Raw genomic sequence first — 144179 nt, 5'->3', positions numbered from 1 at the left:
ATAAGATTATAGTAATCATAATAATATATAATAGGTGATATGGGTATAGATAGACAGGCATTGATGAATAGGCAAAAGAAATATATGTGCGAGAAAAGAAAGAAATATAACAGATACACAAAAGAGAGAGAATCAGCTACTCATACTCAAGAAGAATTAACAGAAAAGTTAAGGGACAAAGATTTTAATGAGCACAAGGCTATAGGAAAGTAAACATACAGGTGTTAGAAACAATTGATAGTTACTAAGATGATTGGCTCAGTAAACAAGTAACCGGAGCTCATAATATCAGGGGAGAGAAACTGTGTATGACTTAAATGGAAATGATGACTGGGCTTTTTATTTAACCTACAAGTAAGCTTGCTGCAACGACTTACTAAGTCAACTTAATTTACAGAAAACCTGATTAATTCTCCACATTGTGACATTTATCTGTCAATCAAACTAAGTAGTCTGCAACACGACGGACTAAAAGGTGAAACAAAATCTTACTTGTTGGGTGCATTAAAAAGATAAGAGGGTAATGACAATATTGATCTGTTAATTTTATATTTATTGAGAATTGACCATGTACACACTGCTGTGATAAGTATCTGTTAAACACTGAATGAGAAAAACATTTTATAGACAAGACACAGGATCAATAAATGTATTTATAAATAATACAGGCAGTAAAATGAAGAAGTAGAACATGATGAAAAAATTATTCCTATTTCTAGTGAGTGAGGGGAATTTTTTTTTACCTCATGGCCAGAAAGTTTTTCTTGGAAGACTTCTCTCTATATACTTTCTAATTATTCTTCTATATTTCTATCTATCTATCTATCTATCTATCTATTTACCCATCCATCTATTATTAGTCTATGTACACATCCATTTTCCATATAAACTTTTTGCCTTCCAAGAAACATGTACCTTGAAAAGATAAAGAGAACAAAGTGTGAAAATATAAGAAAACTTGGAATGATCTATTAGTGACTGAAATAAAACACATTTAAACCACTTTGCAGATGCCAGATGGCATGTAAACATTATGATATTGTAAATCAGTTCAAAATTTGCTACCACACATATTGTAAAGCCACAGAGACATGGTCCTTGAGTGATTTTTTTCACTCTCTCTCTCTCTCTCTCTCTCTCTCTCTCTCTCTCTCTCTCTGTGTGTGTGTGTGTGTGTGTGTGTGTGTGTGTGTGTGTGTGTATTTTCTCTCTCTTGCAGACATTTAGTACCTAGCCTTGCAACACTGTTGAGAGATGGTGGGGTGTTTAACAAGCAGATAAATTCTTAAGAAGGATTAAGTCGAACAATGTTTGCATCTCACGAACCGGATCACTTACAAGATTATCAGTACAGCATGGAGTTCTCCTGCGGTTTGCCTCTTCCCTGGGTGCTCACTTCACCTCTCCTTTCTTATCATGTGTAGAAATGGCACAAAGCTCTTCACAGGCACCAAAGGGTGAGAACAAAATTTTTATCTCCATGAATTACCCAGTCTGAGACATTCTACTACTTACTCTTTACCCCCATTTTAAATTTTTTTATTTCATTTTATATTCCAACCACAGTTCCCCTACCACCCTTCCTCACCTCCCCTTGTCCACCCCCAGTCCACTCCTCCTCTTGAGTAACTACTCCCATGAGGAGTCAACATAGTCTCGCACAATAGGTTGTGGCAAGGCCCTGTCCCCTCTACCATGAGCATGGCATCCCAACATAGGGAATGGGCTCCAAAAAGCTAGCTCATGTGTTAGGATTATATTGTGGTCCTATTTCCAGGAGGCCCTCTGGGCTTACTCTTAACAAGTTCAGGTTATTATTTGTTCTCAAATAAACCAAGTCTCATAATCTTATTGTAGTACCTCCAACTAATACCGATGGATTAAAAAAAAACAGAACAAAAGTTCCTATTATTGAGTGATCTACTTCACATCAAACCCTGAGAAGAATGCCTGCTCGGAGGTACACCTAATAAATGATAAGCATTAGTATTAATTTTTAAAGATTTCAGTCTGATAACAATCAAAATATTTCTTCACTCATATTTTGTAAACATGCTCACTGTGTTTGCTGTTTCTTGCTAGATCACTGTTCTTTTAGCGGGTGTCCAATTCATCTTCAAACTTTGTGAAAACTGAAACAAAATATAAATCCACATTCTTGACAAAATCCTCTGAACATAGGTTGGCATTATCTTTACCTCAATAAAACCTAAATTATAAGTGTAAAAATAATCTGAAGTTGTTTAGGAAAATATACATTTATTTAACAGGGCATGTAATATATGTAAATTATATAATGAACACATATACTACTACAAAAACAATAAAAATAATACTAAAAATAGTTTAGCATGTGTAAAAAAGGGGGCAAAGGGGAACTGGGAATAAAAGTAAGGAGAATAACAAAGTATAAAGGCTGTGTCCTTTATTTATAAAGAGATAAGGACAAAATGGAAGGTGAAAGCTATGTGAATATATATGGATACAGGATATTAAAAGGTAATTATGACATAATCCAGGCTTTAAGATCTAGGAATCATTGGTTTTTCTAATTTATGACTAATGGTTAATTTACAGTTGGGTTATAGAGGACAATATCCTCTGGGTTAATAATATAAAGTACATATTCATTCCCTGTATAAAATTCTAACTGCTGTGATAACTTAGATATGTAATTTGATGTTTAGTGTGTATTTTTTCATGTACACAATGATTATCCTCTCTCTGCATTCAAAAAATCTCTGGCTGATTTTTCTCAGTATTTAAAAGCTATCTTTCTATTTTCAGGTCCAAGCTTTTCAACCAGCTTCACCAATGTCTTTCAGTGTTACCCAACCAGTGAATGCGTATATACATTAACATGTACACTGAAGGCTAATCTATAATGTAAACAGGTCTTAAGATCAGTGTTAGGGCTACAGTGGTCTGAAGACATTGCTCCTGTATTGAGAAAGATTAACCTACACGTAATAGGGATGTCGCATGATATTTTATTAGGGAGAAATCACTTAAATGAGAAGCCGAGAACCCAAGGTCAGCACTCCAATGCTCTCCGAGACTCGACCAGAAATCCAAGAGAGCACGAGTCCCTTCCTCTCAGCTCATTATTCCCTGAATCTTCTACATACCTGTGACCATGCCCAAACAGTGCTATAGGTACCTAAGACATCCCCTACAATTCTGAGCTCATAATATTTATTAATCCAATGTTTCCTTGTATCTCTTTGTACTGATAGTCTAACATCTATCCAGCAACAATGAAATTGCATTCACAAAGCAATCCAATATGTTACCCCTCTTATACACATTCATCTAGAAGTCTGAAATGGACTTCAATGCACCTCAGCTACGTCACATCCCCAATTTTCCTTGTATCACTTTAGATCCTATGTGTGATGACATGTCCTTCACTATGTTTATCTCTCTTTTATATGTAGTAATTTTGAGTTTTTAGACCACCTTCATTCTCCATGACCTCATATGCTATAGGGAGTTCACACAAGGATAGAATTTTATTTATCACTACAAGTACAACAATTCAGAAACCGTATATGGTGGGCTGAATTATTTTTAAAATAAGGACAATGGATTGCCATAGTTTCTGTAACTATGAGATATGAAAGAACAAATACAGGCACTGAAATTCACAAGTATAACTCACAAAAAATATTTCTAAGCATAGCTCAGCACCCAAAGAGAAAACATATAAAACATCTGATTATCCTTTTAAACTAATATTCCCTATGTTGTGATTATAGAATACGCATTAATTAACATCAATATAATATTAAACAAACACATTCTAATCACTCATACATTTATGCTGTTTTCTCACCAGGAGTATTTTTATAGTAGTGAAACATATGCACACTACTCATTAAAGACTTAAGTAAATTATATCAAGGCAGGGAAAGATCAACAAAGTTGTGAATACATGAACAATATTTACAAAATAAAACCTAAGTGGCTCATCAAAAGTCTAAATAACAATCATAATAAAAACCTAATGAAATACAGATATCTAAAACAAATTTTATTACTATTCAAAAAGTTAAACACACCCTTCCAAATTTCACATATGTAAAAACAATTTTAAGAAACACTGAAGGTCTTTGGTTGAACTTTGAGGTGATGAATTCTGCACGAATCTTGTGCCGAACCAATATTGTGTATCTTATTAAAATTTTAAATAATCATTTACAGAATTAGGAATTCTATGTATGCAATGGGGTAATATCAAATAACTTTTAGTAAAATCAAATATTTACATTATAGTTGCATTATTATCCCCACTGGAAAGAGTGACTAAATCTAAAATGAGAAATTTGATTTGTCTATGTTAACCCATATTTCTATCTAAACTGCTTCAGAAGGGACAGAAATTAAAGATAAACTCAAATTTATTTCTATTTTCTTATCATCTCTTTGTAAATATGTGTTGTGCCTCTAAATTCGAAATCACTGATGCTTCATACACCAAGAGGAACTGGGTCAGTAGGGTTTGGCTGCATAAGGCTTTCTTTAAAAGGAATTCTGATTGAGTGAGTATTACAGCAACAATTTTTTTCACTTTTTTATTTTAAAATTTAAATTTAAATTAGAAACAAGGTTGCTTCACATGTAAATCCCAGGTCCCTCTCCCTTTCCCTCCCCTCCTCCTGTACCATCCCACCAACCCTTCCCAGAACCCCCTCATTTTCTAGGCAGGGTGAGGCCCTCCATGGGGGTGTCCATAGTCTGTCATTTCATCAAGGGCAAGACCTAGACCCTCCCCCCAAGAGTCCAGGATGAGAGTGAATTTCTCTTAGTGGGATGGGCACCCAAAGTCCATTTGTATACGAGGGATAAATACTGATCTACCACCCAAGGCCCAATAGATTACCTAGGCCTCCTCATTGATGCCCACATTCAGGGAGTCTTGATCAGTCCCATGCTGGATTCCTAGCCATCAGTCTGGGATTCAAGAGCTAACCCTTTTCAGGTCAGCTGTTTCTGGGGGTTAAACCAGTCCAGTCTTAACCCCTTTGCTCATCAGTCCTCCCTCTCTGTCACTGGGTTCCTCAAGTTCAGCTCAGTGTTTAGCTGTGGGAGTCTGCCTCTGCTTCCACCAGTCACTGAATGAAGGTTTTGTTTCCCAGACTCTCTGGCAGTAAGATTGTAGGCTGGCACTCCCCAATCTAAAATCCATAAATGAGAGAATACATATCATGTTTCTCTTTTTGTGACTAGGTTACCTCACTCAGGATAGTTTCTTCTAGTGCCATCCATTTGCCTGCATATTTCACGATTCCATTGTTTTTTTCTGCTGAATAGTAGTCCATTGTGTAAATGTACCACATTTTCTCTATCCACTCTTCGGTTGAGGGGCATCTAGGTTGCTTCCAAATTCTGTCTATTACATATAATGCCAGCAAAAAATTTTTAAATATCAATTTTCATCAAAAAATACACACATGTTCTGATTGTCATCTTCATATTCAAGAGGATCTGTGGTAACATCTTACAGAACAAAGCAATTATGTATACAAAATAAAAAATAGATCAAACAATTAAAAAAGCAGTAATAACATTTTCAAACATATTCTTAATATTGATAAAAACCTGTATATAATTAGGGAAATAATAGGAAAAATAGAAAAAAAACATAAGATATATATATATATACATGTATGTATATATATATATATATATATATGGAGAGGGAGAGCGCATTATTTAGGATGGAAACTGGGTGCATAACACAATTATAATTTTAGATAAATATAGAAATAGTGTGCAATATAACAAAAAATTGTTCTTCAGGAAATGGGGATAGGTGGATTTAGATGCCATGTTCTCATCACTGCATTTATATAAATATACTGAATTTAATTAGATTTTAGTTTGAGAAGATAGTTCAATTATTCTCATTAAAAATGCCATTTACCAAGGTTTAATCTGATTGGATTAAGAAATGATGGACACAATTCAATAGTGCCTTTAATACAAAATCATTTGACATTGGAAGGTAGTATTGTCAAAATTAGAAAAAACAGGAATCAAATTCTATTTGTTGAAAATATTTAACCCTGAAGGCAGTAGACTATTGACTTTAGCAACCAAAAACCTGGCCCTGTTTTATATATTGTTCATTATGAAAAAATGAAACAGCATCCACCACAAGTATAAGGAAGCCATTCAACAACAAAAATTCAATAATCTGCTTAAGAAAATATTTGTATTTATCTAAATGTTATTATGAAAGTTTCCAAGTATAGATTTGATTACAATAGTGCTCATCCATAAACCTTGGGTTTCATTGAATGATTTCTAAAGTTAAAGTTCATGTCTTTACAGTTAAGCTTCATTTTAACATATTAGTTCATTATTATACTTACATTTTATACATATATATGTATATTTAATGTGATTATGAAAACTGGTCTTACAATAACCTTCACCTTACTGTATTTGCACAACTAAGGAAGGAATCATGCAACAGGGATTTATTTACCTCAAGAGAGTAAGGTGTACATTCTGTCATTGACTCTGTGAGGTGAAAGAAAACTCAGCACAAATAAGATTTTGCCTGGAAATGAAAACTGAAGTCTCTTCTAAGGTAAACAGAAATGCTGTATCTTCATCACTTTTGATAAAATTCCAACACTTCCTGAGCCGACCTCTGCCAATGGAAGATCTTTCACAATGGATTTTCAATTAACATTTGACTTTTGATGCAACTTACTGATGTAATGCAAAGTAAACAAAAATTACATTAATCTATCAATTTGTCTTGAATCTATTTTAGAGAGTCCATATCATTTTCCCTCATTTAATACTTGGGTTGAAGAAATCAGATAACCAAAAATACAACTACTCTTGCAATATTTTATACTAATGTACTGAAAGCGTACATGCATTAAGCTCCTAACTATTTTAGTTACTGGACATTTATATGTTAGCATATGTTTCCTCTATGTAAAGAAAGGGAAAATAAGTCATAGATAAGGAATTGTCTAGTGTCACAAAGCTAATAAAGGAGTCTGAGATTTGTAGCTTTTGGGATGAATTGCATCCCTCTTTTTAATACTCTTATTCTGTAATGTCAAGTGCTGTTTTAAAGCATCTTCTGGAATGAGTCTGTATTTTGAAGCAAAGCCCAGTAAAATATGTGACCGGGAAAACAGTATTGTTAAAACCTCAGAACAGTATTATTAATGTAAGTAAAACTTTTCATTAATAAATCAGGGATACTAATACATTATACACAGATATGTTAAATCATAACACTTAAAATAAGTTACAACCATAGTTCTAAATGCATAGTGTTTTAAGTCTATGTTTATAAACCTAGAATTAACAAGGTAGTGCATTTATTCTGGCCTAGGATAACAAGTACATTGTGAATCAGTGAACCAGTTGTGGAATTACACAAATGACTGTTCTTTAAAACTGTTATCAGTGTAATGATATTGGATATGAAAAACAAAACTATTATTTGTGAATTGAATGGTGGTAGCACATGCCTTCACTCCCAGCATTCAGGGTGCAGAGTCAAGAGGATCTCTGTGAGTTCAAGGCCAGCCTGGTCTACTGTGGTGATAGCTTGCATGTACAAATATAGCTTGTCTGAGTCAGAGAGTAGAGTTTGCCATTAGCTAACCCTAGAGGTCTAGAGTTCTGTACAGTGGTTGGATGTAGAGATGATATAGGCAGGAGGAAACAAGAACTAGCTCTCTCTCTTCTGCTGGGAAGCTAATGAGGTAAAAGTGGCTTTGGCTTGCTCCTTCTCTCTGATCTCTCAGCATTTTCCTCTATATCTGACTCCAGGTTATTATTATTTAGGCCAATTACAACTCCATTTGCAGTCTACATAGTTCCAGGACAGCCTAGACTTTTACCCTGTCTCAAAATAAACAAAATAAAACAAAACAATCAAACAAAAACTTTTGTGAGTACAATGTTAATTGTGAAAACTGTTAAATTAGTTTTTCACAACATTGTGAAAAACTATTAACTATAAAGTGTCGAAAAAGAAAATGGGTTTGTTATTGTAGTTTTGTTTGTTTTGTTTTACTTTGTTTCTTTGCCTCTTTGTCTTTTAGCCTTGTCAAAACAGAAATATTGATACATCCATCTATTCGTACATGTATTCAGTCATCTCAATGATTATTTTTCTTAGATTTGGGATCACAAAATGACAAGCTCATAACTCTATCACTCTTTCAAACAAGACTGAGAGAAAGTTCAAGAGAAGTTCCACTGACATCTGAGTGGCTCAGAGTAAGAGAAAATCAACCTGCTGTCTGCTGTCTGTAGTGATATCATATAAAAGCTGAAGAAAAAATTGTGTACATTGACAAATCCCAATCCGTGATCATCATGGTACACAGGGACACCAAGTCTTCTGATTAATTTTGAATCATCTACGTGTTCCCGAAACTATGAAATTATTTTAAACACTGAAAAAAGAGGCAATGCTTTATAGAAAAATATTACAAATCAAAATTATTTTTAAAATATTAATGTGTGTCAGACTTTTTAAATGTATAGGCATGTTATTTCCTTTAGATTTTTGTCTGTAGTTTTGAACTGTAATGACATATCTAAGTAGTGACAAAACAATGTGAACAGAGAACCTAAAATATTTGCACCTGATTACTTAAAAAGAGTCTCTCAAATATTATATATAAAGAGCATTTATTATCTCATTCTATGAAATGACTCATAATAAAATAAATAGGTTTTAAATATTCATTTAACACTTCTTAACTATTACAAAACAACTGTGCTCATTTCAAACACTGGAAGTTACTAATCACTGCAACCCTCACTTTAAAACAATGCCTGTAGTCTGTCCATGCTTTCATATGTTTCCATTATATATGCAATATAACCAATTATTTAATAATAGTGTCAATTAAAAACTCAAAATTTAGTTCTTATTTTGGTAGGAAGAAACATTATGTCACAAAGCACGGAATATTATGTATTTGGAACTTATTATGAAATATCTTATTAGAAAATTTGAAATTGGGAATGATAAAACTCTTGGGTGGTTTTAAATGCACTTCTAATTGCCAAAAATATTTTGACAATTATACCTCCAGATTTTATTGGCTCGTTTTCTTTCAGGTGGGAACATTAAAAAATTAAATTACTGTGGATGGCTTATATAAAAAGACTAAGGATTTTTCAGGTCCTGTTTTGAAAATGAGAACACAAATCTTTCCTCCATTCTTATTGCTGTGTCACTATAAAGTTCTCGATCAACCTGAACTTAACATACATGCGACCTCCACCCATATTTTGTTAATCTCTGTTGCCAGTTCCCAGCTCTTATATTATATTCAAATATGTCTCCAATTATCTCTCGATATTGGTGTTGTACATCCAATGAACTGTTTAATTTCCAAAGAGCTAAAAGTCAATTCACATGTTAATTTTTAAATTTTTTTTCTTCTCCAAATTCACTTATTGCTCAATATGGTTAATCTCATTCAATGCAAATGTGCCACAGAATTCCAGCCTTCTTCCTCTTTCCTCTCCCCATTGTGTTTTTCTTCCTCCACTCTGGTTGAAATGATCAAAGACAAGAATCCGTAAAAATTCCTCCCATGTCCCAAGGCTCCTTCTACTTCAAGTCACTTAAATAGTTACCTTTATCATGACTCTATACTTTGAATTTTATACATGTCATTTACAGACCTTCTTATCTAAGTGCATTCTCGAACCATCTACAGTTCATGACATTTATGGATATAATTTAACACATATATTTTAAATAATTAAGTTTTCATCGCTCAAACAATACAAATGTTGAATGATGGAATATAAAACTCAAAGCACCTGACTATATTCTCTAAAATACCTCAGTAGAACATCAACTGCAATCAAAAAAAAATCTAAGCACAATAAAGTAAGGGCACATGCAAAGGTGCAGATATTTCAAGAGCTTTCACACAAGCTTAGTCTGTCTGTTTTATTCTTTTTAATCTTGAATACAATCTGATTTCTGTTGACTATAACATCACCTTAAATCTTTTTAGTAGGGTACATAAAAATATCTGGATAAAGTAATCAAAAAACTTTAACCTTCCCGATTTAACAAAAAAAAATTCATAAAAAGTGGCAAAATCAGTTTTTCAGAAATTGTAGTAAAAACTTTAATCATGAAATCAGTGCTTAGTAAAAAGAAAACATCCCAGTCCCAGTAAAAAAGAAATTAATGTTTTGACTACTTCCAATCTTAGCCCCAACTCTGTCATGTTATAAGGATACCATCTTTTCCCAGAGGAGCAGTTCCTCATTTGTAGGAGACTGTGGCTAGCTGTTTTGACCCATAGGGTAGTTCTCGGGAGGATCAGTACAAAGTAGAGCTTTCTATGTTGCCTAAGGAGGAGTTGTCTATTGTTGGGGCAGCTCCTCAGACTGTTTGTTAAAAAACTTTTACAGAGAACTGGTCATGGCCTCTAGACATGATCTCTAACACTTGGGGAAAACAGTTGACTGAACAAACAGCTTGGAAAGAAGACGTTAATGACTGTGAAGCTTTGAAGAATAGCTTGAAAGTTTCCTGATTCCCGGGGAATCTGGAGAGCCAGGTGGATTTGCCAAAGACAGAACACATTCAGGACAGACTCCAGTAAAGGCAAAGTTGGAGTTGTGAACTGTTCTGCTACGTTTGTAACTTGTAGGCATTTAAGTAAATCTCTGTGTACTATTTAGCCTACAATAAACACAGCAGAACAGAAAAGGCAGTGGTCAAATTTAACAAAAATTATAAACTTTATTAAAAGTTGCCCTGAAAGTCTACAAAATAATTAATGATTAAAAAATGAGAAGGAGTTGGGTGTTGGTGGCGCACGCCTTTGATCCCAGCACTAGGGAGGCAGAGGCAGGCGGATCTCTGTGAGTTGGAGGCCAGCCTGGTCTACAGAGTGAGTTTCAGGACAGCCTCCAAAGCTACACAGAGAAACCCTGTCTCAGAAAATAAGGAAAAAAATGTGAAGATGCAAGCTCTAGAAAAGAGAGCTGATCAGACACAGAGTTACCAACCTAGATATTATTTAATGTACGAAGATGAACAAAATGTCTTACTCTTGTAAGAAAAATGAAGGGGGAAAAATCTTCCTTTATTTAAGAGCAATCACTGGCAATGCTAGAAAACGATATACATTGTCCTAGAGTCCTTCAAACTTGCTATATTAGTAAACATTATCTAACCTAGAAGGTGACATTATAAGAATTAACTAACAATATTAATTCTTTGGATGATATTTTTAAAATTTTTCTTTGATAATCTACAGCACTAAAAAGTTTTGAAGTAGGAGTTTTTGATGCCTACTACGGATTTCTTTATGATGATAGAAGTGTTTCAAATGAGAATGTTTCCATGGCCTGGAAGAGAACTAACAACTTATGTTTTCCTAAGCAGGGGAAAATGTCTAATTGTGTCCTAAATATTTATTAACATAGCCACAGAAATATGTCGCTCTCACCCATCATCAAAGATGGAGACAATTCCAGAAGAACACAACTAGTCACAATAGAGAACAACCGAGGTTATATGCCCATGCCTAGTTAATACATTTACAGTACTACTCTGATATCTAAGGCTCAGGGGACATAGCAGATGAGAAGAAAGAAAGATTCTTAGAGCCAGAAGAGCAGGACAGCTGCCACAAAAAATTTTCTTCTGGAAAAAAATAAAAGAAAAAACACAAAATGAGGGTGATGGATCTGGGAGAAATTAAAGGTAAATATGATCAAAATATCTTATCTGAAAATACCAAATAGTCAACAAAAATATTATATTATCAAAGGATTGAAGACTGAAAACTCAGAAAAAATAAAAGCATGAAGGAAGACTGTAGGGACTGGAGAGATGGTTCAGTGGTTAAAAGAATTTCAAGGTACCCAATTTTAGTCCTTAGTAGCCACCAATATCTCTGGTTTGAAGGGATAAGTACCTGCCCTTATGGATTCTGTGTGCATCACATGTGCACATACCCACACAGAGACACACACGTTTAAAAATGAAACAAAACCACTTTGAAAAGAAAGACTGTAGCCCACAGCCAATGCTGTGCTTTTCCATTTTTCATAAGTGGCCAGGAAAGCCTCAGTTTAAGACATCAAAGATGCCAGTACACCTTCCAGGAAGCATGTCCCCTGCTTGTGAAACAGTTGCGCTGCACTGAAATACTTGTAGAATTAAAATACAGGAGACTGAACATATTGTCGTCAGTCTTGGAGTAAAGTAAATACAAGGGTGAATGCTCTAGAGGAAGCTTACGAGGAGAGTCTGCTTCTGAATAATGATGAAGCCATTTCTGGAGCTGTGACTCATCAACTCCAAATCTGTTTATCCAGTTTCTCTGCACCTAGTTAGGTTGTTGTCAAAAGAAACATGCTTAAAAGATACACTCAAAGTCTAAGGCAATTACTTATATGCAATAGAGACAAAAGACATTTTGAGATTATCAGACATGCTGTATTTGATGGGTAGGAAAAGTACAGTGCTTTTAACGAGAGGAATAAAGCGAGAGAAGTTTGTTCCAGATGAAAAATGATGGTGCTTGCAAGGGACATGCTGTGTTTGAAGACTAAGTGGAAAAGAAATGCAAGGTTCAAGTTTGAGGATTATGAGGGAATCCTTCACAAAACCACAGTCTTTTGCTCAAATAAATGAACACAAGTGATATTCTCACTATTAATGTCTATTGCCTTAATAAAGACCTAGTCATTAATATAACAAATCATGCCATGGTCAGCAAATTACCTTTCCACGTACAATTGTAATAACTGTTGTAGTAACTGACTTATTAATCAACTTAAAAAATATTATATGGCTATTAATGAATACTAATAATATATCCTATGGGTATGGATTAGTACTTCTGACAAACTTCCTAGCTATGAGGACAGCACATCATGGTGAGAGTCATTATGTGCTGAAGTGTTTTTTTTTTCAGTCTGAATGAAAAAATATCAAAATATTTGAAAAAGTGTATATATTTTAATACTATATCGAATATTTATCCTGATATTTTCTCGAGACTATCTCACTGCTAATAAGTTCATAACAAGAAATGCATTCTGTGAATAACTGGAAGCACTTTTACTGGGGCATATAATTCAAAGTTGTTCATGTTTTTCTATACTTTTTATTGAGAGCTGTCATTGCTTTGTATTGAAATATAATATTATTGGTAATGATGTAGAAGATGTTTCTTGGTGTATATTTGAGGACAGTTCCCAGAGATGCTAGGAGACTGGTGAACTGGGTACAACATAATCCAAGAAAAAAACAGTATTCCCCTTCTGTCTTCACTTTTTTTCTGAGCAAGTGTGTCTATTTGAGCTGACAGCATATACTGACATCACACCCCAGCTCTTTTAGCTTTCATATGAAATCAATATTACTGGTTTTCCAGGAGGCCTTCCTTGCCTTCTGCTGCAGAGTAGCATTGCTGAGCTTCCCAGCTTTATGGAGTGAACAGGTACTGGGCTCTCCAGCATGCAGAGAGCTGTTGCTCAATGCTCCCGTTCCTGTGTATAATTGTATTAAATGCTATTTTTTTGCAACATGAATATTCCATTCATTCCACTTTAGATCTTGTCTAAAGCAGACACCAAAGATGAAATAAAACTAAATGCCAGAAGAAAGTTGTGCCAAGAAATATCATTTAATACCAATACCCAGTGCCAATAAGAATTTTTACACTTTGGAGAAGAAAACAAATTAATGCAAACACACATTTTAAAATTATGGTTTAGAGTAAAATATAAAGATACCATATAAATTATATATCAATTTTTCTGTTTTATACTTATTTTTATTATTTTAAAAACAATCTTATTTAATATATCAATTGCATTTCCCTCTTCCTTCCTTTCTCCCAGTGTCCCTATCCTCTCCCTACCCCACCTACATCCACTCCGCAGAGAGGGTAAGGCCTACCATGGGGCAGGACCAAGGCCTTCCCCAGCGTATCTAGGCTGTGAAAGGTATCCTTCCATAGGGAATGGACTAAAAAAAGCCAGTTCATGTACTAGAGATAAATACTGGTTCCACTGACAGTGGCCCTATGATCTGTTCAAGGCCCGCAACTGTCACCCATATTCAGGAGGGCCTAGTTTGGTTGTATACAGGTTCCCCAGCTGTCAGTCTGGACTCCATGAACTGTGTCTGTTGTTTTCCCAATCATGATCTTCCTTATATCATCACTCCAAACTCTGTACAGCTCTACTTCCACGAGCACACCTCATGCTTAGCTGTGAATCTCTGCTTCTGCGTCCATCAGCTACTGGATGAAGACTCTAGGATGGATTTTAAGGTAGTCATCAATCTCATTACAGGGGAAGGGCATTAAGATAGCATCTCCATTATTGCTTAGATTCCTTATTGGGGTCAAACTTGTGGATTCCTGGGAATTTCCTGAGTGCTAGGTTTCTTGTTAATCCCACAATGACTTCATCTAAATATAGAACTCAAGAAACTAGATATCAAAATATACCAAATAATCCAACGAAAAATAAGGTACAGATCTAAATAGAGAATTCTCAATAGAGAATTACAAATGGCCAAGAGGTACTTAAGGAATTGCTCAACATCCTTAGCCCTCAGGGAAATGCAAATCAAAACAATTCTGAGATACCGTCTTACACCTATCAGAATGGTTAAAATCAAAAATACTAATGAATGCTTATGCTTATATGGGGAAAGCGGAACACTCCTCCATTGCTAGTGGGAGTGCAAACTTGTACAATCACTTTGGAAATCAATATGATGGTATCTCAGGAAAGTGGGCATCAATCTATCTCAAGACCCAGCAATGTTACTCTATGAACACTGCTTTCATGGTGCCCCATAGTTGGAGTAGGTTGATCAACCATTTTTATTGAATTCTAGGAAGTCTTTACTGTCTTTCATTATATCTTTTTTTTTACTCCATGATGGTAACTCCGTAGATAGTTGTTCAATTTCCATGAGTTTCTATGTTTTCTGCTGTTTTGTTGTTGTTTCAAAATTCAGCTTTTTTCCATATTGGTGTAACAAAATATTGGGGATTACTTTAAATTTTTGTATCTGTCAAGACTTTCTTTGTAGCATAGTATATGGTCAATTTTGGAAAAGGATCCATGCAGTGCTGAGAAGAAGGTACATTCTTTTGTGCAGGTGAAGTGTCATATATATATATATATATATATATATATATATATATATATATATGGTCTATTTGATTCATAGCAGCTGTCAGTTCCATTATTTCTCTACTTAGATTCTATCTGGATTACCTGACCATTGGTGATAGTATGATGGGGGATGTCCTTTATACTGTGATTATATGTTTCTCTCAATGGTTGATGAATAAATGCTGATTGGCCAGTAGTCAAGGCAGGAAGCATAGGTGGAGCTACCAGAGTAGGAGAGTTCTAGGAAGAGGAAGCAGAGAGGAGTGGCCAGAGAGAGATGCCATGTACCCTCTGAATGAGTAGCAGGTCCTGTAAGATAAGACCATGTAGAAATACATAGATTAGTAATTATGGGTTAATAATTAAGAGAGATAGCCAGTAAGACACCTGAGCCATTGGCCAAACAGTTTATAATTAATAAATCTTTTTGTGTTTATTTGAGGCTAAACAGCAAAAAACACCATTTACAAGACTGGGTTGCTAAAGTCTCCCCATATGGAGGTGTGGGGTTGGATGTATGATTGAAGTATTAGTAATTTTTTCTTTTACACATGTTTGTGCCTTTACATTTGGAACATAGCTGTTCAGATTTGAGCTATAATCTTGGTGGATATTTCCTTTGATGAATATGAAATGCCTTTCTTCATCTGCTTTAAATAATTGTAGTTTGAGGTCTACTTTGTTAGATATTAGAATAGCTCTACCTGCTTGCTTCTTAGGACAATTTGACTGGAAAATACTTTCACAACCCTTTACTCTGAGTAATATCTGTTTCTCATGTTGAAGTGTATTTCTTGTATGCAACAGAAGGATGGATCCTGTTTTTATATCCATTCTGTTAGCCAATGTTTTTTCATTGTCAGATTGAGTCCATTGTTAATGAGGGATATTAATGAGTAATGATTTTTAATACCTGTTATTTTGCTCTTGGTGGTGGTTGTGTGTGTGTGTGTGTGTGAGAGAGAGAGGGGGGAGAGGGGGAGAGGGAGAGGGAGAGGGAGAGGGAGAGAGAGAGAGAGAGAGAGAGAGAGAGAGAGAGAGAGAGAGAGAGAGAGAGAGAGAGAGAGAGAAAGAGAGAGACTTTTTTTGTGTGTTTATATGTTTCCCTTCTTTGGATTTTGCTAGTATGCCAATACCTATTAAATGTGTTTTTGTGGGTTTATTTAACTTCCTGGGGTTGGAATTTTCAATCTTTTACGTTCTGTGGGGCTGGGTTTATGGATTGATATTGTTTAAATTTGACTTTGTCATGAAATATCTTGCTTTTTCTGTCTATGGTGATTGGCAGTTGTCCATAATCTCTAGAATCTGCAAGCCATGGGTCTTGGTTGACAAGTTAGGTGTGATTCTAATAGGTCTGCCTTTATATGTTACTTGTTCTTTTAGCCCTGTTGCTTTCAAGATTCTTTCTTTGTTCTATAGGTTTAATGTTTTTATTATTATGTTGTAAGGAATTTTTTTCTGATCCAATAGATTTGGTATTCTGTAAACTTCTTGTACATTTATAGACATGTCTTCATTTAGGCTAGGAAAATTTTCTCCTATGATTTCATTAAATATAGTCTCTGCTATTTTGGAGCTACATAGCTCCTTCTTTAATTACTATTACTCTTATGTTTGTTTTTTTTTCATAGTGTCCCGGATTTCCTGGATGATTTGTGTTAGAAATTTTTAGATTTAACATTTTCATTCACTGATGAATCTATTTCCTATATGGTGTCTTCAATGCCTGAGATTATCTCTTCCATCTCTTGTATTCTGTTGATGATGCTTGTATCTTTAGTTACTTTCATTTTCCCAGATTTTTCATTTCCAGGATTCCCTCCATTTCTATCTCCTTTATTGCTTCTATTTATTTCTATTTTCAGGTCCTTAACAGTTTCTTCATCTGTTTGCTCATTTTTTTCTTTTACTTGTTCTTGGCTTCATTTTTCAGGCTTCCATTTTTTTTCTTCGTCTTTTCCTCGATTGCTTTAAAGGATTTGCTGATATCCTCTTTAAGGACCTCTGTCCTCTTCATATTAAGGGCATTTTCTTATGCTTCAGCTGTTTTGGATTGTTTAGGTATTGGTGTTGTATGATAGCTGGGCTTTAATGAGTCATATTGCCTTTTCCACTATGGATTGCATTCTTGCACAGAACCTTTATCCAGCGACTGATGAAAGCAAAGGCAGATACCCCACAGATAAATACTGAACTGAACTCCTGGGATCCAGTGTCAGAAAGGGAGAACTGATGGACAAAGGAGTTAAGACTGGGCTGATTTAACCCCCGAAACAGTTGACCTGAAGAAGCAGGAGCTCTTGGACCCAAGGTTGATGGCTGTGTGGAAAGCATAGGACTGACCCAGACCTCCTGAATGTGGGTGTCAGTGAGGAGGCCTAGGTAATCTATGGGGCCTTGAGTAGTATTTATCCCTGGCCTGCAAACACACTTTGAGTGCCCCTGCCACGATGTGGGATGCTCTCTCAGCCTGGACTCTTGAAGGAAGGCCTAGATCCTACCGTGGATGATATGACAGTCTCTGGAGGGCCTCACCCTCCCTGGTGATTGGAGTGGAGATTAGGTGGGGGACTGGAGGAGTCTGGGAGGGATGGGGAGGAGGGGAGGGAGAGGGAGCTGTGATTGAAATGTGAAACAAGCTTGTTTCTAACTTAAATTTTAAAAAGAAGAAGAAGAAGAAGAAGAAGAAGAAGAAGAAGAAGAAGAAGAAGAAGAAGAAGAAGAAGAAGAAGAAGAAGAAGAAGAAGAAGAAGAAGAAGAAGAAGAAGAAAAAGAAAAACAGAAGCTCATTTCTATGTTCCTGGTCTGTGACTGAATTTTTTTTCTTTTTTTTTTTTTTTTTTTTTTTTCGTTTTTAAGACAGGGTTTCTATGTGGCTTTGGTGGCTGTCCTGGAACTAGCTCTTGTAGACCAGGCTGGTCTCAAACTCACAGAGATTCGCCTGCCTATGCCTCCCAAGTGCTGGGATTAAAGGTGAGTGCCACCAGTGCCCCGCATTTGAGACCATGTTGCTAAGGTTTCCACTGACAATTCTCCTCACTTAGAACATCTGTAGTTTCCTCACACACAAATCTGTCAAAGAATGACAGCTGGATTATTTAAATTATTAAAGGTTGTTTGGTTGCTTTGGGTTTGTTTTTTGCATTCAGCAGGGTATTTGCCTTACAAACAAATATTCCTTAAAAAGTGGCTGTACTTTTCTCCCTTATCATATACTCGCTTAACCTTTTTTTTTACATAAAATAGGTATAACTTTATACTTTGATTTATTTATGCTTTTCCTGTCTTTGAAGTTTCTAACTTTGCTTCTTTCTTTTTATTTATTTATTTTTGTACTCCCTCCAGTGCACTCTTTTGGTGATCACCTTTTTTGTGCCTTCTCATCTTCTCCTAAATCCAAGCACTGGGCCTAAAGATTTAGCTCGGTGGATAAGATCATCTGCTGCTCTTTCTAAGGAAAAGAATTTGATGTCCAGCATTTACATCAGACGGCATTTGAGTGTCTGTAAATTCAGCTCCAATTATCTGATATCCTCTGCAACACCCTCACATACCCATTCAGGTAAACACACACACACACACACACACACACACATACCTCACTAGCCTTCTCCATGAAGAGGTCTCTGGATTTAAGGCATTCATTAAGTAAAGCCAATAATTTTATGAATCCTAAAGTCAAGATTTTTAATCTTTGTAAATGTCAGGAAGCTATATGGCTTTTTCAGAAGTGTTTGCTATCATTACCTATATTCCCTCCTTTATCCTTCCCTCCCATCACCCCCCATCTAATTATCCTAGTTTCTCTTTTATCCCTTTATGCCATCATGCTCCATTCTTTCTTGGAAGTTTCTCTCCTCCATCCTGGTCAATCAGTAGCTTCCTTAACTCTGTCGATATTCTGAATGAAACACAGATGTCTAAAGCTAAAAAGCTCACATCCACACATAAAGAAAACATGTGCATCAGATATTCATACCTGCTTCTCGCACCTCTGTCTCTCTTCTTCTGCGTCTCACCTCCGTGTCTTCATATTCATAAGCAAGAGCTCACATGAACACGAGGATAAGCGGCAGTTATTTTCAAAGCAATAAAAACAATGAGAATGAGATTCTCATGCGGAGATGTATGGCAGAACTTTCACTTATAAACGGGTTGTAAATACCTTTATTTTTTTAAGCCACTGAGTGACTTAATATGACCATTTCATTATAGTAACCTGAGAAGACTCACATATCTGTGAACTGCCATTATACCCTAACTATACTGCCAGTTTCAACATCTTGGATAAATGTATTCACAAGATGCATGGCTAAATGCCCAGATGTTGATATGATTCTGTCAGGGAAAACTGAGAGAGCGCTTCTGGTACTCTCCAACAAAACCATTGAAAACCCCAACTCTCATAACCGGGAAGCATAATTTGTGCTTTCTTAACCTGTCTTGTGTGCAAAAGCATTTCTAGTCATACTTAATCTTCCTGATGTCTCCCATCTCTTCTACTCTACTCCTTTATTCACCTGCTTAAGATTTATAGAATACAGGTCTGCAGAGACGCCCCAGTGTTAAGTTCACAGTGAGAAGCAAGGGAAAGGAGCAATGTGGGAGTGAGCACACAGGCTGGGAAGGAAATGGCAGATTTAAGCCATATATCCTTCCATGCGTATTATCATCCCATCAGGGATCAAAGGGTAACAGGGAAAGCAGCTGAATTTGTCTGAGCTGTGTTTTAGTTTTCAATTCTGTGTGTTTTTTTCTAATTTTTAAAAAGGACGATAAGGAGAAAACACATAATTTGGGTTGGAAGGAATGTTGGGAGGTGTTGGAGGAGTTGTGGAGTATAAAACATGATCAAGAATATCATCTGAAAAAGAAATTTAACAAAAATGAGATAAAAGGACCAACAATGACTACATACCATGTATATTATGCGACTAAAGATATTATCATAGAGTACAGCAATTGGGAAGCGCTCAGATACAGTTTTTAGAATTGATTGAGGTGAAAGAAAAATAGCAAAGCTTACAATTTTGCTATCAAATAGAGATTCTGTCAGCTGGCCATTATTAACACAGGCCTTTAATCCCAATGCTTGTGAGACAGAGGCACATAGATCTCTCTGAGTTTGAGACCAGAGAAACCCTGTCTCAAAAAAAATAGTGATTCTGTCATAAATTATTTTCAAAATAATTACATAAAATAAGTTAGATGGCAATTATAATCGACAATACCTAAAACCTTGTTTGTATACTTTTAGATAAGCTTAAATGTCTGCTTTTAGTAAGTGGTGGAAACCCTAATTTTCAAAAGGTAATTTTCAATTTTTTCCTGAATTGGACATTATTTTTATTATATAATTTTAACTAAAGCAGTTGAGATTTTTTCCAGTCCAATTTTTATACCTCTTACATATACCTTTGATAGTGTTTCATTTCCTGTACTCCAAGAAAGAAAATGCCCTCTTTAATGCTAAATTTCATAACAACCTTACATGCAGGTACTGTAAAAAAGCCATGGCCATGTTTTCATAGTTCGTTCAGAGGAAGAAAATCATCTCATAATTAAAATACACCTTATGTAAGGGGCATTAAAATGCACTTAAGGTTATAGTTGACTTCATTTTACATCATAATGCGTATGATTCCTAGACTTCCATCAATCTTGTTTTATAGTTGTATACTTGAATTAGTTTCTAATGAAATCCTAGAATAACTGTGTAATTCATTGCAATTTTCTTCGATGCACAAGCTATAGCAATTATTCCATCAGGTTTAGAAAACTCCTTACTCATTTAATCCTGATCGAAGGAAGAGAGTATACATTTGAGACCACTCTTTTCTTTTCTAATGCAATTTTGAAACTACAAACAGAGAAGTAAAAGAAAGCAAATAAAAATACATAATAAATATGCATGAATATGTCTTTAAAAATTTATAATATATTTAAGCATACTGCTGGTAGTCAATCTCCACTTTCACATTCTTGAACTTACCAAATCAGGATTTCCTTTGAAGGTTAAAATTCTGACACTGACTTCAGTTCTGAACAAACAATTTCACTATCCATTTATCATTTGCCTTTCCAAGTGTCTACCTATCATTTTTGCCCGGACTTTAGCTCCTTCCACACTCATCTCAAGCAGCACAGTAACCTTAAAGATTTCCCCTTTTACCCTAAGGAAACTGCCTGTTTTCAAAGCCAGATCAGAATCTTCTAATGACTCTAATTTACACTAGAGTTGTACATTTTGGGGGGACCTGGGAAAGCTGGGGTGCTAGCCACGTCCTGGAGTATCTGGCTGTTTCACTTCACTGTCCTGGCTCTGTGGAACCATCAGGTGCCACCTGGACTTAGCAAGATGCTGTTCGAGGTGAATCCAAGTCAGTTCCTGAGGGCTTAAGACACCTGATGCTTTCCCATTACCACAGCATCACATGGACGTATCTGGTAGTCTTGTGCCTTCAGCTCTATTGCCAACAGCTGATAGTCCTGCAACAATAACTGATTAGGAATGGTCACTGGGTCTTCAAATAAAATATCCCAATGGGAGCAAGGAGATATAGATGGTGACACAGCTCCCTTGAGTGAGGCAGAGGAAGAAAACCCAAGGGTCTGAAATTCCTAGATTCCCAGGAATTCAGAGATGGTTGATTTCCAGACAGGCCCAGGCCACCCAGTGAGTTGTCACTTAAAGGGTGGGGCCAAGGGCTCTGAGCAGCATTTTAGGTTCATTTACATATTCTTGTCTGGTTTTTGAATGTATGACTTCACTCCCAAGACCCTAGCTTTGAGGTGGTCCACATTCTTCTATTAATAAGCTGAGGCCCTTGGATAATTTGTTAATTTTGATTTTATTTATGGATCTATTATGCAACAAAGCAATCAATTCTGCCCAATATATATGGCTTTCCTTCTATTAGTTCTATTGGTTGTTACTCATTAGTTCCAGGAACATTTGTTAAATGCCCACTGTAGGGCAGAAATTGAACTAAGATATAGATCTCAGTTGTTACTCTCGGGAAAATGAACTACAAATGTAAATATACTGTGATAAAAATCCAGGCCAGAGGAAGACTAAGTTTTAGCTACTCGAAGAAGATGGGCATCGGCTTTGAACACAAATGAAAAAGGGGTTTTGAATTTACTTTCAAAACCGGGTTATGCAGAACCAAATTCTAAGTAAGTACATACCTGTTAGGAAGGATTTAAATTGAAGTTGCTGCGTCATCCATAACCAGGAAGCATTCTCACAGACTGTCTGAAATTTAAAAGTTCATCATTACCACAATTAAGTTGTAATGTATTTATCCACTGTATTAGTTAAGGTTTTTGATGCTATGATGAAGCACCACAACCAAAGCAGCTTGGGAGGAAAGGACTCATCTGGTTCACTCTTTCACATTGCATCCTAACACTGAAGGAAGTCACTGCAGGAACTTGCAGGGAGGCAGGCGCTGATGAAGAGGTCATGGAGGGGTGCTGCTTACTGGCTGTCTCTATATGGCTTGATCAGCTTGTCTTTTGATAGAATCTAGGGCTATCAGCTCAGGGCTGGCACTGCCTAGAATTTGCCCTAGAACACTCCTGCATTCATCAATAATTAAGAAAATGCCTTACAGTAGGAGCTTTCGAAGGCATTTTCTCAACTGAGACTCCCTTCTCTCCGATGACTCCAGCTTGTGTCAAGTTGACATAAAACTAGAAATGAGGGGATAATGGGGGGTTGGGGGGAGGGCACGGGAGTAGGGGAGGAAAAGGGAGAGGGACCTGGAACTGACTTGTGAAGCAACCTTGTTTCTTATCTAAATTTAAACTGAAAAAAAAAAAACTAGGCAGAGCATCCATGAAGTCCTATGTGGTTTTTCTTTCAAAGTCAGCAAGGCAAACACTTTGAGACAGTAGTGCAATTTACAATAACTATTTTCATAAAGGGTCTGTAATGTTCATTGACAATAATGATTGAAGTTCTAGATTTAGACAGTCATCAAAATGTCATTAGGACTAAAGCTGCCTTATCAGTCTGGCCAGACTGGATCTATTCACCTTATATTCCCTCATCATTCACATTCTCTCAAATAAAGATTAAGCATAATGGGAGCTCTCTATACATATATGATTGTAAAATATTCTTTCCCTATGTCTACTTCAAACACCCTAATCTTGTTTATTAATCTTCTCTCCCTTCAGTTAGAATCATCCATATTTCCTGTTTTCTCCTTCATAACACTTGCTTTTACTATCCCTGTCTAGAGTCTCTTATTCTCCTCTTCTCACCATGGAAAATTTCTACTTTTCTGTCATCCAAGAATACTGCAGGTTACATACTCAAAACTAAAGAGCTGGGAATAACAAATACAAGAGAAGGTAAGATTTTTATATTTCCTGTCTGGGTTTCTTTACTCAGTATTGTGTTTTTCCAATGCTATTCGTTTATCTAGAAAACTTATGATGTCATTCTTCATATCTGAGTAGTATTCTTTGTTTGTCTATACCCCCATTTTCACCTGCAATCTCTCACTTACAAGATACAAATTTGTTTCTCGTTCCCAGATTTTGTGAAAAGCCTGCCAATGAACATGCTGAACAAGTATTCCTGCAGAAAATGATCCAGTCCTTAGGGTGCTGGGTAAGGAGTATTATAGCTAGGTTATATGGTAGTTCTAATATTAGCTTTTTGAGAATTCTCCACACTGATTTCCATAGACAATGCAAAACATGTAATCCCACCAGTAGTGCAAGAAGGATTCTCATTTAATTTGTTTATGCATTTTCTAAGGATATTGAACACTTTTAAAGACATTGTTATTCATGTATATTTTTCTTTTGATAATCCTCTGTTCATAACCATTGTTCATTGTTACTGTGGTCATTTGTTTTCTTGATTCTTTGGTTTTTGAGTTCTATATATAGTGTGAATATTAATTCTGTATCAAACTGACAGTTAGAAAAGAGTTCCTCTTCACTCAACTGATTATTTCCTTTGCTGTGCAGAGACATTTTAATTTTATGAGGTCTCATTTGTCAATTGTTGGTTATAAAATTTGGCCAACAGAATCCAGTATAAAAAGTCATTTCCTATATTCATATCTTGTAGAGTATTCTCTATATTGGATTTGTTTTTCATTTCCACATTATTTCAGTATTTTGAGTTTTACATTCAGGCCCTCAATCATTTGAGATAGATATGGGTTTTCTTAAACCTTTCATATGGAGATGTCCAGATCTCCCAGAACCAATGAACACGTTAACTTTTTTTCCAGTGTATTAGGTCTTCTATTTTGTTCCATTGATCTACAGATCTGTTTTTATTCTATTACCATGCTGTTTCAATTACAACATCTGTAATGTAACTTAAAACTTGCTTTGGTTATGTTTCCAACACTTCTGTTTTTGCATGGGGTCATTTGTGTTCCATATATATTTTATTTGTGAGGTGAGATTTTTTCTATTTCTGTGAGTAATTTCATGGAAATTGTGATTGGGATTACACTAACTATGCAGAATATTTTGGGAAGCATGCTTGATTTAAAAAAAATCAAGCCTCCAGCAAGTATTTAAGAACTCGCCATGAAATTTGAGTGAATCAATGTGAATTTCATTCTGTCAAAACACAACCTGTATTATATGTTGGAAAAATGTTTTGCAAGATTATTACAAAGCAAGCAGCAATGCTATTTAAAATATATTTAAAATCTACACAGGTAAATCATGAGTTAGGGCTCTAAACAGAATGAAATTCTAGTGATATAAACATTTTGGAAATATTTATAAATACTATACTTAGTGAGTGGTGGCTTTTAGATTAGTTTTATCCAATTTTACTTTGTAACTGCAGTCAAGAAAAGCAATGTGAAGTTTGAGGAGAAAACAGAAAAATATATTTCAATTCCATCAAATTGAAGTAAATTGTAGGTTAGAACTTCAGTTATATGCATAAGAGTGTTGAAAGTTAATAAAACTGCAATAGCATATGATCATATTGACTAACCTGACTGAATTTTAGCACCAACTGTCTTTCTTATTAAAAATTAATTTTAATTTCCCAAGGAGGCATCCTGTGTTTCAGAAGACAGTACTAATGGGAAATAAACCATACCCAAGTAACATTAGTGATTATTTGACACTACATATGGGGACATTTCTTTCCCTGTTTAATTTTTAGAAATTTAGAAGAAATATTTTTGCATATTAAATCAATGGTCATTATGGTAATTAAATGAAGTAAGAATGTTATTTTACTTAGCTGTTGCTACAAGGAATTACAACCATTCTTCAAATTGGAGATAGCTATAGGCATTTGGAACTTAAACTATTAAAATACAGGTAGTAATACAGTCAATAATGCCCCTTTGCATTAACACTGGGCAGACTAGTGATTGAAATATGGCTTCAAATAAAGGCAGTATTAAACCTCTCGGTCTACTAAGTCTTTTTTTTAAGGTCTCATCCTTTAAATAACAGTTAAACATAGAGAATGAAAAGGAGAGAATACTAGAGCTTACCATCAGTATGTAACTACTACAGGAATATAAAACAAGATTTTTTATTAAGAAATTAAAAAAATTGAATCTACAAAATAGTCAAATAATGTTGCTTTACATTGCAACTTTTTACTATTATCTGGATTCAATATTTGTCATATGTTGTTGTTGTGCTATTTGAAATTATCTATTTACAAATGACAATGTATGATTCACAGTTCTCATTATCTAATTCAATTATACCATATACTGAACATCAACAAATATGCTTATGATACTTTGTTATGCTGCGCTCATGATGACATACCTTTGTCTTCAGTATAGACATTAAACTACCAAAGTACGTTATCTTAAGGATGTTTCGTTTTTAATCTCCTCACATTGATTCATTAAATAGGCATTATTTATGCACTCTGGGTTAAAATACATAGCTACACATTCTTCACCTCACTGTGATTACTTACTGCTCCATCAGTAATTGTTTCAAGTAACTCTTGGCAGTTTAACTCCCAGATTTGTCTGGCCTAACAAACTGCACAACATATGACACCAATTCAAAAAATTCTTTGTTAACAATATAGTAAATCTTATTATAACCTTACTGGAGCATCTAATACATTAACTAAAAATATACCCGCAGTGAATTGGTAAGAAGCTTGTTAGAATATTACAGAGTGCACGTCTATGATTACAAAAAAAAAAGATCACCTGGTACCTTTTCTATTTTCCTATTTGTATCACCGTATTTGTAGTTATTTTTCTTTTTCCATTTGTTAAATTTGAATTAGGTAAGAAAATGAGATTTGATATATTCTGGTCGTGAAACCTTTGTCATACACTGTGCAGAAGTCTTATAGATGTCTGCTTACCTTTCCATGTTGATAGTGTCCCCTCAAAATTTCTTCACTAAGCAACGCATACCTTTGGCTTGGTTATGGGAGTCCATACACATGTTCTAATTCACAAAGGGATGCCAACTTGATGGCTTCGGCTATTTCTTTATGTTTTCCTCCTACCATTCTAGCTATAGTATTTTTTTCCTTCTCTGCCTTTCATTCATTTCAAGTCAACTATTACATGCTGTATTATAAGATGTATAAAATCATGTTCGTCTGTATAAAATCTCCCTACTTATCAAGTGTTTCTGAATCTTATGTTCCATTGGTCTGTGTGTTTGTATTTGTTGACGTTGGATAGAATTAGCAAGACTTTAAGTTTAAAGTCAACGTTAGAGTACAGGAGTATAAAAAGCCTGTAATTCTTCTTTTCTGATTTTCTTGACTATTACATGCATGTCTCAGTTCACAATGATGTATAATTCTGATATTAATTTCAGAAAACTGATTCTGACTGCAAATATAAAATGATTTTGAAAAATAACAATAAAATGTTATTTCTCCAGCCTATAGAGAGTTTATTGTCTATTTCACTTTACACAATTTTTCATAGGAATAGTTACTGTTTATAATATGAATATTTTTATATTACTTCAAAAGACATACTTCTAAATATTTCACTATTTATGGGTCTGGAGAGATGGCTAAGCAGTTAAGAGCCCTCGCTGCTCTTGTTTTCATGATGTTATAGTGGTTATTTTTGAAACTTAAATAGTTAAAACATACATACAGATTTAGATTTATGCATAGACTACTGTTGAGACTTTGGTCTACAAATTTTTTGTGAAATAATCTATGCACTATAAAAAATGCCAACATGCGCTAGCTGAAAATGATCATTTTGAGCAAAATTAGAAAACATACTGCAAACTGGTATATAATATTTGCAAGGGATTTTGCTGTGGAATATTTGTTTAATGAGGCAAAGATATGTTGCATTGTTTATCCTGCATTTGTTTAACTATGTACAGATGTGTTGCTTTCATATTAATTAAATATAATTAACCTGAGCTCAGAAAGTTGGGGTTAGCAAACACTTGACAGGAAGTAGCAGTGAGTTTTTAAGTTGGGGTGATGAGGAAAGAGACAGGTTTACTGGGGTGCCAGCAAAGAAAGTTAGCCAGTTGCTACTCTAACTCTCTGAGGTTGCAAGTTTTTACCCTAGATCTTGAATCTCAAGTTTGATAGAACAATAGAGATTTAGTTAAAGCTACTTTTAGTGACAACAACAGAGCCATTGTCTGGGGGATGAGAATTCCACCATGGTAAGGCATGAGAAGTTGGCCACTAGTGTTTTAAAACACAACCACTGTGAAAAAGGCTGTTTAAAACATCAGCATATGCCTCATAAAACACTTAAATAAAGCAACATAAGAATTGCCAATACTGAGAATAAACAAATAACACAGTAATTGAACAAATGATTGAAATAAAATTTCCCAAAGTGATGTTTTATTAAATAGGGAATATTAAATTTCATTAGCATATATATATATATATATATACAAAACATGAAAATACTACAAATATTAGTTTTGGATTAGAATATCTAAAATACCGTATCCAGTGCTAACTAGAAAATGGAACAGTCTCTGGTGGAATACTGAAATACTAGATATCACTAAAGGAAACAGATGGGCAGTTTCTTATATACCTGTCTGTAATGTCCATATGACCAACTATGCCACCCCAAGACATTTACCCATGAGGCCTTGAGGACAATATATATCATAGAAACAAATTTTAATTGAATATAAATCTTTCAAATATAATTCACTGAGAATTCAGAAGCATTTGGATACTTTTCTTTCTTGAATGGGTGACATTAAGATTTTAAGTTCTATCTTATCAGAATTTAAATTCATGAGTCATAGTTTCTGGACACATTGTATACAAGTACTCATCCAGATATGCTAATACAACAAATTGGGTCTTCTTATTTATCTCTCGTCTTGTCTAATAGGATGAAGTTCTCTTACACAATATTAACAGGAAATACAGAGAGACCCTGGAAACAGTATTTTCAAATTAAAATGCACATTTTAAGAATTTGCTTTGGAAACTTTTCAGTGATCCACAAATCCCTCTGACTTGAAAACATAGAACACATTACTGATTTGGATATGAAGTCGTCTTCAGAGTTATGGTAATGTTACATTTATTGCAGGGGAAGAGTCAATTATCTCCCAAATTATTTAATGTTATAATGAAAATAAATTTTATCAGGGTCAAAAATATCTACCAATTCAGATAACAATACACAAGCAATTTGGAACACACAAATACTTCTGAAAGCTTACCCAAGCTACCATATGAAGTCCAGTTCACAGAAGTTTCCCCAGTTTCTGACCTATTCTATACCATGTGAATCAGCTGCCCACTGAACCCTATTTGGTAACGATTAGTCTTCCTATGAAATTTGCAAAGAATGTGCAAACCCTCCATCCCAAATAAACACTTGTCCTAAGTCATAGGAGAAGGTCACCCTGGATTAACTGAACAAAAGGCAGACACAAATCACATTAATCAAGAGAGAGTTATGTGCGCAACATCTACTTGTAAATGAAAAAAAAGATCTACATAGTCTTCTTCCTTGAGGTACACAAATGTAGAGAAAAAAGTGGGTAGATGTGACAAAATGTATTGTACTCCAAAATGAAAATAGCTATATGATTTGATAAAGGATAACCATTATTTATCAGATTCCTCACTTGTAAATATCTTATAAAATAGAATACTGAGCAGATGTTAAGCTACAGAAATATCTGCCAACAACTTCGCATGTCATTTCGCAATAAAACCCATTTGCTTCATATCCCCAAATATTTTCTGAAAGTGAAAACAAAACCCAAAAATATGAAAATAGTCTATGTTCCCAACAAAAGTCTGAATGACATCTTATTCTCAGCCTTCATTTACATGTCTAAAGTAGAGACTTTTGAATGAGAGAATAAAATAAGTATTTAAAATAAAAGACTATAGAAGTAAAATCTGAAAGATAGAATTTAATACAGGAATGGATTTTAGGATGGCTTTTATCATTTCTATCTGGTGTTATACATATATTTCCATTATTTCCTTGAGTTGGAATGTGAAATATTTGCCCCAAGTAAAAAAGACAGAACATGCTACTGTCCCTCGTTTTTCTGACTGGATTAAAAACCTTTTAGTTTTCATATTTCTACAATGCTTTATTGTACCCATGGTTAGTGTGATTAGATAATCAAGCTGTGGTGATTTGTTTGACAATGCCCCATCCAATAAACTCATTTATTTGAATGTTTTATCTCTAGTAGGTGGATTAGGGAAGGATTGTTGTGGAAGGATTAGGAGGTATGGCATTATTGAAGGAAGGGTATTATTGGGATGGGTTTTGAGGTTTCAAAAACCCCAAGCCATCGTTAGTTATCTCTCTCTGCCTCACATCTGTGCATCAGAATGTCAGCTCTCAGATATACTGTTCCCGTGTCTTGTCTACCTGCCAGCAGCCATGTTTTCCACTATGATGGCCAAGGACTCTTAACTTCTGGAACCATAAACCTCAATAAACGTTTTATTTAGTAAACATCCATGACCATGGTGTCTCATTTACATTACTCTCATGTGAGAGTTACTAAGATACAAATTATTATGAGGAAAAGACCTTTGTGGCATGAAATTTTCACCAACATAAGCCACCAGTCAGTCAATAAGACTGCACAGAGTTGATCCCTTCTAACAATCATAGAAACTTAGAGGCAGACCCTAGTCATCCTTAGGGACGGGATTCCTAATTCTGGAAAGTTTGTAATTGCAAGCATCACAATTAGATAATCTAGGCCCTAATTTCTCACTCATAGAAACTATGATAAAAATGTGTGTCATGATTTATACTAGAGTTTGGGGATACGTTTTAATAAAGAATCATAAAACTAATGCAGACACAGCTGTGCAATACCTGGAAGAAATCCTAATGGTAGATGTGTGAGTATTAAATCTATTCTCACTACACATGAAGTTTTACTACTGCAAACTGTCAAACAGTTAGAGAGGATAGTGGATGAGGGACAGAGAGACTGTGGAGTTTCAAGAGGAAGCGCCAAAGGAAGACATGGTAGACTGCATGTCAATAAAGGAAGTCTGTGTGTGTATGTTTCAAGTCAATTATAAGCACTGAGGATTTTTGAGTAGTAGTCCATTTTGATAGCTACGTGAATGTCTCCTAGGAGATCAGAAGTCCTAATATGTGTTGAGAGATTATTGGATTAGTCGAAGAAATGATAGGTTTAAGAAATGGATTTGACACATCAATGTAGTTTTGCACATGTGAACATGTGAGGTAGATGAGCTTCCCAATCATTAGGTGGGTGAATCATAGGAGTTATAGGTGCAGGAACAAGGACACAAGGTAAATAAGAAAATACAGAATATTTCTGCACAATCACAATTTATGAAATGACATTTTTTTATTTTTCATGTAAAATTTTACTACATTTTTAACTCTCTTATTTATATTATTATCCTAAATATATCAAAAAGGCAATTTTAGAAATTATTGTTGATTTCAAAATAGAAAATGCAAAAAATGGGTTTTTTATCATCATAGCCAATATCAACATATCAATAACAAAAAGGAACACTTCAGTAAGTGTGTCTCCATAGATTTACATTGGAAACTACACGTAACAAATATTGCTTTAATCAACAGTTTTTTATCTTAAAAGTTTACACTGGAAAATGGCAGTTTTTCTATTTCCCTGTAGCCTAAAAAGAAAAAGTGTAATTCTGCAAACTTCATTTTATTCGAATATTACGTGGCTAAATGATTTTGCTTTATTGGCCTCATGAGTGACCTGGTATAATATACTTAGAACAATTACGCAGGTGTCTCAATGTACCAGGGACCTGGTATCCTTGGTAACTGCAGGAATATGAAAACTCCCTCCTAGAAAACTAGTTGGTTCAATGTCCAATTTATGCTTAGGGTTAAACAGTAAAGAAGCAATCTCTGGTTTGTGAAAACAAAATCCCCTCCTCATCCTCCAGTTTCTTTAAATGTTATTGACGGATTAGCTTTGGGGAAGTAATTGCTAAGGCTGACCATTATTTTATATTTAGACTGTGGGGATTAAATTGAGATCAAGTAGGTGCAGGAGTAAAATGGTCACAATTAGGCAGCGAAGCTTACATTCATTTTAATTAACTATGTTTTAGACTTTCTATCCTTGAGCGATTTTCAAATAAGTTTCCTGAATGAGCCTCTTATTTAATAACCAAGTGAATCCCTCTCTATTTCCTCCTACTTTGATCTACTCTTCCTTCTTTCAGACATTCAACTGTCATTCCTTACCAAGAGAAATGCTGAGCACATGTCTCTTATAAAGACTCATTTCTGAGACTGAGAACAATGGACTCATGGGTAAAAACGAGAGGTTATTTGATTTTTCAAATAATAGTCTAAGTCTTTGACAGATATGTTTTATATAAGCTTATAATGGTGTTATATATAATAATACACAGCATCATTGTGGGTTGTATACAATCCTAGTAAATTTTGTGCTGGCGTTATAATCGATCATTATAATATCTCACATTTTTTCTCTAATCCTAGAAACAAAAGTAGAGCATTGTAGGGTTCTCTCAGAGACAATACCAGGTTGCCTTCATGTTTAAAGTCATTTAAAAGAACTAAGTTAGCCATACAGCAATATTTCTAAGTAGATTAGAACATGATCAAATGCAACTTTCGACATCGTTTGTAATGAATGGCCGAACATTCGAACATAAATGATTACATCAGATAAGGTATTACTGAGGCACAGCAACTTTTCTCTCACAGAATGACATCCTTAATATCTAAATATATTAATATATAATTATATGTCACTCTATTTACCAACACCTACTGAAAATAAAATTTCTTTGATGATATGTGAGAGCTGCACTAACATATGTACAGAAATATTAGGAGGGCAGTTTGATACTTTGTCAGTTTCGAAAGGCATGGGTTTTCTCCAATGGAGTTAGCTGTATCTCCAACTTGAAAATGTTTGTAGCTGAAAACACATATGCCACTATTGCACCAAAAATTATCTTGTCCTGCCAATCATGAGTTTTAAGCCCCAGATGCCCACATGACTCCCACCAGGACAAGAAAAGCAGGAGAGGAAGGGGTAACCCTTAATAGTAGCTGGATTTTGCTGTGTGCCATGATGAAAGTGTGTGGTGGTGCCTTAATCCATGAGATCTTCACAGCCAGTTCTTGAGTGAAGCCAGTTGTGTGACAGCGGCTTGTGTTACTTAAAGCATGATCTCTAAAATCTTACAGCTGAACAACCATTGAGGGAGATCATGATATTTTATTTGATGCATTATGCTTCTGAAAGACAATTTCCTACCCACAGAATACAACTCCAGTTAAGCTACAGATATGAAAATCTGTCTATCGTCTATCTGTCTATCTATCTGTCATCTATCAACCTATATTTCATCTGTCTATCTATATCTATCTTATATATATTTATATTATATATTGTATATAATGTTATCTTAGTAACTTAGTTAGGGATATATATATATGCATATATAACTATCTTAATATCTTAGTTAGGGATCTATATACATACACACAAACACACACATAGACACACACACACACACACACACACACACATAGTCTTAGTTAGGGTTACTACTGCTGTGAATATACACCATGACCACCCCATCTCTTATCAAGAAAGCATTTAATTGGGCATGGCTCACTTACAGTTTCACAGGTTTCACAGGTTCAGTTTGTTATCATCATGACAGGGAGCATGGCATCAAGCAGACAGCCATGGTGCTGGAGTCGAAAGTGCTACACCTTACAGGTGACACAAAGTGAACTGATGGTCACACGGAAGGAAGCTTGAGCAACGGAGACAACAAAGCCATCCCTCGTAATCACACACTTCCTCCAAGAATGACACACCCACTTACAGTGCCACTCCGTATGGGGGGCCATTTTCTTTCAAACCAACACACACATACACACACACACACACACACACACACACACACCTGTATATACAAATTTATGTATGGCCTTTTCAAATGCCTTTATTCTTTGTCACAGAAACCCTTGCCTCCACCCCCCTCACCCTCCAAACTTAGCCCCACAATACACTAATTATCCCTCTTTCTTTGTTGAGAGAAGACAAAAAGTGTTGGAGTTCAGTGATGACTGCTACAAAATGGTGTGGTAGCCATGACAGAGAATCATCCCAATAAACCTAAATACTTGTGACCACTTAAACAAACCCTCCATAAAATCAAGCTAGTAAATTCAAGTTAGTAGGTATTAAGAGGAAGCTCAGAAATCCCACCCCTCGCTAAAATCCACTGGCAAGCGATGGCTGTCCTGAGAGGAAGAGTCAGTATTGTTCAAGGGTATATTCTCTGGTAGTAGGTACGTTTTCTTCAAGCATATAGACCCCAATAGGTTTTCCAAGCTCCTTCAGTGACAATGGATGTCCCCAGACATGTGACCATACAGATAGTACTAATAGAACTTCTTATAAGAGAGAGAGAAGGAAAGGAAGGCGTATCAAAGATAAACTTGGGAGACAGACAAGGGAATGTTAGAAGAGGTTTACTACAAACTAAAGGGTAGATTTTTGTTTATATTTTATAGAGATAGCATGGTCCATTGGTTATCCAAATATCTATGCGGTGTAAATCAAAAGAAATGTGTCAAAATATGAGTCAATAATCACATAATTGTACATGTAAGTTACAGTGTCTGAACAATATAGTTTAGAAGAATTTAACATTAGAGGTTGGGAAAGAATGTACTGAAGATGTGCCACCCAATGATGACAACCATATAATATGACATTGTTACTATGAACATACAGCAATGTTATCTAAGATTGGGGACTCCCCCAAACCATAATTCATTGCAAATATGTGAGATGCTGTCTTAGCCTGGACACATGGGCGAGGGCCTAGGCCCTGCCCTGGATGATATGACAGATTTTGAAGATTCCCCATGGAGGGCCTCACCCTCCCTGAGGAGGATGGGGTAAGGGGTTGAGGAGTTTAGTGGGGCTGGGGGAGAAGGGGAAGGTGAGAGAGCTGGGGTTGACATGTCAAACAAGCTTGTTTCTAGTTTAAATAAAAAATTTTAAAAAACATCAAAAGAAAATTTAAAAGTTAAAGAATAAATGTGTGGTTTAAAAAGAAATATAATTTAATAAAAATAAAACTTAATAATGTTTGGTATTGCTCTATCCCCAATATACATTTAACTTTATCATTACTAAATAACTAAAACTTTATAATCTATTGTAATTATTAACCGTCAAAGTGAGAGATATTTGATGCAGACATTGAAATCCTTGATGGAATACAACTCTGTTAATGTAGTTATTGAGACGTAGTACCATATGAAGCTGTGAATTTGAAGATGGTCTTATTAAAACTTAAAGAATAGTGCACCCATGCATGCCTGAATTTCCAATGCTCTGGAGGCAAAACATGAAGATGACAGTAGAAAGATACTCTGTATTACATGCTGATTCTGAGGCCATCCTGGAAACTCATCAAGACCTCGTCTTAAAATAAAACATTTTAAAAGCCAGAGGATTTGTCTGTGTCATGGAGTGCTAGTCCAGCATGACCCAGGACTTGGTTCTATACTCAGTACCAGAAATCATATTAAAAGAAAAACCTGCAGAGATCAACAAAATCTTATCTGTTTCTGCTTTTAAGATTATGTGAATTAGAAATTTATTGGGCATTTTTCCTTATATGACTACTAGCCAAAAGCATTTTTAAAAAGCATTTTCACTCTTACTGACCTGAGAATAGGTATCTTTCTTGAACTCTGAATAGTATATTACTTTGTGCTTCAAGTGCCATTTTTACATTACAGAAATTATTCTCTATTATACTAATAGATGCATCATGGGAAATGTTATGCTAAAACCAAGGTTATCTTATATCTATTGAGCATTGAAGAGTTGAGGAAGGTGACAACATGATAAAATATTGTGTATGATTATATATATGTAAGAAAAATTAAGGAAAAAAATTACTCACGAATTTGAAAAAGAGTAATGAAAGATGTATGGGATAGTTTTGCGGAAGAAAAGGTAATAATGATAAAAGTGTATTATAAACTCAGAATATAATGAAATAATTTAAAAACATCTTTAGTATAAAATTATGTAAAGAAAAATTTCTGTGTGTCAGAACTTTCACATAAATTATTTCAAGCTCACAAATATTTAGATAGCAGTGATTAGAAAAAATGAAGACTTAGGTAGTTGCATGAATCAAGACAAAAAAATAAAGCAGAAAAATCTGCTTCCCCTACCTTTCAGATGCCAAATATTTCAGGTAGGAAAATTTTAGCTTTGACAGGTCAGTCTTGCTATCTGCACATTCTTTTTCTAACACTTCATATTATTCATTCTTACAGATTTTCATATGTAAAATACACCTAGTAACTCTGCCTAAATAATGTGCAAGAGAATAGCATAACTATTTTTCAGCAGTGAAGACACAGAATTATTAAAGTTGAGAGTAACATACGTAGCATCCACCTAATGAAACGAAAATCAGTCAAAGCAAGTCTTTGACTCCAAAGCCTTGAAGAACTTTCAACAAATACATAGACTTTTTTCTAAATCAAGTAATATTTTTACATCAAGCATTATGCAAAGTTCTTTGTCTTTTTGTAAACAAAAAAAATTTCCTACTTTCACTAAATTCAGCTTTCATATAGAAGTTAGAAGATAAGTCAACAATCGGAACTTGTTGGATTTTCTTCAATTTTAAGAGAAATAACAATATTTAATTTTTGTGTGCCAAATTGTTTGGTGTCAGTTGTCACAACAGCCAAATAAAGTTAGTGTTAGCTTACTTTAAATGCATATTAAGAGTTGTTACTCATGTTAGCAGAAACATGTAACGGAAAGACATGGAATTCAAGGTATTATGTGGGTTGTAGATGTTAGAATGTTCAACTATATCATCTCAACCTAAGGAACTGATCTTCACAATGGGCCCAGAGAAGATTGTCATCTAAAACTAGTTAACTCTCCCCTGTTCTTAGATAGCATGCCCACAACACTTCCTCCTGTACTCTCTCCATCCTCTCCATCTCTCCAGTTTGTTCAAAACTAGAAAGTTCTACTTATACATTAACAGCAAGAAACAAAAGCAAAAAGAAAAAGGCTACAATTTACTGGGGAATTGATGTTTCAGGGAAAACAACTCTTCTAAAATCTGACATCAGGAAAAGATTCCAGACATTTTCTTATCAGGGTAGACACAATCAAGTATCATTCAAGCCAGTAAGGTTATTCAGGACAAGAAATTTATGTTTAACTGATTCCAAATTGTACATATATATATATATATGGATAATTACACAATATGTCTAATATTCATACATGCTGTTTCATCTTTCTATATTAAATATTATTTGTGGGTAACTTTTTCAATGTGCTTTCTTTTATCTTACAGAAACATACAATTATTTTGTCTGCAGTTGCCCTTCCCTATTGTGTAGCAGTATATCAGTGAGCACTCTTACTTTGTTTTTAATTTAGCTTAGTACCCATTGGACAACTTATACACAACTCTCCTTCCCATGCTGTCCCCACTCCTTATTAACTATTAATTGTTTCTACACCCAACTTCAGTTTAGAAAAATGTATCATTTGTTAATGGGTCATTGAGTGTTTAGCTATGGGCTAGCAATCTCCTACAAATCCATCAAGAAACTTAAGGTGCCTGAACTTTATTGTCCAGTGGAACAATCTGAGACCACTCAAGTACAACACTCATGGGTGACTATATGATAACCCTTTTATGAAACTGTGATATGAGTAGTTAAGGTGAGAAGATCCTCCTCTGGAGTGGATTGCACCTCATCTCTACAGTTCAGATACAAGTAAGTCCAGGAAGAAAACAATGTCCATGCTTGCCTTCATTTATATACATCTGTGTCTGTCCTAAGACCACCTGCTTTGGATTTGCAAGATGGACTGAAGAGTAATGATGCTCTAGTATCCCACCCTTTTGTGGCTGGCAATACCAGAATGGCTAGCAGAGGAATCTTGTGGTATATTAGTTGAAGATGTGTTACATTTGTTTATGCTGTGAAAAATTTGTTTAATGATGGAAAGATGTCTTTTATTCTTTTATGTTGCATTTGTTTAACACTGTGAAGCTGTGTTACTTGGCCTAAAACCCCTGATTTTCTAATAAAAAGCTGAAATGCAAGTAGTTAGGAAGGAGAAAGGATAGAAAAGGCTGACAGGACTCTAGAATGACATCTGAGATAAAAAGATCAAGAAGCAAGAAAAGAAGGTTTGAGACACCCAACCCCACAGGCAGACAGGGAAGAAGAAGGAAGAAAAGATATACAGAAAGAGAGAAAAGTAAAAGCCCAGAAACAGAAGGTGGATGAGTTGATTTAAGAAAAGCTGGGTTGAAACATGTCAAGCTAAGGCCAGGCATTCATAAGGAAGAATAAGTCTCAATGTGAGTATTTATGTGGCAGGTCCCCCCATATTGCCCAAAGAGTTAAAAAAAAATCAAAATCAACCACAGAATCCAGCTTGATCTATTGTAGAGACCAGGTTCTCAGCCTCTCTGGAATGCAGTCAACCAGCGTTGGACTACCCAGTATCTTGTGCTGCAATCTCATTCAATAAATGCTCATTTATAATATATTCTGACATGTAAATATGTATCTGCATACACATTGTATAAAGTCAGTGTCTACACAGACGCCTTTCTAATAAATGTTGTGATGCTAGAAGTGGAAGTAGAGAAAATGAATAGCAAAGATTTCTCCATGGCAGGGGTCTCAACATGTGGGTCACGACCCCTTTTTTGGTTCTAGCTATTATTTCACAGGGGTTGCTTAAGACCACTGGAAAGCACAGATATTTGCATTTCAATCTATACCACTGCCAAAATTACAGTTATGAAGAAGCAAGGAAAATTTATGGTTGGCGATCAGCACACCATGAGGAACTGTATTAAAGTGTCGCAGTGTTAGGATGGTAGGGACCCGCTGTTCTATGGACTCAGAGATGACCAGTTTTGGCTCTTGAAGTCTATTCTTTTCTAGTAAATCACCTCCTGGTGTTATGAGAGCACCAATAACTCATGTTGTGAACTTTTTAAGGACTTTCACAAGATAAATTCAACTGGACTGCCGGTGTTGAGGGGCAAGTAGTTTTGTCACTCTGTCTGTAAAACTTCTAAACATTTCTGGAAAACTAAGGAATAAAATGGTGAAGGCTGCTTGCTTCTGGTATCTCTGAAAAAATGTAATAAGGTGAACAATGAGCTCAGGGAAGGTTTTTCCCAGCTCCAGATATGCATAGATGATCAAAAGTCTTCTAAGTCTGTCCTGAGAGAAACTCTTCTTTCTGGCAGCCACAGGGCTCAAGTTACCTAAAACCAAATGCCATCCTTTAATTGGCTGACTTGAAATATAGTTTGAATTTTCACCTTGAGGGATGTTTGCAAATAGAGTTTGAAAGTCTGGGGTCTGATAACTTGGACAGAAATATGTGAGAGAAACTTGATGTGATTCTCAGATTCTGGGGGTTAACTTTGCCTATAGAAGCAGACTCCCAGCTCTAGTTGAACACATATTCCCACCCTAGCACCTTGGATTTCTCCATTATTACTGAGGCTGCCCTATATTTTCCATTGAAATGAGAATGATTCTTTATGAAGGAAATGTTTAACCAGGCATTGTTGGTGGTGCGGCTGATCAGACATTCTGAATTTAACATTGCAGTTCATATATTCCCAAATGTGGGACCCAAGTATGTCATGAAGAAACAAGTAATAATCATGAAAAAATATGAGTACAATAAATTTTCTCAAATACCTATAATTCTTTCTCCCACTACACTGTCTTCTGTCATGTCCCTAAGACTAGTAGAGTGAGAAAGAATAGACTAGGTCTTGCATACTGTGTAGGCACTAGGTCTCAGAAATAGGTAGCTGTCATATCACTGTCCCTTTCTTGGACAACACTGGAAAACAGTGATGAGGGGTAATATCCATGGTTGGCAGTAAACCAAACAATTACATTTTTCAGATTTTTTTTTCTTGAGAGTGAAATAGCCAGGTATGTGATTGCATACTGAATTATCGGTTACAACCAATGGTTTGCCTGGATTATCAGAACCTTGGAATATGCATCAGTGGAGGTTGTTGATAAAAATTACTACAAAGACAAATGTGGAGAGGCATGCCCAAGTGAATAAAAGTGCAAATGCATTCATGTCCTGTGTAAATGCTCACCAAAAGATGGCCTCAGTTGAGCAGGAATGTCATAGTACATCCTAATTAATTTGGATGAAATGAGTCTTTTGCTTCCATCAACCCCAATCAACTTAAACATATTCCATGTTTGTTTGTGCAGTTTTGTTTGGTAATGTCTTCATTTCATTGGTTTTCTTTATAGTTTCTTTGTCTGTTTTGATTTTTGTATTTTCTGTTGCTTTCCTATTCTGAGAAAGAGAGGAAGCAAGCAGTTTCGTAAGGAGGAAGGAGTGGGGAGAGTGAGAAGAGTGAAGGGTATGATCAAAACACATTCTGTGACATTTTTTAAATAAAAATTAAGCAAAAAGTGAGTCACACCCAGAGCAGTTAAATACCTTTGTGTTGCCGGGCGGTGGTGACGCACGCCTTTAATCCCAGCACTCGGGAGGCAGAGGCAGGCGGATCTCTGTGAGTTCGAGGCTGGGCTGAACCGATAGCCTCCGAAACAATACAGAGAAACCCTGTCTCGAAAAACCAAAAAAAAAATACCTTTGTGTTAAGTGCTGATGTGGTTACCTACCACTATGGGTCTCCTCCCATCGGAGTCCCCATTATTCAATACGGCAGGGTTTTTTAAATGTGGTAGTAAAGCAACCTCTACTTCGTTACAGCACTGGACTTTATCCCAGGTGATGAAGTTCGTGTTTGCTCTTTGACCAATGTGGAAACCCATTTCACAATCGCATCTTGAAGAGGTAGTCAATGCCAACCTTACTGATTTAAGTTGGTTGAAAGCTGATCTTGAAAGAAGTGCTTAGATCTGTGTAGTGTGGGAGTGGTGACAAAATGAATGGTCAAATCAGTCCATCAGAGTTAGATCCCAGGGACCCAGTGTGATGGGATGGAAACAGCTGGGAGCCACAAGGTTTCTATTCACTCTGGGAGAATCATCTAACAAACATGAGAGCCATATCTCGTATTTGTTTCCTTCTACGTAAGAAGGAAACAAAATGTGCAACCATTTATAACACCAGTTGAGACTCCATCTCAGGCCACTGGATTCTTCTCAACCCATCATCTCTCTAATTGAAATTGAGTGTCATTCTGTATCAGTCAGATATCACAGTGAGAGATTGATGTCGGGAACTGTCAAAAGTTTTCCATTATCCATTAAGCACTTTTTAAACCATGTGTGCAGAAAGGATATAGTAGGGAACCTACTAAACAGCCACCATAGATGGACTGCAACCATGTTTTACACAGCTTCTGATATTAGCAGGACTTCAGCCTTTTTAACAAAATTATCAAACAATGACTATACTGATATCTTCTATGGAGGCTCTAAGGTTAAAATATCAGAAACCTAGCAAAATCTGCAAATTTTAAAGAACTTTTTATTCAAATGAAGAAATTGGGTATTTTTCTTACTCAATAATGAAGTGTCTTAACAGTCAAAGACTGTCTCTCTTTACATTTTTTTTCAAGACAGGGTTTCTCTGTGTAGCTTTGGAGCCTGTCCTGGAACTCACTCTGTAGACCAGTCTGACCTCGAACTCACAGAGATCCGCCTGCCTCTGCCTCCCAAGTGCTGGGATCAAAGGCATGTACCACCAACGCCCAGTTCTCTTTATATTTTTAACAAACAGTTGTCAGTTTCCTCAATAATGCTGACTCTTCTATCGGTTACGCTTGGCATTCTGTATTCAGGTCGTGCCTTTGTCTGTAAGGAGAATTACTGGATTCTGTTGTCCATCAATGTGAAGTGTACGTGGTAGTACTTTTATCTTTTGGGGGCAAGTGTCTGTGACATATCTCTTGACAGTTATTTGAATACAGCTCACTCATGTCAAGTTTCTTATTCTACCTTGGCTAGAAAATCATTTGCAGGAGGCAGATGGAGGTGGTGGAATCATCCCTTTTGGTTGCTCACACTATAATTATTTCAGTGGCTGAGAAAATATAACAGTGTGTTGCAGGTTAAGCACTGTGTGATAGTCATCACATTTGATCAATGTCTTAAAGCTCCGCTGCTGATAGAAAGGATGAAAAGCAATTACAGAGCATTACGAGGGTGTGCCTGCTCAGGGTTCATCATGCTTTTCATTACTATATCCCTCTTCTTGTAATAGAGATGCTTTCTCACACTCAGACCTAACTATTCTGTTTTATTTGTGTGCTATAAATCTTGCTCTTTTTAATTAAACCTATTAATAAAGTACCTATGCTATGGAGTGTGCTGCATGTTGTAAATAGATTATATTTATACTTGACTTAACATAAACAGCTTATCGGAAGTACTTTTCTTTTTGGATCATGCTTGCAAAGATGTTGGCCTGTATCTAAAAACAAAAACAACAACAAAAGAAGAATTTTGTATGAATTTATGCTATGTCTCTATTCTTAAAATCATTATTTTTGATAAACATTTACAAGACATCATGATAAGCTTATTTGTATAATTCATGTTGTATACAACTAAAGGTTAACCTCTCCTTCATTTGAAAAGAATTAGGCAAAATGTCTTTAATGTTATACATTAGTGACTAAAAATATTTCTTATTTCATAAAAGTAACCCTTCAAAATGGATTTGTTCAAAGTTCAGAAAAATAAGCATATATAATGTGTAATTTCTTCATTAACTCTCGCTTATCCAGGAAATCTCTGTTGCTAATATTTGAAATAGTTTATTTTTACCAAAAATACTATATTAATCCAAAGATAAATATAGCATTGACTTTCAAAGCTTTGTATTCGATCTGTCTTTCATGTCATGGATATATATGACAAACTTGGCTATAATTCATTTCACGTGTGTGTGAGATTCTTAAAACTAAAGGAAAAAATAAAGAAGGGAGAGGAAAATGGACAACACACCCGAAACACATAAAACCTTTCGTTACTGAAGCTCATGGATGGAAATAGCTAATGCAAATAGGGCCTTATGTCCTCCTTATCACGCAAGGCAGCTATCCGTCTGGTGTCTGACTTGTCTCTGTTTCTTCTCATCCCATACAACTCCAATCAATGGCAGTCTCCTCCAACGCTTACAAAAAAGTTCAAAAGTCTGGCAAAATAAAGTAATGCCTCCTATTACATCTCAACACTATCAAGCCTCCATTCATCATTTTGTTCTCATGACCACAACAAATGACAAGCCCTGTTTATTTTCATGGAAAAGTAGAGTGAACCTCTTCAGAAAACAGAGCATGCCATGCAACAATAAAGCTATCGAATATGCTTAGCTTTATGGAAAGGCAAAAATAAATGTGTACACACATATTGACGTAATGTTACACAGAGTTCACAAATTTGTTGTGTATAAGGTTTTACACTAATCTTTAAGCTTTTTCTAGAATTGTCCTTTTCAAGTTTGTTCTTTTATTATGTGAAAATCTAGCAGAACAAATCACAAAATCACACTGGGAAAGAAAAGAGTCAATCAATAGAAAATGATTTCTTCAAGATTATTGTTGAGAGTTCTACTAGAGAACAATTGCCATCAGAAGCATAAGATGCTATCCTGCCTGTGAAAGACAAGAATCTATTCAAAACATTAAAATGCATTTTAACTTTATGTAATGAAGATGTCTTCTAAAATTCTCAATTTTCCCAAACAAGAACACAGTCAATCTTCTTAGGTAACTGACTTGCCAATTCAGGCGAGGATTTGTAAATGCATGAAAATCTTAGCATTAACTCAAACATGTTTATGGTTTGTGAATATTTAATTTCCTGTAGTTTTCATAAATATGGGACATATTTTGGTTAACAGATATTCATAAGCTGTGTCTTTCAATACCAAATCAAATAAATCAAATATAAGAATTTCTTAGTTGCTGTCATTCTTATAACAGGTAAGACTGAGAAAACCAATACCCAAAAAGGAGAAATCAGTGACATAATAATACAATGTTCTCAAAGCTGACACACATTATAATCACTGCTGTGAACAAGTGCATACCTATTTTATTAAGTTATACTGATTATCAGAATATATTATTAATGTATATATTTTGTGTATACATAAGTCCAAAGAAGCACAATATAGTGAAAATATAATGCTACGTTCCAAAATACCAATTAGTTTCCTTCATGAAAACAAATGAACACCTGAACTGTCATTTTCTGATCATCTATTTTCAGTTAGTATACAAAATACTGTTTCATTATGAAATATTATTCATATGTGTCATTATTTTTTCTTTCTTCATTCTTTCGTTTCTTTGTTTCCTCCTTCCCCAAAACCTCATTTTTCATATAATTTTGATAATAGAGAGCAAACAAAGTATGACCCAACCCTCAGAAAGAGATGATTTTCAATGGGTAAGGTCATAGTTCTAAGAAAGTGGACCCAAGTAGTTGGTGCCCATGTTGATCACATTATGTGATGAGCTTGAATGAAGAAGTGTCAAAGAAAACTGGGAAATTGAAATCAATGGTTTCTTTTGGCAGCAATTGCTCCTAGAGAACACTGAAGAAGCAAAGACAATTAAAAGTAATATAAATGAGTTTGTTAATATACATAAACTTGATAGCTCATTTAATGGTCTAATAAAGATGTGAACATGAAATGTTACAGGTAAGAAACCTGGAAGTCAAACAAGGCAGAAATTTTCATAGTAACCATTGTGAGAGCCAGTGACATTTTTCTCCCACAATGCAGTCGTATTGCTAAGAGCTTTATTGAGGTGAAAATGGCCAATAAACATTTTATATATTTAACAGACATAATATGTTTTAGAAATACATATACATGTACATATGCATATACTGTAACCTAGTATATCTCTCAGTTCAAACTCCTCTCTGTTTTGCTCTGTGAGAACACTTAAAATTTAATCTCTAAGTAAGTTTGAACACACTTTGCACCATTACCAATTATAGTCACACAGCTATTCTCTGAAAGGCTAGAACTCAACTATCTTATTTATATAGAGAGTGAATAATAATTGACCTACACTCTTCATTTTCCATCCCCCAGGCCCTGGAAAGTACCATTCCACACTCTGATTATTTTAGATTAAAAAAAAGAAAGTAAAATCATGATATTCTGGCATCTCTCCAAATAGAAATAGCCACGCGATATTTAAAATGATAATCACAGAGATGCAAATTTAAACTCCTATGATATTTTTTTCCATACTAGCCAGGAGGGCTGTTAAAAAGAGGGAAAATCTGTTGAGTAGCTGCATTTCCACTGATGGTGGAAATGTGAATTGGAGCTGTTACTACAGAATTAATCAGGAGACTTTAAAAAACACACATTCTTTCCTAAAACTGTTCTTTAGGGTTCTGAGACAGGACCAGAATCAAGTCCCAATAAGACCAGGTTTTCAGCACAGAGAGATTTATTTGCCCCAGAGGAACAAAAGGCAGGGAACAAGAAACAAATACAGGAGACAGAGGACAAGGGACATGGGGAAGGAATGAAAGGTAAGGGATATTTGCTCCAGGGACAAAGGACCAGCTCTGGACAGACAGGATACAGTTGAGGTCCTTAGGCAAATGGCAGATTATAAAGTGACAAGAGGAAAAAAGATGAGGGGAGGTGTTTCATTTGGGTTTGTTTTGTAACTTAGGTGAACCAAAGGGGGCTTTGGATTGATAGACTTCAGTGCTTTGATGACTGAACCTTGGTGGTCAACCTCCAGAGGAGGAAATAGCCAAATAAGGTTATAGACCTTGGTGGCCTCTTTAGGAATGCTATCTGTGGTTTGTGGGGAGAGGGAAGGTGGAAAGACAAGGCCTGTCAATGTCATATTTGCCTTCAAGAATCCTTCTCTGGAGAACAGGTTAATCCAGGAAATTTATATTCTAGTTGATTTCTATTGCAGAAAATTAGTTAAATTGCACTGTGGTTTGTTCATTTATTGCCACTATTTTCAATTGTGACGATTTTTGAAGCTCCTTCAACATTGCCTTGTACCCTCTTTTCTTATTTATTATTCTCTCATTCAAAATGCATTCTGACTGCAGCCTCCCATCCCCCCACCCCTCCCAGCACCCCTATATGTCCCTTCTTGATGACAGAGCCACTTCCCCTCCCTTTTTCCTTCAGAAAACAAGAGGCCATCCAGGGAAACCAAACACAGAATAATAAATTACAATAAGACTAGGTACAAACCCTCATATCAAGTGGAGACCAGGCAATCCAGTAGAAAAAAAAAAAAAAAGAATTCCAGAATCAGGCAAAAGAGTCAGAGACACCTCCATTCCTCACTGTTAAGAGTCCCAGGAAAACCTACCATTTTAAGAGAAACATTTATCTTGGCTAAGTTTGAGAGCACATTCCATTTGCTTCTGGGAAGTCGGAGCTGTGGGTGTGGCTCAAAGCTGTAACTACTGGAGGGTAAGCCTGCTTGTTAGAGCCCCTGGAAGAGGAGTCAGCGAACACCCTTGCCTCCCTCTGGTGCTATAAGAACTAGTAAGAGACTTACATATTGGAGACTTATAAATGAGAAGGGAATGTAAGGGGAGAGGAGGGGAGGGGACAGGAAGGGAGGGGACTGGAAGGAAGGGGAAGGGAGGGAACGGGACGGGACCAGACGGGAGGGGAAGGGAATTCTGACAGTGTTTGGTATCTCCATCCATAGGGTTGCCATACTTCTTCGTGTGGCAGGCACCAAGGGCACCATCAATCCTGTATATTGCTGGGGAAGAATCTCAGACTCCCTTGACCAACAATTTGAAAGGACTTTTGTGAGCCTGTCTTTGTGTTTCTGGTAAATAGCTCATTGTCACCCTGAGTGATGCATCCTTAGTGTGTGTATGTGTGTGTGTGTGTATGTGTGAGAGAGAGAGAGAGACAGAGAGACAGAGAGACAGATACAGAGACAGAGAGACAGAGATAAAGAGAGACAGACAAGGAGAGAGAGTGATTCTAAGTAAACATAAAATACGGTTTTCTTTAGCGTTTTCACAGATGTTTGGTGTTATTTATACATCCTCTCCTTCTGAGAACAGCTTGATGTTAGGGTTGTCTTAGGGTTCCTACTGCTGTGAAAAGTCACCATGGGCACAGCAGCTATAGGTGGCAACTTTACAATTTCAGAGGTTCAGTCCATTACCACTATGGCAGGAAGCACGGCAGCGTGCAGGTGGACTTGAGGCTGGAGGTGTAGATAAGAGTCCTCCATCTTGCAGCAACAGGAAGTCAAATGAGATGCTAAGCCGTGCCCTGAGCACAGAAAATCCCAAAGCCCATCCCCACAGTGACACACTTCCTCCCACAAAGCTCTACCCACTCCTGCAAAGACACTCCTAATAGTGCCACTCTCCGAAGAGATTATCAATTATTCAACTATAATTTTCATGGTCAATTCTCCACATTGTTGTAGAAGATAGCAAAGTCATTTAAATCTTTTCGTACTTTCAAATTTTATCTAGGCTAACCTGACAGAAGGTTCTGATTTGAATTCAGTAGATCTAATCAAATAGCTTGTATTTATTTTCATGTATATTTTCTCTATTCTTTTGATAAGTTCTCTTTATAATACTGTGTCTATCAAAGTAGTTCCCATAATTACTTAAATATGATCATGAAAACTCTGCCCACTCAACTACAATCTTCTCTCTCTACATATAGCCACTGCATTTCTCAAATATGCATCTGTGTTTATATTTTTCCGCTCTTTTTTATCTCATGTCAGATTACATTCTTGAATGTTTTGTATGAACATAGTTTAAGTGAAATAATCATACCCGTTCTGTCAATTTTTCATATAACAGGGTAAGTAGATGTCATTCTATTAAGGCTACCAAGAAAAAAATCCTAGAAAAAAACAATGATTATTAGTTGTCTAAAATCTCCAGAATGAGAAAAGGGAATGAATACTAAGTATCACAGTTGTCCGGAATGACCCAGAGTAATTGCTTCAGATTTAGTCTTCCTCATATATATTCCAGTCTGAGTACTGCATGCCACCCTAAAAATCATCCAGACACAGTCTCTAAGACACTTTTTTCTCTTTTGGTATTTTTGAGATAGAGTTTCTCTGTGTAGAATTGGCTGTTGTAGACTAAGCTGGCCTGCAACTCTCAGAGATCTGTCTGCCTCTGCCTCCCAACTGCTGGGATTAAAGTATTGAACCACAACTGCCTGGAACAATTTTTTTAAATTAGAGATTAACACAGATTCACTATGGAAATACACCTACATGTTAAATTTTGGGTATGTTTAAACAGTATGAGACAAAGAGGACACTTTGTTAGTAAAAAGAGGAGAAATACATTCAAGTTCCTTATACACATTTAATCTCATAGGCCCAATAGAGCACTTCATGGAAATTCTTTAGCTAAGCCATATTTCCTGGGAACAAATGTATTCCTTGTATTACAGAACTCTTAAAATGTAAAGGTAAACCCTGCTCTAGGAATTGGTGCTTTCACACAAGGTCAGTAAACAGGTAGTTCATTTGGAAGGTGAGCACCATTTTTTGAGAGGATTTTACAAAGTTCTTGAAACCGTATTTAAGCACACGGGTATGAATTCTGGGTTATTTCATTCAGAAGTTAGCTTTTATTGTCTGATTTTCTCTTAAAGTGGCAAAAATGAAGGACATGGTTCTTATTATTATTTTATTGCCTAATTCAGTATTATAATTTGCCAAACTGAAATAGTAGTCTTCAACAAAGTGAAAGGCAGAAGCATCTGAAAAATGTTTTCTTCCATTTTCATAAGACAAATGCCATTTCACTTCATAAACTATCCTAAACTATCCTAGGATCTTGTCATGCAGAATGCTTACATATTTCTCGTAGTCTTCAGTCCACTCTAAAATAGTTCTCTCTTAACAAGTACATCTTATTTAATCATCTATGAGTTAAGTGTTTTCATATGAATCAATCAGAACTCAAATAGGGTTCTGAGTAGTACTGCCCATTGTAATGCCTGACACATTGTTCTTTCTAAAATATATAAATATCAGTAAAGAAGCAAAGGAAAACAGCACAGTTGCTTTGAAATCTTATCTGTGTAACTGTTCATCTCTCCTATTGACAACATTTCTTAATGATGTATCGAGGCATTTTACCAGTACAATAAATGTGTAGAATGTTTAGTTTGTGTCTTATTATTTAGTACATTCTAATAAATGCATAAATAGACATTATACCAATCTGGCGGCTTTAAAACTTAGAATGTTGGCTTGTAATTACTTGATTCTCTTGGAATTTCAAAGTTATATTTCTTTTATTAATTATATTTATGTAACTGACAAAGGTAAATGTCGGTAAGGAAGCGGATCAGTGCATAATAAGTAATCTTAGAAGATGCCTTTTCTGCCTAAAACACACGGGATGATATTTTGCACAGAACTCAGGTTTTATTGTAGGTTAGTGCCAAAATTCAGATAGTTTATGGAAGGCATACTAAGAAAAAGAACTCAGAAATAGAGAAATTGCTCGCCAATCAAGTTTGGCTAATATTCTTTCAGCGGATTCAGATTCAGGGCCCGGCACACACATGGTGGCATACAGGTATGAATAACTCCAAGTCCAGGGAAGCTGACACTGTCTTCCAGTCTCCAGAGGCACAAGGCGCACACATAGTGCACAGACATACATGAAGGTGATACACCCCAAATGTTTTAAAGAAATAAGCATAGGTCACAGAAAGATTTGTTTTCATAATAACTAGCTATCAAACTAAATCTAAGTAAAAAAAATAAGATGGAGGTAAGGAATTTATTTGCAGTATTCAAGAATATTGTTAAGGTCACAACATTGATTTTTAAAGGGGATTTTAAAAGTAGGAGAATCAATAAAGTAAGGAAGAGTGGGACGTCTATTTTGGAAAATAGATGAAGTAAGATCTAGTGTCTTCCGTGATTATGTTAAAACAGAGACCATAAGGAGCCCTAGGAGGGAGAGAAGAATTGTGGAATTCAAATGAGAAGATAAAGCAAAGTCACTTTGGTGATTATCTGTGCATAATGTCCTGAGTAGCTTTGAAACTAAGAACACGTTGGCTTCTCAAATATAAAAGACAATGTTAGGTGATCTCAGAGACAGTAATAACTTGATTGTGTCTCTAATTCAGTCAAGAAATACCCAGATGATTTAGCAGTCTAGAATTTTAAAGTCTGAGAAACGTGCAAGCACTTAAGAACCACAAAATTAAACAACCAAAAGGGATAAAAAAAATGTCTGTATAGAGTCAAATAAGCACTCAGCTTTGGCATCATAAAACTCTCACTTAGAACCTTAAGGGAAAACACTGTGTTTTTGTATGTTTATGCTTATTTGAATAGATTAACTGGTCAAAAATGAAATATTAAATTTATTCTCATGTTCATTCTCTCATCTTTATTGTGAAAGCTGCTAACAATCTGAAATGATGAATGTGCATAAAATCATTTCCCAATGTGTCTTTGGTCCTCTCTGAGCCTCCTCATACATTGTTCCCATTCTTGGTAAGATGTCTCCTCCTGTCCTGCACTACTGAGACATTTTGAAGTAGATCCACAAGTGAGACAGAACACGTGACAGGTTTCAGTCTGGGTCAACGTTACCGGTTCGGGTATATGCCAGCACCATTTGTTGAAGATGCTTTCTTTTTTTCCATTGCATAACTATAGCTTCTTTGTCAAAAATCAGGTGTTCATAGATGTGTGGGTCCATATCAGGGTTTTCAGTTCCATGCCATTGGTCTACATGTCTGTTTTTGTGCCAATACCAATCTGTTTTCAGTACTATAGCTCTATAATAGAGTTTGAAGTCAGGGATGGTGATACCTCTGGACGTTCCTTCATTATACAGGGTTGTTTTGGCTATCCTGGGTCTTTTGTTTTTCCATATAAAGTTGAGACTTGTATTTTCATGGTCCTGAAAGATACATAAGAAAATAGGAAGAGCCTAGGTCTTGCCCTGGATGAATGACAGACTCTGGAGATACCCCCAAGGAGAGCCTCACCCTCCCTGGGGAATGATATGGGGATTGGGTGGAGGGCTGGAAGGGGGCTGGTGGAAGGACAAGGGAGGAGGGGTGGGAGAGGGACCTGGGATTGACATGTGAAGCATTCATGTTTCTAATTTAAGTAAAAACATATATTGAGGGAAAAATGGAAAAAAGGGAGAGAGAAAGAAAGTGCTCAACCTCCTTATCCATCAGGGAAATGCAAATTAAAACAACACTGAGATACCATCTTATTAAAATCAAAAACACCAATGACAGTTTATGTTGGAGTGGTTGTGGAGAAGGGAAACATTCATCCACTGCTGGTGGGAGTGCAAACTCATACAGTCACTTTGTAAATCAGTATGGCAGTTCTTCAGGGAAATGGGAATCAGTCTACCACAAGATCCAGCAATTCTACTCTTAGGCATACACCCAAAGGATACACATTCATAGAACAAGGGCATCTGTTCAGCCATGCTCATAGCAGCATTATTTGTAATAGCCAGAACCTAGATGCCCCTTAACTGAAGAATTGATGGAGAAAATGTGGTACATTTATATAATGGAGTACTACACAGTGGAAAACAATGGAATTTTGAAATTCACAGGCAAATGAATGGAACTAGAAGAAACTATCCTGAGTGAGGTAAACTTGTCACAAAAAGACAAACATTGTATGTACTCACTCATATATGGATTTTAGACCTAGGGAAAATGATTAGCAGCCTACAATCCACACTGCCAGAGAAACTAGGAAATAAGGAGGACCCTAAGAGAGTCATACATGGTCCCCTGGAGAAGAGGAAAGGGACAAGATATCCTGACCTAATTGGGAGCATGCGGGGAGGGGAAAGGGAATTAGAAGAAAGAGAAAGGGAGAAGAGGAGGGGAGAGAAGGACATGAGGGAGCAAGAAGGTTGAGTCAGGGGAAGAACAGAGGAGATCAAGAAAAGAGATACCATAATAGAGGGAGCCATTATAGATTTAAAGAGAAATCTGGCACTAGGGAAATGTCCAGAGATATACATGGTTGACCCCAACTAACAATCTAAGAAATAGTCTGAGAGTCTACCTTAAAATCCCTTCTCCAATAATGAGATTGATGACTACCTTATTTGCCATCCTAGAGCCTTCATCCAGTAGCTGATGGAAGCAGAAGCAGACACTCAGAGTTAAACACTGAGCTGAACTCTGGAATGTAGTTACAAAGAGGAAGGAGTGATGAGTAAAAGGGGTCAAGTCCAGGATGGAGAAACCCACAAAAACAGCTGACCTGTGCAAGGGGTTGCTCATGGACTCCAGTCTGATAGGTGGGTAGCCAGCATAGGACTGTTTCAGACACCCTGAATGAGTATATCAGTTTGGAGGTCTGGCTAATCTTTGGGGCCTCTGGTAGTGGATCAGTATTTATCCCTAGTATATGAATGGACTTTGGGAGCCCACTCCATATAAAGGGATACTCTCTCAGCCTAGACACATGGGGGAGGGTCTAGGCCCTGCTGCAAATGATATGGCAAACTTTGAAGATCCCCCATGGAAGAACTCACCATCCCTGGGGAGCAGAAATCCGATCAGATAGGGGGTCGATGGGAGATAGGGGAGTAGGAGAAGGAGTGGGAGTGGGAACTGGTATTGACATGTAAAAGAGGTTTGTTTCTAGGTTAAATTTAAAAAGTAAAAGAAGAGAAACATTTTGAAAAAGGATACAGAGAGGACTAGAGTGGAAGAAACTAAATCCACTCTATACATGCATGAAAATGCAAAGAATAGAAGATAAATATAAAATGAATTATAAAGTCAAATATTTGTTCAATTTGAATAATTTCTTAGCAGTGAGTAACCTAACCTATATATACTAAGTAATAAGTTACTATATTGCCTAATTTGCTTATCAAAAACATATACTAAATATTAATAAAAATTAATTTCAGATGAACAGTTTTGACAATTTGAAGATAAATGAAGCAACAATATGATTTTAACATGTTAATAGCTATTACTGGGTATAAAATGATGAAATTTAATAGGACAAGAGGTATTGGCTTTGCTGAATAAAAATTACTAACTCATTGACCTACTGATAACAAATTCAGTCATGATCTGTCTTGGTTCTCTGCTGAGAAACTAGGGCTCATGTAAAGGTTTTGGCTAAACAAATTTATATTTGAAATGTGAGTAGGAGTATGTTTTTCCAGATTCATTCAGAATGCTGACAGATTTCCAGTCATTGGGCTTGTAGACATGAAACTTTCTCTCCTGGGCTGTATCATCCTGCTCATGGAATTTTCTTGGATTCTCTGATATGTGGTACTCTCCGTCATCAAAATCAATTATAGAAAATTTGCTTCATGTTAAATTCCTCTCACATTTTGTTCCCATTGTGTTTAGAATTATACTTAATTAAGTTGGGATCAGGGTTGGAAATATTAAGGTCAATTCATTTGAGACCTTAATTTCGGCAATTACCTTTTCACAATTATTGTCATATGTTCATAAAATAAAAAGCATAGCTTTTGTGAGTCACAAGTTCCACCCACACTCAAAGAAATGCAGCTGCACAAGGTTGAGAATGACCAAGATAATTTAAGAATTCTCCCTTCAGAGTAATGCAGAGCACCAGGCATTATTCTCAAATCCGTACATTGAGTCGATCCTTTGAACCTTCCAAGTTCTTTCGTTAGCTTGTGGAGTGGAGGTAGAGGGAGTGTAATAAACCAACAGTTTAACCTTGCCTTTAAAATCGGTGTCTTCATTTGTTGATATCATGAGCTGTTTATCAACTTCACTAATATTTCAAGTTGCTAATTATTTTTGAGAATTTCGTCTTGCTCAGATTGACACAAAAGTTACTACTGAGACAGTCAGAGGATATATCTTTTATGTTCCATGTTTTCAAGCACTCTGACCTCATTAATTTGCCATGATGTGGTATGAAGTATCTATGTTGTATATACTGTAATAACAGGAATAAGAATGCAGCTGTGAAGCAATATAGATGGCTGTATATGTCACATCGAAGATCAATATTGTGATATGTTGTTCCCTTTTCTTTCATCAAACAAATTCAGAGGGCATTGACTGAATTGTTAGTTTCATGACGTATTCGCAAATCTCCTAGAGGTAGTCTTGCATAGTTATTCTCACTACTCTCCAGGTAGGTCCTTTGACTCAAGAACTTCCCATAAAACCATTTATGATAAAATGAGAGGTTGAATTCACTTGAAACTAAATACTCATCTGCTATTTGGAATGTATTTACCCAAATGACACTGTGATCATTTCCCCCTAAACTACATTAGACAGGAAACCTATCATAGTTACACCTCATTTTCTATAAGCATGGGGATTTTTCAACCCAGGGAAAGATCTATTAATCCACTAAAATTAAAGCAGGAAATGGGAAAGAGTTTATACCGGCTTCCAGTTTCGGTACTCTGACCTTCATGTTCTATCCTGCAATCTCTCTGACCCATCATCTGTAAACAAGCCATCGACCAGGCTAATCGTGAGCAAGACAAAGAAATTGTGATGCTTCATTGACCATTGCTGAAGGAATAGATAACTTCCCTCAGCTTGGTTCAAATTCCCTTCTCAATAACCTGGTATCTAGAGTACTCTAAAGGGCTGCGTTCTTATTTAAATATGGCAGATGTATAGGGAAGGATAGCTCATTTATGAGCTCTCAGATAAAATCAAATGCAACACTGGAAAGCTTGTGTGTTCTCGGTGAATTTTAATTGTCATTCAGCATATATAATTTCCTTAACAATATGTGGTTGAGAATTTTCTCTGTAGGTAAGAATGAATATTACAAATTTCCAAAGGACAATACATTCCCTCTCACAGAATACCTGATCAAGCAATGTCTTCCTAATGCTATTTATCATTCTCTGTGCTCTTTTATAGTTTTTCTCTGGAATACTTTTAGCTTCTTGTCATTATACCAATTGGCTCAGTTCTAAAAATTGTCTTTCTGTCGATTCTTTCATATCCATTCTGAGATTTGCATCAGCCATGGTGCCTTAGCTTCTGGCATTATTCCCAGGACCTTGGCCCAGTACCAGGGAACATTAATCTCTCAGGCACTCCTGCAGTACAGGAGGGGAACTTTTCTATTACAAGACTGGCCCTGAGTAGAATTGAACCTAAAGAACTCCCTTTATACTCTGAGTTCAGTAGCTGTTATATTCCCTGAAGAATTGGTTTTGTGTTTCAGTAAAGCATTAGTCTCCTAGATAATTTCATACCAGTTGTTACCAAAATTCACAAATTGAATTCCACTCAAATATTTAGAGATTAGTTTTGAAATCCCTGACTTTTGAAGGCATACATTTTCTCCCATAATGTACAATATCTAGTATTTTACCAAAAGATGCCAGGTCTAGGATGTTTAAAGTTCCCAGCATAGGCATCTGGGTACTCCCTCTGTCATTATTATTCTAAGAGCCAATGAAGAACAAGATACCCGTGACACAGAGTCAATGAACTAAATTACAGAAAGATGTGTTCTTTTTTAAAACAAAGACAGATATATCTAGCTACTGGTTATTTTCGGCTTCATCCATCTCCCAGGAAGCTGAATCCACAATTTAAAATCCCCTGGAGTGCTTTCCCTTCCCTGGGTACCACACTTAAGCAAAGCAGATGGTGACTGTACAATTGACTCCTCCTGTATCTTAGGGTTTTGACTCCATCTGACACTAAGGCAGAATATGACAGAACATAGGCACCCATTTGTATCTGTCCTTATATTCAAAGACCATGCATCTCGTTTCTATTTTTAAGTTTTTAAATACCTGAGTAGGTCTCTAAGTTGCCTGAAAGTAGAAGTGAATATCATATGCATGTATAGTACAAGTTAGAAAAGGTCTCATACAGCCTACACCTGAAGTTACAAGTACTTGTGAAGGGTCATGTAGGTGATTGGAACCAAACACACATTCTCTGAATCTCAGAGCCACCTTGAAAGTTCCATGTGTCGCAATTCTAACACAGTCTAATTAACAATGACCCATGGTCTTCAAAATGACCTCACCAAAAACATAGATGAACTAACCTGTTGCATTAAAAACATCACTTCAAGTACATGAAATGTGTACTTGTTTTAATTTATTCGATTACAACCACCTTGCAGAACTTCAAAGGATGCTCACAAGGAAGAGAAAGCAGTAATCTCTCTAGAAAAATTCTCCTCCCTTTATGCAGTTCCCAGGTGGGAAGACTTATAGGCTAACAACTCATTTATTTCTACTAAGCTAAGTGTGTCCATTCCTTTCCTATATGAACAGACGGAATATGCACACATCACTTCCTCCTTTGTTGACAGGAAAAGGAGTAGGTAGTTTCAAAGGGTCAGATGCCAGGCAGAGTTGGGTGTTTTGGCATCAATTGTACATATATATATACTATACAACAGTGTCTAGGTCAAAGGGCCTTAGTTCTGTTGACTTTCTTCTATCCTAGTAAAGATGTTGTATTGTAAATGCAGTTCAGGGGCAGAGAAAGCCTGCTATTACCCTATCAAGGAGTCAAGGTGTCAAGGAGGTATCCAGTTAGTTTTGATTCTTTGAGGGATTTTCTTGAGTTCCCAAGGAAGACAGGGAGAACGATCTCCCTGCAGGGGATTGAAGAACTACTTGTTCACAACTCTCATGTGAAGGTTTTACCTTGGACAGGGCAACACCAGATGAACCAGGGATTAGATTTTTCCCCCAGTGAGAAAAGGTAAAATTAAAAGGGAGGAGGAGAAAAAGAAGGAGAATCACATTGCCAGTCCCAACTGAAAGAGTTTCCTGTTTGGAAAGAAAGGAGGCATGAAGGACAATATTCAAGCTCAGCTGTCACAGCACAGGGATGTTGGAGTTCACAATCAAGAAATGTAGGACTCTCTGTAAAACTGTTGTTTCTAATCTGCTTGTCTTGTTATTTAATATCTGTGAGCATATCCATTGTCTGCATGCAGGTTCTTTGATTTTGAAATATAGATATTAACAAGCTAATTACAGACAGATTTTTTATCATTAAAAAGACTAAAATCTGAATACACTTGTGGCTATGGAGTTCATATACACATAAGAACAAAAGGAAATGAATTTAATTTTATGTATGCCACATATAAAGACTTGCAAGCACTCCTTGAAAGTAAAAATGAAAATTCAAAAACTGTCACTTCTTCATGTAAAATTTTATGTTGCTTCATAGTACATTCTTCAGTGAACTCAGGGTGGGCCACATTAGTGTTTTTACACCAAAAATTTTACTATGACGCCATTTTCAAAAGCACTAGACTATGTCCATAACATCTTTCAATTCAAAGACATGTTACACCATTTTCCTCTTTCAATTCAAAGACATGTTATCTGTCTCATTTTTATCCAGTGTTGAGACACATTTTTCTCTAGAGCTAAAAGCACTTCCTTAATCCATGTTTACAAGTATTATACAATCATCAGTAGATTTAGAGCCCCATGATAGAGTTTGATCACTCTAACTCATAAAGTTTTAGATACTTTAATCCCTTCTCATTAGTCAAATTCATAGTCAGCTAATCTCTTTTAAAGGCATTATAGAACACCCCTTTTTCTTATCTGTGGCTTTCTACAGCTGGGTTTTCTGTAACTAATTGTCTCACGCAGATTAGTTCAGCAAATAAGAAGAAAGTCATTGTTTTCAACTTCTCAATAACAAATCTATACAAATAAAATATTTGTATCCTAATTATTCTTTACTTTATTGCTGTTGACTATGTGGCATAGTTTCATAAAATACTAAAGTTTATCTTTCACATAAATTCAATAATTTTGTCTATCTGATTAATATTTTAGTGCAAATATTTTTTTGTTTTGCTTTTTTGTTCAAGATAGTCTCTAGTAGCCCTGGCAGTCCTGGAATCCTCTTTGTAGGCCAGGCTGACCTGGAACTCACAGAGCTCTGCCTGCCTCTGCCTCCTGAGTGCTGGGACTAGAGGCTCATGTCAGTTCTTAATCCTTTAATCCATGTGATTGAGATTAAGTCAGATGTGTAATTTCTGCTTTTAAAATTTATTAAATGTCTGGCTTCTCTCTTATTATCATAAACAACATTGTCTCTTTATGAAGTTACAAATATGATCTGTGACATCCACCATAAATTCTTCTGTTGTAACCATATGAGATGTTTAGGGAATAGGTTCAAGATCCTCTAGATAACTTCAAGAAAATGAGGTCTAGGACTGGAAAGATGGCTCAGCAGTTAAGAGTGCCAGTGCTTTTCCAAAGGAACTGTGTTTGGTTCCCAGCCTCCACACAGGACACACTAGCTGTCTTTAACTCCATTTCCAGGGTATGTGTTCTTATCTGTTCTGCATAGATACCTGCACACATGTGCAGCCACCCTCACACGGACACGCCCTCAGAGCCAGAGCCACACGCACACACACACACACACACACACACACACACACAGTGTTCAATGCCCACATCCCATCTAGGAAACAAACATTTCCTATGCCTACAGGATACTTGTGATTTACTCTTATAAACTAAAGGTTGCAGAAGATGTGAGTCGTCAGGATTCTGAAGACGCTGGAGTTCCTGTCCTGCCCAAAACACCATCCTCTGGCTCTTCTTTCAGGAAATGAATTGACTCTAAGTGGACCTAGAAGTTTCCAGGGCTCCAGGAATGTCCTGATGTCTTTAGATTATCCCATTCTTGCATCCTATTACAATAATCTCATATTGTTAAAAGCCTGGCGGGACATGCACCATTATTTGGAAATCAATGACTAAGCAATAAACTTCCCTTAAAGCATAGCAATGAGGTTTCAGTGGCACGGACTGGCTGAAAACTTGTATCACAACTTATACATTTGAAAAGTCTTTAGCATTATCCTGAGTAATACCACTGTTAAACTGCTGCTTATAGTGCAATACGTCCATCCTCCCTGTGGTTCCCTTAGATATTACCACAATTATCAGTATTAGGGGATATATATATATATATATATAAATAAATAATGCAGAAATGATGAGATTTGTCAGAATAATCAGAGGTTTTATCTACTCGTGAAATTATAAATTCTTATATAATGATCATCTCACAGGATAGTCCATGGTTTGCTCTGAAATTTCATTCTGCAAAAGCATATTTATACTTCATTGCCTTTAACAGGGTTACGCTTATTGGCAAATTATGATATCAACCTAGATTTAAAGAACACTGTGTGCTCACAATTTCAAAAAATATGCTGCAAATGTCTATAAAGAAGAAAATTTCCCAGCACTCGGGAGGCTGAGGCAGGCGGATCTCTGTGAGTTCGAGCACAGACTGGTCTACAAAAGCTATTCCAGGACAGCCTCCAAAGCCAAAGAGAAACCCTGTCTCCAAAACAACAACAACAACAACAACAAAAGAAGAAGAAGTGAATTTTTGCAGAGAAAACATGATTATGAAGGACCCAGACTTAACTGGTGCATCTTTAGCAGAACTCCTGCAACCTAAGCGTAGCGTAGCACGAGCATTAGTCAAATTGTTCAAGACATCACACATCCTTAATAGCTGGCATCATTTCTAATCCTTCCCACTTTTCTCTGTTGTGAATCAACTATTTTCATTCTTGTTAACGTTTGCCATTTCTGCTTCTCCTGTTTCTTTTCTGTCTCCAGCTGTTCCTCTCTTATCGCTTCTTCCCTGTGCCTCACCGCTCCCTGCCTCTCAGCTTCTGTTCTCCTCCCTTGTTCCCCTTCCTTCGCCTTCAACGCCTTCCCCCATTTCTCTGTTCTTTGCTTGCGTGTGTATTTCATCTCTCCCTTCGTTTATTTTTAAGGATTTATTTTATTTTTACTATGTGCGTGGGAGGGCGGTATGTGAACACATGTTCAGGGTCCCGTAGCGGCATGAAGAGCGTACCAGAACCTAGGAATCGGAGTCAAAGTTTATTGGCTCCCGATATGAGTGCTAGTAATTAAATTTGGATCCTCTGCATGAAAAGTGCCTGTAACTGCCCAGTCATCTCTCCAAAACCAAATTCCTTACCTTTATTTTGTTTCTGTTAACTTCAAAATGTAAAGAATACCCCCACGTCCTTTGGTTTGTCCTTTGGTTTGAGCTATTGAACTTGGCAATTAGATTCATTCCTTTATCTGAAGTGTGTGTGTGTCTTGTGGGATGAGGGGAGAGATGAAGGAACAGGGGAGAGAGAAAGATACTCAGAAACAAAGAAAAAGAAAAGAAAAATCAGCTTTCTCCTGGTTACCAAAAAACAGAGTTGCTGAGTGGCTTCCTTAAATTTTTAAAGTGTATTAATAGCGCATTTCAAACAGAAACTCATTGTCTCTATGCTTATAGTTCATTGTTTTCCTGTTAGTCAAAAATCAAGTTGAGTTGGGTTCATCTGTTTGAAAGTAAACATGAATTGAGAAAGAATTTGAAAATTATCTTAAGTGCATTTTGGTGTTCAAAAGGAATGTGATTAGTTACAGAATCTCAGTAAACACAACAGACACATTTTCAAAGAGAAGATAATATACACAAATTCAAAACAGCAACACCCTTTGAAGTCTCACTGGCTTACGTTTCTTGTTTTCCACTTTTGTCAGCAATTTTACCAGCACTGTATAAATAAATGTGTATAAGCAGATGTTGAAACTGTGCATAAATCCTAATATTTAAGGAACAGATGGCTGCATAAATGTAATAATTTGCTAAATACATATATATATATATATAACTAGTTTATCTGTAAGCCCAAGACAGCAAAATAAATGAGTAAATTTTATATAGACATATTCCATTAGTAGTTTCTTTTCATGGTACTAATGACAGCCATCTTCTTTTTTTAACCTAAAGAGCTATTACTTTGTTTGATAGTGGTTTTATATAGCAATAGCAAAAATTATGATAATCATACACTGGGTATTATCATAAAACACTCTATGAATTTTTGTTCCCTTGTCTCCTTAATACAGTAAAGAAATAAGTTCAAAATAGCAGAAGATGGACCAGCTGTTCCGGCAGGACCCGGTACAACAGGCTCTGCACAGGGGCCTGTGTTCCAGTGCCTGGGGATCACCTGGGAACTGCACAGAGCTTCCAATCCCAGCAGGAGTCAAACACCCCAGACTCCAGGTCTTCTCTCCCACCAAGGAGACCAGGAAACCAGTGGATCAAGCAAAAGGACCAGGGGACCAGGTGGGAGGCTAAGCACCCAGATTCCTGGTCTTCTTCTCCACCCACCGGACCAGAACGAGGACAAGGAATAGAAGAACTACCAGATTATTGGACTTGCTAGCACCCACCAAAAGGGAACTCTGGTCCCCTAACCACCAGACCAGTAAGGGGCTCTTAATGCACCCACTAGAAGAAGAGATGGGAAAGAGACAATACAAAAACACACTCAGCAACAGAAAAACAAATATGACACCACAAGATTCTAGAGACTCCACACCAGCAATACTCCAACATTCCAATGCAAATGAAGCAGAAGAGAATGACCTTAAAACCACTTTCATGAAAATGATAGAGGCCCTGAAATAGGATATAGGAAAATTCCTCAAAGAAATGGATGAAAAACCAAAAAACACAAGAAGTGGAAGAAAAAAACAAACCAAACAAGGCAGGAAATGGAAGAAGAAACAAAGCAAAATATGCGAAAAATGGAAGAAAAAACAAAGCAAAAAATGCAAGAAATGGAAGAAGAAACAAAGCAAAAAGTGCAAGAAATGAAAGAAAAAACAAAACAAAAAATTCAAAAAAATGGAAGAAAAAACAAAGCAAAAAATGCAAGAAATTGAAGAAAAAACAAAACGAAAAATGAAAGAAATAGAAGAAACAAACCAAAAAAGGCAGGAAATGGAAGAAAAAACAAACCAAAAAATACAAGAACTGGAAGAAAAAGCAAACCAAAAAATGCAAGAAATGGAAGAAAGAACAAACCAAGAAATTCATAAAATGCAGCAAATGGACGAAAAGATAAACAGAAAATTGCAAGAAACAATGCAAACAGTGCAAGGGTGGAAAACTGAAATAGAGACAACAAAAAAAAAAAACACAATCTGAAGAAAGGCTGGAAATGGAAAAGCTGGGCAAACAGTCAGGTACTACCCATACAAGCATTACCAACGGAATACAAGAGATGGAAGAGAGAATCTCAAGTGTTGAAGATACACTAGGAGAAATGGATTTATCAACCAAAGTAAATCTTAAGTCCAACAAATCCTTAACACAAAACATCCAGGAAATATGGGACACCATGAAAAGACCAAACCTAAGAATAATAGGTATAGAAGAAGGTAATATACATTGTATGGAAAAACAAAAGACCCAGGATAGCAAAACAACCCTGTTCAGACAAGGCAACATCCGGAAGTATCACCATCTCTGACTTCAAGCTCTATTATAGAACTATAGTCCTGAAAACAACTTGGTATTGGCACAAAAATAGACAGGTAGACCAATAGAATTGAATTGAAAATCCGGATATTAACCCACACAGTATGAACATCTAATCTTTGACAAAGAAGCTAAAATTATACAATGAAATAAAGAAAGCATCTTCAACAAATGGTGCTGGCATAACTGGAGGCTGGCATGTAAAAGAATGCCCATTGATCCATGTTTATCGCCATGCACAAAACTTAAGTCCAAATGGATCAAAGACTTCAACATAAATCCACCCACACTGAACCTCTTAGAAGAGAAAGTGGGTGGTACCCTTGAACGAATTGGTACAGGAGACAGCTTCCTGAACATAAAACCAGTTGCACAGACAGTGAGATCAACAATTAATAAATGGGACCTCCTGAAACTGAGAAGCTTCTGTAAGGCAAAGGACACAGTCAGCAAGACAAAAAGGCAGCCCTCAGAATGGGAAAAAACATTCACTAACCCCACAGCTGACAGAGGGTTGATCTCCAAAATTTACAAAGAACTCAAGAAGCAAGTCTCCAAAGCACCAAAGGATCCAATTAAAAAGTGGGTTCAGAACCAAATAGAGAATTTTCAATAGAGGAGTCTAAAATGGCTGAAAGGCACTTGAGAAAGTGCTCAACATCCTTAGCCATCAGGGAAATGCAAATCAAAACAACTCTGAGATACCATCTTAGTCCTATCAGAATGGCTAAAATCAAAAACACCAACGACAGTTTATGCTGGAGAGGATGTAGTGAAAGGGGAACACTCCTCCATTGCTGGTGGGAGTGTCAACTTGTTCAGCCATTTTGGAAATCAGTATGGAGATTCCTCAGAAAAATGGGAATGAACCTACTACAAGACCCAGCAACTCCAGTCTTAGGCATATATCCAAAACATGCCCATTCATACAACAAGGATGTCCGTTCCACTATGTTCATAGCTGCATTATTTGTAATAGCCAGAACTTGGAAGCAACCTAGATCCTCCTCAGCTGAAGAGTGGATAGAGAAAACGTGGTACATTTACACAATGGAGTACTATTCAGCAGAAAAAAACAAGGAAATCCTGAGATTTGCAGGCAAATCGATGACACTAGAAGAAACCATCCTGAGTGATGTAACACAGTCACAAAAAGAGAAACATGGCATGTACTCTCTCATATATGGATTTTAGACATAGATCTGGGAAGTGCCAGCCTACAATCCCATGGCCAGAGAGTCTGGGAAACAGAACCTTCATTCACTGGCTGATGGAAGAGGAGGCAGACTCCCACGGCTAAGCACTGAGCTGAACTCAAGAAAGCCAGTAACAGAGAGGGAGGACTGATGACCAAAGGGATTAAGACTGGGCTGGTTTATCCCCCAGAAACAGCTGACCTGACAAAGGTTAACTCTTGAATCCCAGGCTGATGCCTAGGAATCCAGCATGGGACTGATCAAGAACCCCTGACTGGGGGTGTCAATGAGGAGGCCTAGGTAATCTACTGAGCCTTGGGCAGTAGATCATTATTCATCCCGAGTATACACATGGACTTTGGACTCCCATCCAACAATGTGAGTTGCACTCTCACCCTGAACTCCTGGGGGAGGGTCTGGGCCCTGCCCTGGTTGAAATGACAGACTGTGGAAGCCCGTATAGAGGGCCTCACCCTCCCTGGGGAAATGAGGGGATATTGGTGGGGGGTTGGAGAGAGGGCACGGGAGGAGGGGAGGGAAACGGAGAGGGACCTGGAACTGACTTGTAAAGCAACCTTGTTTCTAATCTAAATTTAAACTTAAAAATAAATAATAAAAAATAATAAGATATCAGAAGATGAAGAGATCTCTGAAGGATTATGGATTATACATTAAAAATTATCATCCTGCAAAAATCAATCTACAGACCCAATGCAATCTCCATCAAAATTTGATCCAAATTTTCAGAGATCCTGAATGGACAAATTTCAACTTCGTACGGAAGCACACAAACACACGCACTCAAAAATACCCTCACAAATTAGGAGAAACAGGATAGATAACACAATGCAAATGAACTAAGAATTGCTGGGGTATCAACACCCCCAATAAATTTACTACAGAGCTAACAATATAAACAACATGATATTGACCTAAAAACAGACATGTTCATCTGTGGAACTGAATCAAGACCCAGACATAAATTATGGACACCTGATTAGTGATAAAGAGGCCAGAAGCACACACTGAATAAAGACAGCATCTTCAACAAATGTTTCTGGTAAAACTGGATGACTGTGAGTAGAAAATCCATTCCTGTCACTCTGTGTGAACCTCTACTCCAAATGGATCAAATACCTCAAAGCAAACCCAGATATACTGAACCTAACAGAAATGAAAGCGGGGAAAAATTTAAATTCATTGGCACAGGAAAACCGTTTCTCAGAGGACAATGTTAGCACAGGCACTAAGGTCAACAGTTAGTAAGTGGGCTCATGAAAGCCCAAAGCTTCTGAATATCAAAGGAAACCACGTAACTTTCATGGCTTTTGTTGCCCCTGCCTTCATTTCCTACTTGAGTGGATCCTTAATATCACTCGATAATGAGAATTTAGCTACTTAACGAGCCTGTTCCGGAGCACAAGCAAATTCCTGTGTTTGCACAGCTCTCTACATTTGCAAACCCAGGGTAGACTTCCAAAGTCCCATCCCGTTTTCACGAACCACCGCTCCTTTCTCGCTAGCCTGCTCTCTGTCCTGTCATTGTCCATTTCACCGGCAGCTAAGTTAATTTGCTGAAGAAATTATCTCTGTTATCCAGATAAATGATGTCCACACTGAGGGCCAATAAAGACAGAGCTTTCCTATGGTGTCTTACAGAGAACCGCCAGGCAGGAACACAAAGACTGTTCTTTGAAATGAGGTACTGAAAGAGATTCAACCCTCCTCTACTATCTCCTATACCGAGTATGCATACTTATTTTTTCAGAAAATGCTGAAATATGAGTGAGAAATGAGGAGAATCAAAACACCACAAAGGTCTTAAAGGTATTAAGCCATTATAAAGATAAAGGTTAATCCTTATAAAGATTAAATTTATCTATTCTTATAAGGATTAAACTATTTCTCATGACTAAATGCTCTGTAATTACTGTAAGCCTGCAGTTAAATTCCTAGAATTCTGTAGAAGCAGATTTCACATTCAATGTTTTTTATAGAAAGGCAAAGTCATATGTATTTGTGTCTGTTCATGCGTTTGTGTATGTATAAGTGTGTGTTTGAGTATATGTATATATAAAAACCTAGTCTCCCTGCTTTTCACTCATTTAAATAATATTTCCAGCATATTCTCTTTATTTAATTGCCTCTCCTTATTTGTAGAATTTTTTCTCCTCAAATATTTAGCTTCTTACTATTTTATGTACACAAATTTCTAGTTTACATTGACATTTATGTATTACATTTTTGTGTATTCAATTTTTCTGTTTTGTGTGAAACCTGAGGAACTTATAGTTGTTTTAGTTAATACGACAATCATGGCCACTCATTTTCAGCCCCTTTGTATAAAGTTCTGAAAGAAAAAAATGAAACTAAAAACAAATTAGTAATTAAAATTAATTCCTTCTTATTTTTAGTATTTTTATTCTGTTGTTATGTTTAAATACTTATTAATTTATTTTTTACTCTGTCTTCATTAAGTTCTGTAATGTTTTTAATTGAAGCACACTTCTATCACTCAGTTTTCATATTCGTAAATACAAACTTCAGAGTCTGGTTTTAGGGATGGGAGGGGGGCACTTACCCATTTTCCAAATTCTGCTGCCAGTTGAATGTAGCTTTGACTCACTTTTGATCACAGCTTCTGTGTGAAACCACTGAGTCATTACTTCCCAAAGGATTTCACCACAATGATGCTAACCAGTTTTTAATTTCAGCAGATTTTTTTCAGCCTTAAGTAATGAGTCTTAATGATTCTCAGGAATCATGGGTTCCACTTCAATAGATCTTTAAGTCAAATATAGCCCAGAGATAGCTCAGATAAGAGTGTTTGAGAGAATCTCAAACTTCCCCTGAAATTTACAAGCCAGGCTTGCAACATCGGCATTTCTAAGCATCTTATTTTTAAAACTTCCATAGATCTGCCCATTAGTCTCTAATCACTCAACAGGTTTTCCAACCCAAAGTTAAAACTACATCCAGAACATGGTCAGATCTATCACAGCAATGCCCTACTCTTGAAACAATTTTCTGTCCTAAGTTTTTTTCCGTTGTTATAATAAACAACACTCCCAAAAGCAACTTGAGAAGGAAATGGCTTGTTTCATCTCACAGGTTAGTGTTAATTATCTAAAGGATCAAGACAGAAGTTTAGTCATGTAACCATGCTGGGAAACCAGCATAGGACTGTTCCAGAGCGCCTGAATGAGGATGTCAGTTTGGAGGTCTGGTTAATCTATGAGATTTCTGGTAATGAATCAGTATTTATCCCTAGTACATGAATGGACTTTGGGAGCCCACTCCACACAGAGGGATACTCTCTCAGCCTAGACACACAGGGGAGGGTCTAGGCCCTGCTCCAAATTCTATGACAGTCTTTGAGGATCCCCCATGGAAGGTCTCACCCTCCCTGGGGAGCACAAAGAGGATGGGATAGGGGCCCATGAGGGACAGTGGAGGAGGGGAGGGAGAGGGAACTGGGATTAACATGTAAAACAAGTTTGTTTCTAATTTAAATTAGAAAAGGAAAAATAAATAAAAAATTTTAAATGACAATGTAGTGGATTGAATGAGAATGCTCCTAAGACTCAAATGCTTGGATACTTGGCTCACAGTTGATGACACTACTTAGGAATATTTAGAAGGTATGGCCTTGTTGGAAAAAAATATGTTACTGGAGATGTATTTGAGAGTTTAGATATATGCTGCATGTCCCATCTTTTCTTGATTTTCTTAACTTATAGGGCTTTGTTTTCATAATGTCCTCTATGACCCCTGTATTTTGCACTCTTTGTACCTCCTCTTTCATGGGGTTTCCTGAACTCTGAGTGGAGGGATTTGATGGATACAACCCAATTAGGGATGGATGCCCCAAGATCTCTGACTCTCTACATAATGTCTGCCTGGGAATCTGTATTTGTTCCCCTCCGCTGCAGGTGAAGGGTTTTCTGATGACGGCTGATCAAATCAGTGATCAATGAATATAGCAGAATGGCATTAGCAATCATTTTATCACTACTTTTTGTTGCCTCTGTTTTGTTTTAGAGCAGTAGTTTACTCTAGGTCCCTAGGCTATTTTGTCTCTGGTTTTGGTGAGGCAAGCAGTGTTAGGTATAGATTTCGTATCTTACTTTGGGCCTTAAGTCAGATCATTTATTGGTTGGTTGCTCCCACAAGTGTGCCATCATTGTCCTAATATATCTTTCAGACAGGACAACATTGTAGGTAAAAGGGTTTGTGGTTTGGTTGGTATTTATATTTCTCTTTTGATAGCAAGCAGTGTGCCTTCTAGTACCAAAGACACTAGCACGTAGGAGTGAAGATGCTATAGGTACCAGTATCAGGACAATTTCTCCATGTTCAAGATGTTGCCTAGGTATTATCATCAGCAAAGGGTTCTTGCTGCCAGTTTGTGTAACCTATTGTCTTGGCGTAGCCTGGCTTGCTTAGGGATTTCCACGGGACACCAACAACTCAATTAGATGCAACTCAATCCTTTAAGTGTATTTTCTTAGTTAATGACTGGTGTGAGAAGGCCCAGTCCATTGTTTGTAGTGTCTTCCCTGTGTTGGTTTCGGCTTTTATAAGAAAGCAGGCTAAGCAAGCCATGTGGGATAAACTAGTAAGGACCATTAATCCAGGGGCCTCTGCTCCAGTTTCTGCCCTAGAATGCCTCAAAGACAGACTGTGGTGTGAAACTGGAAGGAAAAGGAATTCTTTCCTCTCCAACTTGCTTAGGGTCCCAGTGTTTCACACAGCAATAGAAAACTTAAGACACCACTGTTCAGTGGTGTGGGAGACAATTTCTGCTTTCACCAAAAAGAGTACAGAACAAGTTGAAATGCTTCCTATTTGAATAAATAATAACAATAACAAATTCCAGCAAATACGATTCTAATAATAAAATGTATTTCAACAGTTTGAACTGATGTACACTCAAGCGTAAGTAGGCAGCCTTTTTAAATAAGTTGGTTTGTATAGAACATTTTACATGATCATAGATTAGATGGAAGAAACACACAGGAAAGAAACAAGATTCTGATAAAACAATCTATGCTAAACCATCCTCTGTGATATTTTAGGATTTATCATTGTTTCTCTGGTGCAATTGAATTCAATCATGAGCAACTTCGTCATGCTATTTCTGGTAAATTTTATTTATACCTCTTTCATCTTATTGTATTATTTTTATGTTTATTACAGACATTTCACAGACACACATTTATTAGAATAGAAACACTTATCAACAGAAAGGAGCAAATTTTATATTCATTTATGTTTCCTAAAAGTAAGAGAAAATGACAAAAAGGATAACGAAAAATATTACAGAATTATGGTCCCCCCTCTTCATCTTTGTTGCTAAAAATATAGCTAATCAATAGTTCTCATTTTGTCAGTCTAAGTATCTTAAATATGAAATGGGTTGGAGAAATCCCTTAGTTCAATATATGACCCTATGTGGACATCACTGCTACTCTTTGTTCCTATTGATCACATAGAACTTTCAGATTAGCGTGTAACTATTTATAATCTCCTGAGTAGATTCTGACATGTCCCCAGTGTGTTGTATAAACACAATTTCTAGTTTAATCCTGTCATACACAAAATATCTTACCATAATTCTTGATGACACACATTGAATATATTAACATAGATTTTTCATTTCTACACCATTCTGTTTTTCCCAGATGAAAATAAATACATTTGTCAAACAGTTTTCAAATGATTTATTTCTTGGCACCCAAAAGACTACAATGCAACTGAACATCTATAACAAAGTTACTGTCAGTCGAACAGATGAAGAAGTAAGTTCTAAGGTATAGGAATGTCGTAGACAGGAGACATTTATTGAGTGTCTTCTAGATTTGGACTCCAACAAGTTATTATGTTTTATAATTTGGTTATACACACATGGAATGTAGGAAAACATCCTATTTGGACTCAGCCCATGCTCCAGGAAGTTGTTACCATTAACCTAGAAGACAACTGTAACAATTTAGAGACAGTAATTCAATGTAATAAATCCAGTCATCTGAGACAAATATAAAATGTTCTATAAGTTTAAAACAATTAGTATGGGCCTTCTTTAGATTATCAGGTTAATTATTTTCTCTTTCTTTTATTGAATTAGTTTTTTTCTCTCATATATATAATAAATCATGATTGCTCCTTCCCCTCCTTCTACGACACCCAGCTCCTACCTTCAACCACATATGGATCCACCTCTGCTCATTAGAAAACAGCAGACTTCTCTGGGTTAATAGTAGATAGATAGGTAGATAGAATACACTGTAATAACATAAAACAATAACTAACACAGAATTCGACAGAACAAATGAATGGGATGAAAAGAGCCCAGGGGAAGGCAGAGGAAACACAAACCTACTCATCAAACCTTCAAGAATTCCACAAAAACACTTAACTAAACTGGAAACCATAATATATATAAGGATATTTGGGTAGCAAGTGAGAAAATATTTATATGGCATCTCATTATGAGACAAGACACATCCAAAGATTCCTCCAAGTTCATATTGTGTTGGCTATCACTGCTGGGCCTGCAACCTACCCTTAAGAAAGAATACTTTGTTTTCCCTATAACACAACTTTCAAGAAAACTACATTTTCATTTACAAGTTAGGGATAGGGGCATAATTTGTAGAATATTATTTTAAGGTGTGTTTTGCTTTAATGATGTCAAGATGTGCTGCTTTTGTTTAGGCTGCATTAGTTTAACTCTGTAAAGCTGGGATTCTTTGCCAGTTGAAAACACCTGATGAGCTAATAAAGTGCTGAACAGCCAATAGTAATGCAGGAGCAAGGATAGGCGGGGCTGGAAGGCAGACAGTATAAATAAAAGGAGAAAGGAGAAAAGACAGAGCAGATCAAGAGAACAAGGAGAAGAGGACATGGGGTCAGCTACTCAGCAAGACATGGAGTAAGAGCAAAAGTAAGGTTTACAAAAGGAAAAGGAAAAATCACAGAGGCAAAACCAGTAGGTGGGATAATTTAAGTTAAGAAAAGCTGGCAAGAAACAAACCAAGTTAAGCCTAGGCATGTATAAGTAATAATAAGCCTCTGAGTGTGTATCTATTTGGGAGCTGGGTGACGGGTTCCAATAGAGTAATGAATCAAAAGAGTAAAGAGAGAAAAATTAAAAAACAACAGGCATATATCTCCCCTCAGATCTAGGATCCCAAATGTGAAGACTCTTTCAGGACCAGGGCATGCTGACCAAGGTCTCTGTGAGTTCACATATGTGTATCTCGTGTTAATTGTGAGGTTCTTGTGTCATATGTTATATTTTGTGGTGTGTGTGTGTGTGTCTATGTGTCTGTGTGTGTCTGTGTGTGTGCGTATGTCTGTGTGTGTGTGTGTCCGTGTGTGTGTGTGTCTGTGTGTCTGTGTGACTGTGATGTTTGTGTCCTCCATATAAAGGCTGTTATACTCCTTTCATCTACTTCTTCTGGCTTCCCTAAGCCACAGGGAAGGGACTTGGTGGAGAAAACCTCTTTAGGGATTAGTGTTCCAGCTTCTCTTGCTTGCTTTATAATGTTTGGCTGTGGGTATCTTGATTTTTTTTTCTCATCTGATGCAAGAGGAAGCTTATTTGATGGTGGTTGAACAAGGTTCTTACTGATCTTTAAGCACAGCAGATTATCATTAGAAATCAATCCACTGCTAATTTTTATTTGTTTAGATCAGAAGTTTTGGATTTATCCTAGGTTCTTGGGCTACCTTGTCTTCGGTTGTAGGTCACTCAAGAAGTTCTCGGTATGGATTTTATCGTGTGAAGTGGGCCTTTGTTGGAGAAAATTCGGTCAGCCTACCCAAGTCACAGTCGTCCTGTCCCTGGTGCCCAGGCCAACCCTCATGCTCCTAGGAATGATCAGTGGGCACTTCCTGCCTGAGCCCGCCTCTACACCCAGAGATGCTGACACAGAGACACCTGACCCAGAGACACCAACGAGGAAAGAACACACAGGAGAGTCAGTGCCTGGGCCAATGGGACCTTGGGAGGGGGTATAAAGTCAGGTCTAACTTCCTGAATAAACGAGTCTGCAGCCTGCTCTGCTACTCACTGACTCCCAGTGCCTGAGTCATTGGTGCTGCGTCTTCTCACCCCCTGCCCCAAGGGGTGTCCGAGCAGGGTCACCCGCAAGTTACCCCATCAAATCAAACTATGTGTCAACAGTGCACTATCATAACTAGAAGGTAGGACACCATTGTAGATCAATGGGTTTGGCACTGGGTTTTCTTTATGTTTCTCCTTTGTTGGCTTGTGGAGTACCTCCTGTCACCAAGACACTAGCACGTGGGGTGAGGGCACCAGTTGGACCATGTTCAAGAGAGAATTGTGTCTGCGTCTTCTTCAGCAAAGGGACCTTGCTATTAGTTTGTGTAGAACAACCTATAGTCTTCGCAACAGCTGAAGTTGTTTGAATATTGGCTAACAACTCACTCATATGTAATCTACTCCTAGTACTAGAAACCCCATTTGGTGAGCAGTTGGGGCTCATTCACTCCCATTATTTGGTGATTTCATTTAGGTGGCTTTCATATATGTGTAATTTGTGAAGCTTCTTTTATAATAGGTTTCCATACTACCACTCAAATGGCCCTTAGTTCTAGCTAATGCTCATCTTACTTCCTTGTTTGCTGCCTACATCCCTCTCAGTTTTCCCTGATCTTCCAGTTCCAGTGCCCTCCCCATCCATAACTATACATTTCTCTTTCATGGGAAGATCTATCTGTCCCTTCCTTAGTCCCTTATTCTATAATCAACCTCTACAGTTCTACAGTTGTAGTTTGGTTATCATTAACTCAAGAGTTAATATCCACATATAATCAAATTTGTGCCATATTTATCTATCTGGTACTGGATTACTCACTCAGGATGTTTTTTTCCTAGTTCTGTCCATGAACCTGCCAATCTTATGATTTCATTTTTTTCCAAGGCTGAGTAATTTCCCATTTTGCAAATTATACTTTTATCCATTTTTCTCTTGAGGGACATCTAGGTTATTTCTCCTAATTTCTGGCTATTGTTATATAAAGCAGCAAATGAATATGGTTGATTGAGTATGTTCATGGTAGAATTAAAGGTGTGATTAAAGGTGTTCTGGGATTAAAGATGTGAGCACTGATTCACTCTCTGGTAGCCCAAAATGGACTTGAACTCAAAGATCCAAATGCCTTTCTCCTGAGTCCTGGGATTAAAAGTGTGTGCCACTATTACTCAGCTTCTATTGCTTGCGGCTTAGTTTGCTTGCTGAATCCTAAGGCAAATGATAATCAATCATAAATAATATACCACCACATTTCCCCTTTTTTTGTCTAATACAAAAGGAAAAACTACTAACATAAAAAACTATGTACAATAAGTATATACAATATATACAGGCAATAAGTTTGTCAGCAATATCTAGTCCATTTGCATTTGACAAATTCACAGAAAATACCTCATTGTCTATTTTATCTTGGTGAGTCCAAAGTCTTGTACCTAATTTATTTTCAGCTTCTTTATTAAACCAATCACAATTACATGTATTCACACTGTAAAGGAATCTTCCACACATCTGGGATGAAGCCTGCTAGATCATGGTAGATAATCTTTCTGATGTGTGCTTGGATTAAGTTGACAAAAATTTTTATTTAAAAAATGTCATCTATATTTTAAAAAGGAAATTGGTGTGTGATTTTCATTCTTTGTTGGGTCTTTATATGCTTGGGTTATAAGGGTAACTGTGGCCTCATGAAAAATTAGGTAATGTTTCTTATGTTTCTATTTTGTGGAATAATTGAGGATTAGTGGCACTAATCTTTGAAAGGCTGGTATAAAACTGCTAAACCCATATGACCTTTGGCTTCTTTGGTTGGTATAATGTTAGTTAATGCTTCTGTTTTATTAGGGCTATTGGTCTGTATTAAATTATTTATCTGATGTTTATTTAACTTTGGTAAGTGGTACACATTAAGAAAACTATTTTAGATTTTCCAATTTGGTGAATTGCAGGTTCTTAAAGTATGTCGTTGTTGTCTACAGATTTCTTTGCTGTCTGTTTTTATGTCCCACTTCTATCCTAATGTTGTTAATTTGGATATTATCTCTTCAGTTTTTTGTTAATTTGGATAAGTGTTTTTCAATCTTATTGATTTATCAAAGAACAGACTCTGTTTCATTGAATCTCTGGTTTGTTTGTGTTTGCTTCTTGTTTCTACTTCATTGGTTATAATCCTGAGTTTGATTATTTCTTGCCATCTACTCCTTTTGGGTGTGTTGTTTCTTTTTGTTCTAGAGTTTTCTGCTTTCACATGTATTGTTAGCTTACTAGTATGAGTTATCATTGGTTTTTGTATGTAGGTACATAGTGCTAACAACTTGCCTCTTAGAACTGCCTTCATTGTGTCCTATAGGTTTGGGTAAGTTGTTCATTCATTTTCCTTGAATTCTTGAATGTCTTTAATTTCCTTTGTACTTTTTCTCTTGACACATTTTTCATTGAGTAGTGGGTTGTTCAGGTTCCCTTTGTTTTTAAGCTGCCTGCTATTGTTGATATCCAACTTTAATCTGTCATGATCAAATGGATGCTAGATGTTATTGTAATTTTCTCATATCTGTTGACACTTGCTTTGTATCCAGGTATGTGGTCAATTCTGGAAAAGTTCCATGAATTGCTGAGAAGATGTATTCTTTTCATGTTTGAGTGAAACATTTTGTGCATATGTGTTTGGGCCATTTGGCCTATAACTTCAGTTAATTCCAGTCTTTGTCTGTTTAGTTTTCTTTCATCTCTTATATTTTGTTTGTGAAGCTTACTTCTGAGGTTCCTGTATGAATTTCACAATTTTGATTTTCAAATCTCCCTTAGTTTAGGTGTTTATTATTGAATTATAATTCTCCTTTCAGGTCTTGAACTGTTTTAATCATTTCCTTCCACTCTTTGTTTGTGCTTTCACAGGTTTCTTTAAAGGATTTCTTCATCCTCTTCAAGCAATTCTATCATATTCATAAAGGATGTTTTAAGGTCTTTTACCCATGCTTCAGTTATCGTAAGTAGGGTTATCAAGCTCTAGGTGATACACATTATCCTGGGTGCCATTCATTGTTTTAGCCTAGCATTTAGGTATCTGGGTTTGGGGAAAAAATAAATCTAGATGCTGTTATCTAATCTTGTCTTTGTTTGGTGAATGTTTTTGTTTTGCTTTTGTTTGTTTTTTCCCTTGGTGTTTGTTACAGTTTGGTCATTAGGATAGTATGGTTTCTGAATGTTGCTTGGTAGGAAATTCTATGGTGATCCTGAAAGATGCAGGGGAAAATGTGTCCCTAAACATTGAAGCTAGCTCTAAGAAACAGATATGCCCTAAGTGGGGCTATTGATGGGTTCCATAGGATGCAAGAAGATGGAGTCTTTTTACCAGGATCTGCTTAGTCATCTGGGAATGTGGGCAAAGAGTGAGGAGAGGACTCAGCAGATGTTCTGCTACACAGCAGGAGATGAGATTGGGGGATTGGATATGGAGAAGAGGAGGGAGGATGGCTATCACAAACTTACCTACATACTTTACTTGCTTCTCTGTCTAGCTTGGCTAGTTGGTGGATTCTCTGGGCTTTGATGACAGGAAGAGTGGGAAGAAATTTTGGAGCATAAGATATGTGTGAACAGATGAAGTTTGGAATGGAGAAGACTGGAAGGGTAGGCCACAGCAGGTGGTCACCTCCATAAATGAAGGTTTGACTGGCAGATTAGATTCAAAGGAATGGAAGGAATATCCCAAATTAGTCAATCTGCTTCCCTGACTGGAGTGACCTGCAAGTTCTTAGCGAATGTCTGGTGAACTTGGGGATTGGGATAAAGATATGAGTGGGGCAAAGAAAAATTGGAGGGAAAGATATATATGGGGACAGGGAGGGAGGAGAGGCTTCAGAATGGTCTGCTACAGAGTTGGGGATGTGATGATTGGGGTCTTAGATTTGGAGGAAAGGATGGGGAGGCGAAGATTTACAGTTAGCCTCTCTGTTTCCTGACCTGAGATCCTGATGTGCTCCCAGGGCATGGAGACTGATGTTTGAGGTTGCAACAATAGGTGAGTCGAAGGAAGGAAGGAAGGAAGGAAGGAAGGAAGGAAGGAAGGAAGGAAGGAGGGAGGGAAGGAGGGAGGGAAGGAGGGAGGGAAGGAGGGAGGGAAGGAGGGAGGGAAGGAGGGAGGGAAGGAAGGAGGGAAGGAAGGAGGGAAGGAAGGAGGGAAGGAAGGAGGGAAGGAAGGAGGGAAGGAAGGAGGGAAGGACGGAGGGAAGGACGGAGGGAAGGACGGAGGGAAGGACGGAGGGAAGGACGGAGGGAAGGACGGAGGGAAGGACGGAGGGAAGGACGGAGGGAAGGACGGAGGGAAGGACGGAGGGAAGGACGGAGGGAAGGAAGGAGGGAAGGAAGGAGGGAAGGAAGGAGGGAAGGAAGGAGGGAAGGAAGGAGGGAAGGAAGGAGGGAAGGAAGGGAAGGAAGGGAAGGAAGGGAAGGAAGGAGAGGAAGGAGAGGAAGGACAGGAAGGAAGGTTGACCCAAGTGATTGGCTGGAGATATGCATCTGAGCGAAAAGGGAGACAGTAATGAGTGTTCTGCTATGGAGTTTTGAATATGAATGACTCAGTGCCTGGACTTGGAGGAATTGAGGAAGGGAAGATGGCTGTTTAACCTTCCAGACTCACTGAACTGGGTGCTCTGAGGGTTCCCAGCAATGCCTGCTGGTGTTGGGGCTGGGATAAAGTAGTTAATGGGGGAAGGGAAGTTTAAATGTGAGTATATTTCCCACTGGACATGAGGCCAGGAGAGGACTGAAGGCTGCAGTTGGTGGTCTGCCACGACCTTCCTATGGCATTGGGGAATCAGATTTTGAATATAGGTGGGAGAGGAAAACATCTGTAGTTATCCCACTTGCTTCCCTAGCCTGAATGCAATATGTGATTGTGTGCAGGGCAGTTGGGGGTGGTTCTGAGTATATATAAACTTGTGACCTTCAATGATTAACTTTCCAGAGGTGGTTTTGAACTTCCATCCCCCGCCCCCCCCCGGTCTGTGTGTGTGTGTCTCTCTCTTTCTGTGTCTCTGTATGTCTCTCTCTCTGTGTGTATCTCTGTGTGTGTCTCTGTATGTCTCTCTCTGTGTGTATCTCTGTGTGTGTCTCTGTGTCTCTCTCTCCGTGTGTGTGTATGTGTGTGTGTGTGTGTGTGTGTCTGTGTGTGTGTGTGTGTGTGTCTGTGTGTGTCTGGCTCTCTGTGTCTCCGTGTCTCTCTTTCTGTGTATCTGTGAGTGTCTCTCTCTGTCTCTGTCTTTCTCTGTCTGTCTGTCTCTGTCTCTGTCTCTGTCTCTCTCTCTCTGTCTCTCTGTCTCTGTCTCTGTCTCTGTCTCTGTCTCTCTCTCTCTCTCTCTCTCTCTCTCTCTCTCTCTCTCTCTCTCTGCAAAAGGACTGTGTACTCCAGGCTTTTGACTCTGCCTTTCATCTCGGCTTTGGAGAGCTAAAAGAACAGTTGTGAATAACCCCATCTGGCTCTTTACCCATGTCTGTAGATGGAACTCAAGTCTTTCATTCTTCGTGTTTGCACCTATTGAGCAGTTCCCTATCCTAAGACAAAAGTTTTTATCGAATGAAATTTGAGTGACTCTTTCCTGGATCTTCTTTTCTGTGTACTCTATGCTGTGATGTTACCTTTTTCTCTCAAGAGCCATTGGGACTAATACAAGGATTTTTAATGATAAATATCTATATCCACAAGTCTGTATATGATGAAAACATTGACAAAATCCCAACTTTCACTCTAAATGAATGTATACAATGAACCTTGTTCTAGTAGTCAGATTCTCAGATTTATTTTTGGCAGTATTACAAAGTTTTGCTTTATAATATAACATATGTTCAGAACAGTTTCTCTTTCCCTTTTACTTATATATTTTCTTCAATTGAATTTTAATTGTTTAACTATTGTTCTTCCATTTCTTCAATTATTTTCTCTCCTAAATTAATAGTTAAAATTTAGAACTTCTAAACATATATGAGTTTAAACTTTTTCTTACAATGTCAATCCTGGAATTATTCCTCTGAATTTTTGGACAGTTTTTTTTCTATGCTACATTTCACTAATTTGTTCTAATTTTAATTTATTAAAATATGTGTATTCTAGAGCCATATCTATCACCCTGCAAAACACTCAAGTCCAATTGGATCAAAGACCTCAATGTAAAAACAGTTACACTGAAGCTTGTGGAAGAGAAAGTGGGAAGCACCTTTGAATGCACTGGCACAGGAGACCACTTCCTGAGTATAACACCAATAACACAGACATAGAGATTGGCAGTTAATAAATGGGACCTCCTGAATCTGAAAAGCTTCTGTAAGGCAAAGAGCACTGTCAGTAAGACAAAACGATAACTTACAGAATGGAAAAAGATCTTCACCACCCCCACATCTAACAGAGGAATGATCTCCTAAATATATATAACTCAAGAAACTAGACAACAGAATACCAAATAATTCCATTTTAAAATGTGGTATAGGCCAGGCGTTTGTGGTACACGCCTTTAATCCCAGTGCTCGGGAGGCAGAGGCAGGCGGATCTCTGAGTTTGAGGCCACCCTGGTCTACAGTGCAAGTTCCAGGATAGGCTCCAAAACAATACAGAGAAACCATGTGGTACAGATTTAAAGAAAGAATTCTCAACAGAAAAATCTTAAATGGCTAAGATAGACTTAAACAAGGCTTCAAGATCCTTAGCTATCAGAGAAATGCAAATTAAAACCACTCTGAGATACCATCTTATACCTGTCAGAATGGCTAAAATCAAATCACTGATGACAGCTTATGCTGGAGAGGAGGTGGAATAAGGGGAACACTCCTCCATTGCTGGTCAGAATCAATATGGCAGTTTCTAAAAAAATTGGAAATCAATCTATCTTAAGACCCAGTGACACTACTGTTGGGCATATGCCCAGAGGATGCTTAACCTTACCTCAAGGACATTTGCTCAACTATGTTCATATCAGCATTATTCAAAATAGAACCTGAAAACAGGATAAATGCCCCTCCACCACAGAATGGGTAAAGAAAATGTGGTACATTTACACAATGGAGCATTTCTCAGCTGTAGAAAAACAATGATGTCATGAAATTTGCAAGAAAATGGATGGAACTAAAAAAAAAATTCTGAGTGAAGTAACCCATACCCAGAAATAAAAACATAGTATGTACTCCCTCATAAGTGGATATTAGATGGTAAAGCAATGGTTAACCAAGCTATAATCCACATCCCCAGAGAAGCTAAATGACAAAGAGGACCCTAAACGGGAAACATGGATTGCCCTAGGAAGGAGAAAGATGAGGTCTCCTAGGTAAACTGAGGGCAGAGGAGGATAGAGGATAGGGGGTGAATGATGGGAACATAAAAGAAATATATTGATCACATTCTTTCCACTCTTGCAATAGCACCTTTATCTTCTTCTCAACACTTTGTGAAGACTTTGTTTCATTTTTGGGGAAAATAGACTGTTTTTTTCCCACAATTTATTTTGATCATAGTTGCCCGTCCCTCACCTCCTCTGAGATCCTCCAGAGCTCCTCACTGATCCAAATTCTTTATTGCTCTCTTTAGAGAGCAAACAGGTACATACAAAACAAATAGACCAGAATAATACAAAACAAAACAATAGAATAAAAAGAAAAAGCATGAGAAACACACATGCACATATACAACAGAGAAAGCCTATGAAAACAAAAAATCAGAAAACATATGTCAAAGGCCAGTAGGCTTAATAAAACCCCATACAAATCATAAAACAAAGTATCTCCAAATATACCATTGAGTTATTTTTAAGTTGACTTTCTACTGCCATTCAAGGTAGTTTGTCTTTTGTTTTTAGACTTTTCTATTGATTCTTTGTGTATTTCAAATCATTCATGCTGATTCGATTCATCTCCCCAACCCTATGCCCTTTTAAATGTGATTTGCATACCCAGTGATCACTTCAGCTTATGTTTCTTTAATAGTATATCCTGTGAAATTTTGTTAAAGAGACACGTTATACCTTTCTCTAGCATTTCTTAGCTTGTTCTTTAAGAATAACACCAACAACTAATTAACCCGATCATATACATCTTTCCACTTAACAACTGTAGTTAGTGACAGGAAGCTCAGTCCAATTTCTATTAAGCATACATTTAAGTATTTCTTTCCAATAATCTTGAGGCATTAACAATATCAACTATTATTTTGAACTTTGAGTTATCTAAATTTGCTTTTGAAAATAACCTGTACTGCACTGACCTATGCTTATCATTCTATTGAGTTATTACGTGATCAGTGTTCAAACTACTAACTTTACTAAAGATTTTCTCCTTTCAAAGGTTTTGCAGCTGCTGATTTTTACCTGAAATACTTTCAAGTGTATGAAAGAATGACTTCATCCTTTATAGGCTCTATTCAACCTTGGTATCCCCATATATACTATCCTGAATAAGTACATGTCCTACGGTCCATATTGTAACAGCTTTATTGCTTTCTAAAAATTTTATTACAAAGTACTGCTCATAAGATATCTTGCATGACAATTTGATACTTTTCTTTCTTGATCCTAAGGCTCTTTTTTTATTAGAAACAAGCTTGTTTTACACGTCAATCCCAGTTCATTCTCCCTCCCCTCCTCCCCTGCCATCCACCGACCCCATATCCCATCCCCTTTCTGCTCCCCAGGGAGGGTGAGACCTTCCAAGGGGGATCTTCAAGGACTGTCACATCATTTGGAGCAGGACCTAGACCATCCCCCATGTGTCTAGAATGACTTCTATGTGGAATGGGCTCCCAAAGTCAATTGGTATACTAGGGATAAATACTCATCCACTACTATAGGCCCTATAGATTAACCAGACCTCCAAACTAACATCCATGTTCAGGGGTTCTGGGACAGTCCTATGCTGGTTTTTCAGCTATCAGTCTGGAGGACCCTAAGAGAGACATACATAGTCCCACGGAGAAGGGGAAAAGGACAAGATCTCCTGAACCTATTAGGAGCATGGGCAGAGGGCACAGGGAATTAGGAGAAAGCGAAGGGGAGAAGACATGAGAGGAGGACATGGGGGAGCAGGAAGATCCAGTTGGGGGAAGAATAGAGGAGAACAAGAAAAGAGATACCATAACAGAGGGAACCATTATAGATTTTAAGAGAAATCTGGCACTAGGGAAAGTCCAGAGATCCACAAGGTTGACCCCAACTAACAATCTAAGCAATAGTGGAGAGGCTACCTTAAATGCCCTTCTCCAATAATGAAATTGATGACTACTTTATTTGCCATCCTAGAGCCTTCCTCCAGTAGCTGATGGAAGCAGAAGCAGACACCCACAGTTAAACACTGAACTGAACTCTTGGAATCCAGTTGCAGAGGAGGAGGAGTGATGAGCAAAGGGGTCAAGACCAGGCTGGAGAAACCCACAGAAACAGCTGACCTGAACAAGGGGGAGCTCATGGACAACAAAAAGAAACTTATGGGCAAAGGTAAATGTCCAAGAGGACAGTGTTAGTTGTTTTGTTTTACCATAAAACCTGTGCTTTAAAGAATCCATAGCTCCCAATAACTCTTTGTTAAGAGTATAAGTCTGAATGACACCACAGGGAATTGATCTGTCTAATGTGTTTGCTCTGCATGTTAATTTTGACTATTTCTTGACCTTCGTAGGTCATGTAGTATTTCTAAATACAAATCATCTTCTTAAAAATTATTTTAATCAAGCCATCCTTGATAGCTGAAGAATAGCTACTAAAGGCCAGTGTGGTATTTGGAAGGTATGGAGAGTTAAAGGTCAGAAGACCAATTGTTGGAGCCCTATTAAATATCCTAGAGATGTGTTGCATATTCTCAAATGTCACTAAAATTGTAAAAGTATAATGGGAATTTGGTAAGAAAACGGGGTTAGCTATGGCAAACACCATGAATGAAAAATTCATGATTAGCTATTGATGTTGTTAATTGTCTTGTTTATAGCGATCATTTCTTCATGTGTATCTATATAAAACTAATTTTGCAGTGAGCTGTATACAATAAAACAACTGAATTTTAGTTGTCATATTTAAATCTTATACTGGCATTTCTCCTAAGTAAGACACAATGGTATCAGTCCAATGAAAACCAAACATATCTTTAGAATCTGAATGAGTTAGAGATTCCAGAAAATTCCTCTCACCCAGTATGTATCATGACAGTGATGGTGCTTCAGAGACCCAAGGTAATATATGACAAGTCTTCCCTTAATGGAAGTAAAGCTATGCTGTGCTCTATAAATGGTAGCTTTACAACAGAGAAGGTACTGAACATGACCAGCTATTATCAAATTTATCACTAGGGAAATGTATTGCACACACTATAGAAATGTTTTAAAGATATGGTAGGAAAATATTAATGCAAGGAAGAGCAGTTGATCTGGAGGAGAGAGCAGGTGTGTGTGGGGGGCAGTGGAGTGAAGCCACACTGTAGCTGAGATGTATGAGACAAAAAGAAAAAGAAAAATTTTAAACTATTAATACATAAAATAATTATATAAAAATTTAGAGAGATGGCTCAGAAAAACAGAGTCGGGGAGAAGGAGAGAGAGAGAAGTGTAAGCAGTGTAAAGGTAATAAATAATTTGAAGCTAGTAGCTCTAGATTACAAGTTTTTGTTTTCTTTCTTTGTGCCTGCATGTGTGTGTGTGTGTGTGTGTGTGTGTGTGTTTCTGATGTGCCTTCTTGGAAGTTTTAGACAGAACAAATCAGGGAAATTTTACTTACTAGTTGAACTTTTAGGATGAATTGAGGTAGACTTTGGAAGGATAAACTACATGGGATTCTAAGGGAAAGATGGGAGGACAGAAACTTTACAGCATAGTCTACATACCTCTAAGTCACACGTCTTAGTGTTTGGCTTGTGATAGTGTGACCTCAGCTACTTTCTCTTTAGACTCTTACAATAACGAACGGTACATTCTTAAAAATTTTAGTTTGGTATCATTTGGTATCAACTATAATAGAATATTTACTCATACAAAATATTTACACTTTTGCCCAACAAATGATCTAATTAAAATTTTATCTCATTGATAATTTCACTGTGCTTTTTATATCTTGGATATGTCTATCAAAAAGCACATGCCATTTCAGTAAGTACTTCCTCAGTGGCTATATTAGACCTTCTTTTCTCAAATATACCTGGGATTTCAAGCACGATAAAGTATGCCTCAAATTCTCGTGCTGGGGAAGATAACACAGGAAGATTTAAATTTATAATATCAGCTGTGGATACATAATATGACTCCATCTCCAAAACATCCAATATGTCTAGAAATTTTAACTTTCAGTATGTTTGTAAAAAAATGTTATTGTTGGATATATAATGTAGTAACTCTCCAAGTGATCATTTCACAAGGTTTTCATCTCTGGTTTGACTTCACTTTCCTTAGTATATTTTGTTGTGTTTCCTTAAATTTCTGGTGGCCTTGTTCTCCATTTCTCAATTACACTTATAATACTTATCTTTAATGGCCTTTTAAAGAACAGTTTCCTAGGGTGCTTATCATTTGTGCCTGGCCTTTAATATCTCATCTTTCTCTTAGTTTCATCTAGTCTATCCTCTCAGAGCTCATCTTCATCCTTCAGAATACCTTTCTTCATCCAACTCAATCAACTTGAATTTTTTTTTGCTTTGTTTTGCTTTTATTCGTGTTAGGCATCTATTTTGATCATTCAGCTGAAGCCCTCTTCTCAAATAAATCTAGTTTCTTTTCTATTTCTAAGCACAATCTGACACTGAGACTTAAATATTCCATCTCAAAACACCCATGCTGCTGTGAGTTTCAGTGATTTTTAAAGTTTTCTCTCATCCAAGTCAGAAAATGACATAGAATTCTAATATACAGTACAGCACTGCTATTTAATGTGGTCTACCATTTTCGTAGTAGAACATGCAAGGCGAATGCCACAGAAAGTTATGTTCTAGCCATAGCACATGACACTAAAATTTCAAAGTCAATTTGAAATCTCATAAGGAATACTGATACCTATAAAGTGAAGAATAGGTGGCAGGAATCAAAATAATGTGGCCTTGCATAGTTTCCTCTTGGAGGTTAATGTAGAATTTATTGTGATCTGTTTCATGCAATGCTTCCTAGGATGCTTGGTTCTAAGCAATTGCAGCCATCCAAAATGACATAGGGAATAAGAAAATCCTCAGCGGTACTTTGGAACTCTAGTTATTTGATCCCAAGCTTGCTTAAGTCCAGGGCCTTGCTCATAAAGAAAAGAACGTGCTTCCTCATCTCACAATTTGCTGCTACCGCATTGAGGATCTATTTAACACAGTTTCTTTTTTCTGGCATATTGTGTCCAATTTCCCAGAAATTAGTTAAATTTATGATACTAAAGGAAAAAAAGACATAACTAAAAATAGAGAACATTGAAACCAACCTAATATACAGCAGAGGCATGGCCATAATCAGGACAAGGAATCTAGAATAATTATAAGTAATATGTGTCTTAATTACTATTCTATTACTGTGGGGATACACTATGACCATATTAGCTTATAAAAAGGAAACATTTAATTGGATCTTTCTCACAGTGATTGATTGTTTAGTCTGTGATCATCATGGTGGAAGCAGACAGATGTGGAGTTGGAGCAGTAGTTGAGAGCTTTGCATCCTGATCGGCAAGCAGCATTCAGAGAGAGAAGAGAGAGGGGAACGAGAGACAGAGAGAGACAGAGGGAGAGACAGAGAGAGAGAGAGACAGAGAGAGGGGTGAGGAGAGAGTAGAGAGGAGAGAGAGGGAGGAAGGAAGGCAGAGAGAGAGGAGAGAGAGAGAGGAAAGGAGAGGAGTGAGGAGACAGCAGAGAGGAGAGACAGACAGAGAGAGAAATGGTGTGGACTTCTGAAATCACAAACCCACCCCACCCCCCAACACCCACCCCCTACCCCCTAACAACCCCCCACCCTTTGACACAGCTCCTTCAACAATGGTACAACTACATCAACAAGGCCACACTTTTAATTCTTCCAAACAGTTCCATTATGGACAAAGCATTCAAGCATATAAAAGTATATAGGGACATTCTTATCCAAACCACCACAGGATGTAAGGGCACAGTAGATAATATACCAATGAAAGCCAAGTAGGATGAATTTGCAATAATTCCACAATAACTCTCAAGCCTCTCCAAGTATATATACCTTATAATTTCTAAGAAGAAATAAATACTTGAATGTTAGCAGTCACCAACTGAGACTATTTTAGTGTATGTGGGACACAGTCCATACTTGGACACCTTTTGGTTGCCCATTCAAAGTAAAGCACTATCAGTATGAAGTAAGCAGAGTTCAAGGATGCTGCTAACTCTCCTAAAATGCTTGGTACCTCCTCCGAAGGAATAAATAATTACCCACCTTTCAAAGAACACAGTATCAGAATTGAGTAATACTCTTTATACAAAGTACTGGAAGCTGCCAACTTAAACAACAAAAGTGAAATGTTCTCTGATACATACAATCCATTGAACCAATAGAAACCATTGACCAACAATAAGAAATTTCCACAACACAGTAAGTTAAAACTTCTCAACACACACAGAAGAGAAGAAGCTAGGTTGCATCAAACATTTGAAAAACAGAGATGATTTTAGTGAGGGGAAGCAATTACCAATCTGTTTTCTTATCCCTTCCAAATTTTAAATACATATGCTGTAAAATATGTTACATATATGTATTTGTATATGGGTTACATAATACATAATTTTAAAAAGTAATTCTCTATAATTAATAGAGATAAAATTGGTAAAAGTATAGTTTATAAAAGTAAAACTGTAGTATGTTAGGGGAAATAGCCCTGAAGTGAGAGTAAATGCACTTCGATCTTCAATCTAATAAATATTTGTCATACTTTTGACTGCCCATTTATTTGTTTTCCCATTTTTCTCCATTTATTGGTTGTATTTCCTAGGAATCTTCTATTGGAGAACTTAATTAAATAGTAAGATAGAAAAATCCTGTGATGAGGTACATGATTAGGATTTGAAACAGACTAAAAACTTTTTCATGTAGTAGACCACATCTACGTATTGACAGTCTATGAATTCCATGTATGAAATGAGGTGAAAAACACAAGTTCATACTGTTGTTCATATTAAATGAGCTCATGCAAATTTATTCTTTTGCAGCTGCCTCTTAAGTGTTGAAGACCTCACTCATCATGATGATGGGGACAGGTTTTCTGGCTCTTCTATTTCCTCCAGGTGAGCAAACTTATATGTTTCTTTATGTTCTCTGCCTTGTAGGGCTGGGGCTATCCTGACCAACTCAATAGATTAATCTGTCTTGATGGCTTTGCAAAAGAGGACATACCAGATATAAATTGGAAAGTGATTTTGCTGACTAAAACCCTATAGTCAAAGATTTTCCTTACACTTAAGAATACCTTTCCTCCTCATAAAAATATCTCCTTTGTGTAACTCTTTTACAATATTTAGTTTGAATATTGAGTATGGTTCTTACCAACACTTTGACTGCTATTACTTTTCTTGTTGCTGCTGCTGATACTGATGGCATTTGATATTTTTATACCATAATGAGTTCTATATACACAGAGAAAACACCAAGTCTTGTATACTTATATTTTAACCTATAGCAATAAGAAAACATAACAAAGATACATGACAACAATGAATATATAGATTTTGGTCTCATTGCTATGAATGTTAATCCAAAAGGTTATTTCATAGTATATTCAGCATGTTACAAAATGACAGGAATATGTCAAACAAAGGGTAAAGATGGTAAGTAAACATTGTTTGAATATGAAGGTTTGTAATTGTTCCTCTGATTAGTATTTCATAAGCAAATGTCTGCCAATTCAGTCTCCTCTGCAATTTTGAAATCCTGAGGAAAAAAATCCATTAAGAACAACAAATCCTTAACATCAAATTTAAATAGTTGATAAGCTGCTCATATTGTGATTGTTAGCTTAAGGTTCTCAAGAGATTTAGTTCTGAAATTAGATACATTGCTTTACTGCCAAAGGATATTACACCAATTTAATGAAACTGTCAGAAACTAGACCAAACAATGTAGACATCAAAGAGCCCAGTACTTAAAATTTTTGCCTTCATACTCATGACATTTATTCTCATCAGAACAGCAAAATTTTATTAGACTTGGACATTCTAGTCAGTTTGGGGAGTGATTCCTCTTAACAGTGAAATGCTGGAGATTTGGGTCTATAGATTTCATGTGGCCATATAATGTATCACCCTAACTGGGGCATTTTTAAAGACAGGGTTAATAATAACTACATGGGGAACTAATTCCAGGTACAAACTTGGATTATATAGAGGAAAGAGTGATGTTTAATCGCACTTGTAAGTCAAATGTGAGTTGAATAACATGGCATTTTCATCACCTTTCCTTACCATCCTAAAGTAGTATTAGCTGTTAGAATGTCTCCCCTTAGGTAAGCTTTCACTAGTTTTCAGCAGACTTTTTTTCTTTTGTTTGGGGAATTTATATGAGAGTGGACCCCTGGGTCTGCTTAAGAACACTCTTAACTTGTCGATTACTCTTTTCAGTTGGCACACAGTAGAAGCAGCAAGATCTTCTGATACACGTGTACCTTGCAGGATTTTTCCTGATAGTTATAAATTTGACTTTGACCCCCAAACAACTCCATAACAATGAATATATTCAGTAATGCTAGATTCTTAAAACTTCCCTAAAGTATTTTTATTTATTTGAAATCCATCTTAAAACATCAAGGTTAATATGACACGGGATCCATTCTAATAGATATATGTTACTAACTATAAAATTTGAAATGTCGATATTCACTTACAGAGGAAACTTGGATAACAGGAACATTATAAACAGAAGCTCCATTGGCAGTGAACTGAGGGAGTCAACTAGCTGAGTGTAAGCCTGCAGTACAAATAATCCTAACTTCACAGTGCTGCAAGCTACTGAAAGCTGACATGGAGTGAATTACATATACTAACCTTGTAGAGGCTCATATTTCTACCAAGATATGAATATTTGTCCTGTCACTTCATGGTCCTTTTCTAAAGCATTAAGTCATTATCTCTGTACTTACTTGCAGTGATTAACGTTTAAACGAGTGAGCTAAATTCCATTGAGTTTTGTGAAACCTTAAAAATGCAACATTGAATGGCAGCTCTGAGCAGCTTATAAATAAACACGTTCAGGAGGCAAGCTCTTTCACCATAATTCAAGGCAAAATTTTGATTATATAATACACAGTATAACTTACACATATAATGAGCCTCTATAGAGACAACTTCATCAAAGAAATTCAATTAAGACTAAAGGAATTATAGACAAGTATCAGTCTAAAGTGAACTCATAGAGAAACTTTAAATATCTACAGGAAAATGATCTTCGAGTTAAAACTAACATCATTTTCTAAACAGCTCATAGCAAAATCTTGCATTTACTGTCCTCAAGGAAGCATGCTGATATTCTTATTCCTCTGAAATCATCTTAATCTTGCAGTTGCTGAATGTAAACAGATGACAGTCAAGTTAATGGAGTGAAAGAAAAATGCTGTAAGCACACACAACTGGAAATGTATTAAAAGCTGATTTGTAGTCAGTAAATAAACCAAGGAGCAAATGCAGGCATTTTTAGATTTTACCCCTCACCTTTCATTAATTAACTCTATTCAACAAACATTCAGTTGTCTCACACACGCTGAAGCTATGTGTTAATCTACTAAAGACATCTGACAAGAAAACAAAGAACCAGATAATATGGGGCTGGATAGATGGCTCAGCAGTTAAAAGCCCTGACTGTTTCCGAACCCCCAGGATCAGTATCCTGCACTCGCTCACTCTGTAATTCCAGTTCCAGAGAATCCAACACTCTATTCTCACTTCTGTAGGCACATAATATACATATTATGGCAAACAGAATAATAAATCATTTCAAACACCCATCTTCCAGTCCATATAGCCAATGAATAATTTAGACTTACATAGAAAGTGGGATTTTTGTAAGCATGATAGAGTGAGGATTTTGAAATGGAAAATATCCTTAAGTAAATATTTGTTTTCATAGTAATCAAAAGTTCTTCATTGTTTCTGGGTCCTAATGGCTCCCTCTGGGGAGAGAGTGGGAAGTCAATGACACAGACCCCAGAAGTCAGGTAAAAGGCTAACATCAGACTTATCTCTTTAGTCGTAGGGAGAGTCTTATATACCGTCTTCCAAGCCGCCAGGCTGCATTCTGATCTGTTGACATTGTGTGGTTGCCCCTCATTGGTTAGGCAAGATCAGGACCTCTGATAGCATCTGTTGCTAGGCTTCCAGGCAAACTTCGGGTTGGCCCATCATTTGGTATCATAGACCTTATCTTCCTATACTTCATTAGTGAAATAGAGGGACATCAATTAGGAGAGAAGTTCCAATGATATATTGCTGAAGACAAAGAAAGTTACCATCCTTCAAGGGTGGTCTAGAGAATGTGGAAAGGCAAGGAAATTATATTTTTACATGTGCTTTTCCAGACAAAAAACAAAGCCCTTAAGACACTCTATTAGTTGGGCAAGAAACATTTTGAGCTTCTGATTTTTTAGCTTAGTAATAGTAACTTGAGGAAATGTATATTATTAGTAAATAATAGTTATTTTTAATTAAAGAAATTTGCAGTAGATGCAGAGGCTAATAATATGTGTTAAATAAGTTTGTGAAGCAAATGACTGCACTTTAATAAATTAACAAAACCAAATTCTATCTCACTGAGTGGTGAAATCATGATGCATGATCACACCTTACTAAAACATGGTACAGTTTATTGGGAACCTGTTAACTGCTTACCACTTATGTTTAATCTATAAAATATTACTTAAAATTAAAAATATATGAATAATTCAGGGACAGATTTTCAGTATTATTATTCCTAATGTGATGTTCATGAATGGGAGGAACAGAATTTGCACTTACAAATCTAAACTATCAATTTATCATGTCTATCATCATAGCACAAACAGATAAATTAATAAAGCCCAGTGTTAGTATACACAAGTGAACATTAGCCACATGGTGAATTTACATATGTGTTATCAAAAGAAAAAGCTATTTCTTGGGAGCAGCTAACACAACATTGCTATACTGCATAAGTGTCATAATTAAAAATTTTGGTAGCCCTCCCCCATATGCCAAGATATCTTTAGTACAAGACATTTTGTTTTTCTTTTCTTGTTTAAATTAGAAACAAGTTTGCTTCACATGTCAATCCCAGTTCCCTCTCCCTCCCCTCCTCCCCTGCCCCCCACCAGTCCCCTAACCCCCCATCCAATTCCCACTCTACTCTCCAGGGTGAGGCCCTCCATGGGGTATCTCCAGAGACTGTCATTTCATCCAGGGCAGGGCCTAGTCCCTCCCCCATGTGTCCAGGCTGAGAGCATCCCTTGATTTGGAATGGGCTCCCAAAGTCCATTTGCATGCCAGGGATAAATACTGATCTAATACCCAAGGCCCCATGGGTTGATCAGGCCTCCTCTCTGATACCTAAATTTAGGAAGTCTGGATCAGATCCATGCTGACCTCTTAGCCATCAATATGGAGTCCAAGAAGTCTCCCTTTTTCAGGTCAGCAGTCTCTGTGTGTTTCACCAGTCCAGTCTTGACCTGTTGGCTTACCACTCCTCCTTCTCTGCAACTGGGTTCCAGGAGTTCAGTTCAGTGTTTAGTTGTGGGTGTCTGCCTCTGCTTCCATCAGCCACGGAATGAAGGCTCTAGGATGCCACATAAGATAGTCGTCAAACTCATTATCAGGGAAGGGCATTTAAGGTAGTCTCTCTACCATTGCTTAGTTTGTCAGTTGGTGTCATCCTTCTAGATCTCTGGAAATCTCACTAGTGCCAGATCTCTCCTCAAACCTATAGTGACTCCCTCTATTATGGTATCTCTCATCCTACTCTCCTCTATTGTTCCCCAACTCAACCTTCCTGCTCCCCCAAGTCCCTCTCTGTAGTCTTCTCCTCTTCTTTTTCCAAGCTCCCTCTCCTCTTTCCCCATGCTCTCAATCTGCTCAGGAGATCCTGTCTCAGTCCCCTTCTCTGGGATACCATGCATATCTCTCTTAGGGTCCTCTCTGTTTCCCAGACTCTCTAGCAGTGGGATTGTAGGCTGGCACTCCCCTGATCCATATCTAAAATCCACATATGAGTGAGTACATACCATGTTTGTCTTTTTGTGACTTGGTTACCTCACTCAGGATGGTTTCTTCTAGTGCCATCCATTTGCCTGCATTGTTTTTTTCCCACTGTGTATACTCCACTGTGTAAATGTACCACATTTTCTCTATCCATTCTTCAGTTAGTTAAGGGCATCTAGGTTGCTTCTGGGTTCTGGCTATTACACATAATGCTACTATGAACATAGTGGAACAGACATCATTGTTGTATTAATATGCATCTTTTGGGTATATGCCTGAGAGTGGAATTGCTGATTCCCATTTTCCTGAGCAATCTCCATACTGATTTCCAAAGTGGCTGTATATTGGCACTCCCACCAGCAGTGGAGGAGTCTTCCCCTTTCTCCAAATCCTCTCCAGCATAAACTGTCATTGGTGTTTTTTATTTTAGCCATTCTGATAGGACTAAGATGGTATCTCAGAGTTGTTTTGATTTGCATTTCCCTGTTGAGCACTTTCTTAAGTGTCTATCAGCCATTTTAGACCCCTCTATTGAGAATTCTCTATTTAGTTCTGCAGCCCACTTTTTAATTGGATCCTTTGGTGTTTTGGAGACTTGCTTCTTGAGTTCTTTGTAAATTTTGGAGATCAGCCCTCTGTCAGATGAGGGGTTAGTAAATGTCTTTTCCCATTCTGTCAGCTGCCGTTTTGTTTTGCGGACTGTGTCCTTTGCCTTACAGAAGCTTCTCCGTTTCAGGAGGTCCAATTTATTAATTCTCCATTTCAGTGTCTGTGCTAGGTGTTATGTTCAGGAAGCAGTCTCCTGTTCCAATTCATTCAAGGGTACCTCTCACTTTCTCTTCTAAGAGATTCAGTGTGGCTGGATTTATGCTGAGGTCTTTGATCCATTTGTACTTACATTTTGTGCAAGGCAATAGACAAGGATCAATCTGCAATCTTCTGCATGTCTCCATCCAGCTATGCCAGCACTATTTGTTAAAGATGCTTTCTTTTTTCCATTGTATAATTTTAGCTTCTTTGTCCAAAACCAGGTGTTCATAGGTTAATAGCAGTGTATTCAATTCAATTCCATTGGTCTACCTGTCTATTTTTAGTACAGGACATTTTTAATGAAAGAGCTTTGATCTCTTTGATTCATCAGTGACTTCTGCTAAGTAGCTTGAAATCTAGAGAAATCACAGATAATGCACTAGGCTGTAAACACATGGAAACCTGTGCAAACAAATTTAAATGAAGGCGAATTATTCATCTTTGTTTATTTCCTTGCATTGTCCTGAGACCAGGTGTGTACTGAATACCAAGTTTTGTATTATAGACAAAAGATCTAATGGAGATAAAATATTTTATAGTATTCTGTACCCTAATTAGCAAGTTAATACTCTCATGATAAATGTATCTTGACTCATTCTACTGATTAGAATCATGCAATGAAGAATTTATTCTGGATGTCAAAATGAGAAATGTGTATGCTTCTGTTGAAACAATGCTAGCATGAAAGATTCCAAGTAGAAAAATTACTGTGTCAAAGTTTACACTTAGCAAATGAAAAGCTAAATAGAGATGCTGCATTGAAATTTGTTTGAAATATAGAGTCAACATTCTTAAGTGCTAAGCATAGGAATTAGAAGAGGTTTAAAAACAAAAATAAAGAAGTATTTCTAAATGGTATTAAACAATAGTCTGAGTTATTAGAATATAGAGATTATCAAGAACAAATGAAAATTTTAACATTTAAAAATGACTGTGGGCAAGATACACATTAGGCAGAGCTTGGGGGAATCCTGAGGTAGATGGGATTGAAGGTTTATAAGAACCAGAGGCCTCAGGGACATCATAAGAAAACCAACAGAATCAATTAACCTGGGACCATAAGGGCTCACAGAGACTGAACTGGAAGCCTGGGAGCCTGCATCGGTCTGAGCTGCAGCTGTGTATCTGAGTATTCTTGTAGAAATTTTAACTGGGAAAGCAGAGGCTGTCTCTGACTCTTTTGCCTGCTTTTGGTACCTGAAAATGGGTGTCTTATTGGACATAGCCAAATAAGTTCTTTTGTGACTTGCTGAATGTGTGACTAGGAACAACATGGTTATTATGAAGACAAAGTCCTGTAGTAACTAGTCATTTTAATGAAAACTAAAAAGTGGATTGGGGAATTTGTATTAAAACAATTGTTTAATTTTTCACACTTATTGAAGTATTGAGGTGATTTTGTTCTGTGGAGTAGGACTTCTCAACATCATTCTTTTTATAGTGCTTGCCATGGCTAACTAAGAGGAGAATGAACCCTTAGTACATATTTTTCCAGAGTAGTATTTGAATACATAATCAGGTGTGTGTATTAAGCAAGGCTGATTTAGAATTAAGGGGGTTGGGGCATGATTACTAGAAAATGAAAATGACTGGAGATATTTAATTTGGCTTTTAAAGATGACAGTTGACTCTGGGGAATAATTAAAATGTTCCAGAAAAAATATGAAAGTGTAATATACCATAAGCCAAATATGGGAAGTAACTATGCAGGAAGAAAGTGTACAGTACACAGAAGAGAACAATTACATGTAAGAATTAACAAACTAAATGCAAGAGTTTTATTGATTCACAGTAATCACAACTACACTGGTGCTTGGATAACTGGTCAACCAATTGGTCACATAGCATATATATTCCACCTATGTTTAAATACAAATGCCAGCCCAAAAGCCCAATATGAGATGATGTTTTTTCATTCAATATTACTGTTTTTACCTCATTTCTACCCCTCATGTATGTGTGTATAATAATATTTGTAATATATATTAGCTTTTATAAATATGTGTTTACATAGTATAAAACCTATCTTGTTTAATTAGGGTTGCCCATGTGTGCATGTGTACATGGCTAACTACTTAGTACTAGGAAATCTACCAAGGATTGTGTCCCTGAAAAAAACTAAATTTCTTTCCCTCAGCAGTCACTGACTGCATGCAGCTCTTCATCTAAATATCAGGCCTCATAAACCCTTCGCCATCTACATTAGCATGGTGGACAGGTGTGGTATTGTATAAATAACTATCTTGTTGACATTGTGTGAAGGCAGCATACCTGTCATTTCCAGAAGACATCATCTCTCAGGAATATCTCTAGTCAGCTGCCTGTTAAAATCTTGACCTTTCCTCTATTGTGTTATTCTTCAACCATTCTGTAAGCCAGTTAGTTGTTATCAATTTTAAGGTATCAGGTTTTAATAACAGCTTCCTTTCTTAGTCTATCTATGGGATACCTGTGATTCAGACTGAAAATATCTAGAAAAACTAAATGAAGAATGATTTGGTTTTGAGACTGCTTTACAAAAAAAGGGGGAGGGAAATTGTGAAATTCTTAAAATGTAACCTTTTCAGAGAGCTGAATTGTGTGCATGGTGAGAGGTAAGGAAAGCTAAATAACCCGTATGCAGTAAAAGATTCAGCAGAGGTGTGTGTGTGTGTGTGTGTGTGTGTGTGTGTGTGTGTGTGATGCTCAGACTCACAGCACTTGAAAGCAGTGTTCTTGGTGGAATATGTGTGTGTGTGTGTGTGTCTGTGTGTAATACTCAGGCTTACAGCACTTGAAAGCAGTGTTCTTGGTGGAAACTTGCTCTGTTGTGATGAGAATATCATTTCCTTTAGAAATATGTATACATTGTGTCTTTCCTCTGTCATTGTTTGACTATAACTGCATGAGTATTTCTCATGTCTCCTAGTCTTAGGTTTTTTTATTTGTTCGGTTTTGGTTTTGCTTTTTTTTCCTGGTTACTTACTGATTTATATAATTTTTTTATAAAGCCTCACTGAATATCCCTAGCTGTCCTGGAACTATCTATAGAGTCCAGAATAAAACTGTGAACTCACGGAGATCCACCTGCCTCTGCCTTAGGAAGGCTAGGGTCACGACACCAGGTGCATGTTTATATGTGCTTGTATGTGTGTGTGTGTCTGTGTGTGTGTCTGTGTGTGTATGTGTGTATATGTATGTGTGTGTGTACATTATATATGGTGATTTGAATGCTAATTTCCTCTAGAATCTTGTAGGCTCTGGTTATTGAATATATGGTACCTAGTTGGTAGCACACCTTGAGCAGGATTAATAGTTGTAGCCTTGCCGAAGGATGGATGTCACTAAGGGCAGTTTGATACTTTAAGCTGTGCATTATTTCCACTTTGGGATTCAAGTTGTGAGTTCTGAAATATTCCTCAATATTTCATTTCACCATGCCTACCAATTCCCCACCATCACAGACCTCGATTCCTCTGAAAGTGTAATCCCAAATAAACCTTTCTTTCTGTAAGCTGCCATGCTCATGTGGTTTTAATCACATAATAATAAGTAACTAATAATATAAACATGAATATAAAGTGGTTTGATCAGGATCAGAATCTTAAGGATGAGCAGACAGATTGTTACACATTTCTGAATGTGTTCTGACTATCCCACAAGTCATCTAATTTTATATTGCTTCATCATAATACTTCTTCATCAGAATATCATGTTTAATTTCCATATAAAGAATTCTGGGAAAGAAAAGCTTGCTTAAGGGTAGGTTCTCTGTCCAAATATATCTACAGTTTAAATTTATATCCAATTTCAAAATGATAGAGCTTCCTATTTCCTTTATCACACTATACCTCTCTAAACTGTTTTACATCTTTTTAAGAATGATACCAAAGCACCACATCAACACATAGAGGTATTCTGCATTCCTGTCTGACTTTACCTACAGGAATAGAAGTCAAAGAACTGCAGTGTGGGAAAAGAGAATAGTTAGAACCACAGGTTCTACCAAAAGCACAACTGTGATAAAGAGTTCTCCCTTCAAACTACCACATACTTAAGTCTCATCCCTGTCCCCTTTTTCATGTATACAATATGTAGCACTATGCTGTGGCTTGGATGGGTGTTTCATGATCTCACCTCTTTCTCATTAACTCTGCTAACCATATTGTAAACAATTGCATTTTTCCTTAATTAAATTATGTCCAATTACCTGTTTGTGTGTCATCTGTTTCCTCTGAGGACCACAACTGATTAATTATGAAATATGAGTGTATGTACAGATAAAGCATCCCTACATTTGGACAAGATCTACTTTTCCATTTACATGATGAGATTAAATTCCTTATGGTTTCATAAATACTGACTTTTCTTTACCACTGGTAGCAGAGTCCACCCAGACCAACTGATATAAGAATACCTTTATTTCTACTGAATAATCTAGCCCACTCTGCTGATTTATTTGTCTTTGTGTTATTTGTGATTAAAAACTGATGCAGGAGAAAAAGGGTTTTGATCTAAGGTCCTATTATCATTGTCACCTTGTCATTTAAATTGAAGTTATGATCTCCGAAAGAGATTTGAACAGGGTTGATAATTTTTTTAAGAGAACTAAGGATAGAAATAGGTTTGCATGAGGACATGTACATAGATACAAATGGAGATGTATATGTCCTGTAGAAAGGGAGATTTGTTATTGAAATTGGTTCACACATATGTGCTGGTTGGGAAGTCTTAGAAAAGACTGTCTTCAAGTTCCTGAAACAGGAAAGACAATAAAATAACAGCCTGGAACTGAAGTCCTGAGAAGTAAGAATTTAGAGAGAGAGAGAGAGAGAGAGAGAGAGAGAGAGAGAGAATTTTCCATTAGTAGACAGTATTGCTTTATTCACATAAACTGATATCTGATTAGATGAAATAGACATATGGATATGACTAAGTCAAGTATTTAAAGAAACATCTTTCTGCTCAAACCAAAAATCCCATTATTCTACAAGCTAATTGGCATTTCTGAGTCTAGACAAGATAACTTGTGAACTTAATTACCATGAACACTTTGGATATATGTCTTAGTAAAGAAATACTAGATATTCAACTTCTTGGGTTTTTGTTTCGTTTATTTTTACAACAGCAAAATATTTAAAATTGTCATCTTTTATTGTGTTACTATAACTGTAATGATAAGTTTTCCCACAAGAGTGTGCTTTCACCCAAAGCATTGTAGTCCAGTGAGGTCCCACCCTAAACTGACCACTCACATTGTATTAAGATTGCATCATCAAGGACACGTCCATGATTTGCCAAATGCCTCTTTACCACAACCAGGAACAAAAACCTAGGTTTCCCACCTCATGCATCATTTTTTTTCTTTATTCTTCTCTAAAACAATATGTCCTGACTATAGCTTCTCTTCTCTTCCCTCCTCCCAGTCTCGCTCAAATTCTCCTCCCCCAAGACATTGTTTACAGTAGGAAGTGTGTAGCTTAACTGATCCTTAGGGAAGGAGAGAGACAGGGTGAGCATAAGCTCCTAGATCCATGGTTTTGAACTTTGCACATGTACCGCTGATAATGTGTCTCTCATCATGTGATGTCAGAGGAGAGACACTGTTGAATTTTCCTGTTGCTTATCAGCAGCATAATAAGCATCTAATCATGGCGAAGAAATTACTTCCATTACACTGCTCATCTCAATATGAGTCAAATACTCAAAAATTTTCATATTCACTTTCCTATTCAATGTACAAATATCACACTTTAGTTAAGACATTCAGTTCAACACTTTTAAGATTATGTCATACACATACCCATTTGGTAAGCTCATAACCAACTTTAATAATTTGTAAGTTCAAATAAAGTCAAATGAATATAATTTTAACAAATATATTAATTTAAAATAAAGCATATGTATATATATCACATATAAACAATCATGTAAAATAATACATATGGTACATAGCTGTAATGAAGTTTTATTGAGGTAATAAGGATATACATAACACAAGTAAAATTAAAACAGTGATTTACTACAAGAAGACAGCCAACTGGCTCATATCAGTTTTCAGCGCCAATATTTAAAAATATATGGTATATTATTTAATATATGAACAGATTTCATTGAGATACATAAATACCTTTTCAAAATAGGGGTTTTCAAAATTTTCTTCCATCAATAATTATAATAAGTTTACTATTTTAAAACGAAAGCTGGTTCTGGTTATATCAATGTAAGGGACTAATTCCCATGAATCATAAAACTATGAGAGACTCCCACTTCAGGCCTGTGTCCTCATTACATAAAGGTAGAAGCATGCTTCCACCTCCTCACTGTGAAAATCTTACAATTGTACACAGTGCTGGTTATTTTTGAGTTAAATGAGCAATAATTAACACTTAAAAGAAACATGACACTTGTGATCAAGAGTGTACCCTGTTTGAGCTATTTATTCCCTTCCTTTAGTTTATCTATACTCTGAGTTGGGATCCAAAAAATAAGGCATAGTTTTGCATCGTTATTCTCAATCCTATTTTCTATATTTCTAATGCCTTATGTTGATGAAACATTATATATATTGATATTTCCAATGAAAATGATTGAATATAATCCCTACTGTTTAAAGACTACCATCAAGATAAAATTAATACATACATGTCAAGAAGGAAAGCATAGTAATGCTAGTCTCATTCAAGATTCCACCCACAAATCAGAATTTTGATACACGATTTAAAGAAAATAAGAAGATGAGAACAGAGTGGCAATGATAATGTAGGAGAAAGTTCTAAGCAAAGTAGATTGTCTGGAATTTGTGTAGTGCATATATTTGTCCTACCTTATTTTTAATCCCACAGTTAAATTTCTCTTGACTTGACTGATCATAGGATTCTGTAGCCATCAAATACTCTGCAATTTGTGATCTTTTCACCTCCATCTCTTTCCCAACTCTGTCCTCCCATTTCCTGTTAGAATTGCGTAAGAAACAGATACAGAGTGTGGCATGGTAATCACGGAAAATATAGGAGTGAATCAATAAGCATTTTCATATAAAAGCATTGAAAAGTTGATGTAAAATTATGATATGAAAAGAAGCAAGATTACTGATGCTAAAGAAAGCAAAGATTTTGTTTGTATTACAGAGACTATGAGAGTTTTAGAACACTGTATTCCTTGCTCTGAAAACTGACCAATGTCTAGTAGGGAAGAAGTGATCGTAGAACCGTGTGTCAATATACAGGATTAATTTCACTGAAAAAGGATAGTATACAGAAAAATAAAATGAAGACTCTCCATTTATTTCTGACCTTATTTTATGAAGTACTGATATATTTTATAAAAAAAGAACTAAATCAATTTACTAGATTTCCATATAAATAACATTTACATTTCTATTTACTTAATACCTGCTAAATTTTGATGTTAAATTGTAGGGTATTATAAACTTTTTGTCTCATCATCACATTTATCTGGTGTATTCTTTTAATATAAGCAGCACAATACAAATCCTTGGCATTATTTCAGACACTTTTGGATGTATTTTGGAGTCATTTATAAAGTAACAGAGAACTAGGATCATAGCTCAATAATACTGGCTTAGCATGGAAAATGCTTTAGGTTCAATTCTCAGAATCAAAACAAAAAAAATTAAGCAAAAAAGAGTAAGAAGTACACAAAAAAATGAGTGTGGAATGTAGAGCAACAATGTTTTAACTAAAGGTGTATTAGTCTGTTTGCCAAGCACTAATTCTTTTAAGTAATACTTGTTAGCTGATTTTAATTGAGTTGTCCCTGAATAAGCAGAGATCCCTGTGGAATCACATGGAAGGGTATGACAAATGGAGAAAGGATTTTCTGTTTGAAGTAAATAACCCATTCCAAAGACCAGAAGCAAAAAGTGTGGTTCAAATGATAAAAAGAAAACCAATTATCTAGTATTTAGGAGGCCAAAATAGGAAAATAGCTGTGATTTAAACATTAGCTTTAACTACACAGTAAGACCTTGTGTCAACGAAGAAGTTACTACAATCTTGTTGACCTGTTGCGAGGTCTGAGGACAGAAATGACTAAAGAATGAATAATAGAGTGGGCACTGGCTTGCATTGGATCAGACCTGGGTTTCATGACCCCTTGGGTGTCAAACAACGCTTTCACAGTGGTTACATATCATAATCCTGCATATCAGATATTTACATTATGATTTATAACAGTAGCAGAATTGCAGTCATGAAGTAGCAGTGAAAATGATTTTATGACTGGGAATCACCAGTATTAAAGGGCTGAAGTATTAGGAAGACTGAGAATCACTGTATTAGATGATAAAATGTATTGACAGATGGTTATTAGTTTCTATGATGAGCTACAGTTTACTTGCTAAATCAAATAGCATTATTCACAAAGCCTTTATTAATAACATGTAACAAAGTAGAGTCTTTTGAGAATTAGAAATAAGATGTGGTGAGTATGAAATTAAAATACAAACCAAATTTAATTTCTAAAAACAAAAGTAACAGGAAATTTCCAATGTCACGTATAAACAAATATAAACTTGAAATTAGAAATCTTGATTCAAATGAGGCTCTACCACTGCCAGCCACTGGATTAATAGTTAATTAATCAGTAATATGGAGTTTACCTTTGCAGAGCTAATGTAGCTCTATCTGATAACTGCATTGTTTTGTTTTCCACACATCACTTACATATGTATTCTGCTCGTGGGTTTAATTATATCTATTTCATTCCATTTGTTTTAAAGTCTATCAGAAATGACATTTACATTTTATAAGAGAATGTAGGTGGCTGTTTACATTGTTTCTATGTACTTTGTATTTGTTGAATGAATGAGTAGATGTGAATGACATGCAATTTAAATAATGAAAGCATGAAACTTAGAATTTGTGTATTGTACTTCAAAATGCATAAAGTAGGCTTAACAGATTTGAAAATATGACCAATGGAGCTGTTCCTATGGGGAGAGATTAACTCAGAGCAGAATTACGATAGTACTAGTTGGATCTCCTGTACTCTGACAGTTAGCTGCTTTCTCTTTGGGAGTTATATGCGTAAACTAAAATAAATAAAGGTGAACAGAAAACAATTTTCTGTAGACACACTGAAAAAATGATATGCTTGCCTAAATGACAGGAGGTAACACTAATAGAGATATAGTGGTATCTTTCCTGTGAACCTCTAAGTGACCACACTCCTTTGGGCGTGGCTTCAGGTGCATAGTCTCTCTCTTGAGCTGTCTTTCTCTTGGGTCATAGATTCGATCACAAGGGCAGAGAAACACTACAAGGGTTCTGTGTTCTGTGTAAGTTGTTCCCCAATAAAACACCCGTTTATCATTTATCTTTGGTCTACTGAAATCATTACATCCACACCTTCAGAAAGATTTTTCCAGAAGAATTCAAAAGGAATGAGTCATTTGAGAAGCACAGCGGGAGTTGAGGGGACAGTACTGTAAGTAGCGATTAAGAAAAGACAGCTTTGCCAAGGTTTTCTTGTAAAGACTCCTAATTACATCATGGCTCTTTAGCCATGTTCATTCATATTCATAACAGCATCCTAAGAAGCATCAACTTTAAATATAAAAGGCATGAATCATGAGGAATCAGTTCTTTCTTATAGCACAGGTAACATCAATTATGAGTTACTGCTGAGAATGTAAGGGTTTTAGCTTAAGAATTAATGTTTGTTTATGAGCCTAGTTTTTAAGTGAGCACTTCTCCTAGACCTATAAAAATGACCTAGTCATGCTGGGGAAATGGCTGAGTCAGAAAACTGTTTGCTGCTCAGGTATGAGGACCTCATCTTAGATTGCAAAGCCCACATGTAGAGCCTAGCATGCATACCAGTACTCCCAGGGTTGGGGAGGAAGAGACATTGAGGATATGTGATGCATGCTGGCAGTCAGTCTTGCCGAACTGGTGAGATGTAGGTTCAGTGAGAGAGAGAGCTTCTCTCAAAAACTAAGGTAGAAAGTGATAAAGGGATATATCTGATGCCAACTTCTATACTTATCCCATGAACACTCAAATACGTCTGTACATACACACTAGGAGTTGGGCGGTGGTTGGGAGAAGCACAACATAGACTAGTCAAAGGCAGTGAAACTCTTCTGAGATTGCTCAAGCTTCATTGTTCAATTCACCTTTATATTTGTTCTGTGACATGCTCTCTACTGCTTTTATGTAACGGAATTATGCTGAATTTATTTATCTATTCTTTTAAGAAATTTCCGCCGGGCTTTGGTAGCACATGCCTTTAATCCCAGCACTCGGGAGGCGAATGTCTGTGAGTTCAAGACGAGCCTGGTTTAGAAAAGCAAGTTCCAGGACAGGCTCCCAAACAATACAGAGAAACCCTGTCTCGCAAAACCAAAAATAAATAAATAAATAAATAAATTTCCTTTCTAGAGAAAATGTACAACACTAATATTTAAATATCAGAGCCAGATGGAGAGGCATTAAGTGGGACAAAGCATTGTAGTGGCCCTGCCCAGGGTACTCGGGTGCAAGAAGAAAACGCTGACTTGGCTTTTAGAGGGAGATAGATGACCTTTTCTATTTAAGGTCCAATTTATTTCCTTCAGAGAAAATTCCTAATTATTCCCAGCCACATTCAACCATACCATCTCTATTCATGTTATCATAAGTTCTTTTTAAGTTACAAAATAACATACCCTTTTCTTGGAGATTATCAAATATACATCATGACATAATTCAGTGTTCCTATTGTATCCTTTAACAATTCTTATTTTCATAGGTTTGTATTTTTCAAATTTAAAGTATGTTTCTTAGATGATTCTCGAGATCACACAGAATAAACATATTTGATAATTTTTTGGTAAAGAATATGGTTGAGTTCTAGCTATATGTGCCTTGAATATAACAAGAAATCTTGTGACAGTTTGCATATCCATCCACCTCAATATGAATATATTTAATTTATTTTGATTTTTATGTGTATGATATGAGTGTATTGCCTGAATGCATGTATCTGTATCATGTGTAAGACTGGTGCCGAAAGAAGCCAGAAAATGGTACCAGGTACCCTGGAGATGCAGCCAGTTGGAAGTTACCATGTGAGCTCTAGGAATTAAATCCAGGTCCTCTATATGGGCAGAAGGAGTTCTTAATTATTAAGCTCTCTCTCCACCTATCTAACCATACCTATCTAACTAACTAGCTAGTTATCATCTACATATACATCAATTTACTAATTTTTGCAAATTCACAGTCTCTAAACCATTGTTCCTGGGGAATAGCTCGAGATAAATTACTATGGGTCAAATTGTGGCTATAATGTTTTACATTTGGAAGTTTACTTTAACTGATGCTGTGTTTGCTTTGACCTCTGCAGACACAAACTCTTTGGGAGCCTCTGAAATGGATCTAGCCCAGAATTACAGTGCTTTTTCTGGGAGACAAAGGTATTCTTTTGTTTCATACTATTCAAAATGATCTTATAATAACTTCAGAAAACAATAGGAGTAATGCTCTGTATCTGAAGATGTGTCCATTAGGAGTCTTTGGACTTAAAATGTCCTGTTTAAAAATATAAACTGATCTAACAATTTCAACCACAGATTTTGATTAAAAGAAATAATCACTTGGAAACCCTAGTTGGAAGGATGAAAACCATACCTTTTGACATTATTGCTGTACTTTCTATTCTGTATGGAATGACAGTACCTGGTAAATGTTGTCAACATTATAAAATATACATGCAGACTATTCAGGCCCCAAGTAAACATTTCCATAAATAAATCAAAACCTTTAAAGCCACCTGCCTGCATAATAAATAGAAGGCTTATAAATGTGTCGTCATTTTGCAAGTATAGATATTCCTCTGCTGTCTGACCATCTGGCAGTTTGAAGAGAAAATGTCCTTGAGGCACATACACCTGTATAATACTAAAATTCTTTGTGACTGTTAGTTAAATGAGAGGGTTCAAAGTCATGCCTGAGAACATGTTAAGACATCTGACATCTTTGCTGGGCACAGACCTGTGCAATGCTATAGGCCCAACTATCAGTTTTCCACTATACTAAACTCAGTGTTTCCTTGGATGTCTTTCACAGAAAGAACACCGGCCGTATCTGAATAACTTCAGTAGCAAATGGTGTCTGGGACCAGGAGCAGTTATGCTGACATTGTCCTTTAACACAGAAATATAGAAAATCTGGTGCAAGGGAATAAATGTAATTAACTTCCTTTTATACAAGAAGAAACGGGCATTGAGTGGGCACTGGTCTGAGCTCACAATAATAATGTGGGGAAACTGCAATTTTCAAATACCAAGTCTGCTGTTATTCTCACCAGAGCATAAAATTGTAGGCAAGTTATAAACATAAAAATTGAAAAGTAAAAACAGCAAATGACAAAATCTCTGTTTATGTAATACTTAGGTGGAACTCTGGTAACATTAACTTAAGGAGACACATTAACTATTCTAGCTCTACTTAAATGAATAGAAAGGTCTTATTTGGCGGAATGGAAAGAGAAACAGGCATGTCAGGAATAAATGCTTCATTTTATATTTTGTAGAAAGCATACGTTAATCGCACTTGAAGATGGTACTCTATGTTTAGACTGAGATATCAGAACCTTGGAATAGCTACACAAATATACCAGCTTTTTCACAGTCATACAAGGTAAATCGACTTACATGGAAAACTTTCTTTGCAGATATTCTAACCTTGCAACTGCTGTCCCAATACCAATTTATTATTTTTCCAACAGACAAGAAAACATCTGAAACCCTAGCTAGTACAGGTTTACTGTTTTGTTCTTGACTTTCTTTTCTGTCCTAATAATTAATTTTAGAAACGTTACTTCTTTGCAGGTATTTTACTCCTCTTTCCTTTTCTATATTTCTCTTGCTCATTTTTTTAGTATAACATAAACCTGTATCCACTAATCTTGCCTTAGGATGACTATTGATGGTGAAATCTCATGAGATTAATACAGTTCAAAGGGAATACATTGATTACAAGTAACGTTTTCCTATGGGTGCAATGAATTATTTTCCTAGATGTTGCATTTACTATAGTTCCTTTCTTGTTTTTTCTCCAACATGAGGCTACAATATTTGTGCTGAATTTTTCTGCTGATTGCTCATTGATTAGCCATCGGAAAAGCACAGTTCTAGTATCACTTCTATTAAAATTCATGATATTAAGTAGCTGGAAAGAGAAGATTCAGATGTCTAATGTGTAGGCTAATATGGAATAGAATCAGTTGTAACTCTCAATTTTCTAGAAATGTGTGCATTTAACCAAGACAGTATGGGAGATTCCATATTGAAGCCTGAATTGGGAGGAGTTGGGGAAGTGACAGATGACTGTGTTATTTGGTTGCTGACCCACAAAAGCACTGGCTGATGCTTAGAAGTAGGGCCTGCTGAAAAAAAAATAGACACAGCTGTGCAGAATGTGTTCTAAGACTAAGTGGCAGCAGGGAATCCAAACACCTGCTGTCTGCTGAGCTGAAATAGGCAAGTGGAAGTGGGAAAAAAAACAGATTTTTAAAAGCAGTCACCAAAACCACACATTTTCCAGACATTCTGCCTTAATGTGGGTATTAGATGATGTCCAACTTGAGTACAGGCTGCATTCTAAAATCTCTCAGAACAGAATGAGCTGATCTGTGGAGAGCTGAAAACAGGAAACTTGAACACAGCTTACTGGTTGACTCTGATAATACAGTTGTATACTAAAGGGCTGCCTTTCACAAAAGTCATCATATTCCTGCTGCTGAGAGTTGCATTAGCCTCCTCTCGCGGGTCCACAGGAATTAACATGAAGGCCGCGGTAGGACAAAAGATGATCAGGCAGCTAGCCAGACGATAATCGTGGAGTGGGAGCCAAGCTGTGCCCTCTCCCCTTTCTTCTGACACAATGACTGCATTCCAAAGTAGTTCTGAAGTGGACCACAAAGAACCAAGTTATTGGCAGGTCAGTAAACCTTAAAATTGATTCTGCAAGCGGACAGAGGTCCCATGAAGTCGTGGGCATCTAGACATTGAGGGAGGTAACAAAAGATACTGTTCAAAGATTTTTCCGCACTGAAGACAGAACTGGAAGAGTGGGTCCCTGTTGTGACAGTACGTTTCTAAAAGAACTAGTGCTGAAGTGACAGCAAGCCCTCTAAGGCGCTTGTCTGGATTCTCATTGGCTATAGAACACCCAGACATTTCAGACATGCACATTACAAGATGAGAGGAAAAACAAGCAGCCATCTGTCTAAATCCTGAGAGTACGTGGGAAAATGGGTTTTCCGATAATGTTGCAACATATATATGTATATGTCTCCTTTGGAGTGAACAGTTGATGGCACTTTGAAATGTCAGCATTTTAAAAGAAATTACCTGCATTTCTGTGGGAAATTTGATGTGAGAGGCTAGGACCAAGATCGGGCACCAGATGGGCCTCAGGATAATGGATACCCTCCCTTTTTGGTGTCTTAGAAACCTCCATGAAGTCTTGAGCTAAACAAAGTGCAGTGTGTTCTTACTGCAGTCAGAAGTTACATTTGTCCCCAAAAGAAAAAGTCAGCAGTTTGAAAGGCAATACTATCTGCATGCAGCATTAGTGTGGTTTTGATAAAAAATGACTTTGTCTTGGCAATGAAGACAAGTGTTTCAGGACTCAGGAGATGGGAATTCTGGGCCTGTGGATAGTATCAGGTATTACTGTCTTCGTCAGACTTAAGCCCAGTAGACAACAATGTCTTTCCTAGAATTTACTGTAGCTAAAAAGAGTCTTAAACTTGCAATAGCACTCCTGTCCCAAATACTGGCAAATGTGGAGTTAGAGATGTGAGCCAGCATACATGACTTATATTTTATTGATTTATTGATTGGTTGATGAGTGATTAAGATAGAATCTCACTTATGTCACTCTCTTTGACCAGGAATTTGCTATGTTGACCATACTGGCCTCAAACTTGCAAAGATCTGAATGTCTCTGTCCCCCAAGTGTTGAAATTAAAGGAGAATATGAAAACCCCCTACTCTTGGAGGTAATTTTTGAGGGTTGATACTATATTTGTAAACTTATCTTTCTGACTGCTGGCATCTAGTTTCTTTATTCTTGGTTTAATTTCTGTGTGGTTTCCAAATGCCATAAAGAAGGAGATTCTATTCTGTTAACCTTTCCCTTGAGTCCTTTTCTTAAGCCAACCTCTCTTGGTATATGAACAGTAGCTTGACTGTCATTTTCTTAATGGCTAATATCCACTTCCAAGTGATATGACTGCATGCCACATTTTTCTTTCTGTATCAGGGTTACCTTACTCAGGATGGTTCTTTTTCCTAGTTCCTTTGATTTGACTGAAAATTTCATGATTTTTAATAACTGAGTTTAAAAATGTCTTATTATATAAATATAAATTTTGCTTATCCATTCTTCTGTTGAGGAACATGTAGGTTGTTAACAATCTAGGCTACTATGAAAAAAAGCCACAATGAACATAGTTGAGCAAGTGTCCTATGGTAGTATAGAGTATCCTTTGGGAATATGCCCAAGAGTAGAATAGCTGTGGCCTGAGGTAGATCAATTCACAATTTTCTGAGAGACTGCCACACTGACTTCAAAAGTGGCTATGTAAGTTTGTACTCTCACCAGCAATGAAGGAGGATTCCTCTTGATCCGTATTCTAGTCAGAATGAGCTGTCACTTGTGTTATTGATCTTAGCCATTTTGACAGATGTAAGATGGAATTTCAAAGTAGTTTTGTTTTGCATTTCCCTAATGGCTAAGCAAGCTGAACATTTCTTTAATTGTTTCTCAGCCATTTGAGATTCCTCTTGAGAATTCTCTGTTTAGATCTTTACACCATTTATTAACTGGATTATTTTGGTTTTTTTTAACTCCTTACTTGAATTCTTTATGTGTTTTGGATGTTAATGCACTACTGAATGTGGAGTGTGTAAAATCCTGGGAACAGGTGGGCATTGTTGCTGGAGGGATTAGGTGAGGGGTTGTGAGTGGAGGGTGGGGTGAAATGGAGGGAGAGAGTTCAAATGAAAACCTAATGCAGTAGAAACTTCTGAGATTATATGAGAGACCCTAGTGAGGTCTCCTAGTGATTGAGGATACAGAGTCTGAACTGGCCATCTCTGGTAACCAGGCAAGGCTTCCAGTGGTGGGACTAGGTTATATTTTTTTGTAGTTGTTGGCCTAGGGAGTCCTGTGAAGACCCCAAATAATCTAGGATAGTGCTAAGACTGAGGGTTTCTCCCTGAAAACTAGCAGCCAGGCCCAGGTGCTAAGGATAACATCCACACAGTTGATTGAAAGCAGAAATATAGAATTGGTGCCTGCAAGGAGCCTTCGCCCCTGTGTTCTGCCGACTGTGGTGAGGAAATGTACTATGCAGGCTATTGGCAGAGAAACATGGACACCAATCCCACCATAAAAACTTTCACCAACAATCAGTCATTCCTGCAGCATGTGCTGGGATAATGGTGACACAGAACTTGTAGAAGTAGCCCACGTCTGGGACTGCTTAAATGACCAGGAAAGAGAGACTGAATTGTCCAGATACCTTGGACACAACAAACCACTACTGGTGTTAAAAACAAAACAAAACAACACAAAAAAAAACAAGCAAAGAAATCAACGAATGACTCATAATGTTATTCTACTGTACTCATGGATTGGTGCCTTGTTCAGCTGTCATCAGACAGGCTTTCTGAGGCAGCAGATGGGAGCAGATGCAGAGATCCAAGCCAGGCACTGTGTAGAGAGTCTAAATTAGAGGTCTCTATTGGGTCACAATCCTTGGAGATTGAGGGACCCTGTGAAAGAGAGGACAGAATGATAGTAGGAGTCACAAGGGATAGAGGACTCAAGGAAACCATGTCCCACTTAATTAACTAAGCAGGAAACGTAGGGGCTTACAGATACTAAAGAGGCAAGCAAGAGGTATGCCTGGCTCTGCACCAGGTCCTCTACGTATATGCTGTGGCTGTTAGCTTGGCAGTTTTGTGGGATTCCAAACAGTGGGACTAGGTGTTTCTCTGGCTCTTTTGCCTGTTCTGGGGACTATTTTCCTCCTGTTCAGTTGCCTGGTTCAGCTTTGGTCTCAGGGCGTTATGCCCTGTTGTACTTTATTTCTTGTGTTTCATTGTTGTCTGTTGTAGTCCTGCTGTTTCCTGAAGGGAGACGGAGGTAGAGAGAAGCTGGAGGACTGGAGAGGGGAAACTATGGTGGGATGGAGGGTATATTGAAGAAGTGAGAGGAGGGGGAAGGAATTATTTCAGGGGTTTGTAAATTCAGGTCAGTCGTAGGACTTCCATGAAAGCCCAAGGCCTTCAGAGTTAAATTTCCAGTGCTGATAATTAATTAATCAATTCAACTCTGTTCATCCTTGCAAATCCCCATGTATTACCTAGAAATCCCATGTATTACCCACTGCTGATTCTGCAGTGGGTTTCATAGATTTAGCTAGTGTTCTTGCCCTAGCACACTAACTAGACATTGTATTATGTTTCTGATATGGCTAACTGACAGGGAAAAGAATCATATATATACTGGACTGTGCCAGGACACAAGTTCTATCATCCAGCCTGCTGTGTCAGAGGCCAAAACAGTGGTATTTATTTTCTTCTCATCTCTCCCATCATCTCTCTTTGACCATCCCTGCTGTGTTTAACACAAAACTTTCTGGGCGTGTTTTACAGGGCTTTTTCTAGACCACACATGCCTTTAGCTTTGTCAAGTTGCCTCTTCCCTACCCCAAAGCCAGGTGCTGAAAATTAGCTTAATACTCTCCCTGTGGCTCTGCAAACCCCAGGGGCGGCTCTGCAAACCCCAGAGGCTGTTCTGCAGCCGATTCCTTATGTTTGTCTGACAGGCTTGACCATGGTGTACCCGCAGCTCAGATCTCCCTCACCGTTTGCTTCAGTGCCCTTCAGAAACTGCTTCTGCCTGCAGCGTTTTAGTTACAATCTACTCTCAATGAGGATGGCAAGTGAGAAGAGTCCGGTGTTAGTGTCAGCGCCAAGGACAGGCTTGGAGAGAACCAGTCGGTCTCCGTGATTTTTCTCTTTTCATCCCGTGTTCAACAGTTTATCAGTGGATAAATGAATTCTTAAAATCTTTCCTATAAGATGTGAAACAGCCACTTAGCTGAAAGGAAAGGGGCATGGGAAAGCTACTCAGACACCAACACCTAACTGATTAAGAAAATGATTGAGCGAATTCTTTTTTGATTAGTGATATACATCAGAAAAGGATGCTGCATTTCCCAAGCAATTATATATGCTTCCTATTCAATCTAAATGATTACAGAATGTATGTTACAGATGCATTTGCATATATCTTAAGTATCAAATTTATGTTCATAGAGTTAAAGTCATACGAAACATTCACATTTCATGAAAGAAAACCTTGTAAATATCGCAATGACTTTTGTGTCTTTTACTAGATATTCTCATATGCTAGTGCCTTTCACATTTATACGCATGAGTTATAAAAAGAACTGAGATGATCCATTTTGCAGAGAGAAAACACACATACACAACATTTTGAAGTAATAAAGACACTAATGTGTGTGTGTGTGTGTGTGTGTGCTCAGACAGACTTTGGGGTACATCTTGGTGAATACTCATAAAAATTTCAATCAAGCCTCTGATTCAGCTGCTGTCACACAGAATGCCTCTGTCATATGCTGACAGCTCAAATGTAGTCTTTACAACCTTGCTCTTTAGCCAGAATGTCACACAGACTTCAGATAATGGCAAAAAATCTTAGGCTAAGCAATGTTTATATTTAAGAAGTTTCAGAAATGTATCACATCTGGGAGTGAGAAAGTCGGTGTCCATCAGTAATTTGGCCCCTGAGAAGAGGATCCCCAATCTCTACTAGATGGCTGGACATCTACATACATGAAGACAGCACTATGTAAACACATGGATAAAAAAATAGGGCATATAGTTGGGAGGGAAAAGTGATCATAGGAGATCACAGGATAGTAAAGGGTTTTTTTTATAAATATTAGAAACAGGCTTGCTTTCTTGTCAATCACAGTTCCCTTGTAAAGGTTTTAATGGATAAATATGAACAAAAGGTATTATATGCACATATAAAATTCTCAAACAATAACAAGTTTAAAACTAAGAAATTATGATGTTTCCATTACTTCCCGACTCTAAAATATTGGAGTGGTAACCCAAAAGTGCTTAACCTAATGGGGGTTGTGTTTCCTGCTTCATACAGTTATGCAAACACTCTGAGGTTGCAATACTCTATGGAATGTTTAGGAAATGGAGAACAGGATTTCGTCTCTTGTGGTGGTTTGGCCTCTGGCATGTTTTCCCAAGCATATATGGTAATTCAAAGAGGAACACCTCCAGTTTCTCTGCTGTAAGCATTGCCAAAGATCATTGCCATCACCAGGCTATAGGAATCCTTTGCTGCCCCATCAGAGCTTCTGCCTCTTGGGGTGTAGGTCACATCACCCACATTATGAAGAATCTATCATAGGTACCTCTTCCAAAGTACCTTCCTAACTTTCTTGCAAAGGACTAATCTTCACATTCTAGGCTCGTTGCCAACATTGATTAATCTACCTGCATATTATAGGAATATATGCCTGGTTGGGAAGCTATTTTGTGGTATTAAAGTGTATCTTTTCCAAAACAGAGAATATTCTTTTGGCTACAAAGACCAGTCTCAGTTGAAAAAAACTTATCTTATATTTAAATAGAGGACATAAATCCCTGTCATATTGAGGAATTACTCTAGTAAAATGAGCACAAGTTAATATGATTGTGCATTATGCTCTTACAAGGCAAATCCCACTTAATCATTTATTCAGCCAATATTCATATCAATACATTTTAAGTCTCATTACACTTAGGTAGCTCTCACTGGGCAGAGAGTCAAAGCAGGCTGTTATGGTTTGAATAAGACAAAGACTTCCGAAGGTAATGTATTCAACACTTGTCCCCATCTGGTGGCACCATTTTGGGAAGAAGCAGTATGAATTAAAAAATGAAGGAATTTCAATTTAAATGGGAACATATTCATTGGTACTGGGGCCTGACTGGTAGCAGTAGGTTCCTTGGTGTATGCCTCTAAGGTTGAGGATGGCCCTTGATCCCTAATTTCCTTTTTTCCCCATGTCCTGCTTAATGCAAGAAGAGCAAGCATCATGTTCCCACCTACAAACTAAGCAAATGACCCATGGATTGAACATGGAAGATCAGTCTTTCCTATACTAAGTTACTTTTCTCAAGCATTTGACTACAGTGTCAAAATCCAGCTGTCACATAGGCAAAGTTGTTTCTTCATCGCTGCTTTTCAGTGTCTTCTATTGTAAAGAATAAATATTAACCAATAAAGGGTAGACAACATTTCCCCCTGGGGATCTTAATTTCCTTTGCTAACTCTGTCCATTGTGTTTTAACTCCCTCTAAAGAAACTTCTCAGCTATTATTTTGATATTTCTAGGCAACAGAGTTATAAATCAGTATATTTTCCAAAATTCTCTTTGCTACATGTACCAAAAGCAGTATGATAGTCATCTATCGACTTTTTGCTTTGTGTTGATAAAGACATTCTATAATTTGTGACATAAAAAGCCACCCTCAGGAAAAAACAGCTCTAAGTAAATAAAAGAAAAAGAAACATGACTCATTATAAATCACATAAAAGGTCAGGCAGTAGCCCCTCTAATAACGTTTAAATATGTAAGATTTAAATCTACTTCTTCTGGTAAACCTGCCCAGAGAACAAAATTCATGATAGTTGAACACTGTTAAACACTGTGGTTACATTGGAAAGACTGACTCTAAAGAAGCATCAGATAGTTTTGATTCCTGTTCATTGTCTAGGAAAGAAGAAAACTATGTTTCAAACTAACCTGAAAATCTCTCAAATAACTGTTTTGCCACAAAGAATATATAAAGGCTTCTGAGGTGATGATTTTCCCCGAGTTGACCTTTGGAAGTAGTTATTTTGCCATTAGCTTCTAGCAAGCATAGAGACTACACTGGTTTTCTAAAGTGCATGCTATCTTTTTTTGAAGTTGTTTACGTTCTAACCAGTGCAGTACAAAACTCTAAAAGCCCATGAGGCATACCAGCTCTCCAGACTTGTGAAAATACAAGATCAACTCTGACTTAATATGTTGAATATTGTTGGCACATTGTCCCATGGAGAGATTATTGATTATGATTATTGATTATTAGTGATTATGTTACACACATGCACACATATTCACACACACAAAAACACACACATACACACACACTCACACATACACACAGTCACACCTACACACATATTCACACACATACACAAACACACATACACATATTCACAGATACACTTACTCATACACACTCACACACACACAGTCACACACACAGTCACACATACACACACAACATTTTTCTCACCTGTATGTAGTAAAAGTAAAAAAGTAGGCACAAATCAATGTATATAAAATATAAATGAGAATTAACTGTGTATTTCTACTTTTGCATACAAATTACCTGAAAGTAAAAAATACATACTCTTTCACCAAATAAGAATGCATTCAAATGTTATTATTTACTAATTACAATTTTATGGAAAATATTCCCTAAATTTTATCCTATTAAAAATAAACAGTGTATCAAATTTGGCATAAAGTCAGCAATATTTTGAAAAAAATAATTTCTGTATTTTTAAATAAATTTATGTATTTATTTTAGATCCTGGCCAAAGTTTCCCCTCTATCCTCTCTTCCCATCCCCTCTCTGTTCCCAATCCCACAATCTACTCTTCCTCTGTTTCTGTTTAGGAAAGGCCAGGTCTCCCATAAGTATCAACAAAACATGGTATATCAAGCTGCAGTAAGAATAAGCACCTCCCCTTGTACTAGGCTTGACAAGAAATAATTTCTATTTTTTTAAAAAAGATAAAATAATACAGTATTTATTCAAAATATATGGTAATATGACTGTTGCGGAAGATTGCCTTTGTCCAAGAAGTACACATATCCTTGAACTAGCTATGGGTAACCAATATACCACTATTCTTAACTAGAAATGAAACTGATTTTTTTATTTAAAAACAAGGTTTCTCTGTGCATCCCTTGCTGTTCTGGAACTTTCTCAGTAATCCAAGCTGGCCTCTAACTAACAAAATTCTGCCATCTTCTTCCTCCCAACTTCTAGTATTAAAAGCTTACACCACCACCAGCCCGCTTTGAAAATGATATTTAAATTCTGTAACGTATTTAACTTTGTGGGTGGGGCTCACTATATTGCCCTTGGTTGCCTGTGTTCAATGGTCTTCACTCTCTCAACCCCGAGTAGCAGGGATTACAGGTACATCCCCTTGTTTCTGGTCCTCGAATAGATTTGAAGAGACACCAAGAACTTAAAAATATTTTCATGAATGCAAAGGCCATGGTCATGCTACTCATGACTCTGTTCTATTTACATAACATAGCATTTGACTTACTGCATGAAAGTACATTAAATATTCTTTCACTGAGTGTGAAGAACTTTCTCCATTTCTCTGAAAATCTCAGTTTCAAATGAAACTACCTACTGAAATTTTTTTGTCTCCCTAAACATGCAGGTGTCTGCATTTCTATTCAACTCAAATAAACAGAACTAGAGTAAAGCTGATTGCATACATTTATCATATGTATCATTTGGCCTTCTTTCTTTATTTCTTCATTTCTTTCTTTCCTTCCTTTCTTCTTTACTTCCTCCCATCCTTCATTCATTCATTCATTCCTTTTTTCTTCCACCCTTTCTTTCTTCTTTTCTCTTGCCTTCCATTTTTGTCTTCCTTCTGGCCCTCACTCCCCCTTCCCTGTTTTCCATCCTTCCATCATTCTTCCTAATAAAGCAGAAGGTTCCATGAGACCACCACTTCTGTGGGCTACAACCTCTACAATAAATAACCGTATGCTTATCCCCTTCCCGTGTTACGACCCTACACCTCCCAAACTGTATCAATATTCCATTTTCTATTCTGCCTCCATTTTCAAATTTACTGCATTCAAATCATAGCTAGTTCACAAAAGGTGAGTGCAGGTGAACAGACATTTACTTTCTGTACGTATATAACAAGGATAAGCTTACGTGTATAATTTGGGGAGGGACACTTATTTTCATTTTTGTGTTCCTCAGATGTTTTCATTTGCAAGTAACCTCAGTAGTTATTTAGCTTATGTGATGATATTACCACTTCAGTTTGGGCATTAACTCTTCCACTGTACGTATTTGGATGGATTGATCACTTGTGTATTTTTATAACATTTTCTGTAGCTTTATGGTTTACATGACAACCTACAGAACATTCCTTGTTCACTTGCATTTCCCTAGTTACTAATTAAGTGGTCCTTTGGGGGGAAAAAGTCCTAAATTTTAAAAGCATATATTTGTTAATTTTAGGATATAATGATGTTGTTTATGACACACATTTTCAATCTTTAGAGGAAGAGAGGATTCTTCTAACTAGTACATAATTATTAGCTGGGAATGATGCTTGAATTTAACTATCCAATATAAAAATGTAGAATAAACTTAGCAAATGCCATAAAACAAGTTGGGTTCTCCTTCCTTTTGAGATTGTTGCCTACCAGTCCATGAAGATGGAGGCAGAAGAAGCAGGGAACAGGGTTCAGATGATTGTAGATATGATAGTGATTGCCCTCTGACAGCCGATTTCAGTGAGACAAGTCAACTTTATTCCAGATTATAGGAAATATAGAGGATTGGGAAGTCTGGGGACAAGCCCTAACTTGCCTTAAGTGGCAGGCTCCTATCATATAGCAGGCTTAGTGGGGGTGTGGCCATATCATAATGGCTAGAGCATATGCCTAGTTACCATGTGAGCACCAGAGGAAGGGCAGCTGAAGGAAACTGTCCACGGTCACCTTTGCGATAAGCCAAGCATCCAGACCTAGAGACATCCTCCAAGTAAGGGCAGGTAGAGAGCAGGAAGCCTTGCTCTGAAGGGGGTCCTTCATTTTGCTGAGCTGCCATGTCTTGCAAAAACTGACCAGCAGAACCTCCCAACATATACTAATATTGACTCTTCTGAAATTCACATGAAATTCAATCTATCTTACTAAATTGGCAATTGTTTCTGTTTTCTTAAATTCATGTCACAGTGTTTTATGAATTTTATTTTTTTACAAAGACTTTGACTTTGTCTTGGTTTATTGCACATGAGGTCTTGAAAATTCTCCCAAGAGTCATCTTTTTTACATGTTTGAGGTTGACGATAGGAAATCTAAGTCTTGATGCATTGATTGTATCCATCCTGTTACATCTTCAGTTGTTCCCTTTTCTTTTGATTCGTCGAATAATTTGGTTTTATATATAAAATTTGGCATATAAACGTGTATCATCTTTAAAATTATATATTTTCTTTTCAATATTCCTTAGACTTTACTTTCTTACAAATATATACCACCGAGGATTTTAAATAAATTTCGACAAGAAGTAACATTTCATCTTCAATCACAGAAATCATTTGCCAAGAAGTATGAGATAATATCTGGTATGTGTGAAGCAGACAGGAAATAAACTGTCATGGTTTGTTGCAACTTCTCTATTGTTGTTAAAAGCAATCTCTAAATTTATGTAAAGGCCACTTGAAGTTGCTGTATACTGGTGGAGACTAAGTTCTAACAAGCCATCACTTCTCACCAAATGAAGCTTCTAGTACTGGGACTGACTTACATCAAAATGTTTGGTTAGAGGTGTCCCATGGCAATTTCCAAACAACACAGGCTGTTGCCAAAGCGATCGCTGGCTTTCCACAAAGTGACAGTACGACCCCATGGCTGAAGACAACACACAACTTATTAAACATAGAAGTCAAGTTTGTGCCTCCATAGATCCTTCACCACTATCTTCCAGTGTCTTTGTTTGGAACAGGGAGGTACTCTACATGCTAGCAAGAGAGAAACACAAACACCAAGCCAGACGCAAGCCTTCTGATCTACAATGGTGTTCCTCCTTGAAGGATACGCTATGGGGTAATGGTAGCACATAGATTATGGTAGTAGTCAAACAATATCTCACTTGAATAGGCCCACTCCACCAGATGGAATACATACACAGCACTGCTTGGGTCATCGAGGGGCAGAGGTTAGATAGCCCAGGGACTTAGGGTAAAACCAAATACTATTGGTCTAGCAAGCACACAAATAAGGAAAGATAAAAGGACTCCTAGTGACATTCTGCTATACATATAGATCAGTGCCTATCTCAGCCAATGTCAGAGATGCTTCCAACTGGGGGACAAATGCCAAGACTCACAGCAGACGTTACTCACAGAGAGCAATAGATCTTGGAACAATAAGCTCTAACTGGATGTCATCCTACATCCTCCCTTTAAGGGCTCAGGGAATCCTGGGAGGCACAAACAGTATAAGAATTAGAAGGGATAGAGGACATCAAGAAAACAAAGTCCTCTGGATCGATGTGATCAAAGCACATATGAACTCACAGAGACTGAGACAGCAATCCCAGAACCTGGGTGTTTCTGCCACACGTCCTCTGTGTATTAATTATGGCTCCCAGCTTATTGTTTTCATGGGATTTGAGAGTGTGTGAATGAGTGGGTATCTGACTCTTGTGCCCTCTCTTGGGCTCGTTTCCTTCTGTTGGTTTATCTTGTCCAATTCTATGTGATAGTTCTTGTTTTATCTTTATATTTTATTTTGTTATGCCTTGTTATTATCCCTTAGAAGACTGCTATTTTCTCCTGAGAGACACAAAGGGAGCAGATTTGATCATCAGGGGAGACGGGGAGGAATGGAAGTGAGTGCCGGGGGGGGGGTCATAATTGGGATGGATATGCTGTGTGAGAAAGTAGACTCTTTTCAATAAAAGGAAAAAATAAGTAGTTTCAAAAGCTATAACCTGTAGTAAACAAGAAGTCATCACCGAAAGATGAAACTTAAAGACAAGTTTTATGGGAATAATGACTAAAAATCACAGAACATCAATTCTAAAATTGTGAATAATCCACAAAGAGGGATGCTCTCTCAGCCTGGACTCTTGGGGGAGGACCTAGACCCTGCCCTGAACCCCTGAACGAAATGACAGGCTCTGGAGATCCCCTATGGGGAAGGGAGTGGGGATAGGGTGGGAGGCTGGAGGGGCTGGGTGGTACAGAGGTGTGGGAGGAGGGGAGGGAGAGGGAGCTGGGATTGTTTCTAATTTTTAAAATGTAATAAATAATAATTTTTTAAATTGTGAATAATCTAATGTTGATAAATATAAGTATGTAATACTACATACATGATTTATAAAACATTACACCTGACATATCAAAGTGAGATTGTTTTTTTCCCCTTCAGAGCAAACACTGAATATCATGTTCATATTCACATGCTCAAGGTCAGCAAGTATCTGCAACCTCACGTCAGTCTTTAGGGTGACTCTGAGCAAGTCTTGTTTTGAGCACTATGAATAATGAATGGCTTTTTTATAGATACATAAAAACTAATTCAAATAATGGGATTTTTAAAAAAGTCTCATAACTTTTACATATTCAGTTTATTTATTAATGAAAAATACAATAATTATCCTGCTGTGTTTTTAAATAAAGTAAATCACATGGTCATTATTTTCTTAGTAAAACAATTCAGGATTTCGTATAGTCTTTCAGACAACCCCTGTATGACAGCCAAATTTGGAGGTACTGTAGAATTAATTGCTTTTCAGATAAAGGAAAGCTACACTGTTAGAAGTTCTTCTGAGTGAGCTGAAACTTTTGTGTTAATTTTTTTAAGATGCTTATCTCAACTCTTTCTATACAATATTTGAAGTTCCAAAGATATCCATAATAAAATAGAAAGCCTGATTAATAAATAATAAGCTTTGACCAGGGAAATTAATAAGTAGAAAAGTACTTTCATAGGATTTAAAAGTACTTCTATGAACCACAGGGTGTTTTTATTAGAACAAACTTTGAGATTGAATTTAGAACTTCCTCAAAGTTAAAGAAAAGAGCCAAAGTAGATGGTTACAAAATACATCCTGAACTTAGATGGAATCAATGCTTTTCTACAGGGGAAATTACAGCCTTCTTAAGTGTTAAGGAACTTTACCAATGTTGAATTAGCCAGTATGTGTATAAACTAAGTTTTACACTGTACTTTTCTCTCTTTACCTTTTTTTTTAACTTGTTCAGGTTGTTGAGCTAATCATTATTGTAATTTGAAGCTCTGTTGGGGAAATCATGCCACAGTAGGAGAACAATGTATAGTGTTGTTAATCTCCTTTAATCTGGAAATATGGACAGGATCTGACAAACTGGATGACTTCAAACACTTTTTGGAAACTACATTCCACAATATTAGGAATTAAATTAGATGTTTAAGTAAGAAGCTTAGCTTGATGATAAGGCATCTGTCTGGAATCCTGATGTTTTCCATGCTTCACCACAAATTATTACAAGTCCTTTCCCAATGAGCCTTTTGTGGGGAACCTGTGTGCACAGCTAACATTATGGATCATGAAACCACTTTAGTTTTCTAGAAGGAATTGCAGTGAGGACTTAAGTCTCCCAGGTCTGCCAGGGTCATGCACACCTCCATAATCCTGGTCTAAGTACCTGCAACCCAATAGTGTTCTTACCTGTGAATTTTATCCCTGGATATTATTCCTACACTGACTCAAATTCTCTCTACTATTAGCCTGGTACCAGTGATAGACAAGAGTTTTGTACATAGCGCTTCAAGATAAAACCATTCTATTGCCCAGTGGGGGCAATTTGTGGGGCATGTGATAGTTTGTGGGTGTTAAACAGTGCAGGAGGCTGACGACTTTCTTTTTACATTGTCATGGTCAACAAATAATGTTTTGTTTCCTGTTGCTTGCCTCAGTGTCTTAATTTTCTACTTCAGTACTTGGAAGCAGAGCAGACAATTCAGTGTCTCTTTTCTCTGGCTGAAGTTGAAACGGCAGTCAGTTTGCTTGTTGATTGGAAACAGAACATATCTGCGCTCAATGCTTTGAATAAGCAGTGAGTCAGTAACAAAGTGACTCTTTGAACTGGCGTAGAATGACCGTGAGTGAAATCGTAGTGATCCAGCAGCATTAGAGAAGGGCTCAGGTTAAGTGGGATGTAATGTTGAAGGTATTCAAAGTGAGATGCTAGCATAGTCTCAGATAAAGGACTCACTTACGTTAGTGTTAAAGCAAAAGTTCTTAAAGCATGGAGAAACATATAGTCAAACACGAAGGTTAAAATTTGAAGCAAGCCATTAGAAGATGTGCGAAAGAAAGGATCTGGGTGTAGTCAGATCAAGAGAGCATGATGGCAAATAGCCTGGTAAACAAAGCATGGATGCATTAAAATTGCATGGAAAGAAATCAACTTAAGGTCCCAAACTGAAAAGCACAAAATCAAGCAAGAATGAAACAGAAAAGAACAGGGGTATGGGGTGACTTGGATTGCATGATGAAACAGTATTTATAGGTCGAATGAGGTGATGTAGAAAGAAGCCTATACAGAAAGGCAGCTACAGGTGAGTCTGCAGTGTTGGACAGTGGAAACAATACAGTCAGTGGTTAGGTACACTGAGTTTTGGAAGGACTTCCATGTATGTCTAGTCCAAAATATTTTAACTCTTTCTAAAGTGGCTAAAAATAATAGGAGATACAGTTCTTAATCCAACTGATTAAGCTTTGCTAAAATCAGTTCAGAATACAGATTTCCTCAGTAACTCTCCTGGCTTTGAAAGGCATGGAATTTTCCCAGTGACCTCTTACATATCTACCATATTTTCATACAGAGCACTGTTTCTGCAGCACATATTGGTCTGTTCATAACTGCGTATGCAAAAGGCTAAGACAGCCCCCATTGTCAATGTGTCAGCAGTAAATCAATGCTTATTCATGCTGTCCTGGGTAGCATGTTCATTCCCAAGGCAATGCTCCATCTAGACTTTTGTGATGAAGGGCTCAGTGAGAAGAGTAGAAACAGGCACTTAATGGTTGGTGATCCCAAATTCTCTTACCTTCACAACTTTGAATAATCTTTACAATGTTTATTGGATTGCACTATGGAAATTGTTCCTTCTTGAGCAGTTTACAGAAAGAAACACGAAGAGATGCTACATTAATATGACAAAAACCAATAGGAACTTTTGTGGTTATGAGATAGTGTTTTCTATTTATAGAGTAATTAAACCATTTATCTTATAATTACTAAGTTATTATTCAATCAAACTGTCATCAGAACCTAAAACATGCTAAGAATAATTTTGGTTACAGGAGACATAAAAGTCTTCCCCTTTTAAATTTCCACATTTATATGCTAAAAATGAAACAACTTTTAAGCTATGAATATCTATATAATTGTACATTATCTATGATCATTCAGTTTCTGTCTTATATTCCCACCCACATTTAATAAATAAACCCACTATCTAAGATCAAATCCCCTGTTAAACTCTAAGTATCTAATCACCACTTAAGACTAAAGTTCACACACTCCTCTTGAAGCATCCTGAATTACATTTTACATTTTATCTGGATCCCCAGTAAGACTTTTCTTTCATGGTTAGCCTCTGGAATATGGGATATGTAAATTTTATATTTCTTCAATGTATCACAGTCAATGCATTAAAATACATGATTAATTAATTGCTTATTAAATTATGTATCTTCTGAGAGGTCATTAGATAGTATTTCCTAAGGTATATAAAAATATCATGCTTATTTAAGATGTTCAGAAACTAACTTAATGTATATGGTATATTTAAGCAGTATCAAAACCATGTGCAATTTTTTATTTATTTAACAGACCAGAATTTTCCCTCCTTCCTCCTCTCCTGTAACCCCCCCATACACACACACACACTGCCTCCCAACTACCTACCTCACTTCTCCGCCATCTCCTTCCTAAAAGGGGCAGGCCTCCCATGAGTGACCACAAAACACAGAACCTTAAGTTGAGGCAGGACCATGCTCCCACCGCTGCATCAAGGCTGGGTGAGGTAACACAGCATGAGGAATAGGTTCCCAAAAGCCAGCTCAAGTGCCAGGGATAGGTCCTGATCCCACTGCTAGGAACCCCACAAACAGATCAAGCTGCGTAACTGTTATGAACATGCAGACGGCCTAGCTCAGTCCAATGCAGGCTTCCCGGTTGTTGGTTCCATCTCTGTAAGCCCCTATGAGCCCCGGTTAGTTGTTCTGTGAGTTGTTTTCTTGTGGTGTTCTTGACCCTTCTAGCTCCTACAATCCTTTTTCCCCTTCTTCTTGGAGGCTTCCAGTAGCTCTGCCTAATGCTTGTCTGCGGATCTGCATTTGTTTCCATCAGTTGCTGGATGAAGCCTCTCAGATGCCAATTGGGCTAAGTAACAATCTGTGTGGTTAGCACAATATCACTAGGCATCATAACATGGGCATTTCCCCCTCCATTCATGTTTGATTCTATCCTGGGTCTCTGAGTCATCCAGCCTGTGGATCCTGATGCTCTAGGCAGTACCAAAGGTGGGCTTACTCTCCTGGCATGAGTTTTAGTCTCAGTTGCTAAAAACAAGGACATCAGGAAATTGGAAGACAAATGGATGGAACTAGAAAAAAAAATCATGTGCAGTGAGGTAATACAGACGTAGCTAGATAAATATGTTATGTGCTCATAAGTGGATTTTACCTATAAAATAAAGGACAACTGTGCTCCAATCCACAGAGCCAGAGAGACAAAGTCGTGGGAAGGGTTCATGGGGGCATGCCTGCATCTTCCTGGGAATAGGAAATAGAAGAAACCTCGTGAGTGGAACATGGGCAGGAAGGGATGGGAACATGAGCCATCAGGTTGGGTTGGGGAGCAGGGAGTACTACTGTAAGAGACTACTAGAAGTGGGAGGGACTTCAGAGCCAGATAAAACTTGACACAAGGGTATCTTCCAGGAATCTACAAGGATGAGCCCAGGTAAGACTCCTAGAAATAATGGATACATAGTTGAAACTGAGACTTCAAATGAAGAGAGTGGGTAATCAGCATAACCACATAAATTTCTATCCTGCCTATGAGATGTTCTGGGGAAAAAGTAGTCTAGAGATTGAGGAAGTAGCCCTCCAATGACTTTAGGTAATTTTGATGATAGTATGAGGTGATCTTTAGTTTCAAACTAATGGAGGGGAGAACCAGTTTGTGACATTGCTTTGCACAGAGTGTTTTTACTCTGATTTCCCGTTTGGGAATAATCATATATAATAACAGTGTCTTTGAATTTAAAGCCATATGATGACCTCTACTCTCTCTCTCTCTCTCTCTCTCTCTCTCTCTCTCTCTTCTCTCTCTCTCTCTCTCTCTCTCTCTCTCTCTCTCTCTCTGTGTGTGTGTGTGTGTGTGTGTGTGTGTGTGTGTTGTACATGCATGGACAAATGTTGTTGCACATGCATGTATACACTAGTCAAAGCCAGAGGTTGGTGCTGGCTATCTTTCCAGATCACTTCCTGTCTATATCTCCTTTTTAAAGATAGGATCTCTCACTAAATCTGAATTCCATGAGCTCAGCTAGACTTGCAGGCCCAATGCGCTCCAGGGAGCGACTGGGCTCTGCCATATTAATCCTGAGGTTACAATGCCCAGCTTTTACACAAGTCCTGGAAATCCAAACCCTGAACCACCATCACCCCACACCCAAGGTACTTAGAAATTATGTCACATTTTCTGATCCTCTCCACATATCCCGTTGACATCAGCACGCCGTTCTCTGTCTAAAATTCTTGTAGAATGTTCCACGGGTTTAAGAGTAATTATTCCAAACATAACCGGGCTGGGCCTTTTCCCATTCATTTGTTCAACTATTTATAATATCTGTAAATATGTAAAAGGAAAGGAATACATCAAATTAAATATCCATTGAAACCTCCTCATACATCTAAGTAACTATACCTGGTAGATTTGATCTGAACTGATTCATCTTACGTGAGTACTAAAATTCCCAAAGATGGAGATTAACAATAAGGCTGAAAATTAATTTACCATTAGTACATTCTCATTGTCATTCAACAGTATATGAAGTTAGAAACGTTATTATAGTGTCTTCAAATTTAGGATCTCAAATAAGTTCCAACTGCTTAAACCTTGTAAGTTGCTTAATGTAGTTGATGATAATTTTATCATTATTATTACAAACAGTAAATCACAAAGAAATTATTACTGAAATAGATAGGAAGATAATGACTGCATAGCCTTTCTTCCAAATATGCCATGCCTAACTACTTGTGTTGATTTGATTATTCACAGAACTGTTATTTTCTGTAATATTTCCCTACATTGCTGAATTAAATCTAGGTTAAATCATTATCTCACTCTTTATCTAGCAAATTATCCTGGTCTAATTTTAAAAAGAAAAAATTCTTGCACAAACCAAATGAATTTTTAATAATTTTAATTTAATTTAGAAACAATCTTATTTTACATATCAATTCCAGTTCCCTCTCCCTCCCACCCTCCCAATGCCCCCACCAACCCCCCCATCCTATGTCCCATCCATTCCCCAGGGAGGGTGAGGCCTTCCATGGGAGATCATCATAGTCTGTCACATCATTTGGATCAGGGCCTAGGTCCGTGTGTATCTGTGCTGAGAGAGTATCCCTCCATGGGGAATGGGCTCCCAAAGTCCATTTTTGTACTAGGGATAAATACTGATCCGCTGATGAACCCCATAGACTGCCCAGGCCTCCTAACTAACACTCAAGTTCAGGAGGCATGGTTTGGTCTATTGATGATTCCCAACTGTTTACATTATTTAAAATTGTTTTTAACTTATTTCAAACTAAATTCTAGTCTTTATTATCTAATGTGGCTATAAGCAGCCACTTGTATATACTGACTATTTGACTAATATAATGCCAGTTTGAAGAAAGGATTGTGTTTCCAGCTTTACGTTTAACTTGTGTTTGCGATCTTAGTTGTAACTTCTATATTGTACATTATATGTTAATTACAGCTATCTTACCTGAAATAATTTAATCTTATCTTCCAAAGTTAAATAAGAAATTGTGCTGATTCATTCTCTATTGTCAAAACTATTCTTAGCACATAATTTTTGCACAAATTAAAATATTCACTTCTTGTAGAGAAACAGTCCTCCAATACAAAACCTATAATAGACTTGTAAAGCTTAAATTTTCAAAAATTATTCAGCAATTTTCCATTTTGTTGAAAAGATAATATGCAGCAAATGAAGAGGCAATGTCAGTCAACTCTACCTCGTTACAGTAGGATTTATCAGACTTGTAGAAACTGGATATATAAAGCATTTATATATTTCCTGCACTTAGACAACTTTGGAGATAAAATATGGAGAGAAGTTTTCTGGGATTGAACCCTGAGAAGAACATAATTTGCATGTAATATTTTAAGCAAGCTGTTTTGATGATATTCCAAAAAATCTCCATAAAAGCTAATATTTAAGTAGCTTTAAAAGGTAAAATATGTTTCTCCAACTTTAAAAGTCACTCACAAGTTTGAATTATGTCTCCACAATTCACAAAAGTATAGCTAATTTTGTCTTCTGGTGTTAGAAGACTGAATCATCATTATATATCAAACACCATTGAAGGCTGGGAAGATGTCTAGGTGGTTAAAAGCACACACTGGTAAACCTCTGAGGACATGAGTTTGATAATCAGCACACAACTCTGGTGGTTGACAACTACCTTTAACTTCAGCACCAAGGAATCTTCCACTCTGGTATTAAGAGTATCTGCATGCACAGACATGTACACACATGCTTATGATTAAATATAATAAAAGTAAATTTTTAAAACCATGCAGATCAGCTAAAAACCGTGAAAAGAAAACTGAATGAAGAATACTGGTTTATTTCAATTTTTAGCATGGCTTAATTCAAACCTTTCTTTAGCAATAACTACCTGTACAGAAGACTCCTAGTTGGAAACAATCTCACTTATTAACATACTAATATCCTACAAGACAAGCTGTAGCCTTAGACAATTGAGTCATGATAATATTGGTGTGCTTTGGAACCAGAATTATATTACTATTACAGAATAAAGAGTTTTTTAATAGACTAAATGAACCCACTTTATTTTTTTACACTAATTAAATTTTGTCTTCATTTTGCTTCCTTTCATATAGATATTATATCATTCACAGGTGTTTCTTCATACACAGTCAAAATTTTTATTTTGCATTGAGCTAAATCCTGATATTTTAGACAAAGCAATGTATAGTTTATATTATCAACATGGCTCATGGGAATTCACTCTTTGGGGTGCATTTTGGTGAACAGGAAATGCAAGAATAAACCAGTGTAGAAGTAGACATCTTTAGTTATACCACTAAATGAGACTAAGCCAGGAAGGTCACTTAAATATTGGCATGTGAGACTAATGTGAATACTTTTCAGATGTCTTACCTCGAAATAAATGAGCAAAATTTTCAAGAACAGTAAATAGATTTCTTTCTGTGAAACACTTCTAAGATATCAATAATTGACTTATAAGATTAAACTGCACTGTAGTCACAATAACATGGCCTTCAGACAGAGAATAACTACTAATTTCCCTCAGAAAGCATTTACTAAACATAGCTCTAAAACTAACTTTAAAATACAAGGGTATCAATCAAACAAAAGCCTGGGCTTTTGCTCAGTGGCAGTACATTTCCCAGTCAGGCAACAGGCCTGGGGTTAAGTCCTCAGCCCTGTAATATAAAAGCAGCATGTTTTCCCAGTATGGTGTGGGAACAGACTTTTTTTGTGTGGCACATCTTTTGTATACATATTTTTAACCTATTCTGAACATAAAAGAGTAATATTGTCTTAATTAATCTGAAGCTTTTCTTCAGGCAAATTTTTTAGGTCTATTATAGTTTGTACTTCTAAGCGTAATGAACATTGTTTAATCCTGGTTTCAGTGTAGAAATTAAGAAATAAATACAGAGAATGGAGTTGATACTTCCATATAGGGATTAGCATTATTTCTCCAGGATTTAAATTTCCTATGAAGGGTAAACAGACTAATGAAGGAGCTGTGGCTTTGTGGAATTGCTACAACAATTGTGCCAGTGCTGAGTATCTGCTGATAATTCATTAGCAGGAAGGCTTATAGTGTCTCTTCACAGGGGTCACTTTCCATAAAAGTCCCTGGTAGCATCAGACTATTGAACAAGCTATGTGTTCGTTATTCTGAGGGAACGGGACAAATGGCAAGCCTTCTATAATGCAGCAGTCTCTCTGCATTGCATCTAAATGGAAACATTGCAGTGGGCAATGTTAATAATTAATAGCAAGATATATATGTGTGTGTGTGTATAAATATGTATATTCTTTTCCATTGCTTTATCAGTGGTAGGTTATAACCATAATATAGAATATTTTATTTAAAAATATGATATTGTTTAATTTTTTAAGATAGATGAGAAAACACAATTTCATCTGAGTCTCAAAATTGCTACAAGAAGCACAGTCAATCAGTAACCTGAAATGCTCTTAAACGTCCACAGTCATCTTATATTCATAAGCCTGGTCTTAGGACTCCTCCAATCATAGCAGTGAGTGCTCAGATTGCAGTGGAGAAAATGTAGACATCGTCATAAGAGATCCCTTTGTAGAGTGTTCATTGTGTATCAGCCAGTTCTAAGACCTCTTACATGCAAAACCTGATTGATCTTACAAATACTATGTTTGCTGTCTACTATTTTTCCCACTACGTGAAGAAAGAAGCTTCTGAGATGAATTAACCTGTAATACTGAGTTTGAACTCAGGGAATCTGTCTCCTGGTTGCTGGGATTGCACTGTCCATAACTATGCTATTCTGATTTTTGTGGTGTAACATGTCCAAATATATTCATAAAAGTTTTGTGTAGCGTTATCCCTGGCTTAAAAATGGACCTGGGGAGCCGATTCCATATGGAAGGATGCTCTCTGAGCCTGGACACATGAGGGAGGGCCCAGACCCTGCCCTGGATGATATGACTGACTTTAGAGAACCCCCATGGAGTGCCTCACCCTCCCTGGGGAGTGGAATGGGGGTTGGGGGGCTGAGGGGACTAGTAGAGGGCAGGGGAGGAGGGGAAGGTGAGGGAGCTGGGATTGACATGTGAAGCAAGTTATTTCTAATTTAAATAAAAAATTTAAGAAAAAGAATTTGCTACGTAACTTGTAGTAAAAAAAAATTATTGATTGGTGGAGAGACCGACATAAATTCAAAAGTAGTGGTGGCTGAAATGTTATGAGAACAAGACGACCAGGAAGTCTGATTCAAGGTTGTGTATTCTAACTATGGCAGGGAAGCCACACCCTTGAAATCTATAACTGCTTAAATCAGAAGTGACTGAGCGATGACTAAACCAGCTGTTATGCTAACACGTGCAAAGGAAATCGTAATGAGCCAGCACTTCAAATGAAGAGCCACAGGCTCTTAATGATTGGTTAGACAGAAACTATTATTTTTTCCCAGGGATGAGCTCTCTGATTTGTTATTGAATTACAGGTACATAAAACAAATATGTACAAGCAACAAAATGAACCCAGCAAACTCTATTCATTTACAAATTCCTGAGAGAGAGAGAGAGAGAGAGAGAGAGAGAGAGAGAGAGAGAGTGTGTGTGTGTGTGTGTGTGTGTGTGTGTGTGTGTGTCTGGATGTGTGTATGGGTGTGTGGGGTGTATATATTTGTGTATTTATATAAAAAAATAAGAGGGTATGACATGGTGGAGAAGCCAGGAAGAGACATAGGAGAAATTGGAAGGAGTACAAGAACTGGAAAAATCATGTAACTCTAATTAAAATGTAAATAAATGTAGTTTTAAAGGGGTAGTGATGACATTTATTCATGTGTTTTCTTCTTAATTTTTTATTTTTTCTTTGGTAATGTCATATATGAACACAATTAATTTAAACCATGTCCATGCCTACTTTCTTCTACCTTACAGCTCCTCCAAAATATACCCGAAAACATCCCTTTCCCAACATCATGATTTTTTTTAATAGCACAGATTTATTTTCACCTAAAAGAAGTGTTACAAACTGCTGATTTTTCTGCTTCAACTTCAAGAGACAGGGATCTTACAGTTTTATTTAATTTATTTATTTTTAGATATTTTCTTAGGGTGGCATATCCTTTAGGGCATAAACGCGTCATAAGTATTTTGTATACATAAAAAAGTGTTTTATTTCTTTAGTTGTGTTAGGATTTGAAGTTATATAAAGTAGGAGCAAATTTCCAGTATGTCTAAAAAATATTTAAATGAGAATTATGAGTATGTAATTCAGATTGTAATGTATATCATTTTTAAGTTATTATTTGTGACAAAATCTAAACAATATGTTCTTTATAGGGGTTAGAAAATACCAATCCTAAACCCCTACTTCCTGAGGCTTTGGTGTTTTTGCAGTTTGGAAGCAATGTTTGCTTTATTGACTTACGAAAAGGTAGATTTTGAGAGGACTCTTCCCACGGGTAATTAACGCATCATTTTCACAGTTCTCATGGAAGGATGCAGATTTCCAGTACACTCAGTCTGTTCATTAGTCTGCTTTCATCAGCAGACTTTAGTACTGTTAACCTTGCTCTATCTCAATGAACCTCCATACAATTAAGTCAGGCATTTTCAAGATGTGGGACTTCATGTTGGGTTTTACTTTTATGCACTCGTCCACTACCAAAAAGTAAAAAATCCATTACAGAGTAGACACCAGAAAAACAATTAGCTTTATATTCTTTCATGATTAAATATCCATTACTTGTATTCAGTCCTTCCTCATCGTACAATATTTATGCTTAATTGTTCATTCTACATGCTATACTACACACATGTGCGCGTGCACGCACGCACACACACACAAGGGTCTTGGCACATGAATAATAGTGTGCAGGCTTTTCTTTTTTGTTTCAATCTAAAATTGTGAGAAATTGCTTAATAGCATACATTTCAATCCAGTCATTCCATATTTCCTTTTAAAAAGGAAAGCAGATCCATGAAATGATGAACTTACTTGGCCAACATTTTGATGCCAAGGATTGATCCTCGTTCTTTTCAAGTCAACCATATGGTCATATACTGAGAATGTCTATCATCTCATAATATGGGAGCATTATTGGAACTGAATCCTCAGTGAATAGGGCTATATTTAACAAACTCTTGACCAAGTGGGAATTTAAGCATCCACTGAGCTAAGAACCCAATTATCCAAAATTCTAAACTTGTGCTCCTTTTTGATTTTGAATAGGTCACTTGACCACTTGTATTTTTTGGAACCCATAAGTACTGCAAGTGTGTTCAAATTTTAACGTTTAAACAAATCAGTTATGAGAAAAACATTGCTTTTAAAAATGCATAAATGCAGCCGGGCATTGGTGGCGCACACCTTTAATCCCAGCACTCGGGAGGCAGAGGCAGGAGGATCTCTGTGAGTTCAAGGCCAGCCTGGTCTACAGAGCGAGTTCCAGGACAGCCTCCAAAACAATACAGAGAAACCCTGTCTCGAAAAACCAAAAATAAATAAATAAATAAATAAATAAATAAATAAATAAATAAAAATGCATAAATGCAAAATAAAAGCACATAGATTTGGCACACACCGAATTGAAGAGTTAACATTAGAGGTGCATTCCTTTTATTAATCCAAAAACACAGACTTTATATTTCTTAGGAGGAAGTAACTTTAGGTAAAAATCATTACACAATTTTAGAAATTGAAAGCAGCAGAAAGTAATAGTGTTTATATTCTTACTCAATGGGGATTGTTTTAGTTGAAAGACCTTGACAGTTGAAACCAAATAAGGCTGAAATGCAGACTCCAAAGAGTTGGGGTTTTCCCTAACCATATTGTGAAACAGCCCCTAGTCTTACCTAATGAGGAAGAGGCTATTCCCCACAGAAGATATTAGATATGAATTTTATATGAGTGCTGAAATCCAGAAAAATATATATTGTATATGTTGAAATTAAAATTAGAATTAACTCTACTGGCAACTTATAAACATTTTCATTAATATGAAGCATACCAAGATAGAATGCCATGCTTCTCTCATTTATAGATATATATGTGTTTTTCTTAATTTTCCAGGAACCAATTTGTGTTAACATCTATAAAAACACAGAAAAACATTAATACAAGGTCTGGCTAATTCCAATGAAAATTCATCATAGAATTCATATCTTAGGTTTGGAAGAAACTGCCAGTTCTAATTGCTAAGGATGTTCCTAAGTACATTAAGGTTTTCCTCCTCCTGCTCTAGGATTCCTGTTAGTGTTAGTCTGTATTTTTTTAATTTAAAGTGCTTTATGAAGAACTTGCAATTAAATATCATTGTGCATGGGACTGGAGAGATGGCTCAGTCACTAAGAATACTAGTGGCTCTTCCAGAGGACTTGGGTTTGATTCCTAGCACCCACATTAACTCTAACCCTGGAGGATCCTATGTCCTCTTCTGGCCTTTGAGGGCATTGCACATATAGGGTGCACCGAAATAAGTGCAAGGGAAATTCTTAAATACTTGAAAATAAATAATTGTATATTTGTTTTAAATCACAGCATGGTATTAATTAATTAATGTGAATATTAATACTTGCCTGTTCATTTTATACATGGCAACACATAATGAGCTCCAAAAATTGCTTTAAAATGTTTTACAAATATTTTAATGTTCTTGAAGACATCTGTTACTAATACAAAAATAATAGGACCCAGGAGACGCCAGTACAGAACTTCTCACATTTGCATCTATATGGATTCTAGTATAGGTGTAAAATTCCAACTTGTGTGGCACTAACCAGCTGGTATTTTCCCAAGTTATTGTGAAATTAAGCATTTTTATCAGCCTTGAGACCACAATAATAATTGCCTCCATCAGTCCAATTTTGTCAAAACTTCATTTGTAATTCAAATGACAAAAATGATTTGCTTTAAAAAAAAAGTAGATTCAAGGGCACCCACTTAAACGTCTAGGAAAATTCAGTCAAATTTCTCATACTATTTTCTCATATAATTTCAAAACTTAATCATGATTTCCCTTCTTTTCTTAACTTTTGGTTTCCTGTGTCTATTACTTAATATTATCATATTCATGATTTGGGTTCCCATGAGACCCTGTTGTTTTTCATAATGAAATCATATATGGTGTAGAATGTTCTTCCTAAAAGTATGTCTTGGGGAAAAATGACACGTATTGTCAATGCATATTGATTTATGGTTCCCAGGATGATGGACATGAAGTCTAAGTGTATTTCCACTGGAGAAAATATTTGCATTTTTGCTTGCAAAGCATAAAATATTTATAGCTTAGGGAGAAGATATAAAGAAATTATAGAAAATGATAATTTTGTTCAATATTCTCTGAAAGTAATATCATAACTTTCAATGCAATTTGAAAGTTAGAGATTGTCTCTGAATAATATGAAAAAGGAGACCATACTGTAGGCAGTTTACATCATCTCTGTCTCCCTTAGTCGATGACTTCCAATCAAATATTGAATTATTGGTGTGAAATTCATATTTCTATCACTGATGTGATGAAGTAGCATTTACTCGTGCACAGTTCATTTCATAACCATCTGTTTATACGCCAGCTATCACACCATGAAACTTGGCTCTTAAAGCACAAGTTAAATTTACAAGTTCTGAATTTCTTAATCACATGCTACACTCTCAGAGGTAAAGAATCTGAGTGGAGATACAGCAGTAGTTCCCCTATAAGCTCCCTTGGGTGACTTTAATGTATATCTCAATACGTGTGTATCTCAGAATGCATTGTCCGTGAAAGCTTGATAACTTCTGACAGAAGACACAACTAAAGAGAAGCAATGTGACTATCAGGTACTCTAACCTTGAACCTCTGTATTGATAGAACTTGATAATCATCTCTCTAATCAGTCACTATAATGCTATCATGGAACAAAATCTCCTAGTGACATTTTTATTTCTTATTTTTAATTAATGTGATCCTTAAAAGGCACAGAATGGCACTTATGCTTCCTGTCATTTAAAAATAATCATGTATTTGTATTATATATATATGTATATATATATATATACTGCTGTTACAAAATATAAGAACACTAGTATGGAACCATGACAAACAAGACTTTTAAATTACACATTTTAAAACAAGAAGAGGCAAAGTATATTTCATTGTATTGCATTGTACTCACAAACCAATTATGAATATGCTATATTTAATAATTACAGTTATCATCATACTTTATATTGTACCTAACCATATCCCAGAGAGTATATACCATCTATAATCACTGAAACAATGAGAAAATGAAGGCTTTGTTATGGCATAAGTGAAGCAACAAAACTTCTGTAGGTAAGACTCATCCAGCTAGAAATTGACAGGTCTGTTTACCTTAAGAAGTGACAGTAACTTGTTATTCTTTCTTCAAGCCAGTATTGCACTTGTTTTAAGGATAGTCAGTCAATGTCCCTGCCAAAAACAAAGGATAATGTCACCAAAATTTATCCACACCTTCACTTTGTAAGTATAGAAAACAGTGTATTTTCTAGAAAATCAAATGCATGAAGAAAAAATAATCGGTGCAATTTCCTTTTTTAAAAAACAATTTATGAAAAAAAATTATGTATGAGCATTTTGATGACATGGATGTGTTCAGTCCTCAGGAATACCAAAAGAGGGTGTTAGATACCCTGGAACTGGGTTTACATACTGTTGTTAGCTTTCATATATGTGCCTGGATACTGGGTCCTCTCAAGAGTAGAGCATGCTCTGAAACTAAGTGCTCTCTCTCCAGCAACTTGATGCAATTTTCTAAAACTGGAAAATTCTGATACTTTAGAAGTACATGAGAGTATGTATGGTGGCCATTTCTCCTTGTTTTACTCGTCCTTTTCCTTCAAGTGTACCACATAACTGGCATTTTTTAAAATTATTAAATACAAGATTATATAAGATAAGAGCTATTTAGAAGGAACTCTAAAAGTTCAACAGCTGTGGAGAACATCACAAAAAATAAACAGAATAAGCATGAAGGAAACTGTAATTTTATGTTGAAAAAAATCAAAAAAGACATTGAAAAATAGACAGATAGTCCGTGTTAGTGGACAGGCAGACTGAAAAGTACAGACAGAAGTTCTGTCCTGCACCATCCTGCTTCAGTTTAGCTCCAAATAAACACACTGACACTTATATTAATTATAAACTGTTTGGACAGTTGCTCAGGCTTCTTATTGGCTAGTTGTCTGCTAATTATTAACCCATAACTACTAATCTATGTATTTCTACATGGTCTTGTCTTACTGGAGAACATCCAGCATCCTATCTTCCCAAGAGCTACATGGCGCCTCCCTCTGGCCACTTCTGTCTCTTTCCTCTACCCAGAATTCTCCTTGTCTGATACCCCTGCCTATGCCACCTGCCTGGTTACAGGCCAATCAGTGTTTTATTCATTAAGCAATAAGAGAAACATATATAAAGAAGGACATACCCCATTAGAAAAGCATTATGATGTCAATTATTTTGCACAGAGTCTACTGATGGGTAACATACTCCCTGGGCAAACCGCAGTCATTTGAGTGACAGCAACCTCTTTCTAATTAGCACCTGAAAGGCTTTGTGGTAGTGGGTATATCACTGAAGCGAAAGAACACACTTAAAGAATCTGTGCTGCAAAATGTTACTTTACATCATACAGCAACTAAAGCACAATGCTTTTGTTGAAGCAACAGTAAAGCAGTCCCCACATCCGCACACAAAATACAGTCCAAGAAATGAAGCAATTCAGTGAAAGATACTTAGATAATAGTGTTTTATTAACAATCTACTTAGACAATAGTGTTTTCCCACTTGATAATAAAGAGCTGTTCCACAGGAAGGTATTCATGCTATTACCATGGGAAAAAAATCATGACCTTGAAATTCGTATGTCCAAGGGAAAACCTAGAAATATGGTTTTGCTAAATGATAATGTCAAGTTGCCATCTAAATAATTATGCTTATATGTATAGATTCATGCTGTTCTCAAACTTGGGCAGCAGGGATGCATCTCATTTTACAGTGGGTAGTGGCTAATGAGGAGATTCCTAGCTGCTCAAACTCTAAAAAGAAGTTAATGTGAAGTGCACATCAATAAATATGCTATCTACGTGAACCATTCTACACTTGGAAAGCCCAACGAATGTTATAGAAGAGAGGGTTGAAAGAAGGCAAGAGAAGGAGGATGAGAAAAAGTGTTGTGCAATGCTGTCCTCTGGACATGGCATAGCTGTTGCATAAAAATCATGTTACCTCCACAGGAACCAAAGAAGAGAAATCCAATTGAAAAGATCCAACATGGTTAGGCATGATGGCACACACCTTTAATCCCAGAACACTAGAGGCAGAGCTAAGTGGATATCTGTGAGTTCCAGGTCAGCCTGGTCTACAGAGTGAGTTCCAGGATAGCCAGTGCTGTTACACAGAGAAACGCTGTCCAAAATAAAAACAAAAAGGTGTAGAAAGAAAACAGAAAGAAAGAAAGTAAATCCAGCATAGATCAAGGAGCCTCACCTCTGACCTCTAATTGGATATCTGTTGGCAGTTAATGGATGTAGAATAACAGTCACTTTCCTTTGGGGGATGACTCGAATTCTACTCATATCTTATTGAACAACCCCACAGCCATGTTCACATGGCAGGTACTAATTGGACTTGTTGGGGTATTTAAGAAACAAAAGTAAATAAAAGGATATGAAGTTAGTACTGATATATGCTGAAGTGGCAGTTGGAGGGCTGAGTGAGGTAGATATATCCAAGACACATTGTACACATATATGAAGATGAACAACTTAGTCTTTATTCATTGCAGCTTCTGTCTATATTTTTGCTGTGTGTGGTCAATAGTCTTCTTAAAATATTCAATAGAAAATTACACAAACAGTTCTGAACATCATGATAAAATCTCACAAGAGTCTACCCCCTACAGCCTGGGATCAAAATCATCCCTTGTCTAAATATGTCCACATTGCGTATGATGACCCCATTTAGTCACTTACTAGCCAGCATTCTCAGATAACAGATTGTTGTGCGGCTGCTGTGTTGGTGTTCAATGAACCTGTGGTGAGATCAAATACATTTCCTGAGGGTAAGAATAACTTTAATGATATAACTACCCATAAGTGAATGTATCAATTGTGATATGTCAATACAATAGAAGACTATACATCCAAAAATAAAGTATGAAGATTAGGGGAGTTGGTTCAATAAATAATAGTACTTGTTAGGCCAACATGAAGACCCAAGTTAAAATCTGTAGTAAGGACCTCCAAAAATGGACATGCTGTTTATATATGCCTGTACAACTTTATGAGGGCAATGACAGGTGGATCCTGGGAGCTCATTAGTCAAGCATCTTAGCAAAGTTGTGAACTTCTGGATCACTGAGGGACCCTCTTTTAAAAGATAAAGCAGAAAACAACAGTTGAAGATACTGAACATCGTCTCTTGGCCGCCAAATGAGCAGGCATGAGTGAATGTACTTGCACATGTGTGTGCATATAGCAGAATACATATAATATGTACACTAAAGTAGGAAGAAAAGAAAGGAGAGGAGAAGGAGGAAGGGAAAACACTGAGGTTTCAAATCACAAGCACACAGTAAACATAAAAGAAAGTTAAGGGAAAAAGCTAGTCTGAAATATTATCTGTTGTAAAATTCCAACTGGACAACTATTTGTAAAAGGTAAGAAATATAGAAGGGAAAAGTGACAGCTAAAGTTTGTCAGGAATAAAATTGTGGGTAATAACTGACATAAAGTGCTATTTAGTTGTAATTAAACCATTTAATATGATACAGAAATGGAAAATACAACACATTATGCATCAAAACCCTGACAAGTATAAAGAGTAATTCTTGGCAATATCTTCGATGAAAATTTTTTTCAAATGATACGGTCTGGTTTATACTTTTCTCCTCACCAACTCCTCTTAAATACTCCCTGCTAACCAACTCTATGCCCTTTACTAATGTAAACTACAGCTTCTAGTTAATAATCAGATGTCTGTATTGAACCCACATTAATTCCACACATTAATAGTGTTAGGGGGATGATGATGTGGGAGCCTTGTATTAGTCACTCAATTTTTCTATGAATCGAAACCAGTTCTAAGTAAAAAATACAAATTGAAATGAATCATAAGGTTGGTCAAACTACTTCCCTGGCATAAAACTTTTATTCACTGTCTATGTTAAGTAATGTCAAGGCTAGACTAAATGAAAAAACAAAGCATCCCTGTAAACATTCCTGTGACCTGCTTCCTACTCCGTTCATTACACACCTTTCCCCTGCTGTCGGACCACAGTATTGCTGTCTACCATCAAGATAATAAAGTGCTGCTTTCTATGCCAGTGACAGAACCATATGTCTTCCCTGATATCTGCTGACAGGACAGCCGACACAAGTGAAGGCACTGAACTCTGATGGTCTTGTACACATAAGAGCAGCGCATACCTGTTCTGACTGCTTCTAACTCTACTCATTGTCTCCAGAATTGACTGTGGTGATGTAACACAAGGAGTCCACTTATTTTCTACCACTGTGTGATCTGAGGATGTATTTAGACATCAAATGCCCTGTGTACTTGACTCTTTGGCAGTGATAATAATTAGGTTACCAATGTAATTAATAACATTAACTTAGTACTATACGCTTACTATAAGGTATAGTAATTATTCAAATATAATTACTGTCATCATGACATTCAGTAATGTTAATGGCCAGTTATTATGTGACACATAACATACCTAGTGCTTCTTTTATCAGTGACATGTCTTTTATAATTAAAGCAATTGAATGTTGAATTGTAACCATTTCCCCTTTTACAAAGAAGAAGCAAACAATTTGAAAGACTATCTCTGGTCCTGAATCTTATAGCTAATAAGTTACATTGCCACGTCTTCAGCTGAAGCTAGTACTTAAAACTCTTACTCTGGATTTTATTATGTCTCTATTTTATATTCAGGGAAATATTCTTGGGAGGTATAGACTGTGAAATTTCCTAGGGTGCTCTGTGTCATAATGGAGACTAAACAAGAAACCGTAGCCCCTGAGTTCTTTTTTGTAATGTTTCTATTTAAATTAGAAGCATGAATTCTTCACATATCAATCCCAGCTCCCTCTCCTACTCCTCCTCCCTTGTCCCTCCACTAGACCTCTAGACCCCCACCCAATCCCCACATCATTCCCCAGGGAGGGTGAGGCCCTCCTTGGGGGATCTCTAAAGTCTGTCATGTCATCCAGGGAGTAGTCTGTCACTTGGAAGTTAGGTTGTTGACTAATTTGTAAAACTAACTAAATCTGAGAGTAGAAATAAGTGCTTTCATAAATATAGATATCTTTGAACATCAAGACCCAGGCAAGAAAAAAATCCTAGGTATTTTTTGTTCCTTCTACTTTGTCTTTTCCAGTAGTCACAACATTCAGTTTCTTTATTTCATAGTTTTATCTATAATTTTAAATGTAGATTATCTCCTGATTAAATTGCTTCTAAGGTTCATATATTCCTGCAGATGTGATTAGATTTAGTAATCTGTTTCTTCAAAAATCCTTTGTGTGTGTCTGTATGTATTTGATGTACATGTTTTTGTGTTTATGCCTTCTAATGCCCATGGACACACAAGCAAATGGAAGGCAGTGGTCAAAGATGTGGATGCATTTCTGTGGTAAGAATTAGTGGTATTTAAACAAAGCTCAGATGTGAAATAGATGGTTCATATCATATGGTCACTTTATTTTTAATGCTTAGGTAAACCTCCATGCTAACTTCCACACTCGCTGTGCAAGTTTACATTCTGGTCACCTGCTGTTGTATAAATGTTCTCTATTACCTGTCTCTCCCTCGTTTGTTATTTTTGCTCCCATGATGTAATCATTTCAGCTGGAGTGAGACAGAACCTTAAAGCAGTTCTAATCTTTATTTCCATGGTGCCTGAGGACATTGACCAGTTTAAAAACAATTGTTTTGGTTATGTGAGTTTCTTCTTTTAAGAGCTCTCTGTTCATTTCATTAGTTCCTCTGCTGTCTCAAAGGTTTGTTCAGGTGTTTGATCATTCCAGTTAATTGTACGTCTTTGAAGTCCTTCTATAAGATATAGTTAAGTACTTTTAAGAAATTACTTGTCTACACCTACATCTTGGAATATTTTTCCTATTTTCTTCTAGTTGATTAATTTGTAATGTTGATTAATGTCTTGGAACCATTTTAAATTGTTTTTTGTACATAGGAGACATGGATCTGATTTCATACCTTTACATGGCATATCTAGTTTAATCAGCACATTCATTGACATAGTCTCTTCCAATGTATGTCCTTTGTGCTTTTCTTAATAATTATGTTAACATCTCTTCCTTCATCATTGTCCTTTTTATCTTTTTTTATTTAAATTAGAAACAAGCTTTATTTTACATGTCAATACCATGTCCTTCTCCCTCCCCTGCTCCCCACTAGCCCCCTATCTCATCCCATTTCTGTTCCCCAGGAAGGGTGAGGCCTTCCATATGGGATCCTCAAAGTCAGTCAGATCATTTGGAGCAGTGCCTAGGCCCTCCCCCATGTGACTAGGCTGAGAGAGTATCCCTCTATGTGGAATGGGCTCCAAAAGTCCATTCATATGCTAGGAATAAATACTGATCCACTATCAGAGGCCCCATAGACACCCACAATCAAGGGGTTTAAGTTGGTCCTATGCTGGTTTCTCAGATATCAGTTTGGGGCTCCATGAGCTCCCCCTTTTTCAGTTCTCATCATTGTCCTTTTGCTAATAAGGGAATCTGGCTCAGATTAGGAATAATTAGTTCACGTTGGTTGATATACTAAGTGTCTTGTTTAATTTTCCCTTAGTGGTAGGTTTTGGCTCATATGTAAAACCTAGAATGCACAGAAGAACATACACACACCACACACACACACACACACACCATGAAATGTGAATGGTTTTGTTTGGAATGAAGAGGAGAGGCGAAAGGGAAAGAAAAGGAGCTAGTATTATCAAAGCACATGATTCACTTAAAAAGCTCATTATGATACCCTATAAAACACAAGGGATGTAGAGGAATTAACATATTTAAAGAAATTTCTTGTAAAATATGAAAATTTTTCTGTGAACTTCAAAATAATTATGATTCAAACCCTGGACAAATGGAGTTGAGTGGGTGGAGAGGTGGGGAGAGAAGACCTGAGAGGAGATGGGGGAGCAGAGGTTGATCAGAATATATCGTGTGAAAAACATTATTTGCAATTAAAAGACAAAGTTTATAGCTATACTAATTGATTAGCTGCTATCGCCAGCACTTCAGAACCCAGTGTTCTTCCCATTTATGAATGAATGGATGTACATAGGTATAAAATTATTACTTGTTATATTCCTTCCTGCAGTGTTAAAATTATAAAGCAAGTATGCTCTGTGGATGTTTTCTTAAAAATTAAAAACGTTACGTTGCTACACTTAAATGAGCAAAAGGACAGTACACAGTCTCCCAGTCTCTTTATGAAATTTTATATTGTTTAATTATTCTTTAGTACATTCTAATTGCTCATTAAATAACACACTTTGGGAAATTCTAATTATCTAAAAACAGTTACAGGCTAAAAGGACACACTTGATTATCAGCGACTGATGACTTAGCTAACATTGATTCTCTTAGTGTCTACAGCACATAAAATCAACTACACGGTATTTGTGTGTTGATGGGAATGAAAACGAAGGGTTACTACTTTACAGTTATTCACTTCAAGTTCACTTTTGAGTTTCAAATATTAAGCAGTACATTTATTAAGAGAATAGAGGAGCAGAGTTTAAGTTTTCATTCTCTCAGCAAATGTATTGACTCTGTACCTTTAAATGACAGAGCATCATGGTCTTAACTGGGGTTTGAGTTCACCTTACATGGAAAAACATTCACTGTAAGTTGTCCAATTATTGGAGGGGAACAATTCTCAAAATAAATATAATATAATAGAGGGAATATCTCAACTGCATTCATGTTTCTATTACAGATTGAAGTTTCTGTTAGAATACTAGAGCAATTATTAAATAAGTTTCTGGAACTCATTAATACCATGTACAGGGTAACAGTGGAACATTGCCATGGTTTATGAGTTAAATTTTCCCATGACTAGCAATAAATTTCATATTAGTAATTCTGAGAAGTCAATGGATCTCTTAAAAATAACTGGTCCAGTAAAAAGTACCAAAAATAATATTTTTAGTTTCAATAATGGTATCCAAAAAGTAGCAGTTTCTATCATACTATACACAAAAGTAACCATTAATAAACTTAAGGCAAATTCACCTTTATCACATATAAAGCATAACTTAAAAATTGAATCTTATAGTTTTGGAGGGCATTTTCAAGACCATCTGTATTCAGTAAAAAATTCTTAGGCCAGTCACTAAAAATAGCAAGTGCATTTTATTTTTAAAGACTTCAGTCTAAGAGGGATTGCATAACTTCTCTGTATAACACATTCCAAGGTTTTAAAATCCTTTGTCAGGAATTATTCCTATCTAACCTACATCACTCGGGCTTCACTGAAGTCCATTACTTTCTGTGGGTTTTTTTTTCCCCTTATTTTATTCACATTAGAAATAGAGAACGCTGAGATAGAGCTGACTTGGAGATTGAAATGAGTTGAATCACATCCCGGACATTACTATCTGTCAGGAGAGGGCATCTTGAAAGCAGAGCAATCTGGGAACAGTGGAATTAAATATAGAAGGAACTAAATATGGGAAATTGCAACACTAAAGACCAACTGCTAAAACAACTTGTAAAAGTTTAAGATACAGAATAATTGACCACAGGAATAGCTGATAGCAATCTACAGTTAGGTTATTCAACCCTCCTCCTTGCAATTAGGCTACTTAGCACTAACACCTCTTCATTCCAGCGGCTCAGCCTCAGTGGTGGTCTGCCAGCATCCCTCAGTACTTGACCAAAAAACACAACTCCTTGGCCAGATTACTAGGCAACGGTCCCTCCCTTATTGTCCTGCATCCCCCTACCTCATTTCCCCTATTTAAGCTTAAATAATGAGATAGGTTGAATAACCTAACTATAGATTGCTATCAGCTATTCCTGTGAGCCCAGGTTCTATTCATTAGGAAGCTGGGGAGGGGACAGACTATTCTTAAAAAAGACTGACAATATTTATAAGAGGATCTAAATAATAATGGTTGCTCCCAACAGTTGAACACACCAAAACTAGAGCACTTTATTCCTAGCAAGGAAAGCAGAGTACAGCAGACATCTCAAGATCACAGCACAGACAACCTGGGTTAATCAGGTGCTGATACTCCAAATCCTTTGTATTTGGCATGACATTTGCAGGCTCAGTGCTGAGAAAGGAACTTTTTTTAGTTGCTACCACAGCCCAACTTGAAATCATAAGAATTGGAGATTTTCTGTGCAAAAACAAAAAAAAATCTTATTTCTGCATTTTTGACTACCACATTCATATATTCAGTATATTTTATGCAACTAAGCTCACATATGAGCAACTGTTGTGACAATTGTTTGGAAGTATAAAAATTTTGTGTCTGCATATGTATACGACATAAAATGAAAATGAAATAATCAGGCCAGGAGATATCCACTTAGGACCAAAAGACAGAAATAATTTGTAAACTTATATATTCCTATACCAAAGCCAGATAAAATATTTACATTGTATATGTAGCATCCTAGTTTTATACTTAGAATAAACCAGGAACTCTAGACACTCTAGAGTCTCCAAGAAGGAAGTCTCAATTGAGAATTTCCCCAGATCTAGTTGGCCTCTGAGCAGGACTATGTAGTAGGAGTTGTCTAGACTGGAATGATGTTGCAGTTTCTAGCACTATATTGGTGGTACCATTGCCTGAGCAAGTGAGCCTGCATTTTACAAAGGAGCAAAGTAGCCCTATTAAAAGCATCACAGTCTTGTCCAGAAGGCATGTCTGATCACATCAATTTGAACAATCTACCTCCTAAGAATATTGAAGACAGCAATGTATGGGGACACTAATGGGTAATTACCAAAATGAATGAAAGACAACTGTACTCATGACTTTATTACTGTCATTTTTTTACTATGTACTTTGCATTTATTATCGTTTTTCATCGTGACTGCCCCTAATATATACTATGATGTTAATTGACATATTAGTATAGTTTCCAAAATTATCTGTTGCATATCTTTAGTTTAGATGTTCCGTTACTTTTTTCAGAAATAATTTGATTCTCTTGAAAAAAGTGCTAAGTAGGTTCTTAAAATGAAAAGAAAACTGGGACTTTATCTGAATACCTTAACGCACTGACTTTAAACCATTAATTTTTTTGGCACAAGTTCAGTTCTTCAAGGCAGAAAAATCAATAAGTGGAGAACAAGTGAGATGTATTGTCCAAGACAGGTATTACATGGTTGACCAAAGTGAAGTGTTTTATGAATAAGAAAATCAAAGAGCCCGAAGAAAAGGTACTAATTAAGTGTTAGCAAATGCACATGAAAATATTGCTATAGAATAGAAGCCTACAGGCAGATATGATGAAACATAAGCGAAACCACTCAAGCTACAGCAACAGCTCTGGCATTTAGGATAATTTGGAAAATAAAGTTCACAATTACTTAAAAAATATTTTTGATAAACCTAGTGAAAAAAAAACCTGTTGCATGCTGGGATAAGAGGCATGCACCTCCATGCTTGACTTCTGATACATGCTTTTTAATTATGGTGGAATTCAATGATAGCAATGATAAAAGCTACTAATTTAAATTTATTTACAATATACACTTCAAGATTTATATGCTATTACTGTTAAGGGCTAGTGCCCTGATAGGGATATGTGTTGTTTTTATTGCATGACAATAGTAGTGAAGGGTTAGATTGTACAAGAACGCTGCTTTTGCTATCTTCCAATTCTGAATTCTCCTACAGTTCATGTCTGAGTTAACCACCCCACGGTCAGCTACTGCTCCAAAGGCAGGTTGACTTTCTGCTCCCTGATGCATCCTCACCTCCAAGATGGTGATAGACTCCACCCATCAAAAACTGAAATGTCTCCAATAAACTCTTTCATCTACAAGCTTTCTTGGTTATGGTATCTCTCCACAGCAACATAAAATTATCTTAGAAGTTTGTGCCAGAGACTGAACTCCTTCTATGACAGGTCCACCCGTGCAGTTTGGGGAGACATGTGGAAGGCTTTAGAACTTTGGATAAAGAAATCAGTTGAGTACTCCAACTCTGGCTTAAAAAGCCATCCTACTTGATGTTTTTGAAGGCAGTAGTGATGAGAAAAAATTTCGTTCAATGGGGATAGGATACATGCTAGCAAAAGGGCAGGAGACCATTCTTAATATATGTTGGCAAAGAATATGCTGTTTTTTGTCTGCATCCTAAGAATCTTTCTAGTGCTAATTTGAAAAGTTTTTATCTAATTCTCCTGGCAGAGGAGATTTCAAGACAGCCTAATATTGAATCTGTCACATGTTTATTGGCAATTATACTTATATAAATCTACAATGAAAAAGAGCAGTCAGGGAAAGAAGAAACCAAAATGAAAATTTTGAAGAAAAAAAAAAAGAGCACTAGAAAATTTAATGTTGGAGTGCCTTTTGGTCAAGTCACCACCCAGACAAGCTTCCAAGAGTAAATAAGAAATTCCTAAGTAACATCCTCCACTAAAACAAGAAGCTTATTCAACAAAGAAAATTAACAAATCAAAGCTCAATCAAATGTAATTAAAAGAAATTCCAGGCTCTCCTAGAGAGGAGGGAAAGGTGAGGGTCTTAGTTAATTTAGCCATTTCCTTCTTCTGTTTAGCTGGTTTGTTTCCAGTAAACTCCCGCTGGTGTTGAAGACAAGGACAATGGGATGAGTTGGGGGAAGGGACATCTTTGTGGGAGATCTTTGTGATTCATCACAGAGGTGGCATCAGGTAGGA

The 144179-nt window shown here is 36.7% G+C and overlaps 2 long non-coding RNA genes across 3 annotated transcripts; both read left to right on the top strand.

Annotated features, from left to right (window-relative positions):
• The first annotated feature begins 70148 nt into the window (after nt 1-70148).
• LOC110341333 lies at nt 70149-71371 on the top strand. The gene is made up of 3 exons (XR_002383234.1): nt 70149-70230; nt 70467-70525; nt 71036-71371. It is a non-coding gene; the product is annotated as an uncharacterized LOC110341333 (long non-coding RNA).
• A 9394-nt stretch (nt 71372-80765) lies between these two features.
• LOC110341349 lies at nt 80766-112597 on the top strand. Of its 2 annotated transcripts, XR_002383251.2 has the most exons (6): nt 80766-80817; nt 85502-85576; nt 102647-102716; nt 103835-103941; nt 106202-106309; nt 109148-112597. It is a non-coding gene; the product is annotated as an uncharacterized LOC110341349 (long non-coding RNA). The 2 variants fall into 2 exon arrangements; XR_002383250.2 differs by lacking the exon at nt 106202-106309.
• Nucleotides 112598-144179: the final 31582 nt, after the last annotated feature.

This window comes from Mesocricetus auratus, unplaced genomic scaffold (genome assembly GCF_017639785.1).
Source record: "Mesocricetus auratus isolate SY011 unplaced genomic scaffold, BCM_Maur_2.0 Super-Scaffold_100023, whole genome shotgun sequence".
Classification (NCBI taxonomy): domain Eukaryota; kingdom Metazoa; phylum Chordata; class Mammalia; order Rodentia; family Cricetidae; genus Mesocricetus; species Mesocricetus auratus.
This window is presented reverse-complemented; position numbering and strand designations above follow the sequence as displayed.